Below are 144,179 nucleotides of genomic sequence, written 5' to 3'. Positions count from 1 at the left end.
CTGTTGCGGTTGCTGAGTGCTTTTAAGGGAAGTTCTCTCCAGCTCGGTCCTGCAACATTGGGTGGTCCTGTCTCTCCAGCCAGTCCTAAACCTCCTGCGCCTCAGTGAAGATATCAACTGCAGTCCCCACCACAACCTGGAGACGGGCCGGAAACAACAGGGCATATTTGAGGTTTAGATGGCGCAAATATTTTTTTACAGCCAAAAAGGTCTCACGTTTACATTGGACTAAGTAGTGCATTTGTTTTGTATTTATGTGTAATTTATTGTGTAATTAATTAAAATCTTTAATGTTCCATCATATTATATGCAGTAAGCAGACAATAAATCCTATAAAGTCCACAAATTCAAATTGTGTTATGAAATCATTACAATAAAAGCAAAGTCCTTCACTAAAATATTGGACATGCATTGTAGTCAACCCGCTGACAAACGTTCAGTGCACTTAATATTGCGTGTCAGTTCTGTATCATAATTAGAGATGTCCTATGAATCAGGCAAGCGTAGGTGTGTTCCTCATGAAAGTGCAAGATTTGATGCTGGTAGCCCCAAAGCCCTGGTTGTCGATTCATTAGTATGAGTCATTTGTCTCACGGCTGGGGCACCAAGATGGCTGGGGCAGTGATGGAGAAGGCAGCATGCAGAATAGATAAGTGCACGCGTGTTCCAAAGTGCAAAGTGCTATGAACCATTACAGCTCTCATAAACATCAAGGGAAAAGGCCGACATATAAAAGAAGTAAAAACATTTGAAACAGTACAATACAGGCCCTGGCTAAGAAAAATCTGATAGTGCAAAATGCAACATGTGGTGCAAATACGTGCAAGTGTGTTTCCACGGTGCAGCGTGCCCTGCAAAGAAACCAATGCAGATATTTCAGAGAAGCAGGTTAAGATGTGGCTGACATGGAAGGAACAATAAAACCAATAGACGCAGTACAGGCCTTGTCGAAATTAGGTTTCTGCAAGTTCGTGGTTGGTGGTTGAGTATACCCAAATGTGGCCTATGGTTCCTCGGTAGCTTTCCAGATGTTGCAAACAATTTGCCAATTGTTTCTAACTCCATGGGGACACCAGATGAAAAAACATAAAACACTGCCTCTTTGCATGTTCTCATGCAATGCTGCAAGAATAATGGCTTCAAGGAAATTTGCCTTTGGGGAAGCAGTGCTGGGCGACAGCTTACTAAGGGCCAGATGTACGAACCGTTTTGCATGGCGCAAACTACGAAAATTGCAGTTTGCGCCATGCAAAACGGCCATTGCAATGCACATTCCCATTTTGCGAGTTGGTACCGACTCGCAAAATGGGAATGCGACTCGCAAATAGGAAGGGGTGTTCCCTTCCTATTTGCGACTTGCACCGCGATGCAGAATTGCTTTGTGACTGCGAAAGCGGTCGCAAAGCAATTCGCAGTTAGCACCCACTTGAAGTGGGTGCTAACTCATTTGCAAAAGGGAAGGGGTCCCTATGGGACCCCTTCCCCTTTGTGAATGTTGCACAAAATGTTTTTTCAGAGCAGGCAGTGGTCCAATGAACCACTGCCTACTGTGAAAAAACGAATCCAAATGGTTTCATTTTTTATTTTGTATTGCATCTCGTTTTCCTTTAAGGAAAACGGGCTGCAATACAAAAAAAAGAAAACTGCTTTATTGAAAAAGCAGTCACAGATATGGAGGTCTGCTGTCTCCAACAGGCCAACATCACTGTGAGAGCAGGGAATCGCAAGGGGGTCGCAAATTGCGACCCACCCCATTAATATTAATGAGGTGGGTCTTTGCGACCCCCTTGAGATTCGCAGATGGTGTCCGAGACATCATCCTGCTTACGAATTTTCGAATCGGAAATTGCGAGTCGCACCGAATCGCAATTTCCGATTCGCAAATTCGTATCTTGCCACATCTGGCCCTAAGTGTTCTACAGATTCCAGGGTGTATGGCCACAGCCTGCACTGCCTTTGCCCTGGAGGTTTTGTTTTCTAGTGAGTCCTGCATTGCCATATGGGCAGTGCAAGGAGTCTAGTCAACATTATGGGGGTCATTCCAATGTTGGCGGGCGGCGGAGGCCGCCCGCCAGAATTCCCCCCACCGAAATACCGCGCCGCGGTCAAAAGACCGCGGCGGGTATTACAAGTTTTCCCCTGGGCTGGCGGGCGGTTGCTGAAAAACCGCCCGCCAGCCCAGGGGAAAACGACCTTCCCACGAGGATGCCGGCTCGTAATCGAGCCGGCGGAGTGGGAAGGTGCGACGGGTGCAGTGGCACCCGTCGCGTATTTCAGTGTCTGCAAGGCAGACACTGAAATACTTTGCGGGGCCCTCTTACGGGGGCCCCTGCCATGCCCATGCCATTGGCATGGGCACGGCAGGGGCCCCCAGGGGCCCCGCGACCCCCCTACCGCCATCCTGTTCATGGCGGCTTTCCCGCCATGAACAGGATGGCGGTAGGGGGGGTCGGAATCCTCATGGCTGCGGAGCGCGCTCCGCAGCCATGGAGGATTCACACGAGCAGCGGAAAGTCGGCGGGAGACCGCTGACTTTCCGCTTCTGACCGCGGCTGAACCGCCGCGGTCAGAATGCTCGTTGGAGCACCGCCAGCCTGTTGGCGGTGCTCCCGTGGTCGGTGGCCCTGGCGGCCACCGGCCGCCAGGGTCAGAATGACCCTCTATATTCCTTAATGCCTGTCTTCCCATGGCGGCTCTCGGGTATGGTTGTCAGGGAATGTCTTCATGGGATGTGTGGAGCCCCGTGGCACCCGGGATGTGTCTGATTTCCTGTAGACCCTGTTCCTTTGACAGGAGCTTACTCTGTTTCTTTAGAGTGCGCTTGGGGTGCTGCAGCACTACCACTGGGTTGGTTAGGCATTCTGTGACCAGGTTTAATGTGGTATAGTGCTGTTGAATGACCTTGCCCCCTCTCTCTTCTCGTCCTGAATGATCATTCGCAGAGCTCCTTTCATGGAGTCTGCATTGCTCTGGCCACTTGGTGATAGCATTTAATTACATTACTTTTTTCACTCAACGTCCATGTTCACCAGCCCAAACTGCAATAGATTCAGTGTACTCCTTGTTGTTTTGGGGAGCCCGGATATGTTCCTATATAGAGCTGCGTGACAGTACTCTAGTGTCTCAGTGAGCATTCCAGGCTATTCGAGGTGCCCAAAGCTTATGGTGGGTAACAATTTGGCATGTGTTACTATTTGAATCCCCTCAGCTGTTGGGGTCTGTAATTTATGGTAGAGTTTGGTTAAGGCAAACAATGTTTTGGCAGCTTTTGTCTTCAAGGGCCTTTGCCTGACCGAACTGTTTGCCTGTGTCCGACAGCCTGATGCCAAGATAATTATATTAGCCAGTCGTGGTTATGGTTAAGGTACCCAGGTGCCCTGTCAGCTGGTGTTTTTTGGCCCTTTGACCATAAATCAAAACTTTTAGTTCTGTAGCAATTGCGAGCAGGGAGTTAGTAGTGTTATAGGTATGTAATATACTCAGTGCCCTCTTCATGCTAAGTGTGTGTGGTCCAGTTTCACCAGGTTGTCTGCATACTGTATGATTGGTAGCTTTGTGGGGCCCAGCTTTGGTGGGAAAAGATCTCCTTTCAGCAATTCCGAGCCCAAGTCTGATGTACACAGATTAAACAAGATAGGGGCAAAGACGCTTCCCTGTTTCAGGCCTTTGTTTGTGTGTATTTTTGAGGTGACATGGGTTTGGGTTACATTCATCTGGACCCAGCTATCTGTATATATTGCTATGATGGCTGCCAGAAGATTTTTTGGAATTCCCCAAGCGGCGTATATGGGCCACAGTACATTTTTGTCAATACCATTGAATGCCACACTGTAATCAATGAAGCAGAAGTAAAGCGGGCTCATCTATTTTTTGACGGCCTTGCCTGCCAAATAGGGAATAGCTATCATGTTATCCATTGTTGATGAATTTGTCTGGAATCCAGTTTGGTAATATGGGATGATATTGTTGACCTTGATCCAATTTTCCAATTCACTCAGGAGCACCTCTGTGAAGGCTTTGCTATCTATGTCTAAAAGCGCAATTAGCCTGTAGTTTTCAGGTGTTGTGTTGGCTCCCTGTTTGTGAATTGGATTCAGGACTGAGCCTTTCAGTGACTCTGGGACGGCGGACAAAAAGATGCTTTCAATAAAAAGTTTACACATATAGGGGGCCCACAGCTCGGTGTCCTTCCTGAAGATGCCACAAGGTAGGCCACATGGCCCCAGTGCTTGGTCCTTGTGGATTGACTTTATGATATTTACTGTATCCTTTTCGGTTACTACAGTTGGGTTTTCCTCTTGGCACCTCTACGGCTCCAGCGAGTATATTCCCTAAAGTGGCCCTTGATTTTGTATTGTCTACGTAGAGACTTGACACATGGTCAACCATTTTTTCTGCCGAGACAGCATTCTCTTTGCCAGTAGATTTACTTGTCAGACCATTAATGTAGCCCCAGATTTCCCACAACTTTCTTGGGGTCAGCAGAGTATCTATGTGTTTCCACTCCTCTATGTATTTTTGTTTTAGAGCCTAGACCTGTCTTTTAGGTGTTTTGTCCTTGCCTCTTTTAGTGCACTTTCAGTAGTGTAATCTGGTAGATGCTCACCGGGCTGTTCTCAATCCGCCAGGGCCCGTGAGCATGTGCCAGTTGTAGGATATTGTCCCAGCCCCTGAAGTTGAGCAATGCGGCCATTATTGGTCTGTTTGATGCTCCAGGCACCAGGGGCTGACCCAGAACTCTATGTGCTCTTTCTGTGGAGAACAGTGTTGTCAACTTACCTCCCAGCACCTCTAAGGACAGCTATTGCTCCAAAAAGAGTTCCACTGAGGCTCCTGCTGCCCTCTCCGGGACCACACAAAACATATATTGTTGCAGCAGAAGCACCCCCAGCGTCTTTTACCCTAGCTGATAATACTTCCACATCCGTCTGTCAGCCTGTCCTACTGCCCTTCACAGCCAGCTGAGGCTGCCCCACAGTTGACTTGGCATTCACGATCCCATCAACCAATTTGGTGAACTCCGCACTCAAGAGTCCTACATCAATTACCACCACCTCTATATTTTGTTCCAATGCATCCTTAGTGTCTCAGATGGCTGCCAGGATCATTGCAGTGTGGATCTCCAGGTCCATTTTGGCTGCCCACCTGCTTGCACCCTTCAGCAGCTGTGGCCCCCTTAACCGGCTCTGGTCCCCCCTGTTTATTGAAAACCATTGTAGGGAACAGCAAGTTCAGGACCACAATCATCCACCAAATCCTTCTCTAGTGGCAGTGTCCACACTGCCCCCAAACTTCCCCCTCCTGGGCTCCTGCATCTTGGGCCAGATGGGGGGCCCTACTGCCAAACTTCATCCAGCCCCACAGAGTTCCTGATCTTCTTTTGGGCCCACAACGACTCCACCAGGGATCTGATCCTCCGTCTGCTTCCAGGGCCCCTCTTATAGGCCCTGCCTCACGAGAGGAAGGAGGAGTGTGGAATGACACGTGCCCCAGCAGCGAGCTTGACTGACGCCCTCTATTTCTTAACACCCCCCCAAGCACCACAGGGGCCCTTTCCGCCACCTCCTGGCTCACCTCAGAATCACCAGGACCTTTGAGGGGAAGAGCCACGTCAGTCATCCCTCTGTCCCACTGGCTGGGGCTGTAACAGCCCCACTGAGCTTTGCTTGCTCCTCCATGCCCTCCGGCGCCCCCTAGGGCTGCGGGCCTGTTGCAGAGGTTGTCCTACTGCGTTGCCGCACAGCTTAAAGCACTGCACCTGCTGTGACCACCATGCAGCATGACCTCACTAGGTTTGGCTTGCTCCTCCGTGCCCTCCTGCGCCCCCTCAGGCAGTCAGCTTACATAGCCCTGCCAAGTATCATGCATCAGGCATGAGTCGAGCACATTTCAGTGTGGTGGTCTGCATCACTGCATTGAAATGGAAAATCACACATTATAGCGCCTCCTCAGCTGTTAAGGGGAGAATACTATAACGCAGTGCTGGGCTGAGTGCACTGTGCACTGCCTGCCCCAGGCAGATTAAGGGCTGCTGACTAGCTGTACTCGCAGTTGAGTATACACTCAGTGTAGTGTTACAATGTATCTAAAGTGAAGTTAGTGTGAACAGAGATACAGTGACCACCCCCCACACCTGGCAGCCCGTTCGACACATGCACTTTACAAAACTGACATCACTGTTAGTGAGCGTCCAATGGGCAGAAAGTAGTTACTGCGCTTGTGTGAGCGGGTCTGACATTATTTGTCCTTTATTTATAAGGGGACACGTCAGAGGTTTGATGGACCTTTGGACTCAGTTAAGAGTGTTCTATCATGGACACAATACCTACTCATAACTCCCCTAACAATAACACAATCAATCAGAATAAAACATTTGTCAAATTAGAGCCAGTAACCTTCACGCACCATGGCCCATATGACCATGAATAACCACACCTTTTGTAAAAGTTAAAATGTTTATTTCCCTGTATTAACAATGCTGATGTCACGTAAAGCAATTTCAATATTAATTGATACACATAAATGAACAACACAGGTTGACCAAAAGGGCAGAAAAACCTCAACTTAACCAATGCATTTAACACTAAACACTTGAGAATAATCAAACGGATTAATATCAACAATAACTGAATTAAAGAAATAGCATACATTTAAGCCTTCACAGAAGAACAAAATCAATCCTTTGTTAATAAAATTTGTTGGACGTGGACACTCTTAATAACCCTTTAATTCGAATGGCATGTTTGACCTTCATGCAAAAGAAGATACAGACGAGTTAATTTGGAAAACATATAGTTATGGCTCTAATAAAACTATAGCGGTTGGTACCTAAAAATAAAAGTGCAAAAATCTATAACAAGCACATTTAATTTAATTTATACCTCTCCTTAATGGATCAGCAAGCAGAAACTTCTTTGTCAACTGGACATCTGTCTGGTCAGCATTCGTAGTTGGGGACAATGAAAGGGACAGGCTCAGCCACGGTGAGCTCTAAGTCAGCTGAACCAACAAAAGGGCATCAATATAGGAAACAGCATCCTAGTCTCCCCATCTCACAAAACTCTCTAATGCAGCCTTGTCTCTCATCTCTCTCGAATTAACTATTCCTGTCAAGTGAATTCAGGATGAACTAAAACTACTCACTAATTGCTCACGTTGTCATTGGTCAGAATATTGAACAGTGGCGGCCCGTCCTTTAGGGTGGAGGGGCCACGCCCCCCCACCTTTTGCCCCCCATGAAGAGTGTCTGTCAGGCTGAACAAAGGTCAGCCTGACAGACACTCTTCATGTTCAGGTCAGGCAGCCAGGAGCAGACATGCGCGATTTGCGCAGACTCCTGGCTGCCTGAGCTGAACTTTGCTGTGCTGAGGAGGTCACAGCTCCTATGGGCGTGACCTCCTCGGCCCAGCAAAGGTGCCTCGAGGCCCTCCCCTGGGTGACGAGGAAAGCGTCACCAATTGACACTCTCCCTGGGCGCTTCAGTTTAAGCCCTGAAGTGCCCAGGGCGAGTGTCAATCAGTGACACTTAGGCCCTCATTCTGACCCTGGCGGATACAATCCGCCAGGGCCAACGGGGGCGGGAGCACCGCCGACAGGCCGGCGGTGCTCCCTTGGTCATTCTGACCGCGGCGCTTTGGCCGCGGTCAGAACGGGAAAACCGGCGGTCTCCCGCCGGTTTTCCACTGCCCCCAGGAATCCTCCAAGCCGGCGCAGCTTGCTGCGCCGGCTTGGGGATTCCGACTCCCCCTCCCGCCATCCAGTTCCTGGCGGTTCTCCCGCCGGGAACCGGATGGCGGGAGGGGGAGTCACGGGGCCCCTGGGGGCCCCTGCAGTGCCCATGCCAATGGCATGGGCACTGCAGGGGCCCCCGTAAGAGGGCCCCTACAAGTATTTCACTGTCTGCTTGGCAGACAGTGAAATACGCGACGGGTGCAACAGCACCCGTCGCACCTTCCCACTCCGCCGGCTCGATTACGAGCCGGCATCCTCGTGGGAAGGGAGTTTTTCCCTGGGCTGGCGGGCGGTCTTTTGGAGACCGCCCGCCAGCCCAGGGAAAAACTCATAATACCCTCTGCGGTCTTTTGACCGCGGAGCGGTATTATGGAGGGCTGAATTCTGGCGGGCGGCCTCCGCCGCTCGCCAGAATCAGAATGAGGGGCTTAGTCACAGAGTGGGGTGGGGTCAGCAGTCTCACTGACCCCATCCCACTCTGTGATGTGGCTTTGACTGCTGCCTTCCCTCATTGGCTGACCTAAGGTCAGCCAATGAGGGAAGGCAGCAGTCCCAACCCTCCTGGGACCTGTAGGCCGAAGGTAAGTGTGTGTGTGTATGTGTGTGATGTTTCAAATTGAATGTTTGGTGCGTGCGTGCATGTTTGAATGGTATGAGTGTTGTTATTGGTTGTGCGTGTCTGTGTGTGAAAGAATGAGAGTGTGTGTGTGTGTGCCCTGCCCGCCCCCCCTCCCTCCTAAAGCTGCCGGCCGCCACTGATATTGAATGTTCACACTAGAACTAATATTCATTAGTTCCTGTCACCAGTTTTCTTTTGTTGCACTTCACATCTCTCGTCAGTACGGTCATTGTTAGTTCCTGGGAACCTTAGATTCTCATGCTCCAAAAACACAAAGTATCAACATCAGCACAGGACATTACAGCAAGCAGTTCTTATGAGGAAGTTAGGACATTAGCTAGTTCAACATTGCAACATCACAACCTGTTTGGTTAGCTCTGATGAAAAAGGAACAATGAACAGTAAAGCCTCTCTTCTTGCATCAGAAATTTTTTTGAATATTTATTTAATACCATGAAACTTAACATGAGTCTTAATGCAGTAGGCCTAGAATTCTCAATTAGTCGATGCATAATAAGTTTAAGTAAATACATATCAATTATAGAGCAATATGGTCATTTTATTCACTTATGCACATTATTATAACAGTTAATGCCATTTATTTATTAATGTCGCACACGTTGTGGTTGGCACATTTTCAATAAACACTTATTTTCTCTACATTAACCTAAAACATGTAAAATTCGTTATTTATCAATGCAAAGTCATTATTGAGTAGTTCAGCTTTCACACTTGAGGCATGTTGATTTGGGCTGCCAGCGTTTCGTTTGGCTGCAACTGTAAAGCCGTTTATGTGGTGCCACCGCTGTGTAGACTGAATACTCCTACGACCCCCTTGCTCGCCGCAGCAGGTCCTGATGGGTGCAAGTGGTGGTGTGGGTTGTGAACCACAGTCGGAACCACCAGTTGGATTAGTTTCAGATGGAAATAGATAATGAATTATTATCCCGCGACCCATCACCATGGCTGACTTTAGTCTGTGGTGCTCTCAACGGCCAGCTCCTCACAGCCGCCCAACGCCCCCAGGTCCCCGATCAGCTTTACAGGGGCAAGGCAACAGGGCGGATGCTCACACCGGCAGGGCCAGTGGCGTTGGAGCTCCAGGCTATACGCCTAACTCCACTGCCGCCGCAGCCAGGCCCCCAGACAATTCACTGTTCAAAACTTTACTATCCCCATTTAAAAACTATTCTTTTGAGTCTGCCAAAAGCATCAGTGGTTTGCCCACTGCAGGAATAAACTCATTGGGAGTGTTTATACTGATGTTATTTGCTGCCATGATAGTTTCTTAAAGTTGAACAGTTCTAAGTCCACACTTCCTTGTCCCAACTCAAACAATGTAACAATGTTGGAGAATAATACTTAGATAGATATGTTACAGACACGCAGAGGATATTTCACACAACCCTTATACAGTGCACAACCATTGATCATGTGTTTTGAGACTCATGTTTTTTTTTCTTTTATGCAACCCAGTTCTCACACATCTGAAAAAAGAAAATTCTTAAGAAACAGACCGGGAGAGTACAGTGAGTGCTATGATGAAATGTCTGAATTGCTCTTCCACAATACCACTCCTCAATGGTTGTGTGGCCAAGGAAGATGGCAGAACGCATGCACTGAGCCTGTGTTCATACGGTGCCTTAGAATATCCATAATACCCTGCATTTTATACACACAGATAGACCCAGAGGACCCTGAGGTGGAATCAGTAGTACATGTAAGACTGACCAACATGCTTTAGGCCCTGCTCTTCGATGATGAACCTGATGAGCCTAAGAGGGGCCGCATGGTGACCTCAGCTAGAGATATTGTGATCCCTATGGAAGGGCAGCTCAGAGAGGCAGCCTGTGGTGGAGTGGTGTGTGGGACTATGTGGCTCTGGTGCAGCAACAACGTTTCCACTTCCGAGAGTTGCATGATCATACATTTAGGGAGGACATCAGGGAGGCAATACAGGAGGACAATCTGCTGGAGTGGTAGGGGAGGCCTTTAAGATGACCATACGGGGGAAGTGTGTGGCTGTGACATACGGGGTGCAGAGATCACTGAGGGACACGGTCACATTCCTAGAACAAAAGATAGCAGACATAGACAGGCAAGCTCCACATACTGATGCAACTTGGGAAGAGCAACACAAATTACGGGATGAACTAGCTGAGGTCCGGGACACATTAGGGAAGCATGATTATCGCACATAAACTGAGACACAGCATGAGCGAGGCGATACACATGGCCCGTTGCTGGCATGGCTGGCTAACAGCGAGGGGGGTGGGAGTGCTGTTGTGTCCCTCAGGGATGAGACTGGGGTGATCCTGACTCGGGATGATATTCTGGGCCGGTTTCAGAATTTTACTCAGCGCTATATGCAAAACACAGCCAGAGTGATGAGGTGGGAACACCTGCAATACTTGATGAGGCGCAACTATCACAGGTAGATGAGGAAACAAGGATTCTATTTAACGTGCAAATAGATGAAATAGACATCAGATGGGCTATCAAATATATCAACACAGGAAAGATGCAAGGTATTGATGGGTTAGCTATTGAATTCTACCTTACATATGTGAATCTTTTGTGCACACAACTGCTAGCCATGTGCGGGGAGGCTCTAGAGTTTGGGGTGCGGCTGGCATAGCTGAGGGTGGCACACACAGTAGCCCTACCTAAGCCAGGGAGGGATCCCACAGACTGCAAATCATATCGACCATTATCGACGATCACTGTTGATGCATAGATACTGGGGAAGATACTAGCCGAGCGATTGGCGAAGGCGGCAGAGGGAATCATGCCCACATACCAGGTGGAATTTGTAGTTGCCGCACTACGTCTACATATATATGAAAGGCATTCCTAATCATAGAAAAAGCTGTGAAAGGGGGCGAGCTTTGATCGTTGGTCAGTTTGGATGCCCATAAGGCATTTGATACAGTTAACTGGATGTTTATGGACAGGAAGCTTAGACGGTATGCTCCGGGAGTGGACTACCTGAGATGGGGGAACTTACTCTACACTGATAGCAGGGCTACAGTGAAAGTGGGTCATAGAATTGCTAACAGCTTGCTGATTGAGAGGGGCACCTGGCAGCGATGCCTTCTTTCCCTGTTGATATTCACCCTGGTTATAGAACCGCTTACACAGGTCATACGTATTAGACATACAGATGCTGATATATTGATGGGGGCAGACATGAGGTTATTTCACTATATGCTGAAGCCATCCTACTGATTCTGAGAAACCTGATGGATTCGTGGATGCGATCAATGATAGAACAGCTGTGGTGGGGGCGCACCCCGTATTTCAGATGAATGCGGACAAATCTGTGTTTTACCCCATATCAGCAGCCTGGGCTAGAGATGAGAATATGCGCACCACAAGAGAACAGACCACTCCGGTTAACTATCTAGGGGTATACGTAAGCTCAGATATCACTGAAACCTATGACTCAAATGAGGGTACAATGCTGGAGAGCCTGAAGCTGAGGGGCTGCAAGTGGCTGTGATTCCCAATGTCCCCGAGGGGACGCATAGCTACTAGTAAGATGATCATGCTGCCTAGAGTCTTCTATGTGTTACAACAAATGCTGATGCGTATACCAGAATCCTGCTTCTGCAGATTGGACAAACTGCTCAGGTTGTTGTACTGGGGACAGGGAAGGGCTTTGAGGTCCTGAAACTACCTTGGGATAGTGGAGGGTTAAAGGCTCTGAACTTCAGGGCTTACTACTGGGCTGCTCATCTGCAGCACACAGTACAATGGGTCTGGGGGGAGGTGGGGTCAGTGCTGACTCTGTGGTCGGAATAGTGACATGCCTGGACCGTCCTCAGGAACTATTGGTGCTGCCTCTAGTCCCCCAGAAGAAAAGAGCTTTCTTACCCCTGCAAGTCAGGACCTTCCTGGAAGTTCCTCCGCCTCACTCAGTTAGCGCTTCGATGCCCTTGGGCCGGAAGGCGCTTTATAAATACTCAATACAATACAATACAATACAATACAATACAATACAATACAAGTATGGGAGTGGCCACCCAAAAGAGCTGGAAATGCATATACCCACATGCAGCAATTGATCCAGTGGTGCACAGGGATTAGCCCCATGATACCTGTATTCTTAAAATGCAGCGAAGGGAGAGAAGCCCCACGAAACATAGGGGAATTATATGAGATGGACGGATGGTTGGTAATGCAGACTACTGTGCTAGATGGGAGGTGGATGGCATCTGCTTTCTAGCTTACGTTGGTCTAGCAGCGGCTGTCCGTAAGGCCTGGGCAGGGTTCCTACAAGAGCTGGAGATGCATGTGCTGAATCAAACACTACTGAATATAGGGGAGGGTGGTAATATTATAATTTGGATATATGCATTATTGTTACCGCACACAAGTGCCCGAATGGAAACGTTGAAGCTTCTAGGGATGGTGACATTGGGCGGAGTTGAGGGGAAGCGATTGGCTATTCATTTTGGCCAACTGCAGAAAAGTCACACGTAATGCGCGCCTGAAATTGATTTGTTATAAATGTGTTCACACAGAGGAGACCCCTCCAAACCAGAGCAATGTCCTAATTGCAGGATAGCAGTGGGGAACCTATATACATATGTTGTGAACTAGCCCAGGAGTGGGGGCTTTTTGGAATGAGCTGGTCAGGGTAATAGGGACTTGACCGTGATGCTGACCCAGCCGATGATCTTGCTGGACCTGGTGACTTGACCTGAACACAATAAACCTGCAGAGAAGGTGCTGGAGTTGGGGTTGGCGGTGGCTAAGAAATGTATAGCTCTGAGGTGGATGACAAAGAGGTTAACCACCCAGAAACAATGGTTGTGGAAATTCACGAGGTGGGTAAGGGCTGAGTGTTGGGTCCGACACAGCCTGTAATACAGTGGAATGGGCGAGGAAGGGGGGGGGCAGGTGAAATGGGACATGGTAGAGTTTTTTTTGCAGCAGTAAATGGAGGATTCTTAAATGGAACAGGAGGGGCAGTTGGCAGATGCTTGATTGAATGATGCAGAAATGGAAATGCAGAGATGCACGGTGACTATATATTAGACTTAAATGTTGCCTATACTGTCCGGATGCTTTTTACATCAGATGACAAATGTAATTGCTATGCCATGCTCCCTGCTGGGGGTTTCGGGGATGGGAGGCTGTATGAAGCTGTTATGTTATGCTGTTGTTGAAACCAATAAAAGAAATATGAAAAAAAGATTCAGAAAGTTTAAAAACTATTTTCGAGGTCCTTGCACTGAACTGGCTTGGGTGTTCCTTGGTAACTGCTGCCCTTGTGCCAGCAGTGCCAATGAGAGTAGCCTGGGCAGAAGAGAGAAAAGATGCAGCTTACATTTTGTAAGAGAACAGTGTCTGCAGGTCCCTTGCATCACTACTTTGTTAACCATGGCGGCCTTTAGGGGTTTCCCATTTTGAGGTTCTTCTGTTGTACTGGAGCAGTCGTTACAAGACACCGCACTGTCCTGTTGTCACCATATTTACCATTATTCTCAAAAGCGAGGCATTGATCTAAAAAAACTGTCAATCTTAGTTAAAATGTTTCATGCTTTATTCATTTAATCATATATTCATCAAAGCCTCAATCCTCTAGTGACATTTAAAAAATATTCTTAAAAGATTTTTTTTGACTTTCTCTTTGAGCAGCAGGATCCACAAACTTTCATCATTATAGTGGAAACAATCCTACACGTTTTACGACTGGAATAAATATATTTTTCTCTTCTGAGGGCTTCTAATCATTTTTTTTTTAAATGTTGGAATTTTTCATACAGCAAAGAGGAATAAACAAGGCAATACCACGCAATCACAAGGCCAATAACAGGCCTCTCAACATTAGTTTAGACCACGAGGCACATGTAAATTTAGAATCATCAAGGGCACTGGCTAATTAAGAATAATGCATTTATCAAGTTGTTAGTCTCAAGGACAATCCCCTTAAGGCTCCCCCAATGCTACTCTGCCATCCCTTTAAATGATGTCCATGTGGACCACATTTTTCCCACTTTTGTGGGCAGCCTCTACCCCTGTACATTGATTTTTTTCTGCCAGCATGCACAAATCCATGTCTGGTCCCCAAACTTCATAAGTCCCTGTAATTCCAGCATATTACCGATAAGAACAGAGTACATGTACGAATGTGCCCTGTTCTCCGCATCTACGGAGGCAGAGATCAGTGGGACTTTTACCCGTGGCCTGCATGGCTGTCAGTGAATAGTAGGATTAGTGTAGAATGAGTAGTTGAATTAGCCACCTCCCTAAATGCCCCCGTGGCTTCCCCCCAGTCTCTCTCTCCAAAGTCCCCCCACCTCGGTCTCCCATTTGGTCCTCAGGTTAGTTAGGATGTGGGGTGAGTTGTTAATTAACTTCTCGTATATGAACGAAATGGTCCCTTTAGGGAGTGGTTCCATTATTATGGGGTCCTCTAGAGACGAGGAGTCTTCAATTAGGGCATGCCTAGGAATGTGTGTCAATAGCACATGGTGGAATTGGATATATTTGAAGGGCTCAGTAGGTGCTAGCGTGTTTTGTGTCTGCATTTCTGTCAGGCCGAGCATGGAAATTATTTTCTATATGCCTCCTAGCGTTGATATACCGATGAGGTTCCATTTACTGAATCCTCGCAGTGCTTCAACCTCCTTCAGGATGTCACCAGACCACAGTGGGGTCACTTCCACCAGTTCCCATTTCCAACCCAAGAAGGCGGTTGCTGCCGTCCAAGCAAGCACCACTGCCAGTCCCTGTGGTAGGAGTGGGTCTGAGGGGGCCGTTCTGTAAAGTACCCCCTGATAGCCCTCCTGTCACCATGTTAACCTTTTCAACCTGAATGCAGGGTCGTCCCAGGCTGCAAATTCCCAGTTGTTCATTACTGTTAACTGAGTGTCCCAGTTGTACTTTCTAATATCTGGCAGGCCAATCCCCCCTTCATATAGGCCACGCATGAGTTTTTGAACGGCTATACGGGGTGGGCCTATGTCCCATAGGAGCAGGCAAAGGAGAGTCTCCGTCTTTGGAAAGATTCTTCAGGCACATGGTGTGGGATGTTTTGGAACACATTTATCATCCTGGGCAGTGTCATCATTTTGAAAATTGCCACTCTGCTCAGCAGGGAAAGCGGCAGCTTCCTCCAATGTTGCACTTCTGCTGCAAAGCAATCTAGGATTGGGCAATATTTTTTTGGTAGAAGGGGTGCTGGTCTGCCGTGACGTAAATCCCCAGATATTTAAAGCCCTCACTGGACATGGGCAAGGCGGGTGTGGGGCCTGCGACCAAATGCACGAGGGACTTGACCCAGTTAATCGTGTACCTGAAATGTTGCCAAATAATGTGGAAGATCTGGGTCAGTCTGGAGATCGTCGGGGTATTTGTCATATAGAAGAGGATGTTATCTGCATGTAGGGAGATATGCTCTTCCCACGCCTGGTTGGTCCGGATGCACAAGAGAGGTTATCAGCTGATGAAGGTGGTTGGCTTATAGTTTGGCTAGGAGTTTTATCTCCATGTTGAGGAGGGAGATTAGCCTGTAAGAGCTGCATCTATCAAAGGGCTTTCCTGTCTTGTGAATTACCACTATTGTGGCTTGTTGTTGATCTTCTGAGAGCTGACCCATGGATCTGACTTCCGACCACATCTTTGGTATGCAAGGTTCCAGCTTACTGATGAGGTGCTTATAAAGCTTGATTGGGAGACCGCGAGCACTCATCGCGTTGCCGGAGTTAAGGAAGCACAATGCCAGGCCTATCTTGTTCGGTTCTATGTCGGAGTCAAGGAGTTGTCTATGCTGCTCTGTGAGTTGGGGGGAGTGTTATGTCAGTCAATCAGGATTTGCAAGGCACGACTATTCTTCTGTAACGGTCTCAAGGTGCTGAGTGAGGGGGGTTGGATCTCTGCGATTTAGTTCAAGAGCCAAGTCTTGAGGTCCTTCCTGAATTGCGGCAGTGATGGTGATTGCCTGAGGTGCAGAGGCAGGGGGCTCCAGGTCTTCACAGCAACGTAGGTGAAGGATCTTCCTCAAGCCATGGTCCTGCGGATCTGTGGGATGGTGGCCAGGGCCAGTTGGGCGGAGCGGAGATGTCTGGTGGGAGTGTAGAAGGAGAGGCGGTGGGTGAGGTATGCAGGTCCAGCTTATGTCTGCTAGGAAGGCCTTAATGTCACAGGGTGTACATTGTGCCTTGGCGGAATACAGATTTTCATAATAGTCTGCAAACCCTTTGATTACTCCTTTTAGGTCTGTCCTTGACAACCCCCTCCCCCCGCCCCATCCGGGCCCCAAAGGTGAGCTATAGGACCCAATTATGGGCTCAGTCACATTTTTCCAACCAGGCCAGCAGCTTGCCAGCTTTGCTGCCTACATCATAGCAGGGCTTTTAATCTTTATCAATAGTTGGGATGAACTAAAGATTTTAGGATGCCAAATTTACGATGTGGTTTTACATTCTCGCAGGGGAATACTAAATAGTGTTTAAAATAGTCTTATTTTCTACTATTAGGCTCTGCAGGTTTTCAAAGGGTGTTATTTCTGTTTCAAGATATGATAACGCAACGGAAACAGTACAGGACATACTTCCCATATGATAGTTGACCAGCAGCAGAAATTAAGTAACTCAATTCAAGATGGACACCATTCCTAACAACCTCAGTTTCCCTACTCAAGATGTATTCCAGCTTTCGATCTCGAATGTAATTTCCTGTCTTGACCATCTATAAGGAGGCCTTGCTCAAAGCTGGTTGTGCCACAGCACATTTGAAGCCCTGGTTTTTGTTTCTTTAATTACCCCTTCTATTGTGATTATCAATCTTATTTTTCTATTTGTTTTTTTTTGGGGGGGGGGGGAAAGCTGGGTTTACTGGGCTATTTTCTAACTAGTGTTGGGGTGGTTCGATGCTTGGTATTTCTTCTAGTTCCTCTATCTTCATTCAAGATTTTCATATCTATTTTTTTCTTCATTCTGGAACTCTCCTAACGAGTGCTTAACACCTTTCATATGAGTCTTAGTGCAGGGTGACACTGTGGCTACTGCGAGGAGTCCCCTTTCCTCAGACAATCAAGAAAAGTGAAGGAATGACTCTCACTGCATCCAGCTCTTGACAGTTTGAGATGCCAACATCTCCAGAGCTCCTCAATAACCATGTGCCCCTCTCAGAACTTAGTACAATCTGTGCAGCAACAGCCTCAAGAGTTACACAAATCATGTCTTGAAATATATCTTTAAAACAGATGTTGGATTTTTCTTTTTTCCAAAACACAGCTCTTGCATAATTGAGCCAAGGTAGTGTACCTTATTGGTTCCCTTTCATGGGCTGCCCCGTCCCTAGCAACTCATTTAGTAACAACATTAGAACCATGCAACTTTTTAGCAGCAGGACATTTGAGTGTCCCCATGTCAAATATTCAGCCGAGGAAACTCTTTGTGACATCCAGCAGGTAGAATAGAAATTTTGACTTACGTGGCCTGATTTCACCAACAGGCATCGATGATATTCAAGCTGGAGAGGACTCGGATGGTATGAATCTAATGTGTCATGAAGGAAGAGAAAAAAGATGAGACAGTCTATATGCACTCCCCAACAAACGTTTGGCCTAATTGAGACTGCCTTACTAATGGAGCATTAACTTCAGGACAGATAAAATGAATGGAGGAAGTTTGAAATGTGACTCCTAGACCTTCTCAATTACATCTTCATCTGAAAGCACAAAGCATTAGTGATGCCTCCTCTCAAGAGGAAACAATGAATATCTGGGCTGGTAGAGATTCTTTATCCGAAAACAAGAAGGAGTGACGGAGAAAGGCAGGGTTGTGCCTTTACGGTGGTAGCTCAAAACACATGGTTTATCCTTACCCAGAACATTTTCAGAGATCCTCGGGGAACACCAACACTCCTCTAGTATGAGGAAGAAGGGAACAGATGTGAATAAGCTACCTTGTATTAGATCTTCTATTAAGAGTGCTGATGGTGACTTCATTGTTCTAAAGATAACATATCAGGGCTTGCCAGGCTCCAAGAAGACTGCATATTTGTGAGTTCCGGCACAGCCTAGGTCTCAGCTGGAAAAGAGAGGCGAGGCTGATGGCGGTGCTTTTTAGAGGGGCCACCAGTCCTTGGAACCAATAGGCACAACCGGCAAAGATGGAACTGCTCCAAAGGCAAGCAATATGGGAGTTCACCATGGGTCATTAACTACTCTCACACAAGGTGGCTTTCCTGAAGCAACAATGTCCAGCAGGCAAACAACCTGTGAAGGATTTGGAAGTGTTTAACCAGAGAAACCAGCATTTTGAGAGCTGTTTGGCTGCCCAGTTGCAAATCTTGAGTCAAAAATGAAACATTTGGAAAATTAGGCTAAAGCAATCAAAATTCAGATCCTTCGGGCTGCCATTACAAGCACATGCTGAAGACTTAAAACTGGAGGTGGAACACTTTCTGAATGAGATGGTCTTAGGTGGCAATAACGGGCTTCTAATATAGGGGCGAGAAGTGGCTCCATTACCTACTAGAGGCCCCAAAGGTGAGAGTGTAAGCAAGGGCACAATCCTTGCTGATTTGCTGGACCCTCTCTATTGTGAGAAAGTCATTAAGGCTGCAACAAAGAAATCTAATATTGTGGCAAACTACTCCAGAGTACATATGTCTGACCTGATCCCAGTGACAACAAAGCGTAAACAGGAACTACAAGCTGTGAAAAAGGAGTTGTACTCTCTTTACCTGGAAGTATATCCATAGTTTCCTGCAAACATCAGGCTATGAGCTGCAGGAAGAACCATGGTGATTGTCGACCCACAAAGGCAGCATGGGAGTTCCTTGTTGAGAGGTAACAGAAAAGGAGTCAGCTTGAAATTTAACTGCAACCTTAAAGGTGTGGTATAGAGGCACACAGTGGCATCATAAATATTAACCCCCAGAAGCAGATCGAACCAGAGGATGGTCTCTAAGTATAGACTCAATTGATTAATTGATGCAAGAGATTATGCACAAATTATATATGTTGAGATACTTTGGTCTCCCCTAGCTACTCTTCTTCCCATTGTCACGTGTCATGGCCTAAAACCCAGGCTTATGTTAACAAGTGAGGTTTGTGTTTTGGGATGCAAAATTTTGCATATGGTTGCTTTATTACTGAGTTAATATTGTTGAGATATGTCTCCTGCTTGATGATGATAATTATTCTGGAGGTTTGTTTATTGAACTTAACTGGCTGTCGGCTCTCATGATTCTGGAGCAACCGAAACAAAATTGAGAATCAAAGGAGGAAAAGATATTGAAGCATCTGCGCTCCTGGATTGTGGAATATTTATTGCTTATGGGTGGGCTTGTAGAGATAGGATTCCTAGGATAGCTAAGACGGTACTAGAGACTGTCCAGATAATAAATGATATAACTGTAGCTTCCAGTCCATTGAAAGTCCACTGAAACTTGGCATCCTTTACAAAGTTCCTTTGGTTATTATAGATAGATGCTGTCTTTCAGTTTGATAGCCTCTCCTGATTATGCAACCACCTTTGGATTCATTGGTCCAGCACACACAACCTGTGTGGCATTTGGGCTACCAAAAAATATTGCTATCTTTGCCATGATTACTGTTATGTATATGAAAGCTATTGGTTACCTGTAGAACAAGTCAGAGACTCCACCGCTGCACCAGACCTAACTGTGGCAACTTTTTTGGTGGTTCCTTCCCATAGCCATGTGTTGTAATGTGATGTGCCTTTATTAAAAAGACTCTTTGAGTGTTGTCATGGGAGCCGTGAGATTCTGCTTCAGACCGTTGTGAGGAGAAGGCTGAGGTAGATGTCACATCCATTTTATCGGTTTATTAAACCATCTGGCCAATCAAGTTACTGCGTCGATGTGTCCTTCACAACATAATTTTGGCGATGAGTTGAAGATAGTTTCTATTGTGAAGGAGTGATGTGACCTTTACCCCGAAAATCGAAGAAAGTGTGTCGGAAACCGCCAAGCACATAAGGCCGAGGGTTCTTTAAATGAAGTAAGGAATATGGAGTTGACATATTGAAATATTTGCTGCCGAGACGTATGAGATTTATAGAGGTAGGCGCTGACAATCAACCAGTGCTGTGACAGTATTGCCCCCCGTTATATGACCACTACGTTTCAATCTAAGGGCCGTTACCAGTATCGAAGTGTAAGCGAGAGCACTACATTACAAGCGCGTGTGAGATTTGAACGCAGGATCAGCGCAGGCAAGGCAAGTATATTATACCTTTTCTGCAGTGAACCCACAGCCTGCATATAAGCACGGCGAGCACGGCGAACACCGAATATTACCATCCAACTCCACGCGAGCGCGTGTAGCGCGTGTGAGATTTGAACACAGGCTGAGCGCAAACAACAGCGCGTGTGTGTTGGACTTGTGTATTTTGTACCTTCTCTGCAGTGAACCCAGGACTTCCATATAACCACGGCGAGCACAGAACATTACCGCATCGGCTATCGGAACTTAATGTTATGGCAAGGAAACTCTTCCAGGTGCCGCTTAGTGGAAAGGCCCTTCGGAAGTTCGGAAGTGTACAGTGGAGCAAACATAAATATGATCTGTGGACTGTGAACTCATCGGCAATCGGAACTGTGTATTAGGACAAGGAAACACTTCCGTGTGCATGATGGTTGCATTGAAGAAAGGCTTTTTGGAGTGGCCTGCAGGCGCAAACACGATACAGTGGTTATAAGGACTGTGAGCTAGTTTTTGGACAAATGAAAATTTTTTGTTCCCTTATCGGCATTTGGTGGGGAGATTAAATGTGGGCGTGTGGTGTGAGTGGTTCTGGTATGCTAGTGTTGTAAGGGTATAATTGTTGGGAACAAAACTGAAGTTTCTTTGTTTTGTTTTTAAGTTGCTTTTATTGCAAGGATGGATTTAAACCTATTACAGCACCACCTCCATTCTTGCCTCAACCAGGTGAGCCATCAGTTGAATGAGAGGAATGGTTCGACATGTTTGAGAATTACTTGGAGGCAGTAGAAGGTCATAGTTTCTCTCACAACCATAAAAAAAGCAATTTTGCTGAATGCATTAGGGAAAGAAGGGCAGCATATTTTAAAAAACCTACCTGCTTTACCCATTCAGGAAGGATAACTTCACATGGATGTTTATGCTGAAGCTCGAAAAAAAATGGAAATTAGGTTTGCAAAGGGTGAGAATATAGTGATAAGGCGTCATAAATGTTATGCTCAGCCACAAAGGGCAGGAGAGTCAATAGATGATTTTGTTACTATATTGAGAGAATTATCGGTGAAATGCCAATTTTGTCCTATGACTGATGAGATGATATGTGTCCAGCTAATTATGCAGTGTAGAAGTTGTAAAATTCAAGAGAGATTGTTGGCTACGAAAAATCCCACTTTAAAAGATGCCACAGAGATTGCTAAGGTAGTAGAGGAGTCTGAGTACTGTATGAGGGAAATGGATAAGAGGGAAGAAAAAACTGGTGTGACGTTTGTCGAACAGCATGCTGACAATGCGAGTGTAAGTAACAAAAGTGGAATAGTGGAGAGCAAAGGGGGGACAATGGGTCAGTATATGAAGATGAACAATAAGAAGGGTAACAGTGTGTCAGTTATAGTCATAGTACAGGAGCGAAGAACTGTTTTGCAAATGGGAAGGAATGCAGGAAGTGTGGTCAGAAAGGACATTTTGCAAGGATGTGTCGGGGTGTGGTAAGGACGAAAGTGCCAGTGCTGTCAGATGAGTTTAATGAAACCTTGAGTTTAAGTGCAGATAGGGTGTTAATTGTGGAGGATCAGGAGAACAGGAGGCAAAGACCGACAGCGGAATTTCTTGTAAGGGGGAAGGAGATTCACCTTATTGTTGATTCAGGGTCGTTATATACCATTATACCAAATGAATTGTTTACTACTAATTGGCCAGATGTCAGGTTATTACCAAAAGATATCAACCCTGGTGGCTATCAGGGTGAGGAAATTGATATCATAGGGTATATGTTTGCTGACATCATGTTTGGAAAGAGGAAGGTAAGAGGAAAAGTATATGTTACAGAGACTGATCCACCGATTCTTGGGTGGGTCCATCAATATGATTTACATATAGTGCTAAATCCTATGCTGCTAATCTTGTTATGGTAGTACAGGAAGTGATGACGGAGGATATCATCAGAAGTGCAGATAAGGTGTTTTGTAATGAGATGGGAGAGTTGAAGGAATACTCAAAATCAGGTTGAAACAAAGGGCGATTCCAATTCAACCCAAAGTTGGAAGAATACCTATTATGGTTAGAGAGGAAGTCAACAAATTGTTACAGGAAATGCTTAAGCGTGGTGTAATAGAACCAATAGAGACTTTGGATTGGATATCTCCGGTAGTCATAACTCGTAAGGCTGATAAGTTGAGATTTTGTGTTGACTTGAGAAGTCTGAATCAATGCGTGATCGCAGATATTTTTCCACTCCCCAATATAAATGAGGTTTTGACTCTAATGAAGGGTGGGAAGTTCTTCACTAAGTTGGATTTGAAGCACACATTTCACCAAATCAAATTGCATGAGGACTCCAAATCTCTCACAGCGTTCATAACCATGGAAGGCACGTTTCAATTTACCAGAATGCCTTTTGGTTTATGTTCGGCTGCAAGTGTTTTCCAAAGAGTCATGACAGATGTTTTCAGAGATTTAAAGAATGTCATTTATTTCCAAGACAACATTTTACTTTTTGGTGATATAGTGGAGAATCACAACTTCACATTGAAACAGGTATTGGACAGAATTTCAAATGCTGGGTTGACATTGAGAAAAGAGAAATGTGTATTTTTAGTGAGAGAAATTGAATATCTTGGTCATACCCTGTCAGCGGAAGGTATCAAACCCCAAAATAACTTATTAGATGCTATAAAGTTAGCCCCACCACCTCAGGACAAAGATCAGCTGAGGTCGTTTTTAGGAATGATTGAATATTATTCTAAACTTGTGAAGAACTTTGCCTCCAAAACAGAGAATCTCAAAGTAATGTTAAGAAAAGGGATATAATTCTCGTGGTCCAATGTACAACAAAGATGTTTTGAAGACATTAAGAAAGAAGTGTGTGATGCTGGCATATTAGCTTCTTTTGATGCAAGGAAAAGTACGTGGTTACGCTGGATGTAAGTGCATGTGGCATAAGAGCTAATCTTGCGCAAATACATTCAACTGGTGAAAAAACGGTTGTGTTGGCTTCTCGTTCCTTGACAAATACTGAGCGCAATTATTCTGTCATTGAGAGAGAAGCGTTGGCGGCTGCATGGGGTATGGAATATTTTAGAATATACATATGGGGAACTCAGGTGACATTAAGTTCTGATCACAAACCTTTGATGAAAATGTTATCTTCTGCTGGAGCTGGCAAGGGTTCGGCAAGATTAGCCCGGTTAGCAGCTAGGTTACAAGAGTATAACTATGTTTTGGAATACATACCTGGTTGGAAGGATGTGGACCTTCTTTCACACCTACCTTTAGATTGGAAATCAGTTGACGAGGAAGCGATAATATGGTGTGAGAGTGAGCGAGCAGTTGCGAGTGTTTGTGATGTGGTACAGTGGACGTTGGGGGCCATGAGTAAGGAAGAGTGGGAGGATGCCATGTCACAAGATGAAGTGTTGGCAGGAGTATGCAACATGATCTTGAAAGGAGGAAGGAGAGAGAGTTTGTTACCCAAAGCTTTGAGGACATTTGGGACAGTGTTGGATGAATTGTCTATTTTGGGGGATAAGATTTTGTACGAGGCGAGAGGTTGATACCACCAATGGGTGTGAGAAATAAATGTTTCATATTGCTCATGAAGTTCATCTAGGACAAATTATGACTAAAAAACGTCTTAGAGCAGAGTTCTGGTGGCCAGGAATGGACGATGATGCGGTGAACTGGGTGGAAATGTGTTCCGAGTGCATTGAAAGTGAGAAAAGGTTGAAGGTGGGCAAGCAAACCTTGTGTGGGAATATAAAGGATCTAGGTAGAGCATGGCACACGGTCTGTGGCGACTTTATTGGTCCGATCGCAGGGGTTAATTACAGTCAGAGATCTGCTTTTGTCTTGGTTGATGTCAATACCAAGTGGCTGATTTTCACGTTCATGGCAGAAGTGACAACCACTTCCACAATACAGATCTTGTCCGAAGTCTTTAGTGAGGAGGGCTATCCAGAATATCTTGTGACTGACAATGGTACACAACTTACTTCGCATCAGATGAGACAATTTTTAAGCGAAAGTGGAGTGAAACATTCATGCACTGCTCTTTACAATCCCCAAGGGAATGGTGTTGTAGAAAGGGCTAACAGAATGGTTAAGGGCGCCATTCAACTAGCTTTGGCGAATAAATTGTGTGTGAGTAGAGTTGTGAGTGATTTGGTGTGGGCGTATCGGACAACAGAAAGCAACATGCTGTCTTCTTTACTTTTTTGGTTGATGCGTAGTCGAAGGCCTAGTACTAAATTGACACCATCTTGGTTGAAAGCTTTGTTAGAGGGGAATGGAAGTGAGCAGGAGTGTCAGATAGAGGCAAGGAGACACCAAATTAAAATTGTGCCTGGTGATTGGGTAAAAGTAAAGTCTGGGCGTAGGACTGGAGGGTTAAAGAAGTTTAGAGGGCCTTTTCAAGTTAAGGAAGTTTATAAGCGGCATGTTGTATTAAAAAATGATGAAAAATTGAATTTCAGAAGAATAACTAAATTTGGTGCGCAGGGCTCTAAATCCAGTGCATAGGAAAATAGGTGTGGTGGGTTCATGATGATTGCAGACGAAGACTTACTTTCAGGCTCACAGAGGTCAGACAAAGATATAGGTTCATCTATTATAATTCTAGGTTGTTGAGCCCAATTCTGAGGATGTTAGACCCATTCCTGAGGCTGCTCAAACTCTAAAGGATGGTTGCTTTCCAGATGTGGGGAACAGGAGTAGTAAATTAGGTTCAGCAAGGGTTCAGAGACAAAGGTGTCCTCCCTTGTACCTACGAGATTTTGTGAGATAGTTTATTTTTACACTGTGTGCAACTATAATCTATACTTTATTTAATTCTGTTTGTATTATAATAAGTTGTTTTCCTCATTTAATGTGGTGTTTGATATATTGTTGCATGAGAGAAGGAGGATATGTTGTAATGCAATGTGCCTTTATTAAAAAGAATCTTCGAGTGTTGTCATGGGCACTTTGGGATTCTGCTTCAGACGGTTGTAAGGAGCTGGCTGAGGTAGATGTCACATCCATTTTATCGGTTTATTAAACCATCTGACCAACCAAGTTACTGCGTCGATGTGTCCTTCACAACACCATGCTTTCTTTGTGATTCTCATCAGGCCTATGGCTTTTCACTTCCTTCAGACAGGGAGTATGATTGTTCGATGCCTATTGAATCAGAAGCAATTGTAAATTTTGGGCACATGTATTATTTGTTGGAAAGGTTCCTTAAGTCCAAAGTCATAAAACCTACAACATGATTTGTTCATTTGTTCCTCATCACCACCTGAGGCACATTCATTTGTGTTCTACAGCAGGAAGGTGATCTCTGATTGTGTGTATAGACTATGGAGATCTTAATCAGATCACAGTTAAATATCAGTTTCATTTATCTGTTACTAAGCAAATTTTTTAATCTTTACACGGAACATGCATTTTCACCAAACTTGACTTGCACTGCAAATACCATCTTCTCTGCCTAAACAAAGGGATTGCAAGGAAACTGTTTTTCTGCATTCTGAATACTGAGTGATGCTAATTGCTTTTGGTAACGCTCCTGTTTTTGTAACATTTTATGGAACTTGTATTTACTGACATCATGAACCATTTTGTATTGATTTACCTTAATGACAAGTTATTTTTCCTAAATCCTTGATAAAATATTGAAAACTTGGAACTATGGAACTGTCCGGACTAAAGCAGCAATTCACTTGTCCACCTAAAAAAAATTGCGCATTTGAGAAAGAAGAGATTGAATACCTTGGGTTTAGAGTGAATTCATCCAGTGTGTCTATGAAGCTTAATAAAAGAACACAAATCCACAAGTGGCCTCATCTGTCATCAATTCGTCAAGAGTTGTGCACTTTTGACAGCTGACATTACTTGAATTTTGAAAAAAACAGCACTTGAAAGGGAAGTTTAATTGGAATTCTCGAGCCGAACTAGCTTTCTAGACACATTAGAGACAACTTGACAGTGTGAAGTGACGCCTGTGAGCTGTCCTATTAATGTCTTCAGGAAGACGATTGAAAGGATCATCCTGTTTTCCATCTGGCCCCACATATATTATCAGAGAGTGAAAATAATTACTCTGTTCTGGGAAAAAACTATTTGCCACGAAGACAGCTTGTGCAGATAGAGAATAGCCATTTATTCTTTGGTACTAGAGAATCCTTTCAAATCAGACTAATTACTTAACTTACAATGTTTACAAAACGTGCAATATCAAAACAGTCACTAAGCCAGTGACCATTCTGTTGTTTTCTCTCAATACAAATTTACAATAACCTGCATTCTTGGTTCAAAGAATCTCCTAGCTAATGCTCTATCCTGTTGTTTCCTGGATGCTGAGCTGTTTACGACCTATCAGTTACACCCTCTATCAGGATTTACTAAGTGGATAAGTTGTAGGAAGAGAGGGAAATTCCAAGAGGCATTTGGCATAACTGGTGTGTCAGGGCTGGCCAACGGGGGCGGCGTTTCGAAAGAGCAGGCCAGCTTCAGCACAAAGAGAGTATATGTACACTTGCGCAGTAGTACAAGAAGAGTTGTGGCAGATGCACTACTTCTTAGCAACATCAGCTTGCTTTAAGGCTAAAGTGCACAAGAAATTTGTTATCCAAATTATGTCCTTTAACTTTTTTTATTTACCCCCGGGCCTGGTTTTGCTAATGATATTGTTTAGGTGGTTGTACTCCAATTCCTTATTGTATGTTACCATTACCTTGTTCCAGCTTCTCATCACTGAAAAGCAGTTCCTGGTAGTCCTTCCACTGGTGATTTGTCTGTTGCCCTTGCTGGAGTTGGTAAACCAACTTTTAGACTATTTCCAATTTGCTAGTCCCCTATTACTTATATTACCTATACCCAGCCATATAAGCTCCTCTGTGTTACACCTGAAGATCTTTCTTTACATTACCCATTCCTTCCCTGTATGGTATTTTTTTGTTCTCTGTTGTTAAGGACTACAGATTCCAGTGCTGATGTTTGGGATTTTTGTCACAACTCCATGCAATGTATCCTTTTCAAGTTTTCGTGACACACTCACAAGCAACGTAGGTAGGGTCTGCACATTCAAGCTCTTTTTGCACAAGAGAGTAATCTATGTTTTTGCAACAAGCCTTAGTCATTCCCACAAAGGCAGGGACATCTTAAGTATCTGGGGGCGCTAGGCCAAACTTATTTTGGGGGGCCCTGTTCAGAACAGTTTTGAATTTAAGATCCTATTTCAGCTCTTTCATGCCCTATTTGACCAGGGAACTGGCAGTGCACATTCATCCAAATTCTAAATGTGTCTATTTCTAATATTCAGGGATAGTGATATGTGTTTTCATTATTGTAACACAACAATAGTATTACTGCAAATACTCTCTGTGACACACTTCTGTTTCTCATACGTGAGTCCCTGTTTTGATGTAAAAGAAACCTTTTTTATGAATGTTGCATGAAACATAAATTCTATGTCAGGACCGGAGGCTTCGGCTTATGCTAATTTCCTATCTTTACTGCAACACACAGCAGCCAATAACAACAGTAAAAACATGAAAAACTACATTTCCCATAAACAAGAGCCTCGTAATGACCCTCTATTCAGGCTGCCTTATCTCCTATATAGTCCAAACCAAGCAAAGTCCATCCTTTTTCTTTGCTGCTTCGCACCAGAGATAAGTGCCTCGTTTTATTGCTGTGTTTTTACTTTGTTATACGGAGTTTCTCATATATATGTGATTAGAATCCATTGAGCACGGCAATTGCCTTCAAGCGCTATTGTTCTTGTAGTTTGCTCAGCAGCTTTGCTGCGTTGCTAGGAAACGATCTCAGATCGTTTTCCTTTCTAAACTGCTGGCGAGGGACCTCGTGGAAGTGCGACCTCTGGGGACCAGTCCGCTTTCTCTGACGGCGGTCGCACATGCGCAAACCCTGAAACACTCGGGTTTGTAAAGGCGTGATCGACGAATGGAGAGATTGGAAGTCTGCCAAATCCTCGCTCCCCGCATACACCCATTGGGGCTGTAATAATACAGGCAGAGCATTGCGCGAGGGGATTAAGTGCCAGGCCACTCAATATTTACCCAACTCCAATTTCTTTTGACTGTGTTATTAGTATTAATTATTTTCCACCAGCAAAGGTCTGTTTGACTTTCTTGGCACCAGGGCTTCCCCCTCCCCCCTTGCTGATTGTTAAAAAATTGATTTGGGACCTCTAAGTGTTATTTCAGCCACTGTCAGCATGGCTCAGCAAGATGATTATTATGGGGAATATACAGAAGGCTATCATATGGAAGAACGCCTGGTTGAAGCTCTTGGCTACCAAGTACAAGACTCTGTAAATAAGACTTTACGCCCTTTTGCTCAGCCTATATTTAATTTTGGCCGCAGGCGATTTGGCGCAGGCTCTGGAAACCCCACCCCAAATGACGTTGAAATAAATGAGCCTGGCCGGTCTGATATAGACCCCCTTGAGTATACCATTAATACGGTATGAAATTATCACGAATACGGCGCCTTTTTCAATAAGGGCTTTGATCCCATGCCACTGTCAAGACGCACCTCCTCAGACACCTCTTCCACTTCCGACTCTGAAGATAAGTCCTCCTCAGATAAGCGTAAAGGCAAATGAAAATGCAAAAAGCGCCACTTTGACAATTCTGATCCTTCTTCCCCTCCGGCGAATAACATGCTCTTCGATCCGGACAATATCATTCACAGCAAATCAACTGAATGGACTCCGTGCACAGAAGTGGCTGCTTATGTTCAGTCCAGACTCAGGAAAAGGTTTGAAAAAGACATTCATAGCACTCTACAGTCGGAATGCCCGCGACCAGCTCTCGAGGGAAAGGTAGCGGAGACTCCTGAATTAGACCCGCACATTATTACTTTTCTTAAAAAGTTCTCCAAAGACCCAAAGAAGGGTATTGATAGAGCTTGCCGCGGTTGCCAAGATAAATTTCTGGACATCTCAGGTCCCTTAACAAAAATCTTGGACCTTGCAATCCAAGCCAAAGAATCACAAGAGCCCATCGACCCAGATACTTTGCTGGAATGGGCACAGAGAGCCATTTGCCTACTGGGTAATGCTAATGGTTCAATGTCCACTGAACGCAGGAAGTTCTTTCTGCTCCGCATTGACCCAAAACTGTCAGCACTGGCTTCAACTGATGCTGGACCAGCGGCCAAAGGTCTTTTGTTTAGTGATAGGTTTGTAAAGGATCTTGCCAAATATGTTGCTACTTTTTCAGCATTAGACAAGGCCCAGACTTCTATCAAAAAAGTGTTTAACAGTGGCCTTTTTCATAGGGCCGGGCGTTTCAGGGGTCGCTGGTCAGGCCACTTCTCTTCCCAGACCTCTCGCCCTTACCAAAGAAAACGTGGAGACTCCACTTATCAACCCAACCCCAACTTCTACCCTAACAGAAGTCGTGGCTACAAAGGTCGTAATCCCAGAGGACCTCGCAGAGGAGGTTACTACGGACAAAACACCCCATAAACAGGTAAGTCTAATACCTTACACAGAGATTGTTTTGGGGGGCAGAGTGAGTCGGTTTGTTCAAAATTGGCTTTTGATTACTCAAGACGCCTGGGTGTTAGACACAATTTCAGGCTACCATCTAGAGTTCTATTCCGAACCACATCAATCCGAGATTCCCCCTCCTCTCCATTTTTCCCAGCAAGAAATGCTTTTTATAGATCAAGAGTTAAAAATGCTGTTACAAAAAGGCACGATTGTGGAATCGGTTCCTCACCCAAGAAGCTTTATAAGCACAATTTTTCTGGTTCAGAAAAAGGGAGGAGGGTCCTGATTAGTCCTCAACCTGAAACAGCTCAATGCTTGGATAGTGTATCGACACTTCAAGATGGAAGGTATCCATCTTCTCAGAGATCTTTTACAAGAGGGAGACTGGATGGTACGTCTAGATCTCAAAGAAGTGTATTTGACCATCCCGATATTTGCTCCACATCGCAGATTTCTTCAATTCCTTTGGCGAAACCGTTGTTATGAATTTTCAGCCCTCCCTTTCAGTCTTTCTTCGGCACTTTGGTGCTTTGCAAAAGTAATGAGACCGGTGATGCAATGGTTGCGTGAAAAAGGGGTTTGTCCCATTATTTACCTAGACAACATTCTCATCATGTCTCAGGAAGAACGCCTTGCTCGTCTCCATCTCTCATGGACGATGCAGCTCCTTCAAGATCTCGGCTTCATTATAAATGTAGAGAAGTCTCAACTTCAGCCAGTTCAGAACATAGAATTCTTAGGGTTCAGTATAGATTCCATTGCAGCTCTGTTGAAATTGCCATTGACCAAAAGACTTGCTATAAAAAAAGAGTTGAGGAAAGCTTGGTTGGCTCATTCGATTTCCTTGAGGGTACTTGCCCGTCTGGTAGGCCGTCTAGCATCATCTATTCAGGCCATGTCTCTGGGACCCCTTCACTCCTGTGCCCTACAAAGGCTAAAGATTCTTCATCTTCGGAAGGGCTTGACGTACTCCGAGTCGATTGTTCTCTCTCATGAAGCCCGGATGGAGCTTCAATGGTGGCTGAATCATATGGAAGCTTGGAATGGCAGAGCGATTTTCGCCTCGGTTCCAGAAGTGGTCATAGAATCAGATGCCAGCAGATGGGGCTGGGGCACCAGGTGTGGCCAGATAGAGACGTGGAGTCGTTGGTCTCCGGAGGAGCTCCAGCTGCATATCAATTGCCTAGAACTCCTAGTGGGATCGTTCGCAGTGAAGACTTTGTCCCCTTCCAAATCAAAATGTTGTATTCTCCTGAAGATGGACAATATTTCGGCGGTTCGATATATCAACAAACTGGGGGGAACCCGATCCAAGATGTTGGAGGAGATTGCCAAAGACTTTAGGCATTTTTGCCTGGCTCATCAGATTTCTGGGTCAGCTGAATATATTACAGGGAAAGTGAACATAGTGGCGTACTGGAATTCCAGGCATCTGAGAGATGCCAGCGATTGGCATCTCCAATTATTTAAATTCCTGAATCATCTCTGGGGTCCTTGCAAAATAGATTTTTTAGCCTCCCGCTTGAATACACATCTCCCGCTCTTCTTCAGTTGGTTCCGAATGCCCTCAGCTCGGATGCATTTCTCCAGAACTGGAAAGGGGACGTGCATTTTGCGGTTCCCCTGTTCTCCATGATCCATCGAGTTCTCTCGCAAGTCATTCAGCAAGAAGCAGAACTGATTCTGATAACACTGTGTTGGAAGGCACAGGCTTGGTTCCTGATGGCTTTGACCTTGTGCTGTGCCGCCCCTGTTCGAATCATCCCATCATGGGACCTATTATTAGATCCAATGGGGAATCCTCACCCCCTGATTCTAGAAAATCAATTGTTTCTCATGGCTTGGAGAATTTCGGGGGACCTTCTCAGGGTCCGGGAATTTCAAAAGACACCAGATTCCCCCTTTCCCAATGCTTGGCACCTAGTTCGCATAAAAGATATGCCTCCGCCTGGAGGAGATGGTTGGATTGGTGCAGTCAAAGGAATGTGGATCCCATGGGGGCCCCAGTGCAAATGATAGCAAATTTTTTGTCTCATGTTGCGGCTCAGGGGCTGGCGTACAGGACAGTAAATAATTTTAGGTCGGCCATTTCAGCTAAGCACCCACATGTTGTGGGTAAACTGGTAGGAGAACACCCATTAATTTGTAAATTATTGCGCGGTGTTCATATGCTTTTCCCTCCTCTTCCAAAATATTCTTCTCTTTGGGATGTGAATGTTATTTTAAGATTCTTGGTGGCTTGGCCGGCCAATGAGGGCCTTTCAAAAAAACAATTATCGGCAATACTGACTATGCTACTTTGTTTAATCTCATGCAGGAGAGTTTCAGATGTCAAAGCCTTGGACATTGCAGGTAGAGGTTTTGCTCCTTCCGGAGTATCTTTTCGCATCTTTAAACGTACGAAATCAAATTCTACAAGTATTAGCTATCCAGCTTTCAGGGATAACTCCAAACTTTGTGTGGTAAATTGTTTAAAAACATATGAAGATGTTACTAGAGAGTTGAGAAGAGATGTACATGGACAATTATTAATTTCCTTGCAGAAACCTTTGGCCCAGTTTCCTCAGCAAATCTTGAGAGATGGGTCAGATGGTCGTTGCAAGAGGCAGGCATAGAGGCTTCCATTTTTGGAGCTCACTCTGTTCGGGGTGCTATGGCGTCTAAAGCTTTCAATGCAGGTTCCAGATTGGAAGATATAATGACAGCAGCTGATTGGTCATCAGATTCCACCTTGAAATTGTTCTATCATAAACCAATTGTTGATGTTGTTTCTAATGTGATCGCTCAGCTTTGAACTAGCATAATCCGAAGCCTCCGGTCCTGACATAGAATCAAAAATTTCTAGCTTTCGCAACAAGAATTTTCAATTCTATGAAGAACACGGAGGCGAGGATTATCCTGCCCTGGAACATTTGACTTTTACCATATATAAATTAAAAGTATTTATCCCACTCTGTATGGATATATTATGTATTTAGTATTCTTTTATAGTATATGGTTCAAATGTATACATTGCTATACATTATCAGGATGTTACAGTTTTCCTTTCTTCTTTATAGATGAGAAATCCACCGGATAGATATCGGATCATTCTGATAAGAATTGGAAGAGTTTGTGTTTTTCCTGCACCGTTGTGCAACTCCTTCTAGGTTCCTGTTGGGAGTATGTTGCTGTTGGACTCAGTTCTCGAGGATACTTTGGTTCAGGTTATCTTGTCATGGACGTGCAAAGAAAGAGGATGGACTTTGCTTGCCTTGGACTATATAGGAGATAAGTCAGCCTGATTGGAGGGTCATTACGAGGATCATGTTCATGGGAAATGTAGTTTTTCATGTTTTTACTGTTGTTATTGGCTGCTGTGTGTTGCAGTAAAGATAAGAGATTAACATAATCCTCGCCTCCATGTCCTTAATAGAATTGAAAATTCTTGTTGCGAAAGCTAGAAATTATTTGACTCAACCTTTCTCTGCAAACTGTATGTCAGACTTTCCCACATCACCCACATTAAAATACATTCAAGAAAAATGGTATTTAAAACAATGTGTTTAAGAATTATAGAAGGACATCAGGGCAAGACTTTGCAGAACTGAGCTGACTCTATCAGGGAGCTCCATGAAAGGTTGGGGCCCTGGGCCAGAGCCCACTTTGCTCATGCCTTAAAATGTCTCTGCAGACAAGTCACCGCAAGACATTTTGAATAGTTACAACAAACATAGCAAGATAATAATAAAACAAAGGTTACAGAAACGTTATAGTTTGGTGAAAATGTCAGTTGAATCAAAACGTTTTAGCTATGAAAAACACTGAAATTCACCAATTATAGTTAACTTTATAAACTATAATTCGCACCATCGCAACGTATCTGTACGATACGTCTTATTCTGGAGTCCTGGCCACTCTAGTAATTGTCTAGTATGTGAAAATTGGAGATTATACCCTGAATATTTACCTTTTCAAGATGTCCGCCACTCTTCTCTAGTGAAGGCTGTACGAAGTTTGTTGTCTCCTTTTTGTTTCCATGCTTGAGAGAACTACCGTTTCAGAATCGAGAGCGAGGCTTGAGTTTTTTTCTCAACCAATCGCAGCATGACCCGGAAGTAGACGTAGTGTTTGGGAGGTCAGACCTGGTTGCTGGAAATCCTAGGGGCTTCCTGAGTTCACCGGGAACAATCGCCGACGTTCGAGAGTGGCGGAGCGGACCGGGGAGACCGAAGCGCCTCGATGGTGAGTGCACATTAGGGGTACCAAACGGCGCCACAGCTCGCTTGCCATTTATTTACTTGGGGTTGTCAGCCCGAGGGTGGGAGGGGGAGGAGCATTAAGAGATTTCAGAAGGCAGCCTCAGAAAAGGGCCAAACTGATCCGAAAGTTCCCCTCCTTCACCGATATTTTAGCCCCAAACACTGTAACTAAATTTAGTACAGAGATCTACATCACCTCCATTTCATCATGCGCTTACAACCTGTTCACTCCTGTTTATACCTGTATCAATTTTTTCCCTGTAATGATTTACCATTTTGTAATTCTTTACCCTATGTAACCATTTTAGGTAATATTTTGTCATTTTGAGCCCTCAGTAATTTTCCAAGAAAAGTGTTTTTGCACCTTTGGGTATTACCAGCGCTGTATGAATGGTTGAGGGGTGTTACTGGGGAAAGAGGTGTACAGATCACTAACAGACATTCTGTGTTTTCCTCCTTTGCTGTGCCATCACAGTTTGGTTACTTGCAATTTCAGTAGGTATTTCTGCATTATTAGAGTGCAGCACCCGCCGATCTGGTCTTTTTACTTTAGCCCTTCATTTTTGGCCTAAGGTTCTGAAACTTCATTCATGCAAACTCTTACAATTGTGATCCCTATTGTTGTGTTTTTAGGACGTGTGGGCTAAAAAAGGGAAAGGCTTTCAGCTTTGCCAATATGGTCTGGGAAGGGTTATGCAGTTTTGATGAAATCGCCTCATTTTTGTAAGTCTGGTAAAATGTTGGTAGTTGGAGGAGGTTGCTCTCTTTAGCAGCCTCAGAAGGCAATACTGATTACTTGTAATGCTTGTCTGGAGGGAGGCGGCACAAACTACTTGATAGCCATGTGATTCTTGTTTAAACCAATCTGTTTTTAGATACGGTTCATGTGAGAGATTGTTAAGTCTTTGGCCCAGAAAAGAGACGGGTGCTATGTACGATTGTGCTGACTCTTAGGTAGCAGGGTGCTTCTCAGTGGATTTCGGGACAAGTAGTTAAGTGTACAGTTATAGAATAACTGAAAGCCAAAGACGAGCATTGTCTGTGGATCGTACTGAAACTCAGTATTGTATTGACTCATTAATATGAAAGTCATTGAGTACGGTTTGCAAAGGTAAGTTTCTAAAGGCACACTTTATCAACACTTTCTGAAGGAAGTGAGTGGAAAAGAGTAAGTGAGTATTAGAAAGATGAAGTGTATTTCATTGTTTAAAGATAGTTTCAGTGTTACCGGAATTGTACTAGCATATTTTGAATGTAAAAATACCAGTAGTTATTATAGCAATAGTCATAGGCACGGTAATAAAGCTAGGTGTAATGTAATTGCTGCTTCTGGTAGAGTAAGTGAATGCACTTGTAACACACTAAGGTAGTCATCAGTAGTTTCTGTATTAGTGGTATCTGTTGCATTAATTGGGGCATCACTATGAGTAATTTTAACAGTAATATCAGTCGTACCAGTAGTAGTGAAAAAAGGTTAAGTAGTACTGTTACGAAAAGAAGGATTAATAGTATCATTAGATGCCGTTGTATCGGTGCATCTCTTACCAGTAATAATGGCAGAATCATATGTAGCACTTGGTTTGGTGTGTTAACAGTAGGCGGTGGACTAATAGAAATAGTAGTAACAGTAACAGAAGTTATCAATTATGTACTTCTAGTATCACCAGCATGTGTACTTGATGTTTTACAGCAAGCAGTAGCAGTAGTAATAATAATACTGAGAGTTATAGATGTTGAACTGCTAATAATAGTGTTGTTAGTGGTTGTAGATATTGGTTACAGCTTCTGGTATGGTTTTGGTGTGATAGAAGTACAGGGAGTGCAGAATTATTAGGCAAGTTGTATTTTTGAGGATTAATTTTATTATTGAACAACAACCATGTTCTCAATGAACCCAAAAAACTCATTAATATCAAAGCTGAATATTTTTGGAAGTAGTTTTTAGTTTGTTTTTAGTTTTAGCTATGTTAGGGGGATATCTGTGTGTGCAGGTGACTATTACTGTGCATAATTATTAGGCAACTTAACAAAAAAAAATATATACCCATTTCAATTATTTATTATTACCAGTGAAACCAATATAACATCTCAACATTCACAAATATACATTTCTGACATTCAAAAACAAAACAAAAACAAATCAGTGACCAATATAGCCACCTTTCTTTGCAAGGACACTCAAAAGCCTGCCATCCATGGATTCTGTCAGTGTTTTGATCTGTTCACCATCAACATTGCGTGCAGCAGCAACCACAGCCTCCCAGACACTGTTCAGAGAGGTGTACTGTTTTCCCTCCTTGTAAATCTCACATTTGATGATGGACCACAGGTTCTCAATGGGGTTCAGATCAGGTGAACAAGGAGGCCATGTCATTAGATTTCCTTCTTTTATACCCTTTCTTGCCAGCCACGCTGTGGAGTACTTGGACGCATGTGATGGAGCATTGTCCTGCATGAAAATCATGTTTTTCTTGAAGGATGCAGACTTCTTCCTGTACCACTGCTTGAAGAAGGTGTCTTCCAGGAACTGGCAGTAGGACTGGGAGTTGAGCTTGACTCCATCCTCAACCCGAAAAGGCCCCACAAGCTCATCTTTGATGATACCAGCCCAAACCAGTACTCCACCTCCACCTTGCTGGCGTCTGAGTCGGACTGGAGCTCTCTGCCCTTTACCAATCCAGCCACGGGCCCATCCATCTGGCCCATCAAGACTCACTCTCATTTCATCAGTCCATAAAACCTTAGAAAAATCAGTCTTGAGATATTTCTTGGCCCAGTCTTGACGTTTCAGCTTGTGTGTCTTGTTCAGTGGTGGTCGTCTTTCAGCCTTTCTTACCTTGGCCATGTCTCTGAGTATTGCACACCTTGTGCTTTTGGGCACTCCAGTGATGTTGCAGCTCTGAAGTATGGCCAAACTGGTGGCAAGTGGCATCGTGGCAGCTGCACGCTTGACTTTTCTCAGTTCATGGGCAGTTATTTTGCGCCTTGGTTTTTCCACACGCTTCTTGCGACCCTGTTGACTATTTTGAATGTAACGCTTGATTGTTCGATGATCACGCTTCAGAAGCTTTGCAATTTTAAGAGTGCTGCATCCCTCTGCAAGATATCTCACTATTTTTGACTTTTCTGAGCCTGTCAAGTCCTTCTTTTGACCCATTTTGCCAAAGGAAAGGAAGTTGCCTAATAATTATGCACACCTGATATAGGGTGTTGATGTCATTAGACCACACCCCTTCTCATTACAGAGATGCACATCACCTAATATGCTTAATTGGTAGTAGGCTTTCGAGCCTATACAGCTTGGAGTAAGACAACATGCATAAAGAGGATGATGTGGTCAAAATACTCATTTGCCTAATAATTCTGCACTCCCTGTATACGCAGCACTAGGGGCAAGAGTATTGGAGAACTATATAAAAGTGAGAGGATATACATTTGTTCATTATTTTTAGGGAAACTGTATTTTTTTTATTTCAGTATCTATGTGGTATATGTATAGCACAAACCTAGTCAAAACCAGCAGAACACTGTACAAGTTTACTTGTTACATTTGAAAAGTAGGTTTAATGGGACTCTGCAATTAATTTAGCATTTGGATATCCTCGTTAATGTACTTTTAGATGAGACAACCTTGGATGTAATTTACTACATGAGTTTCTATTAAATTAATTTGCACTTTGCAAAAACATGGTGCCTTAAAGGTGTCGTCAAAAATAATGGCGTTTGGGATAAGTCTTGGGTTTACAGTGTCCTAGGGGCAGGGATTGCTCCACTTTTCCGATACAGAACAACACAAACCATAGTGATCCACAGTAGTGTATTTCACATATAGCTGAAAATTAGATACTTTAATTTAAAAAGTCTGCTCCAGACTCCAAGCAGCTGGCATCCGCAGAAAGGCCCTACAATGGATACGCTCCTTCCTGACCCGCAGAACACAGAGAGTCAGACTCCCGCCTTGCCTACGGATATCAGCTGTGGAGTTCCACAGAGCTCCTCCCTGAGCCCCCACACTCTTCAACATTTACATGGGCCCACGCACATCCATCGTCCAGAACCATGGACTGAACATCGTCTCCTATGCCGACGACACCCAGCTGATCATCTCACTGACTAAACACCCCACAACTGCCAAAAAGAATTTCGACAACGGGATTGAAGCTGTCGCCACCTGGATGAAGGAGAGCTGCCTCAAGCTCAACTCTGACAAGATCCGAGATCCTCATCCTGGGACCCTTCACGTCAGTCTGGGACGACTCCTGGTGGCCTGCTACCCGTGGCAGCCCGCACCCTAACAAACCATGCGAGCAACCTCAGCTTCATCATGAATTCACTGCTCACCATGATCCGCCAAGTCAACTCGGTCGCATCCTCCTGTTTCCCCACACTCTGACTTCTCCAGAAGATCTCCAAATGGATCCCAAATGACTGCTGCAAAACTGTAACCCATGCCCTGGTTACCATCAAACTCGTCTATGGTAACACCCTCTATGCTGGCACCACCCAGAAGAACCTGAAGAAACTACAGCACATCCAAAATACCTCCGCCAGATTCGTCCTGGACGTCCCCTGCCATGAACACATCACCAGACACCTAAGAGGCTTCCATTGGTTTTCCGTTGAGAAAAGGATCAACTTCAAACTTCTTGTCTATGCATACAAGGCTCTCCATGAGTTAGGATCCACCTACCTCAACCACTACATCACCTTCTACTCCCCTGCCAGACCTCTCCATTCCGCTGAACAAGCACTAGCTACCGTGCCCCACATATATCTCAGCCGGAGGAAGATCCTTCACCTACCTTCCGGCAAAGAGCTGGAACACCTTCCCTCTTCACCTCAAGCAGTCACCATTGTTGCCTCAATTCAGGAAGGACCTTAAGACCTGGCTCTTCGACAGAAGCACAGAGGACCGACCGCCTCAGCGCCTTGACACCCTTACGGGTGAGTAATTGCGCTCTATAAATTATGATTGATTGATTGCTAAGTCAAATTTTATCAGCCACTTCCAATCAAAGAATTGAACTCAACTTGGAGAACCATTGAAACTATTTTCCACTGCTGATTGTGCAATTATAGAAGGGAATTGCTTGCACACATACTTCTGTTTTCCAGCACTGTTACACGCGCCAAATGATACTGAGGCCTATGTCCTTACAACAGGACACCCGCTTGGCCAAAGAGGCCAATTCCCTTTAAAGCATCTTGGAATCAGTGACAAACATGGAAATTCATACCGTACCTGCCGTATATTAAAGAGCAGGAACGGCAAATAGCCTCCACTGTTTACTGTTCACCATCCTGCGTGCATCAAGGGACTCTGACCAAGTGGTTTGGTAGTTTGCACTAAAGACTTTAATTCTGTCGCCTCCATCTCACAAGTCGTGCCCCGGCAGATTCTAAAGTGTGTATATGAACCCAATAGTTAATAACTTGATGAAAATAATTTTGAGCTCGCTCATCAGCTGTACCTTTGATTGGCCCATGCCTTGAATACCCCTGATCTTCTTACAAAGACGCCACTGTCATACACTGCTGTTGCCACTAGCACCTTATAATGCACAATATTTTAAATGACTATGGGGGTTGCCAAGCGGAAACCGCCAATTGACCGCTCCGTAGTCAAAAGACCGCGGAGGCCATTCTGGCTTTCCTGGTGGGCGCCCGCCAAGGGATCGCCCGCCGGCCCAGCGGGAAAGGCCCTGCAACCCAGAAGCCTGCTCCGAATGGAGCCAGCGGTGTTGCAGGGGTGCGACGGGTGCAGTTGCACCCGTCGCGATTTTCACTGTCTGCTAAGCAGACAGTGAAAATCATGCTGGGGCCCTGTTAGGGGGCCCCTGCACGGCCCCATGGGCCCCACGACACCCGTTCCCGCCATCCTGTTCCTGGTGGTAAAAACTGCCGGAAACAGGGTGGCGGGAAGGGGGTCGAAATCTCCATGGCGGCGCTGCTTGCTGCGCCGCCATGGAGATTCAGCCCAGACAGGGGAAATCCGGCGGGAAACCGCCGGATCCCCTTTTCTGACCGCGGCTTTACCGCCGCGGTCAGAATGGGCAAGGAAGCACCGCCAGCCTGTTGGCGGTGCTTCCGTGGTCATCCACCGCCAGGGTTGGATCGACCCCCTATGTGTCCCCCTTGAGTGCAATATTTAGTATTTTTATAAAACCGTAATTATTTTACTGCTGTTAGCACTTTACTATGAATATGAGTCAGCACAAGCTATCTTTTTTATGATACTCTTCGTAAACTTTGCAATGATTTGAAGTAATCACACAATAAACGTGTCAAGCTTGATATTTTAATTTGCATGATTTAAGCATGTACCTTATTTTTCCTGCAGGATAGTGAATATTCTGACCTGGAGCTGTCTGCTGCGGGGGAAAATGGAGAGAATGCACCGATCTATTGTATCTGTCGGAAACCTGACATCAATTGCTTCATGATGTAAGGAGTCTTGGAAAGAAAAAAAAATCAGAACATGTCATTTAATCATCTGCCTCCTGCAACCATGGCTGTCATGATTATACTTGCTTATGGGATTTCTGTTTGCTGTTGTGACACAAGTCTATTTTACAGACTAATCCTAGCGCAGTTAAGGAAAACTCCCATTTATTCATTAAGCAACTTTAATATAATGACCAAGTACTTTGGACCTAGAAACTTGGTAGGCAAAGCTGCAGTGTGAAGAAATCGCAAAGAATTTTCTGAAATTAACCTTGTCCTTCGCTCTCAGATTAATTTCTTATATCAGATTTTAAAATGTATTTTGGAGCCAGATTTTTTATTTTATTTTGACACACCCAGCACCCAGGGATTGTGTAAGATAAATTTTAAAACCTCTTGATCAAAGCATACTTTAATTATTCCTTGACCTAATTTCTTATTCAACTAGCTATGGATGCAGTAAGGTTTACCATCCTTCCCATGCATCATGGTGGGACAGCAAAAAAATGTTAGATGCAGTTCAGTACTTGGTGGAAGCAAGAATAGTAGCTGCATACCACACACACACACACGCTAAAGGAGAGTTCTGTTATCCCCTTATTGAATTAATGTTTCTGTTTTTGGTATGGTGAAGCAAAGAGAGCTCACTCATTCATATTTTGTATAAGTCTGTGAGAAGAAAGACGGTTGGTTCCCAGTTTACTGCTTGCTGATAGCAGCCATTTTTATGCCTCAGGCACTATATCTTAGTTAGGTTGCCCCAGACAATGTTTCTCATTCTTCCTAATTGCCCTCTCTTTCTGTGCCTCTGTAAATTTATTTTGAAGAGCATCCCTCAAACTAAAAACAAAGCATCCCCTGTATATTCTTGGAAGTGACACTTGGACACCCAACACTTTTGTGGCATCCAAAAAAACCTTTCGAAGAAGAGATTTTTCAAACAAGGAAATGGTTGTGTTTGCATGAGTTTATTAAATCAGTGCATAACCTTGTAACTACAACAGTGGCCACAACAAAAAGATATGCAGTTGGTGCATATTGATGAGGTAACTACTTTAGGGTATACCAGTCTGGTGTTGGGTTTGTTGACTGAACTCTCCTTCAGCGTGTGTGTGGTATGCCAAAAACCCTTGCTTTTTAGTCTGCTAATGAACGTGATTCATCTGTTCTATGCATTTAACTATATTACTTTCCTCATGTTCTCAGCGGCTGTGATAATTGCAATGAGTGGTTCCATGGAGACTGCATCAACATCACAGAGAAGATGGCCAAAGCCATCCGTGAGTGGTACTGCTTGCAGTGTCGAGGTGAGCACCTCCAGAAGAGCAATGGAGCATGGTCAATTTGCATGTCACTTATACTGAAGGTTGTATGGGGTTAGGGGCCTTCAGTTATGTGCCAACAACTCATTAGTTGTAGGTAGCAATAGATCTGGTAATGGGGTCTTCTCTGCTGTACTGTTTACTTTATGCAGACTGAGCAGAACCAAGGTGACAGATTGTTACCTCATTGTGGAATGCAAGCAGTTCCACGGATGGCTTATTTGCCAGAGTTTGCTGTTGATCAATCCCTATTTGTTATCTCTGTAAATAGGACATTCTTAATGAGAAGAAATCAAAGAACAATGACAGGGTGGTCTGTTGTGTACCCTATCTACCTATTCTTTCGAGTGTGAAGGGAGTGGAGAGTGGCCACATCTATAATGGTTTAAGGAAACCATATTACTGGTTTATGGTTTTAGTTTGTATTGCACTTCTTATCGGGAAAATTGTCATTGCATTTATTTATTGTTTTTCTGCATCTATTGTGGCCCAGAAGTGCTGGTACCTCTGCTTGGAAGAAATGCAAGGTTATTTCTTAGTGGATGTTGAAGATGCTTATTGGTGTAAGTGGAGGCAGAGGGAATTGGGTGGTATTGAAAGTAGTGCTGGAGATCTAATGTACTCAACAATAAGGCAGTGGTTTGGTATAAAGGAAGGCATGTGGGAGAACCGTATGATTTCCTGGAATAACACCAGTGCATATGAGAGGGGTTTGGTGAAGGGTGTATGCAGTGATGACAAATGTTCTGTGTGTCTTGTATATGTCATAAGTTGATGTGAAAATCAAATTGTGCATCGCACACTTCTGTCTGACTACAAAAACAGCTAACATGTTTTCACAGTTTAGATGGCTGAGTAGATTAGTGAAAAATCACCATCTTTTCTGTGGCCTAACTAGCCATTTTCTTTTTTTAATCGTGTACTTTCATGTCATAAGTCTGAAATTTGTCACTTCCCATATTTTCGTGTTCGTCTCCATATGCTTATAATTGTTGTTCCATCCAAATTCATTGTTGATTATGTGCCACATACTTTTTGCAGGATGTTGAACTCAGAGCTATCCCTGCTGGATAGTACATGTGCCTATGTCATCCAGTGCTCTGAATTATAATACTTGCATTTCTTCAAAAAATGTACAACCTACAAAACAAAAAGGGTATTAGAAGGTACAAGGCTTTAGTGTTGATATCTGTAGCTTGACAAGTCAGTTTTGTGGGTCTACTACATGCAAACTAAACAAAAATCAGGAATGGGGTTGCAGATGTATGTTTCCTACAGTCTTTAGACTCTTTATTTATACTGCTGAGGCGTGTGAAAGTTAGGCTTCCAGTGTTGCCTGTTTAACCAAGGCCACTCATGGCTCTAAACACCCTCTTCAACAGTGTAGACCTGAGCAGAAGGATAAATTGTAGAAGTATGTAACGGCATAACCTTTTCACTCATCTATCTCTGATATTTAACCCATAGAGAAGCACCCACACCTGGAGATCAAATACCGGCACAAAAAGTCGAAGGAGCGAGAGCAACGGGAGGCTGATCGCGAGGAGCGGATGAACCAGCAGAGGAGGAGCTCTTCTTCCAACAAGGTTAGTGTACTAGCAGAGTCATGGAGCTGCAGATGGTGGGTGTGTTAGAGCTGGCACGTTATGTGTAACTTGTCAACGCATTCTCTAGTCTCCAGTGTCACTTTTATCCTATTAGACTCCCTCCCGTCTCTGTCGCTGAGTGGTAGTTGTACCATAGCGCTGATGTCTGTGCAGCAGCTTTATTGGAATACTGATATGATAATTAATTGTATTTTTTTAAAATTCAAGCAATCTAAATCTTCTTCCCTTCTCCCCTCTACTTCCTCTTTAGAATATTTCAGGGCAAGAGGTGAGCTGTCGTGAGAGGTGTTCTGTTCTGGATAAGAGACCATTCTGTGATGCAAAATGCTGCCCGCTGATTGGCCGAGGGGACTTCAGCTTATGTCTCTAAGGCCTCCGCTGCTGGTCTGTTATTTATTACTGCTGGGGTCACCAGCACAGTCATAGTTAAGAAACGCCCTGAAGTTCCTTTTCGTAAATTGGCCAAAATCGCTTGCATTTGCCAGATTTGTAGTATTCTTGGGTATTCTGAATAGAGCAATATTGCTTTAAGGGTGATTATTTACTCAAAGCACGATCTGCTGCTTTACTTTGAGTATTACATTTTCATTTCCTTCCTAAGTCTGCAAGTAACTCAAAATGTGTGTTTTTTTGATCAAAGTATTCCTAAGGCATAGGCTCCCGAAAGAGAAGTGCCTCCTTTAACAATGGTCAAGAAGGATAGTAAAAACTTGCTCTTATTTCTCAATGCTACATGCACACATTTTAATCTTGATTCTGCATTTTTCTTCCGAAATATTTTGTACTAGTTGACAACATTGCATTCATGAATCCAGTCCTAATTGCTACAAAAATAGAGTATCCTTACATCATGGTTTCTTGATTCAATGGAGCTTTTGTTTAATGAAAATCATTTGGGTATGTTTTCTGTTAAGCTATGTATATATGCTAAATTCAGATGTTACGTTTGTTTAAAATACCTATGCCACTAAAAATAACTAACTTTAGGTTTAAAAAGTTTAACTGTAGTGACAGACTCTTTCCTGCAGGCATGCCCTACAAAAGAGTAGCAATGCAGACGTCCACTCCAACCCTAGAATAGAAATCTAGAATTTGAATATTTAGCATGTAGCTGATAAACCTTCATTGTGGTTCCTTAAATCTGACTCTTAAGGACTAGTACAGTTTTACTTGTTTGACACTCCCTATCACGTTGTGTGTTATTTTAAAGGGCATTTATTCAACACACTCCTTTGAAGGATTCATGGCATTCTTATTTGACACTGACCAACATCTGACTATTATGGATATGCTCACTATTTGTTGTGAAAGGTGTCCAGTTACTAGTTAAGAACTCAGGCTGTTTTTTTGTGTAGAGCTCCATTGTGTTAGAGCTTTTAATCCATCTCTTACATGTCTCCAAGGATAGTCTGGAAAAGGTGAAACCAGACTCCTCACACCCATCCCCAACACGTCATAACAAGTATGCAGTATGTGCTTGCTTCAAAGTGCTTCAAAGTGCCAGAAGCTCAAATCCCACTGGTGAAAGGAACAACTGCACCTGAAGCTCTGATAGTGCGATGAGTAGTGGCAGATAAGGGTGGGAAGCAGTAGGGTTATCCATATGTAAGAAACTGCAACAAATACAACACATACCTACTAAAAAAAACCAGAAAACATTCAGTGAAGTAACATCAGTGTTACTTTAGCAGTTCTTTAATACCAATCTTTCTGAAGCCAGTGAAGGGTGTGGGTTTTCAACTTATGCAGTAATTCACTGCCACCAGGGGATATCGCTGTAGTTTCATGTCTGAAAATTGGCCTCACCAACGGCCTCTGGTTATATTGTGTCTGTAGCAACATCTTTCCCTGATGTCATTGAGATGCCATGATTACAAGATGAACTAGGGCAGATGTGCTTGCCTACTTGCACTAAGTTGACAAATACGTTGAAGGATGACCACGCTTAGTTCTGTCATCTAAAAGGTGCCTTAATATGCTTACATTCTTAATGGTAATTTGTAAGTGTATAAATGGACTTGGACAAAGCATAGTAGCTTGCCGGTATGTGGTAATTGTATTGCACCAACTTATCCAAAAAGGCATTGAAGTGTTAATGGAGGGCTAGCAAGTTTCTAGGAGCAAGAGTGAACTTTTACTGCATTTCAGTGTAGTGCTCTGTAAAGAGGAGTGGAGGATTGAGGACGTCTTGATGGATCCAGGGATGACTCTCGAAGTCCTGGGTGCACAGATGGAGAAGGCCTGCTAACTTATTTTTTCTTCTTTGTTTTTTTTTTTTGTCTCCCCTCTGATGGTGTCCTGGCTGTGGGCATTCAGACCGCTACTAGAGGTGGCGGTCCTGCCAGTCGGCTAGACAGGGGTGCCTGGTGTGATGGCTTTGTAGATGGTGCAGCTCGTTTTGAAGAGATTGCTGGACTGCAAGGGGGGCCTGTAGTTCCATCAGAGTGAGGTGATATAGTTATATTCCTTCAGGATGTTGATGAGGATTGCTGCAGCTTGTAGTATGCCCTAGATGGTGGCTAGAGTGGAGTCTGGGTGGCTCTAGAGAAGGTCATTGCACCATGCATATGTGAGAGGATGGGGTTTTGAGCAGCAATTCACAAATTGCCTTCCTGTAGAAATGATTCCACTTTCTTTAGTAGCGAGAGCTGTTACCAGGATGTTTTGGTTTTCTTGGCAGTGTGTTCCTTGAGAGTAAGGTTAGTTCCCAGAATGAATCAGAGTGAGATGACATTGGGTGAAAGTTGTGAATTGGATCCATCCTGGTTCATACCATTGAGCCAGGGTTGGACTAGTTGTGCTTATTCTAACTATGGTTAAGCTCCAGGTGGATGCTTGACATTTTAGTCTGAACAAAGTGCAGGTAGAGTTTGATATGTTGGATAGATGGAGCCGAGGAGACTTTCAAATATAGTTGTTTATCATCGGAGTATGGTTGACTTTTGATGCTGCTGTTGGTGTGTATAGTCTCAAGGGGCTCCATGTTCAGTTTGAAGTTAACAGTGAACAAGATCGAACCTTGGGGGATTCTGGAGTTGATCACGATCTTCTGGGGCCTGGAGGTGCCCATGTGAGCGAAATGGCATCTGTTGGATAGGTAGGAAGTGAATCAGAAATTTAGTCATAACATTTTTGAACCATTTTAATGATTTTTCTTAAGACTATATTTAACTTAATTGATCTTACCAAATTATGGTTAGGTTTTCTCTTACATCAGCAGAGAGAAGACCTGTAAGGTAACACTTGGTTGTTTGAGCAACAATACCTTAAGCTCAGGCATCATCATCATCATCATCAACAACAGTAACCAAAATACAATCACTAGGGGGTTACAGTTCAAAATAGTGTCCCATTTCCCAACTATCTCAGTCCTAGAATTGTATTCAGTTTGACTTCCCTGAATGTGTTCTGCTTATCAGGCATAGTACATCAGCTGTTGTCCCCATATCTTAAATCTTTTGATCTCATATTTAGCTGTATAAGTTCTAAAGGTTCCTGGTCTATTTAGCAGTGGGCGATATCCCCAGTATACAAGGAGCAACAAATCCCCATCTTATTACTCAGCTGTAATAAGCAAAATACCTTTTTGAACGTCCTGCTAGTTTTATCTTTAAAATGGCAATAAACCAATGGCTGATAAACCCTGGAAATAAGAGATCCCTGAAACATGGGGCATTTTAGGGTCGAGCCTGCGTCGCATGCGCTTGTGCATGCGTTTCACTTTACATTAGGAAAGAGCTCGGAGCTCCGTCCATGTCACGTCACTGTCTTTCATTGGTTCGTGGGCTTGCCTGTTAAAATCTGCTTGCTTTCATTAGTGGAAGGCATGCATACGTCATGCCTTTTCCAGTGGTTAGCCCTCCTTGAGCGCAGCGACCAAGTATTGAAAACATGCAAGGCTCACTGTTTTCTGTCCGGTTTGTGGACTACCTTTTTAATCTTTTTTCGCAGCGCGATCTCGCTTGGCAGAAGTTGAGCGCTTTCCATGACATCGACCCTGTTACATAGTTAGTTTCACTTTTGCCGGTTACGTAGGTAATTGCACTGTTGCCGATGAGTTTCACTACGAGTGAACTGTAGCAGCACGATCGCGCTTTTTTTTCCATTTAATGTGGCAAGAAAAGTCCGGTTGGGCGTTTACAACTGCTAATAACTCTAACTCGGAGAAATGCGAGACCCGTTGCATTGCAAATGCTTGTTTATTTAGAGGTTATAGAGCATGGGTACTCCCAAACTTTTTCTCGGGGCAAAAATTGCAGTATGGTTTGTGGCCAAGGGGGCCGCACTGAAGGGCCGGTATAGGGGGGGGAGTCTAGACCAGTGTTGTCCAACCTTTTTATCGCCGCGGACCGGTAAATGTTAGATAATTTTTCCGTGGCCCGCTTGTCCCATTGTGTGACAAGCGGGCCACGGAAAAATTATCAAACATTTACCGCCCGCCACAGTGGGGCGGCCCGGGGGTTGGGGAACACCGGTAGACAATGCTGTATTTTGAAGCCAGGTATAACTACAAAGCTACAAGGAGGATATTTTGAAGAACATTTTTATTATCGGACAATAGCAGTCTTGAGAGGCATTGTATTGTAATCCTTGTTAACTGGATATTCAGCACAGGCCCAATGCAGCACAGGTTTACCTGAGTCCGAAAAATAGGTATATCAAAGGAAGACATACTAAGAAATTATTTTGCGGTTCATGTCTCTTATTAGTGTTCTGTAATCTGGTATTATGTCTGAAATGGCAAGCCTTAAGATCTGATCCAGATGTAAGTCTGTTAGCTTATTTCTGAGTTTACTCTTCAACAGTCCCATTGTGGAAAACAAACTTTCACAAACTTATGTTGACCCAAACACACAAATTCCTTTCTGGACACTGAAAAAGAACAGGAAATTTGTCAGAAGGCACAATGTTCCAGAATTATTCTGGTGCCTGCGCCAAAAAAAGATGCTTCGAGAGCTGAGTTGTGCTGCATGTCTATCAGCTCAATGTGTGCTTGTGGCCTTTTTCATGCCAGTAAGTTCAACATCATCAAGATTTCTTGCACTCGCCACCCAGGGTTTTTTCCACCAGCTTGAATTGAGAAAATCGCCAGGCGGAACACACTGTTGCAGGACTTTTGCTGCCATTAATTATCCCTCACACCCTCCACCTTAAAAATACTGCTCTGTAATTGATGTTTGGAAATCTGGAAAGGGTCCATGCTAGCATTTATTTTTTGAGGGCCGGCGCTTATTCTTCTGTCTCAAGCATTTGATCTGAGCAAAAAACATATAGGAAAGACAGAGGAAGAGAAAACGAAAAAGCGTCACAGTGGGAGAAAGCAGAAAGCTGCAAAAGTGAGCTGAAGGGGCAGGGAGTGGCTGTAAATGGATTGAAGAGGTCGGAAATGCCCCCAGGATTAGCTGCCTCAGTATTCCATGTTCCCACATTTAATTGCAGCAGACGTGTGTTTAAGAGGAGGGCTTTGGGCACCACACTGCATTTGGCAATGTGGTGGCGGAAGACAGAACATTGGCAGCAAGAACCTTCGGCCGCTTTCTACCAAAATTAAAATAGGGGCCAAAGTGTGGAGAACGTCATTACTCTCCCTGACTCAAGGTGAGTATTGCACTCTAGAGCTGTACAAAGTGATGGGCAGTTCTCAATAAAATGGCGGCTCTGACTGAGTAGATTTGCACATCTCTCTTGCATGCCCACATATGCAGAGGAGCTGCCAAAAAAGAAACAAAATCATTGGATATGCATGCACTCTGATCACCCCAAGCAGTTCTTGGCAGCCACATATATTCCACAAATCCCACTGAAATCCCGGGTCTTTCACACTCATTCTGTTTCCCACCGAGCTTCTGTGGCAGCCCACAAGATGCAAAGCTGGCCGCCAAACTTTCCAGAAATGTAAAAGGCTAAAGAGACACCGAGTGTAAGAAGAGGCGGACTAGAAAATTAATTCAATTAATATTTATAAACTGCAGTGTAATGTGTCGTTCTTCGAAGATGTGCAAGTGAGGCAAACCCTCATGGCTGCCCATCAAACCTAGAACAAAGTTGCACCCTTTTAAAAAAGCAAAGTGCATAATTAAAGAACCACATGTTACTGATTTCATCTTTTAGTCTAGACCACAGTCCTTTTCAGTTCTTGCATCATTGGGGGCCTGCGCTGCCTATTTTCCAGAGCCACACATAGACTGATGTGCCCCACTTCACATGTTTGCGTTCCCTGCCTCTGCCATGTACTGGTCCAGACACCGGTGGTAGGGATACCCAGAGAATAGCCGAGCGGGTCACGGGGCTGTAAAAACATTTCTGCTGGCTTATCTTTACAAGAGGTGTTCCAGGAGCACTTCGGCAGAGAGGGCTGACTGCAGGCGACGTGCACAAATCACACTGCTGGCGGCTAACATAGCAGGAAGCTTCCAAAAGACCCTGTAAAAGTCTACTGACTTTTAAAGGACTTTTGCTTCTCGCCAGTGCAAGCCCTCTTTTGTGTCTACGACAGTCTTGCGTGGTTTTTATAGTAACTGCACCAGAAGATCTGCGGGCCGCCAAGGAAGGTCTGCCGGCTGTACTATGAGTACTGCAGTTATAGAGAGTCATCGACCAAGTAGATCAGTACCCAGCTGCTTTCAGGGTGCAAATTACATTTGAGGGAGTCCAGATGAGATGGCTGTCTCTGAGAAGCTATTTCTCTTGCTGGTATATTTCACAGGCTATGGGGTGGTGGTTGATAGGCTGGAAGTTGGTCTTCTCTTCTGTGCGAATGTGAAATTTCCTACGAAGCTTTGGAATTGTTAGTTAAATCTTTTCCCGGGTGTGCATTTTTTGTTAGTGTGGTAGTTGGTTAATGTAATACTTAATTTCATTGGTTAATAATCAATACGTACTCAAATTATTCTTTGATTCTTCATTTGTTTTCTTTTAAGATGGTGTCTAGATTTTAATTTGTTTAATTATATGAATGTCTTTTTTTTTATTGGACTGTGAGGTTATGAGTTAAATTTTTTTTCTTTGCTGGTATTTGTTGCTTTTAGATACTAGCGATTAAAGGGATTGTATTTTGGTGTCTTACAGGAAACTGAGGTGTGAGTACTCTTCTAGTAGAGTGCTGTTAAAAATCTCTTCCCAAACATGAACGCTGTGGCCTGCCTGCTGTGAATATGTCATTGGTACTTGCAAGTGTGCTCCAGTGAGAAAGTGCTCAAACTACTTCTGGGTTTCTTTTTGTTTCCTTGACTGTTAGTTGCACTGAAGATATGAGCCTCTGGAATGCTACCTTCATTGTTGTTATGGTCATGTCTCCTCAGAGAGTGGAGTTCTCTAGAAGACTGTTGGGTGGCGTGTGGAATGTTGGATGTGGTGATTATTTGAAATCATCAAGGAAGATCCTGTCTAGCCGCGGGCTGCTGAAGAGCTGAGATGTGACGGTTTGTGTAGATGAAAGGGTGGGGGGAGTGAAAGGGCTTTTGCTGGGTTTTCGAGGGCAGTGTGGGGAGTTTTTGGATTGTCCAAGTGCCTTTGTGGAGGATCACAAGGCCACTGTTCATTTTGATATGTGTTCCATTTATTAGGGATTTGCTCATCTTATATGCAGTAGAAGGTGGGGGGCTCATAATATCTCTGATCAATCCAGCTTCTTAATAATGATGCTAAATGATTGTGCGCTGGCTGGTTATTTGTTGTTCAGCCTGAAACTGAGGGTGTTTTGTGTTGGGGTGTGTAGTGTGGTGTTATTTGGAGTGGGTATAAATGAGATGTTTTAATGTTACTAGAGGTGCGGTTGCATGGGGGATTTTTGTTGGAGGCAGACTGGCTTTGGAGAGATGGACAGAAACGCTAGAGGTGGGAAATGAGAGGATGGTCATTTTCTAGAGAACTGTTTTGCCAGGGGTGTGGACAGTGCCATATCCTAATGGGCACAAGTCTGCCTCAGAAGCCTCCCTTGTTTTATCTGCCCTTCTACTTAGGCATATGCAGTGGGATGCCCAGAGTCAGATGCTGGAGGAGCTTCATGACCAAGGGTATGGTAACGTAGGTGGGATTTCAGAAGAACATGAAAGGAAGGCTAGAAAGTAGAGGTTTTTCTGTATAGTGCATTCGTCATATACATTAATTTTACAGCCAGAAGAGATGTTTCACAAAAGACTTTAGGTGCCTTACATTACATTTGACCTCGCTGGTTTTCATCCCACAGGACACAACTGGATGAGATGGGCTTTGGCAGTGCTAAAGTTTACTGGACACTTTTTGGTAGTGTCTAGAGGTATTACTTCACACCCTAATAGAGTCGTTCTGCTTCCCCCATCTTTAAGAGCTGGGAGAATGGTAGGAAGCTTGGCTTTGCTCGTACATGCTTAGAGGAAGCTCTACAATGGAAAGATAATGGGTTAGGTAGTTTTTTCTTTGATTGGGAGCTTTATGGAGCAATAGTGGTGACCAGGAGCTGAAGCCTTTTACAACCATTTCCCCTCAAGAATCTGGTCCCTAGCTAGACCGTTCATGGGTTTTAATACGAGCTTGAGATTTCATAGGCTACTATTTGTCAGTGTTGTCTTATGACCCATAAAACATTGATGAAGCCAAATAGTTTGGGCTTTTGTGTAGTGAAACATTTATTTTCTAAGTGCCACTCGCAGTATGAGAGTGCTTTAGGGACAGCAAGGTGGAATTTGAGATGCTGAAGGAAAGACGTAGCAGTAAATGCAGGCTCTCTTAAAAACTGTACAGTGTATACATCACTTAAAAGGCCTACATTGGATTATTGTGTCATTTTCCAGAGGGCACATCTACTGTATTTTGTCCACTTTAGGGAGTCTTTTTGTGGAGTATTGGTAAGTGACTGCCATACTGTGTTTCATTGAAGACACCCAAATAGAGTGGTATATCCAATTCTGCTGCCCATTTATGTCATACTATGCCTAGTCTGGAGTGTTGTACGGTAGTGGTTGCTAAACAACGTACTGAGTCCTGTTCTGGAGGTCACCACTGGGGTATTTGTCCAGTGCGAGCTTGTGTGTGTGAATGGATGGAGAGCAGGCAAGTATGTATGTGTATATCGGTGAGTTTTGCTGGATTGATGAAAGGAGAGTATGTGTGCGGGTGGATAATGGAGAATCTGGAGATCGGCAAATAGTTTGTGAGGAAGTAGATGCTAAGTTTGTGTGTGGGTTTGGTGGTTGGGTAGAGGGCGAATAATTTCTGTAAGTTTGCAGGTTAGTTTCCTTGTGGATTTGTGAATGGGCCGCTAGATGGAGAGTTTGTGTGTGGATGAAATGCATTTTTCTGGGTCAGTGGTGAGTCTGGATGCAGTATGGTTAAGCTTCAGTGTTTATTTTTTGGTAGAAGCATGTTGAGTGTGTGAATGAGTGGACAGTGAGCTTGTAGATGGTGAGTATGATCAGGGATGAAAATAATGGGTTTGGATTGATTGACGATGAATGTTTAGGCAGAGTTTTGTGCACTTGTGTGTGTGTGGAGGGAGGGGCAGTTTGAGCAGTTGGTTATGTGGATGAACTGTTAAATGGATGGATTCATTGATTGATGGTGCATATGTAGATTGGTAGCTTTTGCATGAATACTTTGTGTGTATAATAATTGCTTATGAATAACTGAAGTTCCTTCCCACCATAGTGGGAATGACTGACACAGCAAATGTTGGTGTGACTGTACTCTGGATGTTGAAAGTAAAAAGGTTGATGAGTGCACCCAGTGCTCCATGACTGGTGTTGATATTTTTGGGGTGAATGTACCTCATTGTGGGGTTCAGGCTGTATTTTGGGCCAGTTGTGTTGCATATATTTGGAAGGTCCCAAAAACAGCACCCTATGAACAAGCACTCTTTTTATTGAATATCCATACAGGAGAAAAGCAAGTATTAGCACAAATACTTTTATTGGCAGTAACTAAAAACTCTATCTGGGTGAGGTCCAGTGAGGTCAACCCTGCCCTGGAATGCACTGGTACTAAATAATGAAACATGTTTGGGTACTGTAGGAAAGTACCCTCTTTAATGGCATGGTTGCCCCCATTTTCTGCCTGTTGTCCATGTGTTTGACTGTGTCTACTGGTATCCTGCTAACCAGGACCCCAGTAGTTTTCCTCTCTCCTGTAAATTGTACCTTTTTCTTCCCACATTTGGCATACTGGTCTCCCCAATGTAAGTCCCTAGAATATGGTACCTAAGTACCCAGGGCATTGGGGTTCCATCGGATCCCTATGGGCTGCAGCAGGTATTCTGCCACCCATAGGGAGCCCATGCACAGGGTTCTGCAGGCCTACCATTGTAGTCTGAGTGAAACGGGTGCATGCACCCGTTTCCACTACAGGTCACTGTAAGTCACCGCTATTGTAGGTCATCTCAGCCCAGAGGGCAGGGTGCAGGTACCTGTGTATGAGGGCACGCCTGCACTAGCAGAGGTACCCCCACAAACTCCTGATCCATTTTCCTGGACTTTGTGAGTGCGGGGACGCCATTTTATGCGTGTACTGGACATAGGTCAGTACCTATGTCCAGCTACATAATGGTAACTCTGAAACTGGGCCTGCTTGGTGTCAATCTTGTCCGAATCATACCCCAATACTGTTTCAGATATTGGAAGTATGATTCCATGCCCTCTGGGGCTCCCTAGAGGAATCCCAGTATTGCTACCATCAGCCTTACAGGGTTTTCCGGGCAGCCCAGCTGCTGCCCTCCCCCCTCAGACAGGCTTCTGCCCTCCTGCTGCTTGATCTGATCAAGCCCAGGAAGGCAGAAGAAAGAATTTCCTTTGGGAGAGGGAGGTAACACCCCCTCCCTTTGGAAATAGGTGTGACTGGCTTGGAAGGGGTAGCGTCCCCAAGCCACTGGTTTGCTTTGAAGGTCACATTTGGTGCCCTCTGTGAATAAGCCAGTTCACGCCGGTTCAGGGACCCCTCAGTCCCTGCTCTGGTGCAAAACTGGACAATCGAAAGGGGAGTGAGCACTCCCCTGTCCATCACCACACATGGGGTGGTGCCCAGAGCACCTCCAGAGGGTCCCTGGGTTCTGCCATTTTGTTTCCAAGGTTGGCAGGGAACTCTGGGAACATCAGAGTGGCCAGGGAGGTGACGTCAGAGCCCCCTCCTGATATATGCTTACCTGGTTATGTGACCAATCCCCCTTTCAGGGCTATTTAGGGTCTCACTCTCTTGTGTGGGTCCCCAGATTCGGCTTGCAAGATTTCAGCAAGACTCCTCTGCAACCTCCACTTCGACTTCTGGCCAATGGAACCACGACTGGAGCTCCCAGGAACTGACAAAGCTGCAGATCCACGAGGAAGACCCTTCTGCAATATTGTTTCCAAGACTCCTGCCAGCTCTGCAACATTTCTCCGGCCGTGCACCCTCAGAAGACAGCAACTCTTCAGCCTGCACGGGAAGGAAGAAGCAATCTCCCTTGGAGTGAAGGAGTCACTCCACTGCATCCGCAGGCACCTACAGCAACGACGACCGACTGCGTGGATCCTCTCTCCTGCTGAGCTGGTGGATCCTGCATCACAGGTGGTGGTCTGGAGTGGTCCTCTTGGTCCTCTCTTTCAGCTGTCCAACTTGGGTGGAAGTAAGCCTTTGCCTTCCCACGCAGGGCAGTACCCCTGTGCACTGCGTCTCTTGCAGCTGCCAAGGGTTATTTGCATCTCCTCCACAGGATCTTAAGGCAACGTGGAGCTCCAGTCCCCTGTACTCCTTCCTGCGAAGCATAGCCCTCTGTGTGGTTCTACTGAGGTGTGGGCTCCTTCCTGCATCTTCTGTGTCCTTGTCCTGTAAGACTCCTGTGGGTGCTGTCTGGGCTTCTGTGGGCTCTCCTGATTGCCGAGGGTCCCCTGTGTCTCCCCATCCTGGGTAGAGTCCTCCTGCACCTCGCTGGTCCTTGGCAGCTCCACTTTCCTCCAACTGCGAAGATTGCCTTTGCCAAGGCTTGTTGGAGGAATCTGGACATGCAGCAACCCAGTCTGCATTCTTCTACCTGGCGTGGGATATCACCTGCATCCTCCAAGAACTAGAGTCCCCCCTCTGGGGTGCAGTGCTGACCATCCTGTGTTCACCGGTAACCAACTCATGCACCTTCAGTGTGGTGGGTAGGGGCTCCTGCCCCCACTGGACTTGGTCCCCTCTCTTCACAGGTCGTCCTGCACTGGAATCCACCGCTGGGGTCTTGCAGTTTCTTCTGGGTCTTGCATTTCCTCTCTTTTCTTCTTTGCGGGTACTTTGGGGAAAATCCACTTGTTTACTCCTTCCTTCCTTGCCGCTGGGGGGGTGTTGTGGTACTTTCTGATACCCCCAGCTTCCCTCTAAATATTCCACTTACCTGGGTGGGAGTCCTATATTCGCATTCCATTGTTTTTTTTTTTTTTTTTTAGTATATTGTTTGGGCTCCCCCATGCTCACTATTCACTATTGTGATTTACACTGTTTTCTATGCCTATCTCTAATTGCTAGTGAGTGAAAGTGTGTATGTGTGTGTGTGTGTGTGTGTGTGTGTGTGTGTATATATATATATATATATATATATATATATATTATAATAATAATAATATATAACTACAGTGGTATTGTATGAGCTTTGCATGTCTCCTAGATAAGCCTTGGCTGCTTATCCACAGCTACCTCTAGAGAGCCTGGGTTCTAGAACCTGCCTACTCTACACTAATTGGGGATAACTGGCATAAGGTGTAAGTACCTTAGGTACCCACCACACACCAGGCCAGATTCCTATAGATGCAGCAGGCAATGAGTGCAAATAATGGTGTTTTAAGACCACAGTATCATTGTATAAAGGGCTTGCGGCTCATACTGTAGCACCATCACTAGTAACCACTGGTAAGCGGTTAGCCTGAGCCCCTCCCACTGATAGGTTGCAGCATGAGGATTAGAAATGGTAGAAGTCCGCGGTAGTGACCTAGTTCCTAAGAAAGGCAGGCTCGGAGAGGTGCCCCACCCAGTGCAGTCTGGCAGGGGAAAATAGGCCCCATACAGACAGTATGTTTGTATGAGCCTGAATCATGGGGACATAGAAATACCTCTGTGCGCCATGCCAATCGTCTGTGCGCCATGCCAATCGTCATCACCCAGCGAACCCAGACACCTGTTCCCACCTGCTTCTGATATGCTTTAAATCTCCTGGAGCATTGTTAATCAACATTTTGTCCATTTGGAACACTCCCCTTTTCCTCAACGCCCCTATAAGCAGCTTGGCCTCTAGCAGGCTATACTCCGGTATCGGATCAATGCCTGATATGTTTGATTGCAGTGCATGGCGGAGTTGAAGATATTTATAAAATTTAGTGTGGGAAAGCTGGTAAGTCATTTGCAGGTCTTGAAATGAACACATAAGTGTTCCCTTCCACCCATCCCCAAGGTGAGATATGCCCAACAGATCCCACCTGTCAAAACCTTCAGCGCTGCTGATTCACTGAGCCAGGCACCTCTTCACAGGAGAGTCTGCTGGGTCAGAGTGTTGGTCCACAGAATATGTCGCAGGGCCACCCTACAATCTGTGAAGACAACCTTTGTCCCCCGGGCCATGGTATTGGGGATCAGTGAGCCATTGCATATATCCAATATTTGAGGGAAGCTAAGTTCAAGTTGATATGCTGGGTCCGACCCACCCCCATTAAAGTAGGGCAAGGAGCTGGGTCGCCATGTTGTAAACATATAGATTAGTCAATCCCAACCCACTGTTGTGTTGGCCCCTCTGACAATGGTGTATCGCCAGTATATGTCTGGTGCCTCGCCAAAGGAACAAAGCTATGACTTTGTCCATGGCACGAAACCAGGGATGCAGTAGCGGAAACAATATGTTTTGAAAGACATATAAGAACATTGGGAACATCATCTTCAAAGAGCGCTTTACTGCCCATGACATTTAGTGGAAGGATGCCCATCTCGCCAGATTCACAGTAGTTCGCTGTGTTGAAGGTTTATGGACCAGGCCAGATCAAGGGGAATCGCAAACATGAATCCCAAATATTTGAAACTGATTCTCCAGATGGGCACCATCTCTTGCCATGCAAAACAATCTTGTGATGCGCCAAGGGTACCCAAATAGACTTGGAAGAGTTCATTCGGAGACCCGAGGCCTCTTCAAGACATCTTAGGAGGTGGAGACTACACAGGCCAGAGATGACTGGGCTTGCCTGATAGAGAAGGACCTCATCTGCACAGAGTGCTAAACGATCTTCATGATCGTTGTCTCATCTCCATCCCTTAAATAGATAATCGCTCCTTATTAGTTGCGCAAACAGCTTGATGGCCAGGGCGAAGAGGTGAGGGGTGGGAAAGAGGTCCCGTTAATCTGGACAGAAGCTGTGGGGTTAACATATAATGCCTGAAATAGCCTATGAAAACAAGGCCATAGTCCGGCCCGGCTCATTACCAGCTGTAAATAGTTTTAATCCACTGTATTGAATGCGTTCTCAAAATCCACAAATAGTAGTGCTAAATCTGAGGACAGTCAACGCCAAAGGGCTAAAGCCACCTGGAGCCGACAAGACACAGTGTCTTGTGCTGCGGTTGCCATAAACCTACAGTGGTCTGAATGGATTAGAAGGGACAGCACTCGCTTAAGACGGGTTGGCAAAGTTGTGGCTTAGATCTTAACATCTCCATGAATAAGTGATAAGGCGCGGTAATCCGTGCAGGCCCTGCAGGGGTTTGAGTCTTTCAGGAAACTACTATAGTAGCTGTGTCCAATCCGGGTGGGACGGCACCAGTATGGTCAACTTCACTGTAGAGGGCGAGCAGCCCAGGCATTAAGATCACTCAACATGCTAGATATTATTCAGCTCGGAAGCCGTCGGGACCAGGAGTCTTCCTGGAGGCAAGAGAGGAGATCGCCAAAGCTATTTCAGCACTCGCAATAGGTTAGTACAGTAAATCTTTCTCTGGTAGGGTCAAGGAAGGGCAGCTCCTCAAGAAGTTGGGCCGAATAACTGGGGTCAACAGTTGGAGACGCAGCATACAGAACCTGGTAAAACCCAGGAAATGCCTCAGCCACCTCGGAGACTTTGGTCACACTAGTACCATCTAAATGTACAATTTCTGGGACAATTCAGGATAACTGCTGATGGGAGACCAACCAATAAAGTAGTTTCCCATTCTTGTGTCCCCTGCCATAGACTCAGGCTGCGGAGTCTCGCCAGAGATATTTGGCTGCTTTCATCTAATGATTGCATATTTCCTCCCATATCAACATCAGTTGACGAGAGACTGTTTCAGAGGGGTGTGTTGCCACTGCCCATTCAAGCCAGAGAGCCTGGGACTCCAGTCGTGTAATTTGTCATACATGCTTGCTCTTGGAAACTTATAAAACTTTTGGTGAGACCCCTTATCACCGCCTTACTGGCAACCAAGAGGACCACAGAGATTAAACTGAGCCATTGTTAATGTCAAAATATGCCTGAAATTCGGTCTGCAAGTGTTAAATGCATGGTTTGTTTCGCAAATGTCCGGCATTGAGAGCCATATGGGACGGGTCCCCACCCCAGTGGACCCAATACATAGGAGAAGTGGGGCATGGTCAGATATGCCTCTGGAAAGAAAATGAATGTGAGAGAGGATTCCACAGTCAGTGGCGGCATAAGGATAAGATCTGTTTTGGATTGTATATGGTGTGCTGCAGATGTGTGGGTAAATTGTCGACTTCTCAGGTGCCGCACTGTCCATGTGTCACAAAGCCCCAGAAGAGCTAACCAGTCCAAAAGGTGATGTGCAGTACCACACCTGGAGACGAGGGGCTTGATGTATCCTTTACAGAGGCTGGGACCAGGTTAAAATTGCCTCCTATCAGTGTCAGTCCATGGGGTAATTCCAGTATGACCTTAAAGAGCTCTGCCAGAAAACCTTGCAGGGCCGTCGGGAGCAGGGGCTGCATACACACTCACTAGATTGAAAGCACTCCCAGCGTGCCCGTTAGCACTACAAATCACCCCTTCCTATCTCTCACCACCTTATCAACCACCATATGGAAAGTGCTCTTTGGGAGAACTGCCACCCCCTCTGGATCCCCAAGTAAACCCAGCATCATATACTCTTATCATAGCCTTGTTGTGCGAAGAAGGGCCAGCATTCACCCAAAAGATGTGTTTCTTGGAGTAGGAAGATGTCTGGCTGATGGCGTTGGGCAAAAATAACTACTGCGGTATGCTTTACTTTATCTAGGAGACCATTAACATTCCATGGTAACGCTTGTAGGGGGCCTACCATTTAATGTGTGTGGGGGGTAAGAACGTACCTTTTGGGGGGACAAGCTCTCTATTGCCGCCCGTCAATATGTGTCAAGCCTGCGTGGTATTGAACATATACCCAATCTAACAGAAGTATAAACATACCCCACCCCTAGAAGCATCTATCGCCCATATATACCAAACTTTCTGTAGAAATCATAATACCATATTAACGGGCAGTAGCTGACCCCTTCATAATGTAGGATTCAGTTGTACGATAGAGTACCCCAACAGTGGGTATGTTTATAAGACACCAATCATTGGTCCCAGAAGTTAAGCCTCCGAGAAACAAAGTGTGGCGTTGCAGAATAGATTGGTGTCACTACTTGAATTCACCTTGTCCAGTGAGAGACTTCCTGTAGGTGAACCTGAAGCGGATTTCTGAGCTGTCACGACAATTGTCCCACCCAGGGCCGCCACCAGGGGAGGAGCGCTCATGAAGTCTGTGCGATGGAGATGTGGATACAGTTCGCCGGGCCAACCCATGTCTCTGAGAGTATTTCTTTTGGTTCTTGGGTCATGCATCATGGAGATGAGTCTGTCGTGGCCGAGACAGAGGGAGGGCTCCGCTCGTGGCGGGCTAGCAGATGTTCCTTTGTAAGCCATGTTCTTGCGGGTGCCAGCGCCACGAAGAACCATGTCTTGTCAGTATGAACCACTCTGAGGTGAGCAGGAAAAAAGGATTCAATAAGGTAGTCCCAGGGCCCTCAGCTTATGTTTAACTTCAAGGTATGACCAGGTCATTGTTGGACTTCTTCAGTATAATCAGGAAAGAAAAGGACTCTGGCTGCTCCACATCGAAAATCTTCCTGGGCCAGGGCTTCCTTTAAACTTGCATCTCTATCATGGAAATTGAAAAAACTGACAATCACTGGCCTGGGAGAGGTGCCAGACGGGGGCCTCGCAATCAGGGCCCAGTGTGCCTGCTCAATTACAAACCAGAGGGAAAGACCGGTGGACGGCATCCAGGTTTTGAACAAGCTCTCAAGAAAATCAGCCACAGGTTGAGTCACCATACCTTCGGGAATGCCACATATGCGTACCTTATTTCGCTGTGAACGTTTTTTGGCATTTTCTGCACAGCAGTCCAGCTCCGAAGTACGTGCCAGGAGAGTTGAAACTTCAGATTGGAGGTTCTTCACTTCATCTTCTACATCGGACAGTTGTGCTTCTGCTTCTGTAAGCCTGTCTGTTGCATTACTAAGGTCCTGGCACACTAGTGCGATGCCAGTCTTTGTTTCAATGGCCTCTTGTCAGGATTGGATCCCCTGGAGGATTGTAGCAGGATCCCCGGGTGGGTGAGCTGTCGTTCCGGATATAGCCCCCACGCCAATGGGGGCTGAATGCAGGCTGGTGGCGTATTGGTCCATGCGTGTTTGTGCAGTCAAGGAGTGGTACGCCTTATCGCTACCCATGGTGATTTTGCCACGAAAGGCTTCTGCAGCCGTCACACCTGATTCTCGCCCTTGCAGGACAGCAGTGGAGGTTGGGTCATCGTTGGGGCCCCAGAGGCTATCCCTTGCGTGATGCTCCATCCTTCACAAACTGGGTCCTAGCCTCACCACCAAAGTCGGGCCCCACAAGAGCCTGGTCGTAGCCCGTCCACTGCTCAACTGGGCCGGCTGCCGTCAGGCTTGCTGCAAGCCCCCGGGGCCCCACACAAGTTGCTCCTTCAGCCTCCTCTTGAGCAGACGAGGTCCCGGCGATCAACGTGTCCTCTTTTCATCGGGTCCAAGCTACAGGCCTGCTCACTCCGGCTTGGTACCGTTCCCTTCAAGCCGGGCCAATCGCGCTGGAGTCCAGGGCCAGCTCCTCGGGTCTTCCAGAGAGGGCCAGGCCCCTGACCAGTATTATAAGGGCACCCGGGGCCCAGGCACTGCATCAACCACATCGCTTCCATGAACGTACCACCGTCTCACCTCTGGCATCGTGACCCTGCTTGCACTGGCTGACGGCTTCACCTCATGCCCAGTCCTCACATCCTGCTGGCAGCTCACACCTGCAGAGGCAGGCCGGTCAGTGAGGGTTGGGGGGCGGGGGTGGGCAACTAGGGGCTTCCCTGCCACACTCACTGGGTTCATTAGATGTACAGGGGTCCGCCACAGTTTTCTGCCTCTTGCCGCAATGTCCTCAGCCGTGCCGGGTCAAGCCCGTCTGGCGACACTGATGTCTGCTGCAATTTTGTATCACGGCAGGGGCCGCAGAGAGAAGGGTGGCCACCCGCGTTCAGTCCCCGCCCTTGTACCACTCCAATTCTGGCCAACAGTGGTATCGATGCATCCAGGGAGCTAGGGCATATCAGGGAATCTGGCATTCAGGGCGCTGATGGAGGTGGATGATGGAGGATTCAAGAGCCCTCCTTAAGTGCGACCGCCATCTTGACACCTCGGCCACACTGCCGCTAATATTGATTTTAAGATGTGTTTCTTTTGATAAATTAATTAATGTAATGTTGATTTTCTCCTTTTTTATTTTTTGATGATGGTTTTACCATTATGGCCCTCATTATGACTTCGGCGGTCGAAACAGTTGACTGCTGAAGTCACACCCAACAGGAGACCACCATATTATGACTCCTGTCAGCTCACCGCCATAAATTGGGTGGCGAGCCGGCAGCAGCCATACTGACGGTCGGCGGTCTAGTGGAGGTTGCTCCGCTGGCACCGCCATGTCATCAAAACACTGTCCGCTGTATTACAACTTTGTAATCGGGGTGGCGGTGTTGTTGTTATGGGGCGGCCAACGGGGAAGGGGGGTGTGTTGAGTGTTGCGTGTATAATTGGGGTGGGTGTGTTTTTGTGAGTGGGTCTGTGAATGGAGGGGGTTGGGGAGGATGTTTGTGTGTGTGTGTGTGCAAGTGTCTGTGTGCTTGTGTGAATGGATGGGGGAGGGGGGAGTGTTGTGGCCATGTGTGTGTGAATGAGTGAGCGAGCATGGATGTGTGTATGTATGTATGTATGTGTGTGTTTATGTGGTGCGTGCGTGGATCAGGGGCAGTATGGGGATCGGGGGCTGGAGGTCAGTACGGGGGGAAGGGGGCAGTACGGGGATTGGGGGCTGGGGGTCAGTACAGGGGGAAGGGGGTTAGTACGGGAATCTGGGAGGGGGGTCAGTTTGGGGGGAGGGGGTGTCACTGGTTGGGGAGGCTCCTACAAGGAGGGGGGTATGGAGAGTACTGTAGTGGTGACAGGAATTAGTATTCCTGTCCCCAGTATCCTTACCACCAGGGATTTTGTGGCGGGGCTGCCCGTTATTCCACAGGCAGTGTTAGGTAGACCGCCGGGTCAAAGGTGGTCAACCTTCGTCCTGGCGGTCCCACTCCTCTGGCAGTACAGGCAGTGAACTGGCTGCGATGCAGCCAGTTTACTGCATTGGTCATAATTTGGCGGTCCTGCTCCGCCACGCTGTCAACGGTCTCGCCACCGGCGTGGCGGGGCAGGAGCGCCAGGGTTATAATGACCCCCTATATCACTTAACATTGCTAATTTACTTATCCAAACTGATGACTATGGCTTTTTTAGATTTTGGAGATAGGACTGTATGTATATGTTCTTTTTCATGATGCCAAACATATTTTCAAACAGTAAACCTTGACTTCACTTAATGTGAGGGAGCATGAGAGCAGGGAGGCAGAGATGACAGGGATGGGCATTTGGTCTACCGTTAAGAAGTGAGAAAAGGTGAATTTCTGAAACAGGTGGAAATTATTGGTGAAGGAAATTATTTAACAGTCCAATGGATAGCGACCGCCAAGTAGTGCTTGGCGTGAAAACAGCAGTTCATCTTGCTCTCTGACCGGAGAATGTGCTCCAAAGTATATGGCCTTTTCACCCCATGGGTTAGATGGAGAAGGTGATTGCTTCTTGTCCTTACATAATGAGGAATTTGAAAACACCCTCTTAACATTTTGTGGTTTTGCGTACTACATATATGTATCTTCATTTACTCCTCACCAGTCCTACAATAGGTAACTCTAACTCCATGCGTAAAAAAAAAAACATACACACCCACACTCTGCATTTTGGCATACTTTATTAAACAAAAAGAATCGCCTTGTGTGAAAAAGGAAGTGCGCTGTGTAATTCATTAAGAATTAGAGTCCCCTTTAATGGCAGTAACTTGAAGTATGTGTTTCCTGTAAGAGTTTCAGTCTTTCAAAATTACTGGGTGGCATTCTGATCCACTCCTCCTTTAGGACAAATGCTTATGATCGGTTATGTTTGAGGATATCCTTTGGTCCCACCAGCACATCTCAATGGGTTTGTGGTCTGGAGAAGCTCTGCTGCACAGCTGTCCCTTATCATTGGTCCACAGGTAGAGAACCCCTGAAACCAGCGTTCTCAGTTTCTGCTTTCATCTACTTTTGATGTCCACTCCAGGAGGCTCCCTCTTCCAGGTGGAGTATTATGGGTGATTCATGTGAAGCCTGGGGACCGACTGATGTCGGCTTCCCCAGCTCTCTCTGATGTCCATAACTCCTTCTTGGAGATGTCTACCCTTGATCCAGAGCTCTCCTAATTCTTTCCTCACCCAGGAAGCTACTTTAGCGAGCAACAAATGGCTTTTAACAGACCTCCAAGCTCATGACCCTTGTCCATACCAGTGCAGAGGATTTAGCCTTCTGATAGAGAGAGGCAGGAGGGGAGTTAAGGGCTGGCATAGAAGACCGAGCCCCCCCCCTCCACCCCACCCCCCTCAGAAGGTAAGTACTACTTAGCACTGCTCCAAAGTTGTGATCAGTACATAACATTTAAGGCGTGGTGTGAGTATGATGAAGGCTAGGTTAAATGGTGAGTGCTTGAAGGTTAACAGATAGTCGTTAACGTTTGGATCAGTGAATTGCCAATGCTTAGTTTTTGTGTGGGCAAATAGATTGCTTGTGGGAGAAAAGATTAATGGTGAGTTTGTCTATGGATGATGTGTTTATTGCACGTTTGTGTTGTGATGGACAATGGAAGTATGGCGATTTATATTTTGAAGTTTGGGCAGATTGGAAGGGAGGGTATAAAAATGATTTATACCAATTTATTATTGTTGCTATATTGACTGTTGGTTGAATTGTTTGTGGAAAGGGAGGGAGGAGATTCAGTACAGTAATACTGAGGGAACATCCAACACCACGATAAAGGTAGGAGGGATGCAGCATGATGGACGTACAGAAAAAATAGAAAGCAACAGTGGGAGTCATACTGGAGTTTGCAGTGAATGGCAGGGAGAGGGTGAAGAAAGGTAGGTGAAAGCCGGGCAGCAGTATATGGGGTATATGTTGGAAACCTAGGCGAGAGCATGGGCACAAATGTGTGCAAGAAGGTTAGTTACTGCATGGATGCCAGCCTGGCTTCAGGGCGGGAACGGTTCTCAGGGCAGCTGGAGTGACAAGAAAGCACTGAGGGGAATGGGAGCTGGAGATGGAGATTGGATAAAAGGGAGCTAGAGACAAGATGGAGGGGTGGCACAAAAGCAGCCTGGAGATGATATGGTATTCTTACATGTCAGTGGCTGTGTTTAGAGAGTCATCTCATAGTTGCCCCCCTCTGATCATCCTTTAACTGCCATCATCCATTAATTGTCTCTGTTTCTGCAAACCTTCCTATCACAAAAAACACTTCAATTTCTGTCCATTATGCTTATTGACTCCACTTTCCGGACTTTTGAAGTAAATTGTTTTTAATATATTGGATCAAATGCTTTCTTATTTAACATTCTCTTTTAACTTCAATCTCGATTTGATGTACACACTCCAAGGAGACTGCACTTGTCTCATCAGTTAACTCTTTTAACTTGTCCCCAGTAATCTACCAATTCTCTTTTATTCTTCTATATCTCTTCTTTCAGCACATTGGTTCATTGTAAATTGCTCAACTCTTCTTTTGCTACTTCTGGGTGTCCTGTGTCGTAGCCTTCTTCCTTTTTAACTGGCTTCTCATATTTTGATATGTAATGTGGCCAGCACGCTAATCCCTTGCTCTTTGATAGAAGAGTTGGCTAGACTTCTGACCCTGGGCCCCTTTTGCCATTTGCTCCACTCCTAACGTTTCTTAACGTAAGGCTTGCTGATCTGTACTTCTTTTCATTCTTATAATGTGATTGCAAATTATATTATCTGTGACTGTCTCTTTTCTCCCCAGTAGTGGATACCTTTCTCCCTTCACCTTTATCTATCAAAACCGAAATTTTCTTTTTTTTCATCCTCTTCTTTTCATTGTTTCCATCCCAATGCTATCCCCTTTACCCCTGTATCTTTCTTTGTCTTCACCTGTCCTATTCTTGGCGTTTTCTTTGTTTATACTCCCATCTCCTCCATTACTCATGTCTGCTGTTTACAATTTTACCTTTTTATGCAACTACATTTCTGTTTTCTGGCCTTAGTTTTTCATGACTGGGCTTCAGCTCTTCCTGTCAAACTGGTCTTAGCATCTTCTCTCGCTCTCCCAGAATCTACCTTTATCTCCTATTCACTTTATGTATTGCCACCCACTTCTTCATTTGCCTCCTATGCAACTTCACTCTGCTGGCTTCCCTTTAACCCTTGTATTTTATAAGCATCCTCTGTAGCTGTACACATGAGTATCCTCGCCACAGCTCATTGTTTTGTACATATAAACCCTTCTCCACCCAGTTCTTTTTTTCACCTCTTTCCTGGTTTCTCACGGTTTGCTTCACTTGAGCCATCAGATCATCTGTGTATTGTTTGTAAATGTACCCATGGTTACCTATCCCACTCCTCCCATTTCTCATACTCGATCTATTCACCACTGAGCAACCGGATTCTTGCCATCCTATGTCCATCTTGTGTCCTATAATGCAATCTCTTATTCTTACCAATGACTGCCCCATACTTGCATTCCTCACCACTTTTGTCAAACCCCATGGAGAAAACTGTTAATAAGCAACTCATGAAATGGATAACACAACTACCCTCCATGTCAAACTAGCAATTACACGTGATGCAAAAATCCAGAAGTGCAGTGGGATGCGCAACTGTTTGTGGCAACGATGCAGAGATCAGTAGAATAGTGGAAGAAAAAGTACTTGACATAGACCAGAGGTTGTTAAAACAAGAAAAAATTTACACAGCTCAGCTATATTTTGGGAAATTAATGTGTTATACTTTAGAAATCATTTCTATAACAGCTACAACCAATCTAAAGGCTACTATAGAGAAATGTGTGCTCCCAGTTTGATTTTGTTACTCATAGTTCCCAGTTGTCACTTAGTCATAAGCAGAAACATGCAATTTTGCTCTCTGTCCAAGTGTCTTATGTGCCATTTGACCTCCTCTAATCTTTTTCCCTAAGCAGTGCATTTGGTTGAGATGTATTGGGCATCAATATCAAGAGCCATTGAAATGCAGCGTCGTTTAAATGCCATCCCCTATGGAACAAATATTGCTTTCCTCTTAAATAATTGTGCGGGGGAAGGGGATGCAAACTGTAAATGTCCCTAAAAGATGTGATACTACTGCCAGTAATAAGATAGCATTCCCTATTCTGGTGCCACATTAATTTGTATGATATTTTTAAGTGCTTAATTTTTTTACAATAAACATTTTGCTGTGACCTCAGATTTTTTTGCTGTTGAGTTGTATATTCTTATAATAATTATTAGTAAGGTATTTAGAAAGTGTGCGATCGCTGAGAGGTGTTCTGATGCTAAATTAAGAATAGTTACTGGAGATAGTACTTCATTCGTCAGAAAATTGGCAAAGGTTCGGCAATTTTTTAAACTTACTCAAGTTATTTTGAGCCATCTAGGAGCAAGGAGAGAGTTCCACAGCAACACAGGCAGATAATCAAAAGATCTGCTGCCTTGTTGAGATTTTCTAACCTTAGAAACACGCAAAAAGAAAGGAGTACTCTTGTGAGAATATACAATACAAACAGACCTTTGATCAAAATAGGGCCAAAATCGTGTGGGGCCTTAACTATATATATATATATATATATATATATATATATATATATATATATATATATATATATATATATACACACACATATTTCAAACAATGTGTTCTCAAGAGGGAGCAAGTGCAGGGTATGAATATAATGGGCTGTAGGAGCATAGCATAGAGGGCCTCATATGGTGACATAGGCTGGCAACACTAAATAAAGGACATTCGCATAACCTGGCCTAGACCCGGTGAGCACACAAATTGATGGGACATTGTGCATATTTGAATATAAAGTACAAAAAATTATTCGGCGCTTGAAAACAGAACTTTCTTTCTTAATTTGAGGGGAAAACAATAGGGTGTCATCCCAAAAAAAAAAAAAAAAAAAGCAGAACAATGTTCCAGTTCAGAAGGCTCCTAATTCGATATCCAGTAGGACGAGGACCCTCCTAAAATAATGACCTAAGCATTATCTGAGTTAAGTGACAGCCATCCAGTCTGCTACTTCCTTTAAGCAATTACAGAACTTGGACTGAACCAAATCAGACGAACTATCCAACCTTACTATAAAATAATCCTGGCATTGCAGCACACAGAACATAGGTGCTGGTCCTTTATCAGACAAAGTGGTGGGCTTAAAGGTTAGAGAAGATTACAGTAGTGGTGGGGTACCACAGTATAGTGACCGTGCAGGGAATTGATACAGAGTCAGAGTTACTGATCAATGAGACAGGAGTAAAACCATTCCAACATCTGGCTTCTCAGGCTGCACACGAATAGTCTGTCAGGAAGTAACAAATGACAGACCGTATTGAATGCAAAAGAGAGGCCAAAAAGAATTAGAGCAGCAGTAATAGATTGTAGTTTGTTTTCAACAGCCACCAAAACCACTTCAGTGCTGCAAAATGCTTGAAAATCAACTGGATGAGAGTTTAAGAGTGAGTTTTGGGCAGTGCATTTCGTAAGTTGTTTATTAACAATTTTCTCCATGAGATTTGCACAAAAGTGGTGAGGAACTCAAGAATGGGCATCAGAGAAATTGGCCCATAAATACTAGAGGATAGAGGATCCAGTTTAGAATTTGTCAATCACCGAACAATAGAAAATTACTAATTCAGAGGAAGAATAACCTCAGTTGAAGAGCAGTTGACCAGCTGGCACAAATATCCACTGATGTAGTGAGCCAGCAAATGACAGATGCATACCAAGCAAGTATAACCTAGGGAGGCAGACCAAATAGAGTATACTTTGAAATGTTTACTCCGAGGTAGCAACCTTGAATTCACAGCAATTCTGATGATGATCATTGTTGGAATCTACAGTGATCAAAGCCTTGTTGGCCACTGTAGAGTATGACTGGTAAATCAATTGGAATTTATCCACAAAAAAAGTAGAGAGAGAATTGCAGAGCTCATTAGAAGATGCCACTTAAAAATTAATTTAGTTAGCGTTAGAAAAATCCATAGAATTCCCTAGAAGAATTGTTTGTATCCAGGATGCAATTCGCATAGTAAATGGTGTGTGCTAGTCTTAGTTGTTCCCTATATTTTCTTAAGCCTTCTTTATAATTGTTTTTGTATTCCCACGGTTATATTATACGCCAGTTTCTTCCAAGGGATTGCAAGTGCTCTTGGCCTCTGCTAAATCCTTAAAATGTGGCATGCTAAATACTTCCTATACAAGAGAGCAGAAGGATGTCTGCGATAAGATATAACTGTATTTTAGAGGCTATGACATCGAGGTAATCCAGAAAGTCAAATTGATATCTGTCTTAGAAACACTATCAGTAAAAGTGATGGATTGTTCGTGCAATTTAATCCCAGTATTGACATCGGATACATTAGCCATTTTACTCCTTAGTCATAGTGACTGACCTGCAGCTTCGATGCACCTACAGTCAGTTTTACGCTAAGCAAAAGAGCCACGTAAATTGACCAGACTGCAGTGAAGGACAGTAAGGTTCAGAAACAGAATCGCCCCAGCGGATTATAAATCCAGCCTGTACCTTTTTACATTAGTAGGTTTAGTAACTATTTGTTTCAGAACTAAGAGGACACAACCTGAAATAAAATTCATTGAGGCCTGGAGACTGTGACTCTATAAGTAGAAGAAATTTAAAACGGCTGAAAAAATAAAGCTCACAAAAGTTAGAAGAACTCTGCGATGGGAGGTATACAAGAATACCCTAAAAAGACAGTGTGAGACAAAAGATAAAAAATAAAAGTTCAGCATATGAAAATGTGTCCATTTTAATTTTTATAATCTTTCAGTTAAACCAAAAAACTTCTGAAGGTTACAACAGTGCTGCCGTTGAGCTTATCCTTTGTGTCAGTCTATCATGTTATATCCAGAGGGCAAATTTAAAAATTATTATGGTTCATATATTTCCAGAATCGAAATTTCAGTCATAAAAATTTGATTTAACTCATGTTCCTTAGCAAAATCAAACACAATCAGTGTGTTTGACCAATGAACGGACATTTAAGAGGGTAGTATGCAGCTGTTTTTTTCTTCCCTTAAACGTTCCAGCAACTTGTGGATTGTGATCAAGACTATCTGCTCTGGGGGAATCCTTCTCATCAACGGAATATAGAGTATAGTGTTAGCATTAGAATTGTTTATATTGGTGGGTGATATATTTATTTATCGCATACAATATTTAATATTAAGGTCAGACTGTGAATAGGTCCTATAAGCACAGTCTGACCCACGATTACAGTTCATACATCTAAAAGCCATCACTAGTTGCCAATTCAAGAATGTTGTTTTTTCTCCTCCGATATTCTCTTTTGTGTGCAGTCTCCTAGCAGACCAGTACATTTGAGTCCTCAATTGCCCCTTTTTCCTCATGGTTATTTTAGCAGATCAAGAGATCGGCACGTATGTGTGGTGAGTGCGAGTCCTGCAGCCGAACGGAGGACTGTGGCCAGTGTGACTTCTGCCGTGACATGAAGAAATTTGGTGGTCCCAACAAGATAAGGCAGAAGTGCCGCCTGAGACAGTGTCAGGTTCGGGCGCGGGTAAGTGCCAGGATTGTAGTGAAAGTGCAGTTAAATAATTTGCGCATCAGTGGCATAACAAGCTTCTGTTATTAGCTGATTGGTTATTGCTTTAATTAGGTAGAAGACATTGGTGTGTGTTTTTAATCACATGGCCACTTTTCTTCCTTTTGTGTAATTGGGATTTTAGTTATATTGCAGCACAAAACCTAGCTTCTCCAAGACCGCATGCTACTGTGAACACTTTTAGAAAAGGCTCAAATCCTGTTGTTCTATTCAGGATCATGGCACACTTGAGTTGGTCATTGGTAATCGCGCAAGTATACCCTTGGATTTTGCTTCTTATTAAACATTTGATTTGATGTACAGGCCATATGAATTGTCATTGGGCCTGAAATGGGGTTCATAGTAGGATTGAAACGCTTTTCGTTAGGGATTTCGAGGCTCTTGTTTGCTGCTGATGGGCATTGCAAACTGTAGTACAGTATGCACGTTAGGATTCTCAGTTCAGGCTGCCTAGTACTGCTTCTCTGCCACTCAATTGCTAGTGTAAATATATTTATTTATTTATTTTACTTTTACAGCATGCGGTTACTTAAAAAAAAAAGGTGTCTTGGCTCTTCTTTGAATGACCGAGCTAACTGAAAGGCATTAAAGTTTGGAAGAGAATAGCCATGTTTTCGGTAGAAGACAACACTATTGGTTCGTTCACAGATAGTGAGAGACTGAGTTTGAAAACATCATCCATAGGGAAAATGCTGTGTATGCTGTTAACCTATATCCCGGGTAGACTGAGTTGCTGTAGTCCAAGAAATGAGAAATAACACCCTGTCTTGTTATGTGACCCTACGATATTGATAGAAGAGCTGATCAGAGAAATCCTAGTTTCTTGGGGGCCTAGAGAAAACAAATTGTAAAAGAGGAACTGAGATTTCAGACAGACTCAGCTGCTGTGGTAAGGCTATTTAGATCCTGGGACCACCAGCTGTGAGACCCCACATCAGATCCTTTCACAATCGGGAATTTGATCTTTCTGGATTTATTATTTCCAGAAAATGGATTGTTGTAGTTGTGAAAAAATATTTACACGTAGTTAGACCTGATATGTCTTAAACCACCAGTTACTAGCCATTTTAGCTCATCCACTGTGTAGGAAACTGGCACTCGTTGCAGTCCCCCCTCCGGACTTTTTACCTGATATTGATGCTGACTTGACTGAGTGTGCTGGAATCCTGCTAACCAGGCCCCAGCACCAGTGTTCTTTCCCTAAAAATGTACCATTGTTTCCACAGTTGGCACACAGATAAGTCCCCTGTAAAAGGTACCAGTGGTGCCAAGGGCCCTGTGACCAGGGAAGGTCCCTAAGGGCTGCAGCATGTGTTGTGCCACCCTAAGGGATCCCTCACCAAACACATGCACACTGCCTTTGCAGATTGTGTGTGTTGGTTGGGAGAAAAAGGCAAAGTCGACATGGCATTCCCCCTCAGGGTGCCATGCACATAAAATACTGCCTGTGAAATAGGTAAGTCACACCTCTAGCAGGCCTTACAGCCCTAAGGCAGGGTGCACTATACCACAGGTGAGGGAATAGCAGCATGAGCAATATGCCCCTACAGTGTCTATGTCCGTTCTTAGACATTGAAAGTGCAGTGTGGCCATATTAAGTATATGGTCTAGGAGTCTATCAAAACGAACTCCACAGTTCCATAATGGCTACACTGAACACTGGGAAGTTTGGTATCAAACTTCTCAGCACAATAAACCCCACTGATGCCAGTGTAGGATTTATTTAAAAATGCGCACAGAGGGTATCTTAGAGATGCTCCCTGTATTTTACCCAATCCTCTAGTGTAGGAATGACTGGTCTATGCCAGCCTGCCACTAAGAGACGAGTTTCTGCCTCCTGTGGTGAGGGCCTTTGTGCACTCTGAGGCCAGAAATAAAGCCTGCTCTGGGGGTGAGGTGCTTCACACCTCCCCCCTGCAGGAACTGTAACACCTGGCGGTGAGCCTACAAAGGCTCAGGCCTCGTATTACAGTGCCCCAGGGCACTCCAGCTAGTAGAGATGCCCACCCCCGGACATGCCCCGACTTTGGGCAGCCAGTTCGGTGGGAAACTTAGGAAATACAAGGAGGAGTGACCACTTCAGCTGGGACCACCCTTAAGGTGTCCAGAGCTGAAGTGACCCCCTTCCTGCAGAATCCTCTATCTTGGTTTGGAGGACAGGGACCAATAGGGATAGGACTGTCCCCCCTCCCCGAAGGGAGTGGACACAAGGAGGGTGTAGCCACCCTTAGGGACAGTAGCCATTGGTACAGCCCTCTGACCCCTAAAACGTCCCTAAATCTAGTATTTAAGGGCTCCCTGAACCAAGTTAGATTCATTACGACCTCACAAGAAGGACTGCTTAGCTGAAACCCTAGCAGAGAAAGAAAGGAGACCACAACTGACTTGGCCCCAGCCCTACTGGCCTGCCTTCTGCTTCAAAGAACCTGCAGAAGAAAGGCGACGTGCCCTGCAGGTCTAGCGACCTCTGAAAAACCTCCAGGGGACTGCCTACATCACAGAGGATCAAGAACTCCCGTGGACAGCGGCCCTATCCAAAGAAGAGAAAAAAAACCTCTTCAAAAGGACTCCCACCTCACTCAGGATGCGCGAGTCCAGACCCCTGTGCACCCGACGCCCACGGCCCATGTCCAGGTGGTCCACCCAGCCAGAGAGGATCTCCAGGCGATTGTGAGCAAAGGTGCACCCTGGGTTGACCTCTCCACGACGACGACTGGAGAGGGCATCCCGAGGACTCCCCGATACCGCAAGCTCTGGACGAAGATAACCGACACATGAAGAACCACTGCACCCGCAACCCCCAGGCCTTGGAGAAATCGACCCCTAGTGCAGCATCGAGCAGCAGGCAGCCCTCTTCCCTGTCTGACCGGTGGTGTGCCCGAGACACCCCCCTGGACCTCGCCTGCAGCCTCTGAGTGACCCCTGGGGTCCCCTCATAGACCAGCCTTGGGAGCCCAACCTCCTGTTTGTACCCTGCTCCCGGCCGCCCCTGTGCCGCTGAGGGTGCGTGTTGTATGTCTACTTGGGGCACCTCCAGTGCTCTTCTAAACCCCCCTGGTCTACCCTCTGACCCACAGGTACTTAACTGCTGGTAGACCCCCTGTCTCCATAGGAGCACCCGTTAAAATTGCTCAACTTTTACCTCTGCACCCGGCGGGCCCCGTGTTGCTAGTGGTGGGTGTTTGGGGTTAACTTGAACTGCCAATGGTGGAATACCTATACCCTGGATACTGTTCAGAAAATGCACAGCGTCCACTTCTAAAATAGATATTCTATGTTTAAAAACTGTATACTTGACTAAAGTGAAACAAAGTTACATTTATGTCTATGCTAAGTACTTACCTGCAACAGTATTTGCTTCTGAACTGAATCTTGTGGTTCTAGTAATAAAGTAACAAAAATATATTTTTCTATATAAAATCCTATTGGTCTGGAGTTGAGTCATTGAGTTTGTGTTCCTTCTATTGCTTGTGTGTGTACACCAAATGCTTAACACTACCCTCTGATAAGCCTAACTGCTCGACCACACTACCACAAATACAGCATTAGTATTATCTATTATTGCCTCTGTCAGGCCTCTGGGGAACCCCTGGACTCTGTGTGCACTATATCTCATTTTGATATGGTATATACAGAGACAGCAGCTTCCTACACACTGGTTGTTGGTCAGATGCTTCTACCCACGGTGTTAAGCCAATCACTAGATTCTATCACATAGTTTAATTTATAGTGTATTTGTTTTTTTCTCCTCTTGTCCCAATCTCTGGTTTGTTATCTGGTTCACATATGCATCTCCCTTCCTCACGGAATCTTATTATTTGTGCCTTACCACTTTACCCTGTCTTTTGCCCAATTTGTGCCTTAGTTGCTGCCTTATATTTACCTTCTCAGAAATGTCACTTCCCTAATTTGTAAGTAGGATGATCTAATATACTTCATTGTCCTCATGTTATCACTTTCTCTCCTGGTTATGTCAGAAAATGCTTCGTGTGCGAGATGATGAGCTTCAGATGTACAAGGAGCATTCCGAACCAGTGACCATGTCTGAGTCTCTCTCCGACGATGACCTTCCCATGGACCCAGAATTCTTCCAGGAGTTCTGTGCCGGAGCTTTTGATGACCAGCATTTGGTAATGCATGGATGTAGCTTTAAAGTTTTTTGCTTTGCCTTAAGGCCCTGGCTAGTGATGTGTATCTGCTTGTGGGGCCAGGCCTCATGGATCTTCATGGGTGCTGAGCTTTATATAAAAAGGTCTTAGTCCCTACCGCACTTGTGATGATGGGATGATATTATGTACATGACCTTCTCTGCCACAATCCTGGCAGTGTACTGAACAAATAGCAAGGCATCTCCGGGGCGGCTGGAGCAATAGACCATGGACTAGTATGGCAGCTCTCTCCTTGGCCTCAGACTTAGGACTTGTATGGCAGACCATGGTTCCTGGTGACCCTGGGCAGTCTAGGGTCATAGCCCTAGAGCCACTATGGCATGTCCAGGAAAGCTCCAAGCCTGTTACGGGAACTAGTAGATCAGCTTCCTCAGAGCCCTCGCCATACACCTAGAACTGCTCTGAGAGATCTTTGGCAGATCTTTGGAGGGTCAGGCCGTAGATGTAGGACAAGAATTGGAGCTCAGTATGACACATCAAGATAGAACAAAAAAATAATTCAGTATAACACAGGGCATAGAGGAGAATACACTATAGGATATCACAGACAAAGGAGGAACAGCATACAAAACTCCTTTGCATCACGTTTAATCTTTCCCATAAAACTCTTTTGCAGAATGAATAGCATTACAAGCATCTGGAGGTACTCAAATTTATTAAAATAAGTAGCGGACTAAGCTCCCGGTATAGCCCTCTGACATTGAAAGAAGCCTACAAATCCCCACTTGAGCCCATTGCCACATGAAAAGCCCAGCACCTGATCTTTCCTTAAAATACCACAGCAAAGTCCCTCTAGGAGTTCATGGCCACAGATGGGGAACTAGCATACCCAAAAACTGTAAATGTGTACAGTCCATATAGACAGGTTAGCATGCTCTGTGTTCATATTCACATCTGTTAAACGGAGAACATTGGGAATTATGTTGGGATATTGGGCTATGTTTTTGTTTTGTTTTTTCTATTTCCAAAGCATGTTTTGTCTTTGTACCCACAGCCATGGCTGAGCGTGAGCGACCCAGAAGACACACCCTTTCTGGACACTGTATTAAGAAAGCGAGCTGTGAAGGTCAAACATGTGAAGAGAAGAGATAAAAAATCGGACAAAAAGGTAATGGGAGAGTAAACAAAACCATGCAGCTTTTTCTTTCCAAAGTTTTTTTTAATTTTATTATTATTATATTTTTAACTGGATAAACCTTGCCTATATTGTTTTCAGTGTGTTTGAACCACTGGAATTAATGTTAATGTATGTATCCTGTAAAAAAAAACATTGGCTCGCCTTCGAAGAGGCAATTTTGGAAAAACCTTGGCCTTTTTCAGTGGTAAAAATTGTGTCCAAGATTCCCACTCCACCACCTGCACATTCACCCACGTTTGGTGCCCCCAGTTCAGTCCCTTCACACTTGGACAGGACCTCATCGAATATCAGCTAGTGCCAACTGATGACCGAGACAGCCCTTACCATAATTATAATGAGGACTCTGCAAGCTACCCATCTTTGCAGCTATATCACGCCCTCCTCCTCCTGACAACACTCAACAGCATACCGCAGATCCCCACAAAGTAAACCTTCATGCAGAAGAGGAGAAAGAAGTCTTCCTTATTAAGATCCTTTAAAAAACAGACTGGTCTATACAGTATTTGCCTATTCTTAAAACCATGTTGAAATATTCTGTAGAAAATTTTGAGAACTAATTTCAAGGACCTGCTGAAACCACACATGGTGATACGAAGAATGGAGAAGACGTACAAGGCTGTTGCGCAGGATCCTATCTACATTTTGCAGGCTGTACCACCTGACTCCTCTGCCGTACACTCAGCACATAAGAGGGTATTTGTGCATGGCCCAGTAAGATAATCCTCCACCTGATTAGGAGAGCAAAAAAACGGATGCAGCAGCAAGCGGCTAGCAGGCGGGTCTGCCACTCATTGGTGAAATGAAAACTCCTTTGGCCTGCCATCCAGGTATGGTTGATACCAGTGTAAGGAGATTGGGGAGCTCGCCAAGCACCTTCCTGATGCTTGTTAGAAGCAAAGAAAAACATTGTCCAGATAGGCAAGACAATTTCTAAAGCCAATTTTAGGTGGATTCTCAATGCTGCACATATGGTCGCTGTGAAACCAGAACTGGTGCCTTCCTGGTCTGCGGTGCTTGACATAGAGCGTCTAGCTTCCGTCCAGTGGTCCAGCAACCTCTCATTGGCCTGCCCTTTGATAGCCCTTGGGAGTCATACTGGAAACAGCAACAGGCAAAGTCCTTCAACACAAACTTCTCTCTCACAGGGTGGAGAGCATACATGGTCCAACTGACAATTCAGGGCAATTGTCTGCAAAAAAGAACGCCTGCACATACATTTATGGGAACTGATGGCGCTATAGTTAGCACTTCAAATGTATTCACAAAAAGGCAGCGCTCATTTCCACAGACAATATGATCACAATTTACTACCTACTAAAATAATGGGGTGTGTTCTCTCCACAGTTGGGCATTGGGCCATTCATCACCTTGGACACCTCCTGGGAGTGGACAACGAGTTAGTGGACCTGCTTAGCTGGATACACCAGCATTAACACATATAGGAAATCAAAACTCAGGTGCTTTAATAATACTTCCACTGCTTGTCAACTCCAGTGATAGGCCTCTTTGCAACGGGCAAGAACACAAAATGTAAAAGCTTTGCCTCCAAGTGCCCACTCCCCCAGGCCATGGGCAATGCTGTATGGATCAGCTGATCGGAGATATGTCCTTACTATTTTTGCCAACTACTACTCATTCTATATGTAGTCAGTACGATTTTGCAAGCACCAATGTAATTACTTCTTGTTGCTCCCTGCTGACTTGGCTGCTGTGGTACTCCCTACTTCTGGAAATATCTCTACATCGCCATGAAATGTTGCTGCTGTGCCCAGACCTCCTCATTCAGCATCAAGGTTAGTTACACTCCCTCAGTTTCAGAACACTGAATCTTGTGACTTGGCATCTGAAGTCGTTGAATTTTGCCACCTACCTCTTCCAGAGAAGCGTATGCAAATTCTCAAAGAGACTTGGAAAGCCACTACACAGGCTGCTGTGCAGCTAAATAGTAAAGGTTTGTTTGTTACTGCAACTGTATTCACAAATAGCCTCTGGTGGACTTGGTTCAGGACATTATTTGTTACTTGCTGCGCTTGCAAAAGGCAGGCGTGGCCTTTTCGTCCACGATGCCACTACCTGCAAAGTAGGAAAACACCAGCCACCATCAAAGTAATTGACGCCTTTATAGAAGGGCTCAAACCTGCCAAATACACAACCAGAGCCTTTTTGGTGCTTTAACCATGTCCTAACATGACCTATGGGGCCTCCAATCAAGTAGTGATACCTTAGCCCACTACAATTTCTCTCCTGGAAAGTGGCTTTTCTCATTGTAATTATTTCTCTTCAGCAGGCGAGTGAATTTCTATCTCCAACAGTTGAGCTATTTTTACATGAGTACAAAGATCAGGTTGTCCTTAGAAAGAAGCCTAGTTTTCTTTTAAGATTCTCACCTTACTATGTTATTCAAACTATTGTTTTTCCCTGTTTTTATCATCCGCCAGTCAGTTGCGGAACAAGCTTTATACAAATTAAATGTTACAAGAGGCCATGAGTATTCAATAGACAGTACAAAATCCTTCAGGAAGACCAAGCAGCTATTTGTAGATTTTGGCCAGCTACATTTTAGAAAAGCGGTTTGTCAAATGCATTCAAATGTGCTGGGTGAAAGACAAATGCACACAACTGCACCGATGGCACATTCAGTGCAGAAGAAGACAGCCATTATGCCTTCATAGGCAGCATCCCACTTACAGACCTCTGTTAAGCTGTGACATGGTCTCATTGGCAGACATCTATAAAGATGTGACATGGTCTGCAAGCATTACATTTACAAAACATTACTGTGTGGACATTCACGCTCAGCAAGAAACCTAACTTAGGCAAACTGTACTTAAAACTTTATTCCAAACATCTTTTATTGCTGCTCGTAAGCGACTGCTTTAGGTGATTGAATACTGCTTTACAATCTCTGCATAATATGTGATCTACAGTAGCACATGGTGTAATTAGAAAATGTTGTATATAGACATAAGTGTTGGTCTTACGCACCTACATACTGTCACCTAAAAACACAATCTAAGGTGGAATCTGTGTCCTAGTGCATTGTTCGGTTTTGGGGAAAGTGTTATGAGCCATCTCAAAACTGAACAATGCTGCATGTCTGCCCAACACTAGGACTTTTATCACAAGTGGTGCCGATAACTCTGGCAGGTACTTGATTTAAAAAAAATATATATATTCTTGAAAAGTGCAGAAGACCTTTATACCAAACTAAGCATAGGCAATCCTGAGTAAAGTGTTGGTCTCATGCCAAGTTTAGTGTAATTGTGATAATTTGTGCTTGCAGCAGTAAATCCTCTAGCAGTAAAATGGAAAACACTTTTTGTTGGACCTCCACTTTTATTTTACTCCCCCTAGACTTAGAAGCAAGAAGCTTGATGTCATGAAACCCAGCAACTTGCGCTGTTTGTTTGGAAAGGTTCGTGCAGATCCGTTAAATAGCACCAAACTTATAAAAGCAATAACATAGCCATACCTACACAGTTGTTCATTGTGTGTGTTTATGTATATATGTCTGTGTATGTACATAATATATAGGAGGAAGCTCGAGAGGTGGAAGTAGAAGTAGATTTCTGACACACATGATTAAAAGCTGCTGTTATTGTTATGACCAAGCTCTCTAGTTTTCATGTGCAACAAATATACCTGTTACAATATTTTCTCGGTGTGCAACATATATAATCTCCAAATGGCTGAACTACCTTTCACGTTGATGTTCAAGTTATATTCTTCCCTTCTTTGCTCCCTCATCAGAAAGATGAGAAGTACAAGCGCCACAAGCAGAAACAGAAGCACAGGGACAAGAGCAGGCACTCTGAGCGGGTGGAGTATAAAGACCCTTCCTCCTTGCGCCAGTGCCTGGGGCCCAGCTGTGTCCGTCCAGCCCGCACCACCTCCAAGTACTGCTCTGACGACTGTGGCATGAAGTTGGCTGCAAAGTAAGCCAAAGTGAAATAGTATGTGCAGTGGTAGACAGAGGGATGGGTCTGGCTTTAGATTTGTTTGGAGATTACCCTGATAGCGATAAGATGTAGGGCATTGTCAGGGACATGTGGTGTTCATTTTGTTTTCACAGAGGTTTACATATAACCTATGTTTTAAGTATGGATTCAAACAGAGGTGACAGATGCGTTAGAAATATCTGTTGTATGCCTATGGTGAGGAATGTCTGTATTAAGCAGCCTTTCTCATAGTTAAATGTGCACACTTTAACTCTGAAGTATTTCCATCAGTGCTTAATATGCATGTGGAGGCTATGACTATGTAGATCTGGCAAATGTTTGTGACAGGACGGCACTCTTGACAGGGCAGGAGCTTGTGTCATGTCCTTGTTGCATGTGCTGTGGACCTGAGGACAGATCAGCTCGCTCCAGTGTTGCATTCTCCTATACACTGGATTTGAACATACGTGTTCCTTGAAGAGTAAAGTTTTGTGAAAATCCGAATAAATAAACTCGGGTCTTAAAGGGCATGCTGCCTATCCATACAAATCAAAAAGTCTGTTAAGTTTCTTAGCCTCTATGCTTCTCATCCATGTTGGTAAGTGTAGAAACCTGATTCACAGTTCTTTCCATCTCTTCCTTCCATTTCTCTTGCTCTGTCCCTCCACCCTCCTTCCCTTTCCTCCCTCTCTGTCACCTCTTTCTACATGCCTGCCATACAGTCGCATCTATGAAATCCTGCCGCAGCGCATCCAGCAGTGGCAGCAGAGCCCCTGCATTGCTGAAGAGCATGGCAAGAAGCTGCTGGAGAAGATCCGACGGGATCAGCAGCAAGCCCGCATGAAGCTGCAGGACATGGAACGTCGCTTCCACGAACTTGAAGCAATCATCTCGCGGGCTAAGCAGAATGCAATAAAGGAGGATGAGGAGGTTAGTAAGACTACTGTTGATTATGGCATGGCTCTTGGCACTTTGGAAGTGCTCAAGAGGGCTAGTCCGTATACATTTTCCCTGTAAGAAGTGTTTTATACATATGTATTGTCATGTCTGAGTGATGCATATCCACCATGCCTCCAGGCTCACAGGGTGTCCTTGTAGCAAAGGAGGCGAGAATGACATTCTTCACAGCACAAACTGAAAGCATTTGGGAGGCTTGGGACAGGCATGGCTGTGCCCATGCCCAAGAACAGAGTTATAAGACTGCAATCCTCTGCACTCATGCACTTGTCCATATCTCTTCATGTAAACTTGCACACACTACTTACTGCAATATCCCGGGCACGTCCAATGGACATATCCTCCAGGTACTGGGCATAGAGCACGTCTTAAGCCACACCCTGCCCAATAACAATGCCCTACAGTTAAGCTGTTTGTCCAGTTCCCATGTCTTCACTACCAGAATCATGGCTCACACCTGATTTGGTTACTGCACATTAGGCGTGTCCTTTGGCATGGGGCCATGTCCTGCATTGCATTTTCATTGAAATTCCCATGGGGAGTTTTTCTGAGTGATAACTGGACTGGCAACACCAAATGTGTCTTGAAGTCAAATGCCTCTTTCTTTTTTTAATTTGCTATCATCTGTCCAGCAGTTTTGAAAAACCTCTAGAAGAAGAAGCTGTAAAACAGTTTGGGTTCTTGGTTAAACGTAAACTCTAACCTGACTATTACTTTAGAAGCTTCAAATAGTGAAGTGCATGTTTACATACCCTGAAAGCTCACTGCACCTCACAAAAACGTTCAAATGGTTCTGGGTGGGAAAACCTCCCCAGGTATGACTGGACTTTGCATTAGGAAGTATTTATTCAGGAATGTAATGTAATACTGCACGTTGTCTTTGATTACTTTGGAGCCCAAAGGGTGTTGACATGTAGGGAAATCCAATTGCAGAAGATGGGAATGATGTCAGATATTACACGTTTAAAGTTCAGTTGAAAGCACATCTAAATACCTCAGTGCTCAGACGTTTCTGTACTACTTTTGGTTACTGTACTACTTGTGGTTCTGATATGATCTCACTTTTGGATTTGGGGTTTTCCACTATCTGTGGGTCCTTGTAAAGCTTGGTCTCTGCAGCCATATTTAATCGTCAAGAAGATTAATTTGTTGATCAGATGTGCAGTCACTGAGCAAAGGTTGGCTGCTGGGACATAGTGAGGCGCCAGTGTCTGTAAGCGCAAAGGGCTGGTGTATAATTGGTTTTGAGAACAGTGCAAAGGACATTGATCTTTATTCTGCCCTTTTTTGTGCATACTGAGGCTGTACCATATTCTGGCTGCTTGATTCTGTGGACTACAACAAACAACAAATGATGGACTGTAATGTGTCCTATAATAATTGCCTGTGGATGAGATTAATTCAGGCATTCCACCCATCACATTTATGTTTTATTCTGTCCTACAAGTATGCCCATACGTGGGTCCAGTGCACACTATGCAATAGGAATCGAGCTGTATCTCACTCACGAAGACCAGGAATGTTCCATTTGGAGCAGGACGAAGGCTAATTTGCATAATGCTGGACTCCATCTAGAGTAAAGGTGGATAATAAAACTGATGGACTAGAATGCAGTTCGCGCGCTGACGTCACGGTGGGGAGGGGGTCGGGGTGGATGGGGAAGGGTGCCCCTTCTATCCCCGCCTTGAGGGGGGTGGGGGGGGTGCACAGGGGGGGCACGCTAGCGCTCCCCCAAGTTCCTGTGACTTGGACGAGGTGACCTCGTCCAAGGCACACGGGAACTGTAGCCTTTGACGAGGTCACCTCGTCCAAGGCACAGAACGGGTTAAATATCTTCACCTTGGTTTAGTTAACACAGGACTGATCAATGTTACATATTGTTTACATTGGAGATACATTTCCAAGAATTACCAGCAGTGGTGAGCCTCTATTTACTTTATGTGCAAATAGCAATCCAACCATTTTAAACAAAATATCCTATGTATTGATAAACTAGAGGCAATCTCTTTTATTTGTGTGCATGAGGCAATATAGTAAAAAACAAATCTCCCATATGGTCTTGTTCAACAACAAACTTGATAACTTTGACAAAACATCTTGCTCTGCGATCCTCAAACATAGCACTTCTCTCTATTTTATTAAATAAAATAAATATTATCAGAAATAGTTTAGGTACCATTGGAGGGGGAGACTTTATTAGTCACAAGGGGGCATCCTATATGCCATGTCATTGCTTAAATAGTTGGACTTACCCAGGATATGATGGCACCACCATCTCTTAGTCAACCTATCCTAAAAACTTGAGTATTTGAACATTCAACCCATGAAGTAAAACATGATTTTTTGCTAAAAAATACTTTCAATAGCGCCCCGGTTTGTTTTTCCCAGGGGAGTAAAGAAATGGCTTAAACCTTGCTTTATCCACTTACATGCTAAGGGAGCTATTCTCTGAAATAATCATCCCCGGGTAAGGATACTCTCCCCATCTTTTCTTTTTTTTGTTCAGTACCCAGTCCCTTGCATTTGCTAAGTATAATCCTGGAGAGCACTATTTTCTATCTTATTTAAACTATTCTGCAATATATTATCCTTGTTATGGGCATAAAAGGTGGTCAGATGTCTTTGCAGATCAATGGGTGTGAGTTCATGTAAGATGACGTGTGCACCTTATTTTTGAAAATGGCGTAGCCCCTACAGTGGGATGGAGAAGGGTGGACCTTTGCTAACAAGTCTGACATATCAGCCATATAACACTAAAACATTTATATACTAGATCAAAAACAATGGAATGCTAATTAACACCCATAATTTAGGCCATTATGGACCTGGAATTCTTTGATCCCCCTGTGATTACCCAAACCCAGTTACAGGTATGTAACTCAATGATTACACTTACAAGGCCAGATTAATTCCCTTAGGTCCTGAATTAAAACAAAAAATGATGGCGGTCTACCCAGTCAAACTGACAAAGTTCTACACATGCAGCACAAATCAACCTCTTCATCCTGTTGATTTTACTCTCTGTTTTAACCCAACCCCAGGGCAAGAGCGTGGTCAGTGGTAGCAATTGGTTCAAAATCCACTTTGCTCTTTGGGATCACATTTGCAACTTTTTTCAAAATGTTATATTATACAATTTAAACATTCTGGCAGTTGATAATCTTGATAGTGTAGAAACAAATCTTTATTGTCATGCTACATATGTATCTACTAAATACAGTATTTTACATTCATACCTATTACTCTTATGGCTGTTGGAACAGTTCCTTACAGTTTACCCATCTCCTACTCTGTAATGCTGACACTTCCCCCAGATTTTCAGTGTTTTTAGGGATGTCTGTTCGCTGATAGGTAGTCCTAGTGCGGAGCTGTTGTCAAGTCCAGCCTTCCATTTTATATTACTTGGCAAAGTTGGGTTCCTCCAATTGTGAGCGGTGTCCAAATTAACCAGGGCCAATCCCAATCTCTCTTTCATAGCATGTAAATCCCTCATATTCTGCTGTGTTTCAGAGGGGTCTTTTCAGGCCTAATTTGAATGGGTGCGCCATAGTTGTTTACAGTGTGCTAGCAATGGTGTCATAGATCGAGCAAATGACCCTGCACAACCAGTTGTTGAGTAGGACGTCCCCTACATCGGATTTGCATCTCAAGCGTGGTGGATCTGGACCACTCTGTTTCTGCCATAAGTGTTCTAGAGTCAGGTAGATACAATGAAGATATTTAAAATGTATTAGGCGGTATATAGTGGATGTGGCGTCGATGGAATATCGTGGATATGACAGAATCTCTTTGTGTCATTAGAGTTTAGGCGCATTGCTCATTCTTCAATAGGCCTACATCAGTCTTCTAGGCTAGTGTTAATTTATTAGAGGTATTAATTATTTGCGATATATCTAATATCAAAAACCTCTCCTTTGCCAGTGTCTGGGATTTCATCACCTTGTCCTCAAGCCACTTAAAGTCCTGGGTAGGGCATGACTGCAGGAAGTGAGAACACCGGGAATTTGTGAGGCCAAATTCCTCACATAATTGGTTTAAATATTTAATTGCATTTGATCTTGTTATGCTGCAGAGCGTTGAGACACCGAGGCAGTCCTTTCAGGTCAGTCACCTGGGGGGAATCAGCTGCAAGCCATAGGGGATCTCAATTATAATTTTGTAATGTCATTTTGTTTGTGTTAGTGCAACTTTCCACGTGTTGAATTTTACCGAGGTGGCTGGAGGAACCTCACACTAAGGTTTACCTCAGTACAAGTAATGTAGAGGAGAGATGTTACCTAGCTCCCACAGCACTATTTGATTTGCAGGATTCGTAGCAAGTACATACAACAATCCATCCAATCAGTGATAACTTGTAGATGTGCTGCCTGGTAGTTTGATGTCAGGCCTGCTGTACCCAGTCCACCATTATATGTGGAAAGTTTAAACATTGAAGAAGGCCTGGAGGATTCAGAATTAGTAATTTTAGAGAATTTGTAGGGTTTTGGAAAGTATTGTTTTTATTAATGCGATACATCCAGTCATTGAAACTGGAAGGGTGGTCCACAGTTTAATATCTTTGTGTGACCTATCATGTTGGCAGCACAGCTTTTCCTGTATGGATTGGACATTTCTCAGTATGGCAGTTATTTGGGTTTTGGTTATTTGAATCCCTCCCTACATGAAGTGGTCTATGTTCATTTGTATGCCGACCGGATGAGCCCTGTTTGTGTTGCTGTTACATGATTACATTGGAAACAGTCTGGTTTCACCCTATTTCGCTCCCAATCCAGATACGTTTCTATAGTTGTTTAGGGTTTGGAATGCTCTTGGCCCTGTCGAGGCTGGGTTGCTTACCTACAACAGAAGATCATCTGCTTATAAAGATACCTTATCCTCGAGGGCTTTGAACCATTTAAGTCCTGTAATTTTTGTATTCTTCCTAAGTCTCTGTGATAATGTTCTAATGGTGGGGTGAACAGCAGACCTAGTTAACTGGTGTGGCATTAATCCATTTTAGTCTATTTGTAGCAGCTCTTACATAACTCGAAAGAGGCAGTTAGCCAGGACTTATGGCATTTTATTAGTACCACCTTTTAGAAGTAAGATAGGCCTGTAGGAGGCAGAGTCCTCAGTGACACTGTCCGGTTGCAGTGTCACCGTTAAGTGGACATCGATAAACCTTCTGGGAAGCTCCCAGTTATTCTGGCAGATTGGTGAAGGGTGCTGAGAAGTTGAACTACAGAACTTGCCAGGCCTTTGAAAAATTTGTTCAGGAATTCATGGGGGCCAGGCACCTTTCCTGAGGCCAGTTGCAAGATGGTCTCTGATATCTCCTTATGGTTGCTTCATCCTGTAATGCATTTCTATTTACATCTGTGAGACAGAATAGATTGGTCTCTTTGAAATACAAGGCCAAATTCTCACCTGGTGTAGATGGGGTGCTGCTGTATAATTTGCTGTTCAAATGTGTTGACTGTCTCGTGTAGGGCTTTGAGGGATTTCCCGTTGCTCTCTTGGATGCTGCTCAAGTGTCAATTGGGTTTCTACTTAGAGCTCTACCAGTGAACTAATTAGCCTGTTTTGTTTCCTTGGTCATAGATTCTGCTTTGGGACGCACGCCAGATCTTCCTGGCCTTATCTAGTTTGCTTTACTGATATTTTACTTTGATATCTCTCAGTAAGGAATGCCAGTAAAAAACAAATCCTGCTCTTTCTTGGCATGGTATAGACCTGTTTGGTACTTTGTTTTTTATTGTTAGGCAACAGAGAGTAAAATATTGATGTGGTCTTATTTAGTTAAGCTTCATGTTTCTAAATACTTGCATGTGCTGTGGGCATAACTTTTCCTGGTCTAAGTAATGGTTTGGTGGCAGCGTAGATGAGCTGGATATTGTAGTTATTTGAATTGTATACTTTTTCCGACCAAGGCTAGAAATCTGAACAGAGGCCATTTTAGACAAAAACAGGCCAGTCTAACTCCTCAAAACTATTTTTCGAAAGATTTTCACAAATCCAGAGTCACTGTGATGTTATGTTCAAAGAAACTTGATAATTTTGATTTAAATCATATTCTGGTTGAAGACTTATGGCTGAGGAACATTTTCAGTGGGAGACATACACCTAATCACATATCAATATCTACTTCTTTTCCGCTTGTAACAGTATGTGCTATGTCTTACAAGATTAACATATAAGCGATATCCGCCCGACCCCTTTGCCCCACCCTCTCCCCAGTTTCAAGATGGGGTCCCAGTATATATCATGAGTTTCTACCGTTGAGGACTGTGACATTTAGTTTGAAGCCCACGGCAAGAAGTAATGACAACCTCACTTATTTATTATTTGATTAAAGAGCTGAGACTAGTCGATGATCAATGTCTTGTTTAAGTCAAAACAGCTACAATGTAAAAATGTTGTAGTTAAACAAGCATTAAGTTCTTCCACAACACACACAATTGTCTTGGGAAATCTGGACTAGTTGAATAATGAAAATGTCACTTACCCAGTGTACATCTGTTCGTGGCATTAGTCGCTGCAGATTCACATGTTTAGCACAGTCCGCTGCCTGGTGTTGGGCTCGGAGTATTACAAGTTGTTTTTCTTCGAAGAAGTCTTTTTTGGTCATGGGACCGAAGGACTCCTCCCTCTTCGGCTCCATTGCGCATGGGCGTCGACTCCATCTTAGATTGTTTTTCCCGCAGAGGGTGAGGATGGAGTTGTTTGCTATAAATAGTGCCCATGCAATGGAGTGAATACGTATGTACATAAAAAGTTTATAATAATTATTTACAAATGTACAAATGTTTAAGATTTAAGATCTACTTCTAAACGGCTACAGGCTTCCCGGGGAGGCGGGAGGGCACATGTGAATCTGCAGCGACTAATGCCACGAACAGATGTACACTGGGTAAGTGACATTTTCAGTTCGATGGCATATGTTGCTGCAGATACACATGTTTAGCATAGACTATAAAGCAGTTACCTCCCCTAAAAGCGGTGGTTTAGCCTGTAGGAGTTGAAGTAGTTTGGAATAATGTTCTTAGTACAGTTGGCCCACTGTAGCTTGTTGTGCATTTAGTACGTCTACACAGTAGTGTTTAGTAAATGTATGAGGCGTAGACCAGGTTGCAGCCTCACATATTTCGCTCATAGGAATGTTTCCTAGAAAGGCCATTGTAGCACCTTTCTTTCTGGTTGAGTGTGCCTTTGGTGTAATAGGCAATTCTCTCTTTGCTTTAAGATAGCATGTTTGAATACATCTGACTATCCATCTAGCAATGCCTTGTTTAGAGATTGGATTTCCTATGTGTGGTTTTTGAAAAGCTATGAACAGTTGTTTTGTTTTCCTGATTAGCTTTGTTCTGTCAATGTAGTACATTAGTGCTCTTTTGATGTCTAATGTATGTAGTGCCCTTTCAGCCACGGAATCTGGTTGTGGGAAGAACACTGGCAATTCTACTGTTTGATTTAAATGGAATGGTGAGATTACTTTTGGTAGAAATTTTGGATTTGTTCTTAGAACTATTTTATTTATGTGTATTTGAATAAATGGTTCTTGTATGGTAAATGCCTGTATTTCACTTACTCTTCTGAGGGATGTGATTGCAATGAGAAATGCGACTTTCCACGTTAGATATTGCATTTCACAGGAATGCATGGGTTCGAAAGGTGGACCCATGAGTCTTGTTAAGACGATGTTAAGGTTCCATGAAGGGAACTGGTGGTGTTCTTGGTGGTATAATTCTTTTTAGCCCTTCCATGAAAGCTTTAATAACTGGTATTCTAAATAGAGACGATGAATAAGTAGTTTGTAGGTAAGCAGATATTGCTGTGAGGTGTATTTTTATAGATGAAAAAGCGAGATTCGCTTTTTGCAAATGTAGTAAGTATCCCACTATGTCCTTTGTAGAGGCATGCAATGGTTGGATTTGATTGGTATGGCAGTAGCAAACAAATCTTTTCCACTTAGATGCATAGCAGTGTCTAGTGGAAGCTTTTCTAGCTTGTTTTATGACCTCCATACATTCTTGTGTGAGGTCTAAGTGTCCGAATTCTAGGATTTCAGGAGCCAAATTGCTAGATTCAATGATGCTGGGTTTGGATGCCTGATCTGTTGTTTGTGTTGTGTTAACAGATCTGGTCTGTTGGGTAGTTTGACATGCGGTACTAGTGAAAGGTCTAGTAGAGTTGTATACCAAGGTTGTCTTGCCCATGTGGGTGCTATCAGTATGAGTTTGAGTTGGTTTTGACTCAATTTGTTTACTAGATATGGAAGGAGAGGGAGAGGGGGAAAAGCGTATGCAAATATCCCTGACCAACTCATCCATAGAGCATTGCCTTGTGATTCGCGGTGTGGGTACCTGGATGCGAAGTTTTGGCATTTTGCGTTTTCTTTTGTTGCGAACAAATCTATCTGGGGTGTTCCCCAAATTTGAAAGTACTTGTTCAGAACTTGGGGGTGAATTTCCCATTCGTGGACTTGTTGGTGGTCTCGCGAAAGGTTGTCTGCTAGTTGGTTTTGGATCCCTGGAATAAATTGTGCTATTAGGCGAATGTGGTTGTGAATCGCCCACTGCCATATTTTTTGTGTTAGGAGACACAATTGTGTTGAGTGTGTTCCTCCTTGTTTGTTTAAATAATACATTGTTGTCATGTTGTCTGTTTTGACAAGAATGTATTTGTGTGTTATTATGGGTTGAAAGGCTTTTAACGCTAGAAATACTGCTAACAGTTCTAGGTAATTTATATGAAATTTTGTTTGGTGTACATCCCATTGTCCTTGAATGCTGTGGTGATTGGGGGGTGTGCTCCCCACCCTGTCATGGAAGCATCTGTTGTTATAACGTATTGAGGCACTGGGTCCTGAAATGTCCGCCCTTTGTTTAAATTGTTGCTGTTCCACCATAGAAGCAAGAGGTATGTTTGGCGGTCTACCAACACCAGATCTTGAAGTTGACCCTGTGCCTGTGACCATTGTTATGCTAGGCACTGTTGTAAGGGTCGCATGTGTAGTCTTGCGTTTGGGACAATGGCTATGCATGATGACATCATGCCTAGAAGTTTTAGCACAAATTTTGCTTGTATCTTTTGGTTTGGAAACATAGCACTTATTACCTTGTGGAATGCTTGCACTCTTTATGGACTTGGAGTGGCAATTCCTTTTGATGTGTTGATGGTTGCCCCTAGATATTGTTGTGTCTGACACGGTTCGAGGTGTGACTTTGTATAGTTGATGGAGAAACCCAGTTTGTGAAGGGTTTGTATGACATATGTGGTGTCGTTTGTGCACTTTTTTACTGTGTTGGTCTTGATTAGCCAATCGTCTAGGTAAGGAAACACATGTATCTGTTGTCTCCTGATATGTGCTGCTACTACTGCTAGACATTTTGTGAATACTCTTGGTGCAGTTGTTATTCCGAATGGCAACACCTTGAATTGGTAATGTATTCCTTTGAATACGAACCTTAGGTACTTTCTGTGAGAAGGGTGTATCGGTATATGAAAGTACGCATCTTTTAGGTCTAATGTGGTCATGTAATCTTGCTGTTTGAGCAGTGGAATGATGTCTTGTAGTGTGACCATGTGAAAGTGGTCCGATATGATGTAGGTATTTAGTGTCCTGAGATCTAATATTGGTCTTAATGTTTTGTCTTTTTTTGGAATTAGAAAGTACAGGGAGTAAACTCCTGTGTTTTTTTGTTGTACTGGTACTAACTCTATTGCATCCTTTTGCAGTAGTGCTTGAACTTCTAGTCCTAAAAGTTCTAAATGTTGTGGTGACATTTTGCGTGTTTTTGGAGGGATGTTTGGTGGGAATTTGTGGAATTCTATGCAATAGCCATGTTGGATTATTGCTAATACCCAATTGTCTGTTGTAATCTGCTGCCAAGATTGGTAGAATTGGCTTAGTCTTCCCCCCACTGGTGTTGAGTGAAGGGGTTGTGTGACTTGAAAGTCACTGTTTAGGTGGAGGTGTTTTTGGAGTCTGGAATTTTCCCCTACTCCTTGGGAATTGACCCCCTCTATATCCCCTGAAACCTCCCCTTTGGAATGAACCCTGATATGGTGTGGTTCTTGTTTGTTGGCTGGTGGTGTCTGTGGGTTGGCCACGAAACCCCCCTCTAAATGGAGTTTTTCTAAAAGAGCCTCTGCTCTGCGGGGAGTAGAGTGCGCCCATGGCTTTGGCCGTGTCTGTGTCCTTTTTAAGTTTTTCAGTGGCTGTGTCCACTTCAGGGCCAAAAAGTTGTTTCTCGTTGAAGGGCATATTAAGGACAGCCTGCTGGATTTCAGGTTTGAAGCCTGAAGTGCGGAGCCAAGCGTGTCTCCTTATGGTGACAGCAGTGTTGACTGTTCTCGCTGCAGTATCGGCTGCGTCCATTGAAGAGCGGATTTGATTGTTTGAGATCGTTTGTCCCTCTTCAACTATTTGCTGCGCCCTTTTTTGGTATTCCTGGGGAAGATGGTCTATGAGAAGTTGCATCTCATCCCAGTGTGCGTGGTCATATCGGGCCAGCAGCGCTTGAGAATTTGCGATGCGCCACTGGTTGGCTGCCTGTGATGCTACTCTTTTTCCTGCCGCATCAAATTTTCGGCTTTCTTTGTCCGGAGGTGGGGCGTCGCCAGATGTATGGGAATTTGCTCTTTTGCGAGCTGCCCCTACTACTACGGAGTCAGGTGGTAACTGCGAAGTAATAAACACTGGGTCTGTGGGTGGTGGTTTGTATTTCTTATCCACCCTTGAGGTGATGGATCTTGATTTTACGGGCTCTTCAAAAATTTGTTTTGCGTGCCGTAACATCCCTGGTAGCATTGGGAGACATTGATATTGGCTATGTGTAGCCGAGAGGGTGTTAAATAAAAAATCATCCTCTATAGGATCGGAATGCAGTTGGACATTGTGGAATTCTGCTGCCCTAGCCACCAGTTGCGAGTATGAGGTACTGTCCTCTGGCGGTGACGGCTTTGTGGGGTATGAATCGGGATCATTGTCCGGCACTGGGGTGTCATATAGGTCCCAAGCGTCTTGATCCTGATTATCTTGACTTATGGTAGTTTGCGCTGGTGAGTGCATTTGTGGCGGTGTTTGTGCCGGCGATGCCTGTTGTGGTGGAGAGGGCGGAGGCGTGACTTTTTTAACCACTTTGGCTTGTGCGTCATCCTTGAGAAATCCGATCCTTCTTTTTCTCATTATTGGGGGAAGGGTTGATATCTTCCCTGTGTCTTGCTGGATGTACAGTCTCTTTTGTGTGTAGTCTGATTCTACACTTTGGAGCTCTTGTCCAAATCTGTGCATCTGGCCACTTATTCCTTGTTCATCTGTGTAGGATGGAGGTGTGGAACTTTTCGGCGCCGAGAGAGAATCTTTTTTCGGCTTCGGCACCGACAGAATTTTTGTGGCTTTCGGCAGTGTGTCTCGGTGCCGATGTTTTTCGGTGCCGGCATCTTGTTTTTGCCTCTCGGAGCCGCTATCTCGGCTCCGAGGTTGCTCCATGGCGGTCCCTCGACCGGAGTCGGGTGTCTTCGCTATGGGCGTGCCCTTTTTCGGCGCCTTCGACGGCTCGCCGGTTTTATGGGTCGAGCCATGGCCTGTTGGCAGTGGCGTCCCCTGGGCTTTTGTCTTCTCGATGGTTTTTATTTTCGACGTCTTACTCACTGTTTGTTGTTGTTGTTCGACGTCGGAGTCTCCGGATTCTGATTCCGGAACCGAGAATGTTTCCTCTTCGTCGTCGAAACGTTGTTTTGTCGGCGTGGACGCCATTTGTAGACGCCTGGCTCTTCGGTCCCGGAGTGTTTTTCTGGACCGGAAGGCTCGACAGGCCTCACAGGTATCCTCCTTGTGCTCGGGGGACAAGCACAAGTTACAGACCAAGTGCTGATCTGTATAAGGATACTTACTGTGACATTTTGGGCAGAAACGGAACGGGGTCCGTTCCATCGGCTTCGATGTCGCACGCGGTCGGGCCGACCAGGCCCCGATGGGGGATCGAAGCTACCCCAAAGTCTTCCGATGATCGGTGTCGATGTACCTAACTATCCCGATACCGAACGGAACAATACCGACGCTTTCTTCCGAGATTCTGACTAACTTTCCGAACCGAAACACGGAGCGAAAAGGAATACGTCCGAACCCGACAGCGGAAAAAAACAATCTAAGATGGAGTCGACGCCCATGCGCAATGGAGCCGAAGAGGGAGGAGTCCTTCGGTCCCGTGACCAAAAAAGACTTCTTCGAAGAAAAACAACTTGTAATACTCCGAGCCCAACACCAGGCAGCGGACTGTGCTAAACATGTGTATCTGCAGCAACATATGCCATCGAACATTATATTTTCTTAAAGAAAGACGATTACCAAGTCCAGTGGGACATAATCATGAAACAACTGAAGATCAACAATTTCCTCTTCAACTGAAATTGCAACTTTTAAGGCAAACTGTTCTTTAAAGTTGGTGTGAAGCGCATACAGATCCATTTGTCAGTAATTCTAAATAGAATTGCAAGGCCACCTTTTAAAGTATCTCTTAAAAGATCTCATAACAGGAATACATAACTTAGCAATTCGAATTCTTCCACCATCCATGCTTGTTGCAAACGTCATTGTCGTCTTTTTCAGTGGTCATTTTTGTAAGCCCTACGACATTCTAACTCATAATACAAAACATTTTATTCAGGAACAGTTGTTTTTTGGAATTCTGGAAGAGTTTGCTCCTGCCTTGCTTGATCACCATCTCTTAAGTTCACAGAATTTTGGTTAATTTGCCAACTTCTTGCAATCCAGAAACCTTAAAGAGATTTGTCAAACTTTTAGTATTGCATGATAGTTTAAATGCAATTGTTAGACATATTCTGTTATTCAAAGGATCGCTTGTCCCGAACCGAGCAGCACGGGCTACCTCGTTTGGAATTATTTGATCAATAATGCTCTGAGCTGGAACGGAAATGGCATCAATGCCTTCTCCATATATCAACAAATTACCAAGTCTTTGTGTAAACCTTTGTGAATACACAACCATCTGTATGTTCAAAAGTGCATCCTTCTCATTCCTGAATCTAAGCTGTCTCCAGACATTAGACTGGAGTAGTCATAAATCATGCGCTTTGACCCGATGGTGTAAATTTGATAGCATATGGGTCAAAAGCTGTGATAGGGGCAACTGTTTCCAAGGTGGGAGGGGTTGCTTTAGCATGTATAGGCAATGCTAAGCAGAAGACAGCTCGACCCTTCATAAATGAGGATTGTTAAACAAAGTCTTCTTCTGTGCTGTTTTGCAGCACTAGAAATGTGTGATCTATAAAATTCATGAAAAAAATATATAAATATTTAATTAAAACGCAGGATTTTTGTGTAGAAATATATACCTTAATGTTATTATAAAAACATCAAGTTAGTGAATTTACAGTAAAATAATTAATAAACAAGACAACGGAACAGTGAAGCTGTCCACACATTCAAAGTGATATCTGTGTACACGGAACAGTATAATTATAAAAAACAAATGCATGTGTAAACCCTGCTTGCACTAACTGTCCGATGACACCACAACAGCCTATGAGATAGCACTGAGGTGTTGGATTTTATGTGGATGGAAGTGCTTGCAGATCATTGATGCAGGCATCCTGAACACTGAATCTTGCTAATTTCACCTCTTCCCTAGTATCAACAACACTAAATAATAAAATAGAATTCTGCATAAATGACTTTAAATGTGCTTGAATGATAATTTACTATACTGATAATCTTGTCTGTCCTGCATGCTCAGACCAGTGAAGGTGACGGTGATGACTCAGACTTCCAGATCTTCTGCGTCTCCTGTGGGCATCCCATCAACCCTAAGGTGGCCTTGAGGCACATGGAGCGCTGCTACGCTAAGGTATGGCCCCTGTTGCTTTAAGTGACTCCTTATGGGGACTCATGTGACAGATCTTGTAAGCATAATCGCAAGAATTATCTAGTTGCGTGTTAAAGTCTCTATCCGTTGCTGTAGTTGCATTTTTTCAGGCTAGAGCACACAGCAGTGTTGTTTTTTTAATATTTTTTATTTACTGGCTATTCTTAAAATAAACAAGAGACAGTGGTATGTACCCCTGCCAATCCTTCTGATTTCACCTTCAATCCTGATATAGAAATGTTTGATTCTCACCACCCTCTCTGAACGCATTTTTGTGCAGGTTTGAGTGACTGCTCGATATTCTTTTTTTTCTCCTTCCCACTGACTAGTTTTATTTCTCTTTTTCTCTTTCACTAGTATGAGAGTCAGACTTCCTTTGGATCCATGTACCCAACCCGGATAGAGGGGTAAGAGCCTCTATATACGCATAACTTAAGCTCTTGCAATATTTTTGGTGGTTATAACACCAGTTAACGACATACTGTGCAAGCTGATGTATCTTGTAGGCCATGGTGTGTGTTTAGTGCCCTGACTGATTTATCATGTCCTTTTCTAGGTTTCAGGGGCACTCAGGTGAGGTGGCCCTACTTAAGTTGAGAGGTTAACCTAGTTATTCAGCACTCAAGATGATGTTTCTTATTGTGTATCTGGCCTTCAGTTTGCAGCACACTGTGTATATATTATATTTGTGTTTCTTTTTTTCGTAGGGCAACTCGATTGTTTTGTGATGTCTATAATCCATTGAGCAAGACGTATTGTAAACGTCTGCAGGTTCTCTGTCCAGAACACTCACGTGACCCAAAGGTAGGGTATCATATTTCTATTTTAATGCAGGGTTTCATAATTCTTAAATTGTTCTTGCACTGTTAATGTGTTATTCATTATCATTTAATGTTCTAAGAATAGTTTCAGGCCAAAATGCCTTGACATTTTGTTTACAATGTTTTTATTTATTCTGAGAGATTTGATATAGCATGCTCTACACCAGTGGTTTTCAAATGTGTAAATGCTGTGCACCCCCAGTGGTCAAAAATAAATCTGCCCCCCCCCTCAGAATTTTTCAGAACTATTCTGTTAAGTTGGCAATGTTTAACAATGTCTAGACTTATTTAAACATTGCAGTTAAGTTCTGTTACTGTTTAAAAAAATGCAATAAACATTTTCTGCTTAAAACAGAGCACTTTTATCTGCATAATGCTTCTTTTGGCCAGAGCCTGGTGCCTCCCCTCCTCCCCCCAATCCCCACCTGGGATCATTTGAGGCCCCTTAGGGGGGCCTGCCTACCGGTTTGAAGATCTGTGCTCTATACCCTTTACTTTGTACCAGAGCACTTTATAGCAAAAAAGGAGATGGTGCCTGAAAGTCGCACAGTATTAGACTTTTAGAGTTTGGTACCATAGTATGTTGCTATGCTAGATTAGATTGTGTGAGGCTCAGCTTTGGCTCACCTAAGCTAAGCAACCTTCTTTGCAGGTGATAGAGGAAAAGCAGCAGGAGTTCTTTAATACTCCCTACTAAGCAAATTTGTCCCTTCACTATGGGGGTCATTCTGACCCCGGCGGGCCGGGGTCGGCGGGAGCACCGCCAACAGGCTGGCGGTGCCCCGCAGGGCATTCTGACCGCGGCGGTTTGGCCGTGGTCAGAACAGGAAAACCGGCGGTCTCCCGCCGGTTTTCCGCTGCCCTCAGGAATCCTCCATGGCGGCGCAGCTTGCTGCGCCGCCATGGGGATTCCGACACCCCATACCGCCATCCTGTTCCTGGCGGTTCGCCCGCCAGGAACAGGATGGCGGTATGGGGTGTCGTGGGGCCCCCGTAAGAGGGCCCCACAAAGAATTTCAGTGTCTGCTTAGCAGACACTGAAATTCACGACGGGTGCAACTGCACCCGTCGCACCTTCCCACTCCGCCGGCTCCATTCGGAGCCGGCTTCCTCGTGGGAAGGGGTTTCCCGCTGGGCTGGCGGGCGGCCTTATGGCGGTCGCCCGCCAGCCCAGATGGGCAAAGCCAGAATGGCCTCCGCGGTCTTTCGACCACGGAGTGGCCATATGGCGGTTCCCGCCAGGCGGGCGGCGACCGCCACCCGCCGGCCTCAGAATGAGGCCCTATGTTCCTTATTGTTCTCCTTGATGCTTTCAGGCAGAAAGAACAATACTTTTGGTGTCATGATTATCCAGAAGACACAGCATGCTGTGATCATGGTGAGCTCTCTGACTCCCTTTTACCAAATTTGGGACATTTGACAAATAATGAAGACAGGTTCTCTCAGAAACAAAGGCCAAAAATAAATTCTTTATCAAGAAAATGGAGCACAGACTCTGGGTCTGATTTAGAGTTTGCCGGATAGGTACTCTGTCACAAATGTGAAGGATATTCTGTCCCCCTTATTAAAAGCGCCCTAGGGCATAAGGCACATAATTAGGCAGACAGGATAACCATCGTGTTTGTGGTGGATTATCCCATCCGCCCTAACTGCCTAACTTTATTTAGGAAAATAAATAAATGGGAAAAAAATTGGGCAGAGCCCAGTGTCTAGGGATCCTCAGAAAAAGTGCAGAAAGATAAGCCCAGTGACCAAGTGCCATGAGCTATGCTTTACATGATAACTAGGTCAGCTAGCAGCTTTTGCCTTCAATGTAGCTATGCCTATGCATACACTATTGTTTTTCCTTTTTTTTTTTTTTTTTAAACCTAGTTTTTGCTTTAATTTGTAGTAGGGTTTGTTGTACTTTAAAGTATAGTCCAAAGGAAAGAAAATACCCTTTAGGGTCAGAGGCGTAGAAATAGTGGGATTTAAAGGTTTCCACCTAAAGATTTTTATTATAAAAGCAGTGTGTTGTAGTGATCTTTTGCCAGAGGTGGCTTATGCTTGGAGCTAAGCTTTAACCAGTTTTGTAGTTAATCAAGTGGGTTATGAGAGGTGAGAGCGAGTAATAGAAGTTGAAAGAACGTGATGTTTTGGTGGTAAGGGAGAAAGCCTAGTGTGCTACAGTATCCAAGAACTGGGCCCAAGTTCCAAGGGTGCCACTATGGAGAAAGATTGTGATCTTATTCTTTCTTGATTATGGGGAATGTATTTTAGAGTGCTTGTGCAATAATACTTCATGCTAAAGGAAAACCACAGCTGCCAAAAAACCTAAAGTGAACAAAATCACAAACCCTGGTCCATAACCAGCCACAACTAGATTATAGGCTTATTGAGTAAACAGCAACAGGTTTTCAAAGCTTAACAGAGCCTTTTATTCTCCAGTTTTGGATCCTTCATAGATTTGCGTGCTTGGATCTTTCACTGTCGTCGAGGTGGGAGTTTAGCAGTACTATTGAAAAAGCAGTACAGGTTATCCTTAGCACACAAGGGCTGAAAAAAACATTAACTATAGTAACTTATCCACATCATTACAAAAGAACCAGTCTCCAGCCAGTCACGCACCAGCCTCAAGAGGACGTGGTCCAGGCACCAAGGGCCTTGGCTCATGATTTACAAAGCATGTTACACAATTATTACAAGAGGAATCCAGAACCATCAAAGGCTATATTGTCACCACAACCAGTACAGTCTTCCGTCTCCTCGAGTGCAGCCTCCTACTCGGGGCACACCATGTAATTTTTCAGCAGTTCATACACCGAAAAGGACAACCTGTCAGTCATTGCAGTTCCACCTGAAGGTGATTGAATATCTTCTGAAGAGGAAGGTAAAGTACCAGACGACTAAAGTGCATCCAATGAATGGGACAACTACCTGCTTCCGACACCATCTACACCTGATTCTCATCAGGTGGTTTCTCCTCCTGATAACATTGGTAGATTTTGAAGGCTCATGGAAAGAGCAATAAAAGGGATAGACCTTCAAATGCCAGCTAAGCAATCTGATTGTTTTTTGTATGACTTTAAGGAGCCTGCTAGGAAATTGATTAGGGCTATCCGTGTGGATTTCATCTAGGAGGAAGGCGTAAAATATAGCAAAGATAGCAAATGGTGAACTGTAGGGTGCCAAGAATCTTTGTGTCAAATTTCATTTGGATTCTGGGTATGTAGTACTCTGTGTCCAGTCAGGAGCTAGTTTAAGGACCAAACAGTTTTTTTTGTTGTTGTTGAATGGTGGCAGATGTAGTAAGAGTCAGCACTCAATATAACTTTCTTCAAGGGCTTTAATGTTACGTATCTCAAAGTGCTACTTGAGCTCACAATTTTCCAGTGGTGTTGGTTCCTGAGGGAGTTGGCTCACCAACTAGGCATTAAAACTGAGTTATAAGTCTGTATTGACCTATTGAATTAGGGACCAGCTGCATTAAACCTAAATATCTCCAAAACTCTGAATGATGGTGCATACAGTAATGTAATCTGGACAAATGGCAAGGGTGAAAGACTTTAGTGACTCATGGTAGTTGGAAGGTGGCAGTTACTCTCACTCTAAGGCTACTGGTTGGATCAAGGATGGTATGTGCTTACCAAAAATGCAAGCAGGAAACTTTGACTGGGGCTTCAAGGCAAGGGTTTTTGTCTTTTCTCCAAGTCTATTATCTAATACGATCAAGGTGTTTCTTCTGGCCAAGAGAGCCTTCAGAATGTATCTGCTCGCATCCTTGTTAGACCTATTCTGTTGACTGCTTATAGGATTGAATTCTGCGAAATTGGACTCTCCTTTAACCTCCATTGTATTGTTATGCGATGAGCTTGGGGCTGCACACCAAACCACTTTCAAAGGATTTTTGGAACCACCTTTAGAGTGAAACATGTAGAGTTCTAGTAAGTTACTTCATGTTGAGATTTTTTAATGTAAAAACAAATATCTGAGCTTTCCTCTTTATATCTGTGTTGTGATGAAACCAACTTGGCATTTACATTGCATGGGCAACAGTCATAGGCTCAGCGAAGCAATATTAATTGTAAAGGTAGATGTGTTGGGCGAGGCTTTGAGAGGACATGCAGGCACTGACCAGTGCAATGGTTTCTGGCTAAACGTTAGTGATCTTGAATTGTTCCACTGCCACACAATACCTAATTTTCCTACATTCGCTTCCATTATTAGATTATATCTGATGAAGTGTGCGGCTGTCCCCTGGTGAAAGACGTCTTTGAACTGACTGGTGAGTTCTGCAGAGTGCCCAAGAGAAAGTGCAATCGTCATTACTGCTGGGAGAAACTTCGGCGTGCAGAAGTGGACTTGGAGCGTGTCCGTGTGGTATGTAGTAGCCTTCAACGTTAACTCACACAATGTTTTTGGATGAATGGTTAGAAGGAAGGGGGATTGTGACCTTGATGTCTCTTTAGGGGACCCACTTCCGAAATGACCTTTTTATACATTTCCCAAAGGGATCCCTAAATACTCCCGAGGCTTCTGTAATTTCATAGGTAGGCCTTAATCATATTATTCAGTGTAACCATAATTGTGGGTTGAGGTCAGCCCCTGAAAGTTTAACTATTATTAGAAAAAAGAAGTGCTCTTGGTTTGTCATGGTTTGCTGTCTCAAGGTGGAATAATCTTAAGACAGTGTGTCAACAAGTCCCTATACACTCTGGGGTCTGCTGTCAACAACTGCCTTTGAGATTTAATAAACTTTGCACCTTTTGAGACTACCACACCCCTTGCATGGAGTAACTCCTGTCTTCTTCTTTGCCTTTAAAGTGGTACAAGCTGGACGAGCTGTTTGAGCAGGAGCGCAATGTCCGCACAGCCATGACGAACCGGGCGGGGCTGTTGGCCCTGATGCTGCACCAGACTATACAGCACGACCCTCTGACTACAGATCTGAGGAGCAACATTGAGCGCTGAAACTCTAAAAAGGTGATTGTGGGAATGTGACAGGCTTACTGATATTCTTGAAAGTCATACTAAAAGGTTTGCAGTGCTATTATTCCCAGCTTTCAGGAACACGTGGGTTGTAAAATAATGATCATTGCAGTTATCTGAGTGGTCGTAAATACCTCCTATTTTTGCAGTTTTCGACTACTTGAGGTACGAGAGGGAAAGTGTTGTGAATCTCAGGGATGAACCTGTAAAGCTGTACATTTCTAAAAAGTAGACAACATTCTGATTCAGCAAGTGATCATTGGTGTAGATCACTCAGTTTTCCCAAAGAAACTAACTGTTGAAATCATAACTCTTGAAAGTAAGTAGGGAAAGAAAAAAAAACTAGAAGAAACTATTTCATCTTTTTTTTTTTTTGCCACACTTGCTGTTCTACAAAAATGATATTCTGTTTTGTCTGTCGGACTCTTATGGTCACAGGGATATGAAGTATTTCATGGTTCTTCAGAAACTCGTAATACTCCGAGCCATACGCACTGCTGCAACTTATAATTAGTTTTATTGTGTTCCAACCATGCTTCTGTTCATCAAGTAAAATGTTATAAATTTAAAATGGGAATGAAAGAAGGCTGCACATTTTGTTTTGGGGTCCAAGAATCTTTTTTTTTTTTAGGAGTAGTGGTTATTTGTACAATACTGAGTTTGGAGAAACCTAGCATAATTGATTTAGGTGGGATTTTGAAAATTGTATTCTTTCTTCCACACTTATTTATTTTTGGAAGTCAATTCGGTTAACAATAACAACTGTTCTACTATTCAGTGTTCACACGTTTCAGTCATCATAATTGTATTTTTGTGGGTAGGCCTATCATCTTTGACAGAAGAGGCACCAGAATGCTGCATGGAAAAAATCATTTTCATAGACTTTCAATTTTTCTTGAGATGTAGGTGTCTGCGCTGTTTGGGTTGAGTGGGACCGGCGAAGATTAAACCCCTCCAGCCATTTCTGAATGCTTTACAACCATGGAAGTCCAGGGTGGTGTGGCTTGCATAGAGCTCAATACATTTTCGTACCAAGAGTGCCCTGCAAATTTCAGACTTTGGCTCAAATCACAGCATTGTCTTGTTTCTGAGTGAGAAAGTTCCAGCATCTGTAGGGATCAACAAAAGTCCTACTACCTAGCATTTTCACACTTCTCCTGTTAAAAAATTGTATCCCAATTACACCACAATATTTGCGCTGGCTGAGAGGAAGGGTGGTAACCCCGAAATCCTGTCCTTCATTCTGCATATCCCTAGGGAAGAAATACAGTCTTTTGTCTGGGTGTGAGACTCAATGCCAAGATACTACAGTGCCCTACCCCATTCTTTAGAAAATGTGCCCAGGTGTCTTTGGACTTTCTGCATGGTTCTCTTCCGCCTGGGGAGGTCAGATTGGGGCAAAATCCATCAATATGATGAAGAAGGTGGCAGAAATATCCTTGGGGTTTAGGTGAGGGGAGGGGATGCATTCCGATGGCAGCATAGGCCAGCCCACCACATTTTTTATCTATGACTTGTATCGAGAGGGCTTTCTAACCCCATCTCCAGCCTCTCTCAACCCCGTAAGGGTGACTTAAGGGTAAATCCGACAATCTGCTATGAGGGTGGATGGGGGGAAACTGCTGTGGCTTTAGTGCTCATGATGCTGCCTGATCCCAAGGGTGAAAAGCCCACAACCCTTTCCTATTGATAGCAAAAAAATTACTGCTTAGTGCCCTTTTCCCCCACCAGAGGTACACTCCCAGACCAGGGGAGTGGGCAAGCTAAAATACTGCTGGAGACCTTTTGGGGGGGAGGATCATTTACTTATTCATCTGTTTTTTGTCAGTTTTAGTATTTAGTGTAGAAAATAATTTTCCTTTTTAATTTAACAGCACGGGCCAGATTGGAAGCATTATTGAGGGTTATTAATGTCTCTGCTGTGTAATGAGTTTGTAGCCCACAACACAGTGGGTAAGCTTTACCGCATTATAGGTATAGGTATAGGGGTAGGTGCTTAAGAGGTGTACCTGCTCTGCTGCTAGTTTTATGCCCAGTGGTATGGTGGACTTAGGACACCAGAAGTAAATGGACTCAGTTGTTGTAATTGGAACCTAATAACCTGTTTGCCTTAGAAATCCTAAATCAGGTCGCACGCTAAGGGGTGGCTTCCATAATGTATTTTCACTGTACATAATTTACCTTATGTAGACAGGATTGATGGAAAAGTCCTTTTCATGCCCTTACCCCTTCCTATGGCCCTGTTTGTGTGCCATAATAAAGCAGGTGTTTTTGTTATGCTATGAGGTGCATGTAAATAGACATAAATCTAGAAGGGCCTAACTTGCCTGATGAGTTTCTAAATTTTGCTGATGTGAGGCAAGTTTAAAAAACAATAACCCCAGCAAGTATGCCTGCATGTGATACAATTAAGAACTAATTGAAGTGGGAGGAGTGAAAGGAGTTCTTAGTTCCTGCACTGATTCGGACAGTGGTACAGAATGTTGAATAGGAGCCGGTGGACAAAACATAAGAGTTAAGTGAAAGATTGTTTACAATGACACTGACTAAATAAAAATGTGAGGAACAAAAGGGTTAGTTTAATCTGAACCAGTCTAGGTAATACTACTGAATCTATCTGTTTTGTTCGCTCTGTCATTAGAGCAGGAGACTAACTGTATGCATATTAGTCTTCAGCCTGCCCCAAAATGAATGATCCAGTCAGAACTGTAGGTCCACATCCCCTCTGAGTGTTAACGTAAGCAATTGTGAATACAGTTCAGCTTTTTGGGGTGTAAAGGTGAATTCTCCCTCCAGTGGTGCAGTAAACAAAAAACAATGGCATGCACCCAAAGTAAGTAACAATAGTGGAGATTAATTCAGGCAGTCCATCCTTCACCTTGTTGTTCTTTTCAGTGTAGAGATGGTCCCCAGTAACTATGGCAAAGACGTTGTACGTGTTATCCTGCTGTTCCTGATAATACATACCTTGCCTGTAAGAGAATATTTTAGATGTGTGTAGGATAAAGTACTTGATAAATTCTTAAGGTGGCTAATCCATTTGATAAAATCCACTGTTCATGGTTATTTCCAATGTTCTTTGGATGTTGTTCTTCAAAACAGTGAAATGTACAAGTCATCTTTGCAGAACAAAATTGTTTTTTCTGTAGTATTTTTCAAGGGTCTGAGGACATCCTTCTCCACTCCATTTTCCTTTATTTGAGAGCAAACAGGGTTTTTTAGTCATGTGTTGGGACTCTAATCATTTCCAGAAAAGGACTTCCAGGTGCATTTCTTTAGGTCTTCAAACCTGTTGACACCTATCCTCATGTCTTGAAACTATAGTGCACTAACAGTGCTGGTAAATTTGAAAATTTCATGATATGATATGAAATGCAATCCTAACCAAAGGATGCTTGAGCCAATGTCATATAATCCCTCACCAATGTTTCTCTGACATGAACAATATGCAAATGTGAAATGCTGTAAATTAAATGGATCCAAGTCCTCCAACAGCCTTCTCTAATATGTATTTTTTTTCTTCTTGTTCTCACAGTGTTGGATGCAGTATTTTTCGTGGTCATCGCTTTCAGTTGCTCACCTCTTGAACAAAGCAGGGGGAGTGTATTTTTCTGGGGTGGCAGACGTTTTCAATTGGTTTTATATGAAAGTACAATTCCAAGAAATTTGCCCATATTCCTTCATCCTTGTAAATGTTTTCTTAGAGGTGAAAACAAAGCAGATGTATATTTACATTTGTCACTTTTGTAAATAGCTTGAGATAGTCAATGATGTTCATTTGTACTTGTCATTCTTGTATATACTTTGAGATATAAATTGTTATACTCTGAATTTGTATGTGTCATTTAACTGACGTTGAGCTGGGCTGCGTAAAAAGGTCCATAAGCAATATTAGAATTAAATGGCGGTTTGTAATACAATCTTCCTACATGATGAGCTTCAGTGCCTGTGAATAACAATGACACTTATGTGTGGATGTAGTTAGCCTAAATAATGATTGATCACTACTGTTCATATTGAACCTAGGATCATTTGTTCAAGACAGCCTGAAAGTCATCAGGCCCCAGTGAATTGTTTACTTGTCTGTTTGACAACTACAGAGACGTAAGGTAACAAATGAAGTGTTTAATGGGCGTGGTTATTGGCCGCAGTTATTGCTCACACTGCTGCTGTCTCGTAATAAATGCGTGAACCATCTTCTGCATTGCACTTGCATTTAGCACAATGACATTTTAAAAGGACAAATAACAGTTTAAGTAACAAAATAAGTTAAGTGGTAGCTTTTCTCATTATCTGGTAAAATTAACCCTAATATAGCACTTGATACTGGTACTGACTTTGTATCCAAGTTCTCTAGAATTTGGTAGAGCAAAGGCACTGGTAAGAGGACAAAGGAGGTAAGTCACAAAAATACTTAGAGCTAAGTACTGGAGATTTCTACATTTGATTTGCATATGTTAGCACACGTGTGCAGATGCTCAAAATCCAAGAGAATTATACATGGAATTCTACATACTACTTTGTTGATCTTCCGGTGTACTCTGTGTACACCAGATGGACTTTATTCACTAAAAACCACCAATTATGATGGTGTGGGTTTGAGTTTCATGGTAAGTTCTGAAACAAACGAAACCTAGTGAATGAATGAATACGTTAGATAGATCATAAAAAAATCACATTAAAATACTTTATATAAGAACCCATCATATATACAAATCTTCCATAAAAACCTACATAAAATCCTACTAAAAACAGAGCACTTCATCTTATGAAAAAAGATTAAAACAACACTCTGGTTTCTCTTCAAACCGAAAAAAGATTAAAACAGCAACGTCTTACGCCAAGCCACCGCTCCTTTTAGGAAATGACCCACAGAACTGCATACATCACGATCATTCAGCTGGCGAAGGAAGGGCAAAGCTGCCCTACAATTAGTAAAATATTTTTGTTGTAGCAGTGGGACCAAATGCAGTTTTTTTTAAAGTCTTGTAACATTTACAAAAAACACACACAAAGTGCAACAGTGTTTGTGGGGATTGTTCACCACAGGGGCAAATACAAATATCACCAGAGGAGAACTGCCCTTGGGGAAAGTACAGCATCCAGCAGAGAGCCCCCAGCCTAAAGCGGGTTAGTAACATTCGCTCAGACACATTATGAACATACAATAAATAACGTGCCGGTCCGGGTGACATTTGGGCCATACAGTACTCCCTGACTGTCACCTTTATTACTTCATTGATCTCTCGGGCTGCCCGTCTGTGCTCGAGAAAGCAATCACAGACTCATGATTTATCCTTTTTAGATATTAAATGCAGATTTTTGAACAGATGCGGGCAACCCACAGCAATCATAGAGGCTTTAGGATATTTCAGCCACAGGATTAAGCAAGCAAGATCACTAGTGAGGCAGTCCTTAATGATCAACTGATTAAGGACAGCCTCCTCGTTGGTCCGGATCGCACACCAGTGCTCCAACGGTGCAATTCTAATTCTATCCTGTAGATATTCTGAACCCAATTTCTGAGAGATAGAGAAGTGCGGTGTGGAAGGCGGAGTGCCCAGCAGCCGGTGACAGAATCAATTTTCCTCTATGTGGAGGTTCCTAACCTCTTTATAGCCCCACAGTCCAATGCCATAGGTCACGGAGGGTAGACACTTCCTCTTATAGACTTCCAGTATAGGGGCAACCGGCTTCCTCCCTATATTAGCGGCCATGGAGTAAGTAATTCCCACTGCACAGTAAGCGTAAGACCCTATTTTTCAAACAGGGGAGCCAACTACATGCCTCATCAAATTCAACCCATAAGTATTGAAAGGAACTTAACTTTTGCCAGATCACGTCCTTTAATGCACACTGGATGCGTCTTAGTATTTTTAGGGCCACAGACCATTGCAAAAGTTTTTGCACAATTAGTTTCGAGCTCAAAACTTTTCATGAACTCAACAAAGATATCAACTAGCTGCTTAAGCCTATTAGCTGTCCTGGCCAGTAGAACTGCGTCATCCACGTACAATAGAGCTGGCATGGCACTATTGCAAATGCGTGTGACATTGGCTCCTAAGGAGACCAACGTTTTCTCCAGGTCATTAATATATAGAAGAAATAAAATAGAGGCAAGAACACACCCTTGTTGTACACCCGACTGACTCTAAAGGTTGAAGTAGTCTCACCATTTGGCCCATACCTCACTTTTGTCATCTGCTCCTGGGGTAAGAGTCTCACAATATTCACCAACCCACCATCAAGACCCATGATCAGTAAAATTCCCCACAACTTCTGCCTGTTGACACAGTGGAACCCACTTGACAAGTCCATAAAGGCTAAGTAGATGGACACACTCTTCACATACTTATACTTATATTGGAAAAGGTCCCACTGGAATTGATGTTCACGAATCAGAGGAGAGTGATGTCTCTGACAGCAATCTATCAGATATAACAGCTGCCTCTCACTCTAGGAAGGTTGTGGGGTCTGACAAAAATACTGATAGGGCCAATTTTTTAAAACAATTTCGGCTACTCAACCAGGGAAGGACAGACCAAACGGAGGATTTGTTTCATTCACGCGGCAGAGGCCGTGGCTCGAGAGGCAGAGGAAGAGGAACCGCTCAGCGAAAACACGAAGAAGAAAGAGAAGGGTCCATACCAGGAAGAATGACCACAAGGGCACGAACAGTCACATAAGAACTGTAGTCAGTTTATCTAAGAGACCCCTGACGGCTGAAGAAACTAGTTTATTGGGTTTGGGCTTATCGTTTTGTCTAGATTATTTCCAGACTAGAATTGATCTTTTTCAGTTTGTGAGAAAACTCAAACTGAAAAAATGGTTTCAAACTAAGGTAACAACACACCCAATGATAGGGGAGAGCGCTCCAACAAGTAGATTATTGATTTCTGATATTGACATGTTACACACTATATCCATTTTGGATGATAACACACAGGCACATGATGACCCCTTTATGAATTTGGGGGTCTTAGGTCTAAATATAGGTATTACATGTCCTAGCCCATTTAAACCTAAATCTACCTTTCTACCAGCCATACAAAATGATACCATTGATGTGTTTGAGAGGGACGTAATTAGACAGTTAAAGAAAATCAGGTTTAATGCATCAGGTAGAAAACTAGATAATCTATCTACCAGTCAACGTAACGCATTGGATACCCTAGGGAAGGACCCAGATATCGTGATAAGTGAATCGGATAAGGGTGGTAATGTAGTAGTCTTGCACAAGACTTACTACCTGAAGGAGGGAATGAGCCAATTGAGTGTAGTAGAATGTTATGTTAGAGCTGAACAATCTGATATAAAGAGGTCCACTGTTCGATATCACAATATGCTGGCAGAATGGAGGGAGACAGGTTTACTTGAATGGGAGGAATACCATTTTCTTAAATGTGATCATCCTAAAACACCAGTCCTGTACCTATTACCCAAGCTCCATAAGGATAGTGTTAATCCTCCTGGTAGACCCATTGTATCGGCGATGTCCTCCCTATTAGAAAACACATCAAGATATATTGACTACTTCTTACGACCTTTTGTTGAATGTTTGCCCTCATATGTTAAGGACACTACACATTTTTTTAAATTGATGGATGGTTTATATTGGGAAAATTATTTCCTACTGTTAACCATGGATGTCACCAGTTTGTACACCTGTATTCAACATGATCTGGGTCTTAGGGCCGTGAGACACTTCATGAGAGCCCGATCCATTTCATATCTGGGACACAGAGGTGATCTGTGATATGGTTTGGTATTGTCTCTCAAATAACTTTTTTCTGTTCGACAACTCAATATACAAACAACTACAAGGGACAGCTATGGGTACCTGCTTCGCTCCCAGCTATGCAAACTTATTCATGGGCTGGTGGTAGGAGCAGGTATCCCAAGATTTAAAAGATTTTGAGGACAAAGTGATATTGTGGTGTCGCTACATTGATGACATCTTTGTAATATGGAGAGGAGATGAAAAAACAGCTAGGGATTTTGTAACGCGATTGAACCTGAATCAGTTCAACATACAGTTAAGTGCACAGTACAGTAAGACTGCAATTCAATTCTTAGATGTGGAAGTGAGTATAGATAATGATCGGGTGGCAACTAAACTATACAGAAAAGCGACAGCTGGGAACAGCCTGTTGAATGCAAATAGTGCTCACCCCTCTAATCTCATTAGGAGTATCCCATATGGGGAGCTGTTACGTGCTAAAAGAATATGCAGCACTAGTGAAAGTTACACACAGGAATGTAGTGTAATGTGTCAAAGACTTTCGGAAAGAGGTTATAGTGATAGGATGATTAGGACAGCAGTTGATAAGGTGGACCTCAAAACCAGATCGGATCTTCTGTATTCCGCAAACACTATGAAGGATGATGAGCAAAAAATAAGGTTTATTACCACTTACTCAAATCAAGCTTTCCAGCTAAGATAAGTTTTGAGGAAAAGTTGGCACATCTTGCAAACGGACTCCCATTTGAGTAGTGTATTGCAGGATCTGCCCTCTATCACATTTCGAAAAGGAAGATCTATACGGGATGATTTGAGCCATAACATGATAATGAGCGCTGAGAACACGATACAGACTGGGGCTCCTATTCAGGGATTTTACTGCTGTCAACGCTGTAAAGCTTGCAGATATAGTGATAACGGCACAGATGTTATTTGGGGTAATGGACGAAACAAACACCGAATTACAGGTCATTTCAATTGTAATACTGAATTCTGTGTGTACTGTCTGAAATGCCCTTGTGAGAGGATATATGTTGGCAGTAAAATTCATAAGGCCAAAAAGAGAGTCCTTGAGTATATGAGAGCTATCCGGAATAATGATTGCAATTATCCGGTAGCGAGACATTTTCGAGAGGTACATCAAGGAAATGCGAAATTATTGAGATATTTGGTATTTGACCATGTTAAGAGCAATAGACTGGGTGGTGGCAGACAAAAAACTTTGCATATTTTGGAGTCTAAATACATTATTAGATTTATGACACTTTCACCTGAAGGGTTGAACTCCAGTGAGGAACTGAGTAGTCATCTTGGTTAGTTACTTCTGGGTATAGGTTGGGGAACAAGATTGTAATATTCATTTCGATTTTTAGATATAGAGGTATGGACATTTATTGGTAATATTAATGTTGATTTTTCATGCACAGGGTTTCTTTTGATTTTTAGTATGGGATTATGAGCACATGTACATACTTAATGGAGTATAGAGAACAGGAGTATGGTGTACATTAATTATAAGAGATCATAATAATATCATGAAAAGCATGGTGGACATGAACAAATAATTCAATTTAATGAAGATACCTGCTACTTAGGTTGAGCTATATTGAGATGAAGAACAACACTAAAGTGTGGAAAGGTATATTATGTATAAGGGACCACCACTTTTCCAAAACAATTCGATTCATATGGTGTATTTGTCGGTCTTTAGTTTTGTTGATTTCAGGTATTTGTATGCTAATGTGCTAAGCTCCTCCATCTGTGAACAAGGCTACGGCTGAAACGCGTTGGGAGGAATAATCTGTATGATAGTAAAAGTTTTGATTTTACTGGAAGTGTCCTGACCTTTCTTGTTATTACAAGAATTTGCTCTGTTTTATTTATGGTGTTTCCCAAAACCATGGTCGTATCGCCACTTTTTGAGCCTCGGTATTTCGGGTTTCTTTAGTGAACATACTTCTACTTAGCCATAAGAAGGTAGAGGTTGAGACACTATTCTATAGTGCCAAGCCTTTTCGGAAACTGTATTGGGCCTGAGACAGAAACCATATTGGGCTTTAGGCAGAATTTTATTCTCTTGCACCCAAGAAATCAGGCGTTCCGACACAACCCGCCCTGTTAGTTTTGAAGAGGGGTCTAGCAGCGAGATTGGTCAATAACACCTGAGGTCCAAGATATTGCCCTTTTTAAAAACTGGTACCACTACAGATGTTCGCGAAGACATTGGAGGCCCGGTTTTACACACCATGTTAAAAATATTAGTTAGAAGGGGGCCCAAAACTCTGGGTATTTTTTTTTAATAGATCCATCTGGATCCCGTCCGGTCCAGGGGCCTTGTTGAGGAGGTTATCACGAATGGCCTTCGATACCGCCAACTCTGAAAAGGAGGGAGTAAGATTCAGAGGTAAAAATCACCTGTTCAGTATCGACCCCTTCCTCATCAGACCCATAGATACTAGACAAATGATCAAGCCAGGCTTCAGTGGTGATCTGTGACATAACAACGTCCGAAGATTTACCTTTTAACAAGACCAGCCCCAGCCACCCGCCAAAATGCATGGGAGTCCTTTTTCTGGCAAGCTACCACTATGGTTTCTCACTGCCCTTCCTTGACTTCGACCCTCCACTTCATCAAGGTCCGGTCATTTGCCTTTCTACAGGCAGAAACAATGGCTTGATCTCTAGGAGTTTGCCCAAGTGCCTGGCGCAGAGAGGCATTTGCTGTCCTACATGATTATCACACCATGAGCAGCCAGCCATGGGACCATTCTTAATGGGTCTGCTCATGAAATCCTTAATACGAGACAGAAGCTCAAAAAAGCGTAATAGCAGCGTCACCGCCATCCACTTGACACTGTTAACAAAAAGGGACAGACATTCTGCACTTGGTCCATGATAAGCACTAGGTTTGCAGAACGCCAAACCACCCTCCTGCCATTGTCCTTAGTCCCTTATTTTTGACTGGGGCCAGCCTCCCTCAATCCAACCTGCAAAGGTTCTTTAAAAAATAGAGCCGGGGGTTATGGTCACTGTAGACAGATGGATTCAACTCTGTCCCACAGATCAGAGCTAAGAAGTTCCGAGAAACAAACAATATAGTCAATGGTTGAACACCCTCGCCAAACGAAAGTTGGAGCCACCTTGACGTCTGTGCTAAAAGTAGGTCTGACCAAATCATGTGCCAGAAGGAAAGCATATGGGTGCCTCCCCTTCAGGTTCAACCTTGCTTGATCCACTTCACAACTGACAGGGTCCAAAGGGGAGTACACTTGAAGGGATATATCTCCCAGTTTGGCATTAAAGTCCCTTGCCAGAAGTGGGAAAAGAGTAGGGGGGAGGGCGGCCCCCGGTACGTGCTGTAGAAGCATGATGAGGAATTTGATTTACAGTGTTATCAACAACCCACGCAGGGGCCAGATGTTTATAAAAGAAATCCAACTGTAATATTCTAATCTGCTTAAGTCTCACCATGCCAGCTCTAGCAAGAACTAGCACTTCCCTAGCAACACTAATCACATAATCGCCAAGGGATTGCCTCCTTCCTGGGCCTATGCCACCCACCCGTCGAACAAACAAAATCCCACTTACAGCATACATTTGCATTTAACCAAAAAATGACTGTTTTTAAGAGTTGAAATAGTTTCATTAATGAGGCCTAGGCACATTATCTAGGATAACCACATAGGGGGCATGAAGCTGGGGGGCACATTGATGACCGGGAGCTGAGACTGGGATTGCAGCAGGATTTGGCATCTTATACAAGTTTAGGGAATTGGGTCCTGTGGGTGGGAGTTAACGGAAGTTGTGACTTACTGATTGGCTGGACCAACATCTCTACCCACATTCTGTAAGCTGGAAGGAAGGCTCCGAGCAGCTAAATCAGGTGATTAGCTAGGGCCAGGTGCCACCACCTTGGAAGGGGACCAATCTGAAACCACTGACTGGGTTGCTACAGACTGTAATTGAGCGGGTCCCTTCCCTACCACAGATATTAAATTGCCCAAACTAGATTCTAGCGAGGCTAGTCTGCTATATATATGTTGTAACTTGCAGTCCAACAAGTCATTTAGCCAAGTCTTCATCAGCGCCCAGGAATCAACAACTGGTGGGTGCAATGGCACTGGAATGACAGGGGTTTCGTAATTCGGGAGCTGTGGTTTTGAGGCTGGCTTAGGATTTGAGGCCCTCCTTCGCTTTTTCGGTAATGGGCCAGAGTCCAAAGAGCCACCAGAACAGTCAGCTACGTTCAGACCCTCTTCCACCACTGGATCGGCCAAAACAGCTCCACCTGACTCCGTGCAAGGGGTTTGAGTAACAGAGACCTCAGAAGAAATACCATGCGATGTGCTTCCATCAGAACCAATATTGCATGTAACAGCCGGACCTGAGGACTTAGTAAGGGGCGTGGATTCAATGTCCTCCACCACTAAAGATAGACGGCGCTCCGTTAACTTGATTTCATTTGACACCAGATCCACAGCATGCACTTTAAAGTTATCAATGGAGGACCAAGGGTGAGTTTGCAGAGTAGAGGTGGGGCCAGTGGTAACTTTCCTTTTCCCCATATTGCCTGAACTTCCCAAAGAGGGGACTGAAGATGCCCACGACAGGAGTAGCCAGAAGTTTAACAGGTCAAGAAAAATAACTTTGAAAGAGCGTGGGCCCAGTCCAGCCTCTAACAGTCTTTGACGGGCTAAGACAGGCCCATCTTGGACTGGTCATCAATGAAGAGTTTATGAACTAAAGGCATAGCTCACTAGTCCTTTTGGTCACATAGTTGATCTATTGCACATCTGCAGTGGCATGAATGTCTCATTAGAGTACTTTGATGCAGAATTTAACAACTTGCATCCTTTCATAAAATTCACCTGTCAACGCTGCACAAGCTTTTTTTTGTTTTTTTGTTTTACACATCTGCATTCACGAAAGAGGATTGCCATACAAGAGTTTTACAAGTTACCCTTATGACTGAATACCTGCACAGCTATGGTTTGTGTCCCACTAACGCAAAGAAGTCTGTGATCTTCAGCCAGAGTATCCGGTACCACACAAAATACAAACAAGAATATCTAACCTGTGCTGACATGAGTCAAGAAGATGTATGAAATATTCCTCTGCCACCCATCACCGCAAACTGACATTTTCTAAAATGTATAGTCCGATTTAAAACAACAAAAAACAGCCCCACTACAGAAAGCAGAAGAGACCAGCCCCTGTGAAAACAAGAATGGCCAAATCTGCAATTTGAGTGGTCAAGAACCCATTGCAGAAAATATAAAAATGCCCTGGTTTATAGCTCTTTCACCTTCATGTTTTTAGATCTTCCAGTACAAAAGATTTTTTCTGGGAAATATATTTGTCAAACCAAACTTTACTGAGGAGGAGAAGTGTACAGTGTGTTACAATGCAGAATAATATACCAAAACTCTGGGCATTTATATTTTTTCATAGACTTCTAACTGCAGATTCATCACCTTTTGAATATTTTCCCAGATGTCAGACTGGATTCAGAAACTTTTCAGCATTACCTCTGAGCACTAGTTGGTGGCGCCATATTGCTCTGTACCGATACCATTCTGCTCCACAATGACTTACAGAGCCAATATAGGCACCACTCCTCCTCGCTACTTTCATATCCTTTCTTTGAAAGCCACAAGAGCTACCTTTCATCTATTAATTTACCTTAAAATAATTGTAAGCAAAACCAGTGGGTCAGGAAAAATGCAAACTCCCTAGTCAACAAGGTTTAAACCTCCTAGGGACTCTTGCAAGCAAATGTCAGTGACAGGTTCCCATCAGGTTTGACTGTGGTTCCTGGTGTTGACTCATGACTCAAAAGCCCCCAGTGACTGGGTGGCAACGAATCCAAAGGCCATTGAAGATTGTAATGCAAAACTCTTTGTCACTAAGCATCAGAAGCCCCCATTCCAGGACCGGTACAAGTCCGAAGGTCTGTCTCAATACCTTTACTAGTCCAGAAGTCGGTTCTAAGGTCCATCTTGCTCGTTCTCCAAGTCCTTGGGTAAATCAAAGAAAAAGCATAAAAACTCCAAGCAGGATCTAGCCCCTTCCCACGGTGGAAGAGGTTCTCTGCCTCCAGCTCTTCTTCTTGAAGTTCAGAACTAGCATGTTAACTGAAGTTTTCCAACCAGGGCAGGTCAGTACTAGGCCCTAGTTGCCATTTAATGAGGCCCTCACCAACACTCTTGTAGGAGCCTGGGCCAAGCCTTGTTCTGGTACCCCTGTGAATTACTAGATTGCACAGCGCAATCAGCCACCCCCACATATCTGACTCTGCACCCTTCTCCAAAGAGCTTGGTGGTGCAAGCGTCCACAAGTGCTTTCCTGGCTATCTCTGGATAGGGAGTTTAAAAGGGTAGAGGCCTTTGGGAAGAGGGTATTTTCAATGTCAGCTGTTTTTTTAGACTGATATTCCCACACTCTATGGGACTTGGTAGGTCAGGTTCTCCCTGGGGTCCCAGAAGACCTTAGTCCCATGCTGAACCAAGCCATACAACATGGTTGCAGGGCTGTAGCCTGGATTCCATAGGTCGAGCTGTAGCTACTAGCACTGGTATCAGTCAAAGCACTTGATAGGGATCTATGGGTTTCTCCAGCACCTTATTGATCTGCCATTTGATGGGGCTTGCCATTTTGGGAACAAAGTGGACTGCTCCTGGATCGTTTCTAAGAAAGCAGAGCCACAGCACACTCTCTTGGGCATGCCTGCTCCACCTCACAAATTTCACCGGCCTTTACAACACTTCCATGGCTCTGACATTCCAGACAGACAACCACTTCCACCTCAGGAGAGTTTCCTGCCCTTTCGTAGCCAACGCTATGGTACCCACCACTCCTGTGATAGGCACAACACAGTAGTCAGTCTATGACCCCTTCTCGGCCCTACCTGCAAACCCCTATAGTGTACCGTTAGTGGAGGACAGTCACCTGGTTGGAGGCAGGTTCCAGTGTGTGTGTGTGTTTTTTTTTTTTTTTTTTTTTTTTTACTGGACTGACAGGTTATAACATCAAAAAGGTGGGTCCTGCAAATTGTACAGATGGGGGTGTGTCGTACTCTTCACAGCTCCCCCGCTGCATCATCCATTATACTCGGAACAATTGATGGAGGACCATCATTGCGTCTTACGCAGGAACTGCAAGTCCTTCTAGCTAAAGGGGCTACTGAGATAGAGACTGCATCATAAGTGGGTTGTGGTTGTTACTCCTGATGCTAAAGAAGGACGGAGATTTTTGTTCCATTTTAGACATGTGCCCTCTTAATGCCTTTGGACGGACAAATTAAAAAATGCTCACTCTGGCCCAGGTCCTACTTGCCATCGAGACTGGATGGTAGCATTGGACCTGCAGGGCGCTTATTTTCACCTCCTTGTCCCACAGGCTCTAAATACGTTTCACAGTGGGACAGGAACATTTTCAGCTTGCTGTACTGCCCTTTGGACTCACCAGCACCACTCGGGTATTCACAAAAGTGATAATAGCAACACATCTTCAGAGGTTGGGTACGGTTCTGCTTTGCTTCAGACTGAGAGGGAACAGAGCTAAAGAGTGCAAGGAATGCAGCACACTTAGTCTGAGCAATTCATTTATTAAGGCAGTTCCCAGGTTTCATATATGTGAAGAGAATAATTTGAGCACTTATGTGAATGCAGCAACACACGTGCAACTTTTAAAATAATCATGGGAGTGGAATACAAATAATCAAAGAAAATGCAGTACATCAACAATGAATATATATATGCAGTGACTGTGTTTATGCATGCACACTGCAAGGCTAGATATTAAGAATTAAAAATGCATCACCATGGGGCTCGAATCCAACATCATCCTTTATCTGCCAACATCAAGCTGTGGAACCCGTGACAGCGGCGACAGAACCCCAATAGGATTACTGCGAGCAATGCGTCCGCTCTCAGAGTTGGATTCCTTCCTTCCAAGTGTCAAGCTTCTGCACCTTATATACTTTAAACAATCATAAGAGTAAGGTGCTAGAGACCCCCCCCCGTCGAGTAAGTTGTTAAATTCAAGCGCTGGCCATACCAGATACAGTGTTGAAAAAACACACTAGAGACTGGCCAGATCCCAAGGTGTATTTCCAAGACCGAGCTGTACCCTTCTCTACCATAAAAATTTTTAGTCTTGTACAGTCTTATCAAGGTTTCGTCCCCCCACATTATGGGCCTCATTCCGGGGCCGCGGGCAACGGAAGCACCGCCAACAGGCTGGCGGTGCTTCATTGCCCATTCTGACCGCGGCGGTAAAGCCGCAGTCAGAAAAGGGGATCCGGCGGTTTCCCGCCGGATTTCCCCTGCCTGGGCTGAACCTCCATGGCGGCGGTGCAAGCAGCGCCGCCATGGAGATTCCGACCCCCTTCCCGCCAGCCTGTTTCTGGCGTTTTTTACCGCCATGAACAGGATGGCGGGAACGGGTGTCGTGGGGCCCCTGGGGGCCCCAACATGATTTTCACTGTCTGCATAGCAGACAGTGAAAATCGTGACGGGTGCAACTGCACCCGTCTCACCCCTACAACACCGCCGGCTACATTCGGAGCCAGCCTCTGTGTTGCAGGGCCTTTCCCGCTGGGCCGGCGGGTGCTGCCTTGGCGGGCGCCCGCCGGCCCAGTGGGAAAGTCAGAATGGCCTCTGCGGTCTTCTGACCGCGGAGCGGCCACTTGGCGGTTCCCGCCAGGCGGGCGGCGTCTGCCGCCCGCCTGGGTCAGAATGACCCCCTATGTTCCCTTCCCTGGTGAGAAAAGCAAAAACATGTTCAGAGGCTGTGCATGGAAAAATACCTGGGCCCACAATGTGATGGCGTTTGAAGCTAAGCACAAAATGGAGTGAGTGGTCAAGATGGAGTCAGTGGTTAAATACAGATAGCATTACACTTCACCCTTTGATAACATGCTGGTCTAAAATAAACCCTTTTTGGTTTAAACATTTTAAATAGGTTAGGGTGTGCATTTTGCACAGCAACATAGCATCATTACAATTAAGGCTCCCGGTTTTCCGTTTAAACTAATTTTTACATATAAATACAGACAGAAAACTATTTTTCCTTTGTCTGTATTTATAAAATATAAATGGGAAAATACTGAGAAATTGTGCTGTGCAGCCCCGCTCCAGCCAAGGGTTGCAGCGCCAAGCTCCTCTTCCTAATCTACACCACAATGACCTGTTTAAGACGAGCTACTCAAATTGCACATCAGCAGGTGTTGCATGCTAAGGGGGTGGGGGACACTGTAAAAGTGCGAGCACTTGACGTTTAAATCAGCACTGTGTCCATCCTAGAATACATAGTAGCCGAGCACGAGGTGTTAATATGTGGATTAGCAGACTGATACAAAAAGCTTTAGGCACCACCTGGAGGGGCCTCCTGGGGTCAGCGCTAATAAAGTACCCTGTGAATACCAAGGCGAGGCAGCAAGGAGGCCCGTTAACGGGTAGTGTGTGCTTGGCGGCAGATGGCAGGCACTGGGGAATTTCAAAATGAACATACCAGCAGTGTACATACATGATGGTGACTTTTTCAAGAAAGAATGAAATTCTTTCATTTGTTTAATTGCGTGTGGAATGCCAACTGCTTCTGTGCAATTAACCCTCTCCTGCGAGATGTGTGAATTGCAGTCTCTTTCCTTTTTTGCTGTTCTCTTTGTAAAGTATTTTCCCATTTGCTTTCATTCCACTTCTGAACTTCCTCAATAACATTGTGCTTCCTCTTTGCATCACGAAGGGTTAGAACAGTTTAACTTTGGGGAGAGATTTTGTAATGCAGTGCGTTTGATGCCATCACAATAACAAATATTTCAAACACTGCTAAAAGAGGGACTGCACCCCCCATCACCCTCTCCTAGAATGTGCTGCTTAACGTAACATGCGCAGCGTGCCCAGCGTGTCTGTACAATAAATGCACACTTTTTAAAAAAATAGAATGCCAGTCTTTCTGTGTTTTCCATACAGGTAGGCCTTTTTTAAGAGTGCTTGGTCTGGGAAACATAAACTCAGGATTCTTGACTTTACTAATAACAATTTATTTCTACCCAAACAAACCCTTTGTAGCAAAATTAGGATAAAGACTGACAAAAAACACAGATGAATGCATTGTGTTTACTTAACTTGACGTATAGATAGATATATCTAAACCTTTAACAAACAACTGCAAGTGTGCATTGCATATTTAATAAGATGCAAAAATATACTAGCTGCAGCTTCTTCTTTTGCTTCGGACAAAAATAAATTTGAATAAAAACAGATAACATTACCCAAAAATAAATATGGGTAAATACAGACGGAAATGGTAAAAAAAAAAAAAGAAAAGTACCATAAAACCGGGAGCACTAATTATAATACAAATTACTACTAGTATCCTGCCTAAAATACTGTGTAATTGCCGAGTATCGGGCAACCAACCAAATAACCAGTCCCACCACCATTTGGCCACATCTTGTTTTGCTCCTTTTACCAATTCATGTAAAGTGTCAATATGAGATGGAATGGATTTAGAGTGGCCGTTAGGTTAAAACAGCAACCATGATTGTGCTTTAACAGTAAATAGTCAATGACGGCCCTGTTTTGCAATGCAGATTTTCTAATACCTTGTATATCTAGCAATAATTCAGCTAAAGCGATGGAGGTATGATTGATGTTCTTAACCATTAAACATGCTAACTTGTTAATAACTTGAGTATTATAAATAGCTACTCCTGGAATTGCTACTATAGAAATGCTTAAAGTCATATATTTGATTTAGGTAACATTTGAATATCAGAGTCACAGTCTTCGCTTAACTGAACTGTTTCTCTTGGATAACGATTATGTACAGAGTGAAATGGAAACATCATGAGTCCTAATCAGGTAAAGGTACACGGTCCACCAGTTATATTAGCAGGAATGTATGTAAAAGTGGAATTTCCACAAGAGAATAACCATCCCCCTGGTAGTTTGACATGCTTGGTGTGACTAGTAGCTATCACAATGCGGAGACAAGACATGCTGTTATTCATATCATATATAGCATACAATGTTTATCGCTTCTACGCTGACACAGTCTACGTTGTTCCCATGTGATCGCTTGAGGAGACCCCATTATTGCATACTTTGCATTGGAGCGATGCAGAAGTCCAACCTGTTGAGTATGACTCGTGCCAGATGAGTCCAAACAGTTTCAGTCAAGTGCTATAAAAGTGTCAATCGGCATAGTCGGTCAATCATTTCGGGGCTGGGGGCTTTCGGTCTCTCCCGACCCTACAGGCACATGCACTAAAGGAGACCGCGTAGCACTGGTAGCCCACAGACACTGCGTAATGTGATCTGTAAAAGAGACAAGTATGATAATTCTCGCAAAGAACATTTATCAGTTGGTATGTATTCCCAGACTTCCTTCCCCGGTTTCATGATTAACAAAACATTATCATTGCCCTTTGCTATGATTTCTGCTGCTTCTGGAGGATGATTTGGGGATTCTACCCACACTTTAGCACCAAGGTTTTTGTCAGTTGAGCCAAAACCTCCCTCTGTTTACGATACCGCTATTGAGCGTCTCTGACAGCTGCCTTCTCGGCTACAGATTGATAAGTATCTGCCTAATCTTACAATAACTTATTCTGACAAGACAGCATGGTTACATTATTTTTAGCTTCAACTAACTGCCTTTCTAATTGCTGGTTTTCTTGTTCCAGCTGTCCATATTTTTCATGCATTTTTCTACAACGGGATAACAGGATCCAGTCCCGTCTCGCTAAAATAGATAAATCACATCCTCGTTCCAGAGGTACTTTCTGTAAACAGAGTAGAACAATTTTTGGCTCGGTATTGCTAAGACATCCGTCCCATCTCTCACATAAACCTGCACCAGAAGACCACTCTTCTGCAAGGACATTATAAGGTTCTTTCTCCCACCCAGGAATCTCATGTGAAACCTACCGCTTTTGACTTCTTGCCAAACATTTTTCACCTTTAAATCTTACACTTTTCAACCTTCATCCTGCCGACTATGCCAGTTTCTTCTGGTTTGCTTCAGACTGAGAGGGATAGGAGCTAAAGAATGGAAGGAATGCAGCACTCTTAGGCCCATATTTATACTTTTTTAGTGCTGCATTTGCGTCGTTTTTTTATGTAAAATCGGCGCAAACTTACAAAATACAATTGCATTTTGTAAGTTTATGCTGATTTTGCATCAAAAAACTATGCAAATGTGGCGCTAAGAGAGTATAAATATGGGCCTTAGTCTGAGTAATTAATTTATTAAGGCAATTCCCAGGTTTCATATATATGAAGAGAATAACATGAGCATTTAATGTGAAAGCAGCAACACATGCAACTTTTGAAATAATCACAGCAGTGAAATTATAATAATAAAAGAAAATGCAATACATCAACAATGAATATATATGCAGTGACTACGTATGTATGCATGCACACAGCAAAGCTAGATATTAGGAATTAAAAATGCATCACCATGGGGCTTGAATCCAACATCATCCTTTGCCAACATCAAGCTGCGGAACCTGTGACAGCTGAGACCAACCTCAATAGGATTACTCTGAGCAATGCGTCCACTCTCATAGATGAGTTCTTTCTCTCTCAGTGTCAAGATTTCCCACCTTATATATTTTAAACAAACTTAAGAGGAAGGTTCTAGAAACCCCCTCCCATCAAGTAAGTTGTGAAATTCAAGCGCTGGCCATACAAGGTCAGTGTTGAAAAAACACACTAGAGACTGGCCAGATCCCAAGGTGTATTTCCAAGACCGAGCTGTACCCTTCATGACCACAAACATTCTCAGCCTTGTACAGTCTTATCAAGGTTTCACCCCCCACATTATGTTCCCTTCCCTGGTGAGAAAAGCGAAAACACATTAGCAGGATGTACAGGGAAAAATACCTGCGCCACCAATGGACGCCATTTGAAGCTAAGCACATCACAAAGTGGAGTCAGTGGTTAGCATTACAGGGACCCAATCTTTCCTTACCTCAATGACTGGCTGCTGAAGACAAGTACGCCCCAGGCATTCGTCACTCAACTCCAGAGACAGGGAGCCTCCTGACATTCTTGGGGTTCACTATCAACATGACAAAGACACACCTGACATCTTCTTAGACCTTCTCTTTCATCTGAGCCATCCTGGATAAGGTTTGGTTTTGTGCCTTTGTTCCCTGAAAATGGAATCTAGGACACTCAGGCTATGTTCCTGATCTTTCAGCCTCTATCTTGGCTTTCAGTAAGGTCAACTCTTAAGCTGCTGGGACTGATGGTCTCTTGAATCCATCTGGTCAATCCACCAGGTGGCATATGCAGGCTCTGCAGTGGGACCTGAAGTTTCAGTGGTCAAAACATCCAGGGCATCTTTCTGATCATGTCCAGACCTCAGAGGAGACTACAAAAGACCTTTCCTTCGTGTCTGCTCGACTGCAACTGGCATCATGAAAGACCCCACTTCCTATTCTCCCCCCACACCAAGAACTGACAGTGGTGACCTTTCAGTTGGGATGGCCATGATGTGGCAGAAGGAGAGATCAGAGGTGTCCAGCAGAGGCCTGGCTCCACATCAACCTTCTGAAGCCGAGGGCCATCCTGTGGATGTTGAAAGTCTTCCTGCCCTCCATCAATGGAATTCTGGTGTAGGTGCTTACAGACGCTGCTGCCATGTGATGTTGAAACAAACAGAGCGGGGTGGAGTTGTGGACCATGTGCCAGGATGCTGTCCACTTTTGGAACTAGCTGGACCATGAAGATATCTTCCTGGTGGTTGAACACCTATGGGGATCTTTGCTCGCCAGAGTGGATGAACTTAGCTATTGCCATCTAGTGGATCACAATTGGCAGTTAAACCAGGAGGTGGTGCAAGGTCTCTTCTGGAGCGATCAGGCCCTAGTGATCCTAGTGGCCCTGGCTTGGGGCACAGATTATGGTATTCTGGGCTCCAGGTCATGAGCATCTACCTTCTGATCAAGCTGCCACTCTGGGAGGATCTGCTATTACAGCAACAGGGTAGCGTCTTACACCCAGCCCTCCATTAACTCCACCTTCAGGCTTGGAGAGTGAGCGTAGACAGCTGAACACCTTTGACCTTCCTCCAAAGGTGGGTGATGTCATCTTGGCAGCCAGGCATCCCTAGACAAAAACTATATACACCTGTTGTTAGGACAAATTTGTAGTCTGGTGCTGCACAGGACAGATGAACCCCTACCAGGCCAAGTTGCCTGGTGTTTTGTTTGTTCTTTCCCTCGCTCTGTAAGGCTTTACTTTGGGCACAGTCAAAGGGTACCTTTCGACCTTTTCACAGATGCTGGACCAGCCCTCTTTATTTAAATCCCGCTGTGATTTTTTTGTTTTAAATTACTCCAGCCTTTGTTTCCTCCTTCTTCTTTTGTTATGACACAGCTGCCCTTTCCGACTTTTCATCCTCAAAACAGTGTTCTGCTGTATGCCACCTTGGTTCTGTGGAGTTGGGCATCGTTTCTTCACAAAGTAATGACACTGTTTCACCTTATTGGAGTTCTGTGCTCCGTCTCACGCTTCTACGGAGGAGGAGAGAGATTCCATTGCCTACATTCAAAGAGAGCACTGAGTTTTACATCAAACATACGAGAGAACACCAACTGTACGAGCAGCTCTTTGTGGAGTGCTCAAGAGCAATGAAAGGAAAAGCCATTCTGAAAAGGACCATCTCTTGATGGATTGCGCTTTACATAAAGATTTGATATGCATTGACCAAGAAGCAGCCCCTGGAATGGTTAACTGCTCATTCACTAGAGCCAAGTCTGCTATCACTGCATTGGCATGTGGAGTTTCTGTCCTGGACATGTGTCTGGCGGCTATGTAGGCATCACTTCACAAGTTCACGAAGCACTACTGTCTGGACAATCAGGATCGCCAAGAGGGGCATTTCGCCTGCTTCGTTGTACAGACTTTTTGGGTTTGAGACCCCTCTAAATAATATTCCCTTGGTATATATTCAAAAGGGGAGAACTTAGCAGTTAAAAGTCTTTGTCAGAAGAACAAAATACGTACCTTCAGTAATGCTGTTTGTGGTAGAGTCTCAATCTTACCGCATAATCCTCACTGTCCCTCCCATCTTCTCTGTTCTGCAAATCAGGCTCTGCCACTGAAAGATCTGAAGTCTAGGAATGTACACATGAGTTGATGCCAGTTTGCTGTTTACTTGTCTTTTCCAGAGTAGAATGGCATCAGTGTGGAGCCACATAGTGCCACGTACTGGCGCACTGAGGTAGTGCTCATAAGTTATCGGATCCAATCTGACTCCTGCAGAAATATTCAAAAGGTGACAAATCTTCAGTTAGAGTCTCCACCAGAAACACTGTTACTGATGTAACTTGTTTGTTTCCTCATTGAGGGAATGCAAAGGCTTTTAGTTTTTTAAATAGTTTTTTTGTATGTTTGACCTTAGCCAAGGCTTTTGTTGATTTTACTACAATTACATGTAAAATATACTTACAATGGTTTTCAGCGAGTTACCTTCATCCATTGTTCTGTTGTGTCAGTCTTGTTTTCTTTTGACCACTGCAAATACACGGGGCAGTGTGCCAACCTAATTCAGCTATTGGTTAACTTCAATGTTAAATGACAGCAGTCTGCCCTTTCACAAAGAGCACATCCACACACAGTAGTTCCCATGACTGGCAATATGTACTTTTTTGCAACCAAAAAAATACATTTGCTTTTTAGCAGGTGTTTTTTTTTTTAGGTTGATGAGAGACAAGCAGCTACCCCCAACAATTTCACCAAACCATGATGACAAACGGCTATTGACCTACACCAAACCTGTAGGTTTTATCAATGCTTGTGTTGATTGGGGATTGCAGTTTCAAAATTACATTGAATTGGGAGATCTGCAAACTCAAAATTTGTTAACGATCCAGCACTTTTGGACATAATGTGGTCCCCCTGGTGGTCTAGTGGCCATCACAAGTATTTTCTCTCTGTCGCTCTTTCACACTTGCTTTTTCTGCCTTTTTCACTCGTTTTTCCCTTTTCTTTCCATCTCTCTTCCTTTCTTCTGCCCCCCTCCCGTGCCGCTCTGGTCCCCGCAGCCCCACCCCACTCCCTCCTGCAAAGCACCTTTCCCGCTCTCCCGCCTCCCAGCCGACCGCTCACCCTAACCCCCTCCCCTTCTCAATGATGGCCGCAAGCCAAAGACAAACCTGTCTGCGCCCGGACCGCGCCCAGCGCCAGGAATCTTGGATCTCCATTAAACCACCCTCTGGCCAGTCTCTGTTACGACGCAGAGACCCTCCTCTGCCTAAACACCGGACTCCTCAGCAACTGTTGTATCATCTCCCACAAGGACACCCACAGGCGTTTCATCTGCAGGAACTACAACTTCAGCGCCAGCCTCAACAAGGTGAAGGTACTCTCCATACACAGAGATACCAACATCCTCCACAAACCCATCAACTACCTGCTCTTGAACATCTGCTCCCTCCACAAACACGCCACCGAACTCTGAGATTTGATCGAGACCACCCGACCGGACATCCCCTTCCCTACTGAGACCTGGACCAACCCCACCTCGGGACCAGACATCGCCATTGCCTTTCTCGATGGATACAGCATTCTAAGGAGGGACCGGCCCTCCCGCCCGGGCGGAGGACTCGCCATCGTACACAAGTCCTCACTGCGTGTCAAGACCGTCCTAGAAGAACAATGCACCACCATGGAACACCTTCACTTCCTGGTCCACTCCAACCACAATACCTCCATCCGCGGTACCCTGGTGTACAGGCTACCTGGCCCCACCAAGCATTCATAGACAACATTGTAGACATCGCTACCCCCGAGGCCCTGGCGTCAGACGACTACCTCCTCCTCAGCTACCTGAATTTCCACCTTGAGATCCGTGCTGACCCAAAAACCACTGTTCTTGACAACCTTGCCATCCTCTGCCTCAGACAGCTGGTCTCCGCACCCACAAACATCACAGGACACACTCTGGACCCCATCTTCACCTTAAGCAAACGGATCACCATCGAGACCATCTCCACCCCAGACTGGAGCGACCACCGCTGCATATACATCACAATCACTGCACCCAGCAGCCGCACCCCCAGGAACCCCCACAGGAAATGGAATGAAATCACAGACAAGCAACTCACCTCTCGCCAAATCCCACCCTCCTCCCTCCGATGACGCCAACACAGCAGCACGCAATCTCAAAGCATTGAACACTGAATGCGCCAACACTGTAGCCCCCTTCCGGCTGACATTGGTCAAACGCGTACCTAAGAAAGCTATCTGGTTCACCACTGAACTCCAAGAATCAAAGCGTACCCACAGACGTTTAGAGATAAAATGGAGGAACAGCCAAACCAGTGAAGACCTTGCCTCCTTCAGAGCCACAACCGCCACCCACCACCAAAACATCAAGAATGCAAGGAAGGATGCACTCTGGGATCGCATCAACTCCTCTGCACACAACTCTAAAGAACTTTTCTCAGTCATCAACGAGTTCACAAATCCCCCCTCCGAAGCCACCAGCATCCCCCCCGTCGCAGGACCTCTGCGATAAACTTGACATCTTTTTCCACTGCAAGATCCAGGACATCTACAAAAGCTTCCTCCCAGAAAATCCTGGCACCAGAACCTGTGACCAACCCACCAACCCAGAACCCACCAAGACCATCCACAGCTGGTCCACGCTCACCACTGAGGAAACAGTCAACATCATGAACAGCATCCACTCCGGAGCCCCCACGGACCCCTGCCCACACCACATATACATCAGAGCCAGCGCATCCATCGCCTGAGCTCCGAAACACAATGAACTGCTCCATCAAAACTGGCACCTTCCCCAAGGACTGAAAATATGCCGTAATACGCCCTCTCCTGAAGAAACCTTTGACCAACTCATCAGAACTAAAGAATTTCTGGCCCATGTCGCTGCTAACCTACCCTGTCAAAATACTGGAGAAAGCAATCAACGCACAACTACAGAATTTCTTTGAGGCCGAAAACTCCCAGTCCAGTTTCCGCAGCAACCACTGCACGGAGACAGCCCTCCTAGCAGCCAACGACGACATCCAATTACTCCTAGACCGCTGCCACACCGCAGCACCCGTACTCCTCGACATCTCAGCAGCCTTCGACACGGTCTCCCACAGCACTCTACGTACCAGACTCTATGACATAGGAATCCACATAAGAGCCCTCGGATGGATCCACTCCTTCCTCTCCGGGAGGGCCCAGAGGGTCAGACTCCCGCCCTACACATCCAGACCCACAAAGTCAACTGCAGAGTCCCCCAAGGATCCTCACTGAGTCCCAGACTGTTCAACATATACATGGCCCCTCTCGCAGCCATCGTCAGAAGCCATGGTATGAACATTGTGTCATAAGCCGATAACACAGAACTTATCATTTCCCTCACCAAAGACCTGGACACGGCCAAAAGGAACTTCCACTCAGGAATGGAAGCCGTCGCCACCTGGATGAGTGAAAGCTGCCTCAAGCTCAACTCCGACAAGACTGAGCTCATCTTCAGAAACGCCACCTCAGCTTAGGATGACTCCTGGTGGCTCACATCCCTCAGCATCCCCCCCCTGCACCGACTGAGCATGCCCGCAACCTAGGCATCATCCTCGACCCCTCCCAATCCATGACCCGCCAGGTAAACTTAGTCGCCTCCTCCTACTGGCACACACTTCACAAACTTCGGAAGCTCTTCAGATGGATCCCAGCAGATTGCCACAGGACAGTCACCCATTCCTTAGTCGCAAACAAGCTTGACTATGGCAACGCCCTCTACGCCAGCAGCTTGACTAGAATCATTAAAAAAACTACAACTCATCCAGAACGCCACCGCCAGACTCATCCTGGACCTTCAACACCGAGAACATATCTTCAAACACCTGAGGACCCTCCACTGGCTCCCGGTCGAGAAACAAATCACCTTCAAGCTTCTCACCCACACATACAGGCCGTACACAATGCAGGACCAGCCTACCTGAACCACTGCGTCTCCTTCCTCAACCCCCACCAGATCCCTCCGCTCCACCCAGCTTGCCCTGGCCACCATCGCTTGCATTCATAAAACCACCGCCAGAGGATGATTCTCACCTACATCGCAGCAAAGAGCAGGAACAACCTACCCCTGCACCTCAGACAAAGCCCATTGCTCATCATCTTCAAGAAGAACCTCAAGACGTGGCTCTTTGGATGGGGCCCCTCCCCCCAGCGCCTTTAGACCCTCACAGGTGAGTAGCTGCGCTTTACAAAAATTGATTGATTGATTGATTGATTGGAATGTAGTGTACGGGCTCCAAGCACTTTATTTTCACATAGTAAAACAAGATTTTTCTCCATCTTGTATGGAATCTGATGGGCCCGAAAGCTCTTCTCTGTTCCTTGGGATGGTCCAATTAAATATGCTATCACCCAAACTATCAAGGTAAGAAACAGATTGTGCACAAGAACGCATCCTTACCCTAGTTCAGCCATGATCCCAGTAAGGCACCACACTTCATAAGGGAGACAGGGGCTTCAATTCGTTATTCATAAATGAGCTTTTGAGAAGTTCAAAGAGCTGGACACAAAATCGAGGATTGCTGGGTTCGTGGTAATCAAGGAAGACTAGGCAATTCATGTGGTGATGATTCTTCTGCATCTACATCTTTGCCCACAGTGTCCTACAAAGGCCTTCCCTATGTTACTGTAACTAAGCACAGAGCAAAAGGTTAATCCTTGGTCTCAGAGACTCAGGCCAGTTCCTCACACTACGCAGTTTCTATAAGGTAACCTTTGAACCAGAGGTACATCCTGGCTACCGTTCAGCTGTTCTCTTAGCCATGCAGAATGTGCACATCTCGTTTGAAAGGCTTCATGTATGAAGTATGAGCTCAAAACCACAACTTTGTGATCCAATACTTTGGTCTAAATATGGATAACAATCTATTTGTCAAATATATTCTTATGTTGCCTTCTCTGGGTCTTTGCCCCTCCAAGATGAGACAAAAGCCCTTCCTAGCTCTTAGCTTGTGTCAGACACTACCTTTACGTTCTTCATTAACCAGGATAATTTGAGAGTGCTAACTACTGCAAAACCTCTGTGGTTTGTATTTATTGTTTTTTTACATTCAAAACACAACCATTAAGAATCACAAAGCAAATAAGCATGTATCAACACACATGTTCACGAAGCACTACTGTCTGGACATCCAAAGAGTCATAGTGCCCACTTAGTGGAATACACTTTTCCTCAATAATAACACATATAACACAAAATCTCCTTTTTAAGCATCTTCATAATGGAACATGGACTTTATGCCATGTGTTTCTACACATCGTCTCCCAAGATATTACCGCCATCATCCTCTTCCTAATTGGGGACCAAATCAGGAAACCACAAACTCCTTCTAAATCTCAGTTTAAATACTGCAAGTGACCACACCACCCTGTGGCAGTCAACCCAGGTACTCAATGGGGAAAGTTGCAGGCTATATTTCAGAGATGGTGATTTTAATAGAGGCAACACACTGCTCTGGTAATCCTAATGTGATACTGGATTGTCAACCTAGTGGGAAGCAATAAAAGGCCAGGGATCCTCAAGTTTTCATGTTTAAGACCATAGCCCTAGCAATTCTTTCTTTTCACCGTAGTTTCAATACAAGTTAGGGAACATTGAAATGTTTTAATTTTGGCAACACGTTTGCTTCGAAGCTGCTTGTTGCAGGACCCTTTCATGTATAAATATAAGCCTGTTTACAATAAGTTGTTGACAGACAGAAACATTGCATATCTACATTCAATCTGACATGCATTGGTGAAGGTACTCCATGTGAGCATGTCTAGTGAATCACTGGAAATCTATGCAGACATTCCCATCATGTAGAGTGCTGTGGTAAACTCATGAAGCTATGCTTACCTTACAGGGTAAACAACACCCCGTGAAAGGACAGGCCCGAAGACAATCCTTTGTAGTCACGCTCTATCATGAAGTTAATAGGTAAATCATAACAAGAGCCAATCCTTGTTATGTGCCCCAGGTTTCTTACTTTGTTTATGGTATGCCGCCTCTTAGTCTGCTTACCACTCCACTGCACCTACCACTGCTTTGCTCTGTTCCGCTTGCACAGGCTTAGTTGGGTACGGTGTGTCATTTTCAAAGTTCGAGTGCCATAGCGGATCCCCACTTCCTGCTGCATTGTTACACACGTGTATCTCTGACTCCTTGCGAATGCTGGGAACTGCAGTTTCTCCATTCACGTCTTTGTACCTCGATATTGGGTGCACGTTAGACGTCTTGTTGTTCACAGTCAGCTGTGCTTTACAGTTATTTTAGAGGTCTCCCAACAAGTGCATTGCTGCTTATAATTAATGCTCAGCTCACAAAGGATACCATTAAAAAAAAAAAAAAAACAAGCTTACTTTGTTATGTATACTAAGTAACCCTGCGATTTGGGGTTTTTGAGTTCTAAGAATGGCAACATGGGAGGTGGAGTGTCCCCGCATCTTCTATGCATATCGTCGCTGTTCCTGATTTGAGATCACACTATCATGTATATCTCTCCCTGTGCCTACTATGCATGTCACTGTTGTACCTGTTTGCTATCACACTATCAATTGAGGTACCACCTTAATTATATGTAATGCATCACATGAACAGGTTGTCACACATGACATTTTATATTTCATGCAATTGTATGCTCTATATACCCTATAACAGTTCCTAATAGGCTCATGAGACCCCAGGCGGACTTATCCTGTGGAATTGATTAAGGTCCATGGGCTGTCATCACTGAGGCCATTTTGATGGGTTCCTAACCTTTGACCCATCTTTGTCTGCGTCCGAGGAGGACCTTTGCAATGTTACCATTATTTGCTAGTTTCTTAATTATTGTCCTTCTTAAGTTGTTTCCACTGTGGCCTGCTAGCACGAAGTAGGATGTAACTTGTGTTGCTGTCTGCTGGCACCTATTAGTGCTGCATGTTCAATAATCCTCTGTTTCACCCTGCTAGTAGTCATTCCGACATATTTATGTCTGCAGGGGCAAACAATCAAGTAAATTACATTGATAGAATTACAACTCGTGCAGCACCTTTGTTCCCAGGAGTGCTCTAATCCTCAACCGATGCTAGTAGTGTGTGTATCAAGTGCACAGACTGTGCACTAGTCGCATGGAAAGTGGCCTTTTACCTCTGGTAAACCCAATAATGTATTCTGGTCTTGTCTGTCCTTTCTTTTTGGTCTTGTATGGCCTAATTTGTCTCTAATACTGATGTTGTGCTTGAAGAAAAATATAGGGCTCTTGAAGCTGAGGCCCTTACTGTTTAGTATGTGTCCAATTTTATGTATTCTCTTCACTGCATCAGAGGTTTGGTGTATGTACTTACACAAAGTATTTGTTGTGGTTCCTTTTGTTGCTGTCCAATAGTAGGTTTTCTCGATGACTGTATTGGGCTTTCTTTGTACTTATTAATAGTCTAGGTTGACCTCTATTTATTAATTTTTTTACTAAGCATCTTGGCCTCGGCTCTGTAGTAGGTGAGATCAGAGCAGTTAAGCCTAATTCGTAGGAACTGTCCTACTGGTAGGTTTTCTGTTGTACATATAAACTCACCAGATTTATGGCAAACGTACTGCCTATTCGAGTCTTGTGTTGAGGTTCGTTATTTGTGCCCAAAATATCTGATAAATCCCTTGCGCAATTGGCTGCAGCATCCTAGCCCAAAACTGCATGTGCAGTGTGCTCAAAGGGCGTCAAAGCAGGAACAATCCATCCTGAGAGTTGAATGCCATAGCTGTTTTTTGGTTATTGGTACAAACGAATCGAGGATGGAGGGCTGGAAGGACCAGGAGAAGATGAGGAGAGAGCACCTAATTCCATTGTAAGCCTTTGTGAGGTAATTAGTAAACTCAAGGGAGAAGTAACTGCCCTCAAGAAAATGGTGCAAGGGTTGGAGGACAATGTGGGTGAGGTATTGGCTACGAGATGGGAAAATGCTCCAGAAAGACAGGGCTGTGGAAGGAGTAGAGGGGCCTCCAATTGTCTAGTCGCCAATCCTCCTGCCCCCATTGTGGAACCAATATTATACCTACCTCCCTAGCGTGTGTGTCACTTAACATCATTCTCCATACAGTAATAACTCCTCCAAAAACACTGCCCAAAAAAAGACTGCATGAGACCTGATGGCAGAGAGGTTGGGCGACTGGTGGGGCTTATTTGAGCTCCGAGTGGGCTGCTAGTCTCAATGTTGTTTTTCTAAACCAGGTCCCAAAGCTATCGGTGGACAGAGAAGACCAAAAGGGCTTAATAAATAAAGTGATCCATTGGTTTTAAAGCATTGTTATTCTATCATCAGAAGTGATAGCCATAGTGTTGAAAGATTGATTAGGGTAGGTGACCCAGCAGATGTTCTTAGAGTTTCCTTCCACAACAGAACTGTGGTGGATGGCCTCATGGCATTGGATGCACTTTATATCTCCACAGCAAATACCAATATTAGGATCTGCTATAGGATGCACAGCAACTTGCCTATCTCCCCTCCTGCAACCCAGACCATCCATATAGATCTTACAGATCATACACCCCATAATTGAGTGGGGAACACAGGAATGGCTATTCAGGTTTCTGCAAAAAATGCAGTTCAACAAAGAAGGGGGAGACCTTCTTGGGGTTTAGCTACCTGGGTCAAGGTTAGCTTCAATGTGAAATCACCCCATCCGCATAGACTCTTAGATCTAATGGCAATTAACCTTAAATGTACATCAGGTGTGATGCTGACCCTTTTTAATGTATACAATCAGATAAAGGGTCATTCAGCTAACACAAGTACACTAAAAGAATTAAAATCCTTATTAGCCGATCTCCCAAGTGACTCCTATGTTATTTTAGCCGGGGACTTAAATACTATAATGGAACCCTTACTAGCATATGCTCCTGAGTTGACTTCTGAGATTGATTTCCAGTGGCAGATTCACCAAGTATATCTCCCCACTGCCAGATGGACACCTCAAGTGGAATAAGTGATAGAATTAGCTCTTATTCTTGACCTTAGGTCAGCCAGTGATAAGACTCCTTCTGATCGTAGGGGCAAGCCTACTTTTAACCGAGTATGCTGCCCCAGTAGAATTGATTACTTTTTGGTTAAAGCTAGCTTCTGGCCCTTTGTTAAGGATATGGAAGTTTTGTAGAGGAAGGACAGTGACCATAATGCGCTTTCACTACTTTTAGAAGGTTGTATTACTTGACAGCCTGCTCATTATGGCTACTGGGATCCTGGGAAGATGTCCTATTCAAACAATATCAAAACCATCAGATGGAAGTGGGTGGGGAGAAACCCTGATGTGTTGGATAGAGCCACTGAATTGGTTAGAGAGTTGGTAGATAGGCTCACTGGCAGTGCTGAAGTAAGTACTTCAGAATTAATTCTAGACGTCCATGACCAACTGTAATGAAAATAGGTGTTTTTGACCACTGACTTTGTGTTGCATTATTTTGCATATTAGTTGTTCAGTGTTCACCAGTTGCAGATTACATTTAGTATTCAGTTTAGCTGCCTATTGACTTTATCATGGCATTAGACATTGCAGTTGAGACATTGTAATTGAGCTGCGTTTTTTCACATGTAAACTAAGCTTGTTTTTTCGTATTTCTTTCTCACCGAACACGAACAGTTCCTGATAAGAAAGTACATATTTTTTTGTTTCCTTCAGTGCAGGGAACAGTTCGGCATTGGGAGGAAAGCTTTGAAATGCAGGCCAGTTTTCAACGTTTTTCTTCCAACTCTGACCTGCAGTAGCCAGCATGTTTGAATATTTCCATCTGAGAGGGGGGGGGGGGGTCTTCTAGAAGGCTCTTTCTATGGTTGTTTAAGCAATAAAAAGGTGGCCCTGCTCAGTAGCGAGGGAATTTCCAAGACCTCAGTCATGATTGGACGTCAAATGCCTGACACTTGTCCCGTGAGCGTGGATATCTCTTTCTCGCAGTTGAATAGAGTCATCTTCTTGCTGGCATGAGAAAGATGAAGAGCTTGGCAGGCCCTACGGTGATTCATTTTTACTTTATTCTTTGCTTTGCAATTATGCTATAATATAATCACATATATTTGCTGTGTACATCGCAGTTGAGAATCATTTTGATATTTTTTCCTTTCATTGCTGTGAGAATTTTTAAACTTGTGCTTTCGACCTACTAATCTCTTTTTAGGAACCTTGTGGTGAAGTAATAATAAATGTCTTCTTTGAACTAAGAAGTGCATTCCAGAGATTTTTGTCAGCTCGGTCATTAGTGAAAGCAAAACACCAACTATTCAACAACATCAGGAATCTCCTAGTTTGTCGGAGGAACAGAATTAAGCAAGATTCCTCAAGGGCACCATGGTATAACAAATCATGTAGGTTAGCTAAAGCTAACCTTGCTGCAGACAAAACTGGCCGTGGAGACGCATTGCTGAAATCTAAACAACTTTACAAGAGGGAACTAAGTAAGGCTCAAAGAGAACAGGAAAATTCCCTTTGATCCTCTCTGCAAGATGCTTTGGTTAATAAGGACATTAAGGCCTACCAGAATTCTGTTTCAGCTTTCGAGAGGGGAACAAACAGGAGTGTAGAACTGAGCGTCCAACCCCAGCAGTTGACTAACCACTTTGGGAAATCTTTACAGGCCAAGTTGTAATCAGGCTGAGATAGGTTCAAAGAGGCCTTCTGAGCAGGCTCACCTAAACCCTATCCTGGTTTTTGGGCTAAATGAGACCACATCTGTCATCTCTTCTTGTTTAGCAGCTAAGGCCCCTGGGCCGGATATGTTACCTAAGGATCTCTATTTAGCCAATATAGAAGTTTGAGGAACCTAGATCAATTTTATTGCAACATCGGAGGCTGCTATTATGCTTTCAATTCTTGCTTTATTTTCAAGAGCAGCAGTCAAGATATTAAGAAAAAACTACATATCCTATAAGGCTTAGGAAACACAGTTAATGAGATTAAAAACATAGTATATGTAATCAGCCAATAGTAACTTAGCAACACCTATAATACCTAGCTTGACTGTGAACAGCTCTCTTTTCTTGCTGCTTGCAGTCAGGATAACTATTTGTATACTATTTTCATATCGATATTACATGCATTGACTATAATAACTTCAGCTTACTTTAATTGCTTTTGTGGTTGTCATTCTTATTGTTGGTTGCCACAGTTGGCATGTTGCTGCCTCGCCCACAAGAGATATTCTCCCTTGCCCTCCGATGCATTTCAGACCACAGTAGCCATTTTATAGCGGTCTGAGACATGCATCGACATTTTATGACACGCTTGTTCACCTTCCTACCTGGAAGCAGTATTTCGGGCCCTCTTTCCTTTCTTTCGTTGGATTTGAGCTCCTCCCGTTGTGTAACTTACTCAACACTTTGTCTCATTCCGACCGTCTGAGTCTTGTTAGGAACACGGTCTCAGTTCCCGCCTCTGCCTTTCCTCTCAGCTCTTTTGTGCATTCAGTATACGTCCATAGGAGGAGCTTGGCTCTTTCTTCACTGCCTTCTCTGTTTACCGCCTTATCTCCCAGTTTAAATTTTGACTCATATGTTTTGCCCGTTTTTTTGTTGTAAATATTGAGATAGAAGGTTCTCCTATTTTACATGACAATCATGATGAGGACGATTCCCTCAAGGACAACTAAAGTGAATTTATCAAGGCTTCGGTGGAGCATGCTGTTATTGCCTCTAAGGATAAAGAAACCAAGAATATAGCAAACTCAGTACTTAATTTAATGTCAAAGACGATTGTGGCCCATTCTGCTGGGGAAAGCAGAGAGCGCAAAGCGGTGGGGTTTCCCTCTGTGGCTGGTATTAGAGCCAAAATGACAAATAATGCTGTGCTATTGACTGGTGTGGTTTCCTCACACACAACAGGGGAAGTGGTTCCACCCAGGCCTCCTGCTCAGGAGGGGAACAAACAAAATAAAAACCATACTAATACAAAATCGTCTTCCTCCAAATGTAAAACTAAACTAAACCACATTTCGTCTTCTATCATGATCTCTCATATCCGTGACACTGACTATGATATGGGTGATATGGATTCCGAAAAGGACAAGGATAAAGTTTGGGATGTGGACCCTTTTGCCTCCCCTCCTCCTAAGAAACAAAAGATGGCCTTTGCTTCGCATGATCCTTTCAAGGCCAAGGTAGTTATGGACTCAGAGGGTGTTCCTGTGTTTGACCCCAACATTATTCATCACCCTAATTCTACCAAGTGGTTTCCCACTGATCATGTGGGAGAGTATGTGGCATCTAGGTTGCGCATGCCTCCAGACAAGCAAACAAGAGTGCAACTCAGTCTGAATGTCCCAGCCCTTCCCTTCCTTCCAATATTAGAGCTACCCCTGCCACAGATCCCTCTCTACTAACTTTATTTTTGAAATTTGGGAAAGCCCCCACAAAGGGGTGGACAAAGCTTGGTCCATTTGCCAGGACAAATTATTAAATGTTGTTGGTTCCCTGACCAGTTTTATTTTTTTGATTTAGCGGAATCTGCAAGAGTGGGCAATTCTTCCATTTATCGCCACAACCGCTCCCTGTTGGTACAAGAAGCCTTTTGATTGCTTGGCAATGCAAATTCATCTTTGACCCATGATCGCAGGAAGGGACTGCTGTTAAATTTGGACCCTAAACTGGTAAACCTTGCATCTATGGATCTCGGCATAAAAGCAGACGGTCTCTTGTTCTAAGATTCTTTTATCAAAGAACTTAGTAAATATGTTTCTACTTTTGCTTCACTGGAAAAGGCTCAACAGCCACTGAGAAAAGTGTTCTCGCAATTTGTTTTCACCAGGGCCAGTAGAGGCAGGACCCGCTTTACTAGCCACAACTACAACAACCAAGGTTCCAGAGGCTTCTTCAAATCATCCTATCTGGACTACGGACCTCAATTCTATCCCCAGAGAGGTTGAGGCTTCCGTGGTCACGGAAACCAAAGGTTCCAGATACAATTCCCAAACAAGTGAGTTTCTCTTCTAGCCCTCCTTCTGTAGGGGGCCGTCTTCGATTGTTTCTTCCAAAGTGGCGTTCCATAATGTCAGAATCATGGGTGTTAAACACCGTCCAAGGTTATGTTAGAACTTTACTCCAAGACTTTCCAAACTGTGTTTTCGTGCCCTCTACATTTTTCTTCAGAAATATCCAACCTCATATCCCTAGAAATTTATACCTTAGCAATACTACCTTCCCCTCGTGATCCCTCCGGTTTCTTCAGTTCCATCTTTCTAGTTCAGTAGCAAAACAAGAAAATTAGGCCAGTCATCAACCTCAGACAATTCAACCATTTTTACATTTACCACTACTTCAAAACGGAAACCATCATTCATCTCAGAGATTCCTTACTTCAGCACGCCTGGATGGTTCGTTTGGATTTACGGTGTGCCTACGTGACGGTCCCAATCCATCCAGATCACAGAAAGTATCTCCAGTTTCAATGATTGGGTCAAACTTTCATTTCTCTTCTCTACCTTTCGGACTTTCTTCAGCACCATGGTGCTTTACCAAACTTATGAAACCAGTTGTAGCTTCTCACAGGACGCACAGTATCAGACTGATCATCTATTTAGATGACATTCTTTTGATGAGGCAAAGCCTTCTCTCTTTACAGACTCAAGTTCATCTAACAGGTTCCCTACTGTCAGACCTGGGTTTTCTCATCAACACAGAAAAGATTAAAAATTTGCCATTTACAAAAGAGGCCTCTCTTATTCCTCATCTCTCTAGATCAGGAGTCTCAACTAGAACTTCAGTGGTGGATAGACATTTAGATGCCTAGAACGGTAAAACTATCTTCGCATCAGCCCCTGATCTTGCGTTCGAATCAGATGCAAGTCGAACGGGCTTGGGCGCCCATTGTGGACCAGTCTCGACTGGGGGTACATAGCCTTTAGAGGAGTCCAAATTGCATATCAATTGTTTAGAGATGTGTGCAGGCTCCTTTTCAGTCAGAAGCCTGGCAAAGAGCAGGGCTCGTAGCAGAAATAATCCAGATATTTAAAAAAGGGGATCGCAATGACCAGGGCAATATCAGGCCCATTAGCTTGTTAGATGCTCTTCATACAATATTTTGCAAGTAGATTCTTGTCCATCTAAATGAGCGGATTGTAGATCATGAAGTACTATCTGACCTTAAGATGGGTTTTAAAAGCAAAACCAGCACAGTAGACCAGGTCTTTTGATTTATTTCCATCTACTGGAAGACAGCCCTAATTGACGGGGGCAAACTATGTTGCCTCCGTCGATTCGCGTGCTTCCAACCTGGTCCCCAGAGCTAACTTTAGAAGATGTTAGAGAAGGTGAGCATTACAGCTGTTTTTAATCAAGTTATACAAATTCATACACAAAATATGACGCAGGTTCGGTGGGGTGATCTTGGCCAAGTAACAGACCCCTTTGGTATCTGTCGAGCGGTCCAGCAGGGAGTGTACTTGCCCCACCCACTTTTCACTATATGATTGGGGTGGTGGAGTTTTTGAATAAAGATGGTAGCAATTCCCCCAAGGTAGATGGTAGGAGGGTTCCAGGACTCCTATTTGCTGATGTTGTTGTCCAACTCTCCTCAGGGTCTGCAATAGCTCCTAGAACACTTTATGTTTTGTTCTGAGAGGGGGTTGGGAATAAATAGGACCAAAACAAAGTTTATGGTTTTTGGCCCAGCCAGGCAGAGAGGGACCCTGAGAGAATACTTAAAGTATGTACTAATGCAATTGATCAGGTATACCATTTTGATTGTTTCAGTGTGAGACTTTCTCATTACTTAAATTGGGGGTTACTGCTCCAGAAGTCTCATGCAACATTTGTCCAGTACTTAGCCTCGATAGCAAAAAAATCATAGGAAATCCTTTTCTAGGAGTATGGCCCCCAACCTGGAAATATATCATATGAAGTATGTTGGTGAAGTGCTTTATGGTTGAGAGCTCTGGTGCTTTGGTAACATTAACATCCAGTTACTCACTTTGGTAGAGAATAAGCGCCTTAGGTCATTTTCAGGTCTCCCAGCAAGTACCCCGATGGTACCCCTCTGTTTTGGCCTGGCCTACAGACTAGTTCAAAAATAAAATTGAGTGCAGAATTCTTACTTACTGGCACCAGCTGTAGACTACAATAGAGCTGAGATCTTACTGTGTGGGACTGAAAGCTTTGATGCCCACAAGCTGTGTATGCAAAATCCCCTGGCTGAACACCTTCCGCCTGCTCTTGGAAAAACTGGGACTCTTTTGGGCTTGGATTATGGGCATCTCCTGAAGAACTATGTCCAGTGTCAAAGATCAGACTCAAAGAAATTTACTGGAATATGTTATTTCTCAAATAAATCATTCCGGCAACGGTTCCTTGGTAAGGGATTCTCTTGATGTCAAACCACTGCCTTGGTATGAACCAACTATTGATGAGATTACCCCGCCAATGGCACGGAAACTGTAAATACTGTTTTTCTGTCCAGCGTATCATAATCAAAGATCTAAGCGGACAGTTCCTGTGTAGGAACCTGGGCACTAGCCGATACATGGAGGCTTTTAGAATTCTCTCCACAGATCTAAGTAGGGTGAATGATATTTTCAGTGTCTAGGTTCCTTCTTTCGTTATGGCTAAAGCATACAAAGTCTATCAGAGCAGCCCAGGTTACTACAGATAGCCGGACAATTCCAGTATAGCGACTGGCTGGTAAATGAATTCTATACTGTGTAAGCCCCAGTTGCTTTTTGTCCATTTGCACATTGTTGTTTCAGCACTTTATTTTAACTTCTATCCTGTGTTTGGCTGAGTTTTAAATTGCTTACTTGCACTTTGTGATTTTGCACTGTACTTTGAATTGTTAATGTTTACAGGGAGCTATGAGAAGCTTGCTGTTATGAGCCATATTATGCCTGGCCATGGTTGCCACTACATTTATGCACACTACTGTGATCGAGCCTTTTGAGCTTGTTAAAGTAGGCAAAAATTCCTGGCACATCATTGCTAGGTTTACAATGTTTTTAACATTTATATTAATTTTAATCAAATTGATTTTACTGCTGTTACATCTGTCCCTGATTTATACAAGTACTATGATCCCTATTATGAAATAAGCATTTTAACTGCTGCTCTATACCTTGTTTGTATCTGTGTTGATGGTTTTTATGTGTAGTGTACTTTTATGATCCTAGACATAGAAATAAAGTGTTATATGTAATACAAAATTACTTGAAATGGAGTACATCTTGTGGGAATGCTACAACATGAGGATTGTTCACCCTTGCGCAGTGTAGCATAGGAATTCAATATCACATGAATCTACCATGACAAAAGAGAGATTAGCTATTACCGAATAAGCTAGCCTCTTCGACAGTAACCTCCTCTGGCTCAGGAAAATATTGGGACGGAGAAAAACACATACTATGTTTGTTAGACTTATGTTTTTGAATTATCTTTGTAACCTGTATCAGTGATTACCTTATTCTAAAACATTCTGTTCTCTGCTATACTCTCTTTGAATGCTCAATAACATCCCAGAAAACAAGAATAATACCAAAATGTTTAATGATAGTCACTACACAGATATCAACAGTTAGTATGCTACCGACCTCAAACCAAAAGGAATACAATTCAAAAATGTAAACAGAACATTCTTGAGATTCTGCAAGACAAATTAGTGTTACCTCACACCAATGAAAGCTTACTGACATTGGGTTTTTTCATGCAGTGTTTAAATATCACACCAGAAAATGTGAAGTGAAAAGTTCTTTGTGCAATTCTAAGTTGAGTTCCAACCGCAATTCAAGCCCAAAGTCATTGTAGTCTGCAGTTCCACAATGGTTGCAATAAATGGCTGAGATACTCAGAAACGTCCTTCAAGAACATCCGTTTAAAGGTGAGTCAACTCACTATGGTAAGAGAAAAACATTACAGATAAAAAAGAATGGTGTCTTAATAACTTTTCTTCTCCAGCATTGGATCTTTCATAGATTCATATGCTTGAATCATTCCCCGTCAATTGGAGAGGGATGATCAGCAGATAGATTTGACAAATATATGCCACAACTGCCAAATTTGAGGCTGGAGCAGTCTCATACACAGGGAAAAGATTAAGACAGAAGTTCAACAAGGGGTGCAGAAACAGATGTGGAAGTATCTACTGAGCAGAATGTTGAAGAGGCAGAAGAAATGTCTCCATATGCACAATTTATGCATGATGATGCAGATACAGAGAGCCCACTGGGTCCTCTGGCTGAGGATTTGGAATGGAACAAGTTTATTGTGCAGAATGATGTAATTCTGGATCACGTAGGATTTCACCACCTGATATTAATAGATTCCATTCCCTCATACACAAGGCATCAGAGCGCTTCAGTTTACCCACAACTGTGTTTCAGAACTCATGTTTTCTTTTTAACTTTAAAGAAAAATCCCACAGAACCACTCGGTCGGTACCTGTGCTAGATCGCCTGATGGAAGAGGGTCTAGCAATGGTGCAGAATTTGACAACTGCCTCAGTAAATTTGGCAAGAACAGAAAAATATAATGCTACTGATGATTATTCTGGTGGGTTTTGAATCAGGTACACACTGATTCAGCGATCTCTGCTGCAGCACAAAGGAGGTTTAGGATTCCTTCATCTCTTTGCAAAATGCCAACAGATAAAGAGGGAAGGAAATGGGACTTGAAGGGTAAAAGAGTAAGGGCCTTATTTATACTTTTTGGTGCAAAACTGCAATAAAGCAGTTTTGCCCAAAAGGTTTTGCACTGGCTTGCACCATTTTTTAGCACCAGCTGGGCACCATATTTATGGAATGGTGCAAGCCGGTGCAAAGGGTAGGCTAGCTTAAAAAAAAATGACGTTAGGCAGTTTTGAGTCAAAATACATGATTCTGACCAGATTAGCATCATTTTTTGACGCTAAGGGGCATATTTATACTCTGTTTGCGCTGAATTAGCGTCATTTATTTTTTACTCTAATTCAGTGCAAAACTAACTCCATATTTATACTTTGGTGCTAGACCCGTCTAGCACCAAATTTATGGAGTTAAAGTCATTTTTTGGAAGTGGAAACCTACCTTGCCTTAATGAGATGCAAGGTAGGCGTTCCCGTACAAAAATTAGACTCTATGGCCTTAACACCATATTTATACTCCCATGTAAAAATGGTGCAAGGGAGGGAGGAGGGGTCAACAAATGGGGCAAAGCTTGCTTTGCCCCATTTTTTAAGACCTGGGTCAGGACCTGTGGCTCTATTTCCATGGTTGAACACCATGGAATAAGCCCAGAGGTGCCCTCCTTAGGCCCTAGGGGCACCCCCACCCACACTAGAGGGACTGCGAGGATGGGGGACCCCATCCCAGGTAAGTGCATTTTATTTTTTAAAGTGCCATAGGGGGCCCTGAAATGGGCCCCCATACATGGCACAGGGTGCAATGGCCACGCCCAGGGGACCCCTGTCCTCTGTGCTGGCCACTGGGGTGGTGGGCAGGACTCCTGCCTTTTCTAAGGCAGGAGTCATGTGGCATGGTAGGTTTAGCACCAGAAAATGACGCTAATCTGGTTAGAGTCATTTTTTTTTTTACTCTAACCTGCCTAAAGCCATTTTTTGGTGCTAAACCCTCTTCTTCTATACTGCCAGCCCCACCCGACTAAAGTCATTTTTTTAAACTCTAGCCTACCCTTTGCACCGGCTTGCACCATTCCATAAATATGGTGCTCGGCTGGTGCACAGAAATGGTGCAAGCCGGTGCTAAACTTTTTGGTGCAAAACTGAGTTTGCAGCAAAAAGTATAAATAAGGGCCAATATTTTGTAAGTTTGCGCCACTTTTGTGTCATAAAATGACGTTAATGCGGTGCAAAAAAAGTTTAAATCAGGGCCTTGGTGCTAGATGGGTCTAGCACTAAAGTATAAATATGTAGTTAGTTTTGAACCGAATTAGAGTTAAAAAAAAATGACACTAATTCGGTGCAAACAGAGTATAAATATGCAGCAGAGTATAAATATGCCCCTAAATATGGCGTTAACGCCATATAGTAATTTTTTGCACGGGAACGCCTACCTTGCATCTCATTAAGGCAAAGTAGGTCTCCACTTTCAAAAAATGACTTTAACTCCATAAATTTGGTGCTAGAGGGTTCTAGCACCAAAGTATAAATATGGAGTTCGTTTTGCACCGAATTAGAGTTAAAAGAAATGACACTAATTCGGTGCAAACAGAGTATAAATATGCCCCTAAATGAGTTGGCAGCTGATGCAATTAAAATTGCAAATGCACCTGTAATAGTGGCAAGATCTGATAGACAGCTGTGGAGTGATACTGCACAATTCATAAAGAAGCTGCCCGAGGAAGATAGAGAAAAGGCTAAGGCTATTTAAAAGGATGGAGAGCAAGCATCTTCTTCATTAATTGAAGCAGCAATGGACGCTTCTACTTGTGCATTCCAGCAGATTGGCATTGCAAGTTATGAGACGTTGTGACTGGTTGAAGAGTACGTAATTTAGATTGTAGGCCCAGTCAAGAGTGATGGTCAACAATGTGTTCGGTAAGAAGTTGAATAAAGCTCTACAAGCAATGAAGGCCGATACTGAGATTGTTCGTTCTCTTGGGATGTTGCAGAATAAACAGTCTTTCGGAGGATTTAGAAAGCAGTATCAAAGACATGGTCAAGGACAGCAAGGCACATTTGTTTTTATCCTACGGACAGTGTGGGTCTTATGGACAATATAGTGCATATGGGCAGGAGAAGAAACGGAAAGGACAAGGATACAGACAGAACCAAGGCAGAGTGCACGGAGGAAGTCAATCCTAAAGGTTTGAGGGGAAAGGAGAAAGAATAGGACTTCCCAGTGGAAGCTTCCTCTCATGTACAGCTCCCAATGGAAGGAAGATAACAATCTAGAAGCTCAGTAGCAAGTAACATCAGACCGATGTGTTTTGGAAATTGTAAGGCACGGTCATGCCTTGAAATTTCTGAAGGAGCCTCCATCCTTTTTCTCAATAGAAGAAAAGCACAGACATTTGAAAGAGTTGAAAAAGGAGATAAGGGAGCTGATGAAAAAGGAATTCAGCAAGAGTCTGCCGTTGGAGAAGGGATACGAAGGATTCTATTTCAGATTCTTACTAACTTTAAGGAATTCTGTAGAGTGGCCTCCATTTTAAAATCTAAGGGAATTGAATGTATTTATAAAGAAAAAACATTTCCGAATGGTCACACTTTCAGGTGACTCTCCGGTTATTGAGAAAGGGGATTTTCTCAGTTCAATTGATCTGGAAGATGCATACTGTAATGTTCCGATCCACAGAAAATTTCTAAGATTAATGGTAGATGGTCGACATTTCCAGCTGAAAGCACTGCTCTTTGGAAGAAGGTCAGCTCCTTGAGTTTTCACAAACTGTATGGCCCCAGTAGTAGCTCATATAAGGAGAAAGGGGGTTTGGTGTACCCGTAACTGAACGATTTGTTTATAAAGGCAAGTACCTTTCAGAAGGCAAACAATATGACCAGTTTCACAGAGTGGGGGCTTTTAAAATTGGTTCTAGCAGTCAACAGAAAGAAGTCAAATGTGCTTGTCTGTAGGTGCAAGAATTGTGACAGCAGAAGGAATGGTGTCTCCATCTCAGGAAAGAGGCAAAAAGTGAATAAGACAAGTGTCTATATTGATGTGACAAAATTAAGTGGCTGTAAGGAAGCTCAAAGCAGTTCTAGAGTCTATGTCCTCATGTATTCTGTCGATTCCACACTGATTCGGATGAAGCTGGTTAAGGAGCAGTTGGGCA

The 144,179-nt window shown here is 44.0% G+C and overlaps 1 protein-coding gene across 3 annotated transcripts; it reads left to right on the top strand.

Annotated features, from left to right (window-relative positions):
• The first annotated feature begins 34,123 nt into the window (after positions 1 to 34,123).
• On the top strand, positions 34,124 to 104,531 carry CXXC1 (CXXC finger protein 1). Of its 3 annotated transcripts, none has more exons than XM_069209614.1 (16): positions 34,124 to 34,260; positions 40,618 to 40,721; positions 41,928 to 42,028; positions 43,511 to 43,629; positions 43,901 to 43,918; positions 70,641 to 70,796; positions 74,819 to 74,971; positions 76,005 to 76,118; positions 79,899 to 80,083; positions 80,809 to 81,016; positions 94,783 to 94,893; positions 95,269 to 95,318; positions 95,619 to 95,715; positions 99,939 to 100,091; positions 100,536 to 100,694; positions 104,236 to 104,531. In XM_069209614.1, exons 1-15 carry the CDS (start codon positions 34,258 to 34,260, stop codon positions 100,680 to 100,682), a joined length of 1,719 nt encoding a protein of 572 aa, XP_069065715.1. In that variant the 5' UTR covers positions 34,124 to 34,257; the 3' UTR covers positions 100,683 to 100,694; positions 104,236 to 104,531. The 3 variants fall into 3 exon arrangements, with proteins under 3 accessions (XP_069065715.1, XP_069065714.1, XP_069065716.1); XM_069209613.1 differs by having other exon boundaries at positions 70,638 to 70,796; XM_069209615.1 differs by lacking the exon at positions 43,901 to 43,918 and having other exon boundaries at positions 70,638 to 70,796.
• Positions 104,532 to 144,179: the final 39,648 nt, after the last annotated feature.

Source organism: Pleurodeles waltl, chromosome 10 (assembly GCF_031143425.1).
Source record: "Pleurodeles waltl isolate 20211129_DDA chromosome 10, aPleWal1.hap1.20221129, whole genome shotgun sequence".
Classification (NCBI taxonomy): Eukaryota; Metazoa; Chordata; class Amphibia; order Caudata; family Salamandridae; genus Pleurodeles; species Pleurodeles waltl.
Note: the sequence above shows the minus strand (reverse complement) of the source record. Positions and strands in the feature narration are given on the sequence as shown.

Excerpts from the sequence above, each read along its gene's own strand:
- CXXC1 (XM_069209613.1), top strand. Across the intron at positions 40,722-41,927 it reads GACATCAATTGCTTCATGAT|CGGCTGTGATAATTGCAATG; the intron begins GTAAGGAGTCTT and ends TCATGTTCTCAG. Across the intron at positions 81,017-94,782 it reads CAATAAAGGAGGATGAGGAG|ACCAGTGAAGGTGACGGTGA; the intron begins GTTAGTAAGACT and ends CTGCATGCTCAG.